General features: G+C 31.9%; 1 protein-coding gene and 2 long non-coding RNA genes across 3 annotated transcripts; 2 read left to right on the top strand and 1 right to left on the bottom strand.

Annotated features, from left to right (window-relative positions):
- Positions 1 to 30,877: 30,877 nt before the first annotated feature.
- On the bottom strand, positions 30,878 to 131,233 carry LOC134692259 (uncharacterized). The gene is made up of 74 exons (XM_063552709.1): positions 131,217 to 131,233; positions 128,676 to 128,830; positions 127,875 to 128,027; positions 124,730 to 124,948; positions 122,613 to 122,655; positions 121,560 to 121,714; positions 121,026 to 121,199; positions 119,292 to 119,504; positions 118,865 to 118,907; positions 117,919 to 118,088; positions 116,622 to 116,678; positions 115,884 to 116,078; positions 115,143 to 115,347; positions 114,009 to 114,111; positions 112,748 to 112,901; positions 111,948 to 112,177; positions 110,778 to 110,949; positions 110,003 to 110,231; positions 108,274 to 108,502; positions 105,333 to 105,530; positions 104,039 to 104,345; positions 103,315 to 103,728; positions 102,229 to 102,355; positions 101,598 to 101,692; positions 100,396 to 100,581; positions 100,058 to 100,238; positions 99,077 to 99,243; positions 98,378 to 98,505; positions 96,826 to 97,078; positions 96,175 to 96,346; positions 95,562 to 95,805; positions 93,906 to 94,023; positions 92,445 to 92,620; positions 91,604 to 91,763; positions 89,702 to 89,899; positions 88,486 to 88,725; positions 86,980 to 87,139; positions 86,043 to 86,284; positions 84,301 to 84,431; positions 82,274 to 82,424; positions 81,124 to 81,345; positions 80,007 to 80,100; positions 79,401 to 79,518; positions 78,733 to 78,881; positions 78,101 to 78,234; positions 77,530 to 77,799; positions 76,726 to 77,016; positions 73,498 to 73,646; positions 73,041 to 73,179; positions 72,521 to 72,624; positions 71,086 to 71,289; positions 69,927 to 70,101; positions 69,023 to 69,297; positions 68,722 to 68,877; positions 67,711 to 67,924; positions 59,688 to 59,830; positions 57,962 to 58,454; positions 56,634 to 56,848; positions 56,111 to 56,297; positions 54,794 to 54,967; positions 51,544 to 51,960; positions 49,157 to 49,307; positions 47,823 to 47,959; positions 47,237 to 47,325; positions 45,489 to 45,657; positions 44,724 to 44,835; positions 42,378 to 42,585; positions 41,644 to 41,835; positions 40,954 to 41,176; positions 39,796 to 40,102; positions 39,092 to 39,131; positions 36,676 to 36,738; positions 35,969 to 36,016; positions 30,878 to 33,061 (listed from the first exon to the last, which is right to left on the bottom strand). The coding sequence occupies exons 1-74, from the start codon at positions 131,231 to 131,233 to the stop codon at positions 32,546 to 32,548; spliced, it is 13,542 nt and encodes a 4,513-aa protein (XP_063408779.1). The 3' UTR covers positions 30,878 to 32,545.
- LOC134692962 (uncharacterized) lies at positions 60,517 to 62,019 on the top strand. The gene is made up of 2 exons (XR_010102298.1): positions 60,517 to 60,707; positions 61,868 to 62,019. It is a non-coding gene; the product is annotated as an uncharacterized LOC134692962 (long non-coding RNA).
- Positions 131,234 to 132,334: 1,101 nt separating the features above from the next.
- On the top strand, positions 132,335 to 136,790 carry LOC134692790 (uncharacterized). Its single transcript, XR_010102269.1, has 2 exons — positions 132,335 to 134,197; positions 134,532 to 136,790. It is a non-coding gene; the product is annotated as an uncharacterized LOC134692790 (long non-coding RNA).
- Positions 136,791 to 144,179: the final 7,389 nt, after the last annotated feature.

Here is a 144,179-nt window from a genome sequence, read left to right as displayed (position 1 = left end):
CACATTTTATTAGAATAATAATGGTCTATAAGCAGTTTCATTTATTTCATGTTTGAAGCGGTGCAAATTTTTAATTTAATTTGACTTTTACCAAAAAATGCATTGTAGCAAAGGGAAAAAATAATTGTGGTATAAGGCCAGAAACACGAAAAATAATTGAATTTAACAGAAAGGAAACACATAACGGACTTTGGAAAAAAGGGAGAGGGCTTTTGATACCTTATATGAAATTCTCCAGTCATAATATCTTTTACAAAAATTCATCCTACAACAGTTTACAAGCTGTATATGCCCGCGATTTCGCGGGTGTGTTCTAGTATCAATAAAAATTGATACAAAATTATAACTTTACCGCTTCTATAGGGCAGAATGTATTGATTCTTGATATTTTAGCCGACTTTAGAGTATAACTCTAAATGTGTTTTCATATCAAGCTTCAACCAAGATTTCGTAATGCATTAGTTGACCATTTATTAAAAATTTTAACATGTCAAGGTAAAGAACCTCAAATTTAATAAAAAATAATTAAGCATAGGTTCTTCTTTTTGTGGTTTAAAGTCTTTTTAAACAAGGTAGATGCTGAAAAATATAACTTACAGATATAATAAACCAATACCAAATTTTCACATTATTTTTTCAAAATGGCAAATGTGCAAAACAATAGAAATTCCTATAACACTTCGGTTTTGTACATTTCAAAAGCGGGAGACGATATAATATAGTCAAACACGAACTTATAACCACATTAAAATATCATGCTTTACATGAATTTCAGGAAAATCAACCAAAAACTGACAAAAAACACTAATTTTTTCTGAGTTATCTTTCCTTTTCAATGTTAATTTCCATTGGAAATTAAAATTGCTGATTTTGAGTTTTCCTCAAGTTAGATTTTATTGGACCTTTTTCTGTGTATATCTGGGGCTTAATATGATATAGATTAGAATTAAAACATTTTCTGTTGCAATTAGTTTGAGGTCAAACCTTAGTTTGACTGGACTATTATGTATGTTTTTTCTGTATTTACAACATTTAAAAATCACATTGTGAGGTATATTAAACTTATGATAAATGCATTCGCTATGCAACAAAGAAAATCCCAAATAAAAAATGAGATTTAGAACTAACCTGAATTATACAAAAAGAATCACTGATGTGACACTTTCAAATGTTTTTTGTATGAAGTCTTCCTATTTTTTTGTATAATGTATGCCAATATTATCTTTATTTATAGAGGCATCCATGGTAGACAGTCCTTATGGTATTTTTTTCTCAAAACTAAATATAATGGGGGAAGGGATTAATACTACACATAACAAGAAGTAAAAAACACATCTGCATGTCTGAGTTATCCAAGAATGACATCTTAATCTTATGTAATAAGAAAAACAAAGAAAGTAACCTTACTAAAAACTTCAAACAGTTGTCCTTGGTACTCAAGTAGGAACAGGTATAAAAAAAAACATCTATAACATCTTAAAAGGAGTAATTACAAAACAGATATATCAAAAAATACATTTCCAGAATTTTACATTTCTCTATAGCCATCTTAGTGGTAAAACATAAACAAAAAGAAAAAACTAAGTACAACAAGAAGTAATTGTAACAGGATGCTGTTACGAAGTCTCCCAAACAAAGCTCCCATAACTCACCACTCCTATGGTCCCGTCCAGAGAAACGCTGCGGACAAGTTCATTTTTAAAGTGGCGGAAGAAGAAGAGGAAGAATAACAAGAGGCTCTCAAGAGCCTGAATCGCTCACCTGAATTTTTTTGGTTTAATCTCTCATCAATGATTATTTTGGCTTTTCAATTTATTCAAATGTTCTTTGAATCGTCCTATTTTCTTCAAAAGCAAAAAAAAATCATTTTCTCCTATGTTCTATTTTAGCCATAGGAGCTATGTTTCTTGACATACAAGGAAATTAAATATAAAATTTATACTAGATACTCTGAAACTCATTTAGCCTAAGTTTGGCTGAAATTGATACAGCAGTTTCAAAGGAGAAGATTTTTTAAAGTAAGTCAACATGATGATCAAATTGTGAAAACAGTCTTTAAAGGGCAATAACTCCTTAAGAGGTCAATTGACAATTTTGGTCAAATTGACTTATTTGTAGATCTTACTTTGCTTAACATTTTTGCTACTAACAGTTTATCTGTATCTATAATAATATTCAAGATAATGACCAAAAACTGCAAAATTTCCTTAAAATTACCAATTAAGTGACAGCAACCCAACAATGGGTTGTTTGATTCATCTGAAAATTTCAGGGCTGATAGATATTGACCTAATGAACATTTTTATCCCATCTCAGATTTGCTCTAAATGCTTTCATTTTTGAGATATAAGCCAAAAACTGCATTTGACCCCTATGCTCTATTTTAAGTAACGGCGGCCATGTTTTTTGATGGATCAAAAATCGAAGCACACACTTTGTGCAGGATAATCTAAGAAACAATCATGCTAAGTTTCATCCAAATCCATTCAGCAGTTTCAGAGAAGAAGATTTTTTAAAGTTAGCAAATATGATGAACAAATTGTGAAAAATTGTCATTAAAGGACAATAACCCCTTAAGGGGTCAGTTGACAATTTTGGTCATATTAACTTATTTGTAGATCTTACTTTGCTGATCCCCATTTTTGCTGTTTACAGTTTATCTGTATCTATAATAATATTCAAGATAATGACCAAAAACTGCAAAATTTCCTTAAAATTACCAATTAAGTGACAGCAACCCAACAATGGGTTGTTTGATTCATCTGAAAATTTCAGGGCTGATAGATATTGACCTAATGAACATTTTTATCCCATCTCAGATTTGCTCTAAATGCTTTCATTTTTGAGATATAAGCCAAAAACTGCATTTGACCCCTATGCTCTATTTTAAGTAACGGCGGCCATGTTTTTTGATGGATCAAAAATCGAAGCACACACTTTGTGCAGGATAATCTAAGAAACAATCATGCTAAGTTTCATCCAAATCCATTCAGCAGTTTCAGAGAAGAAGATTTTTTAAAGTTAGCAAATATGATGAACAAATTGTGAAAAATTGTCATTAAAGGACAATAACCCCTTAAGGGGTCAGTTGACAATTTTGGTCATATTAACTTATTTGTAGATCTTACTTTGCTGATCCCCATTTTTGCTGTTTACAGTTTATCTTTATCTATAATAATATTCAAGATTTTAAATGACCAAAAACTGCAAAATTTCCTTGAAATTACCAATTAAGTGGCAGCAACCCAACAATGGTTTGTTTGATTCATCTGAAAATTTCGGGGCTTATAGATCTTGACCTAATGAACATTTTTACCTCTAATCAGATTTGCTCTAAATGCTTTGGTTTTTGAGATATAAGCCAAAAACTGCATTTGACCCCTATGTTCTGTTTTAAGTAACGGCGGCCATGTTTTTGACGGATCAAAAATCGAAGCACACACTTTGTGCAGGATAATCTAAGGAACAATCATGCTAAGTTTCATCCAAATCTGTTCAGTAGTTTCAGAGGAGAAGATGTTTTAAAGTTAGCAAATATGATGAACAAATTGTGAAAAATTGTCATTAAAGGACAATAACCCCTTAAGGGGTCAATTGACAATTTTTGTCATATTAACTTATTTGTAGATCTTACTTTGCTGATCATAAGGAACAATCATATTAAGTTTCATCCAAATCCATTCAGTAGTTTAAGAGGAGAAGATGTTTGAAAAATTGTTAACGACGACAGACGACGACGGACCCCAAGTGATAAGAAAAGCTCACATGGCCTTTTAGGCCAGGTGAGCTAATAAAAATAACTAAAATTACTATTGCAAGCAATAGCGGATGTCACCCTTCCCCCCATTGCCACTAAGTGGCAGCCATTTCAAAAACTTTCAACAGTGAATGCAAATATATGCTTGGCACTACATCTTTCTGAAAATTCTGAAAAAGATATTCATTACATGCAATATATGCCCAGTTTACATTGTTTTATATGTTTATGATGAACTGACAGATACATCAAAGTATTTTACATGCTTTTATCCCCAGTATAAATTGATTTCAAGGTTAACAATAAACTGATAGTCACATGCATCTCAGTTCAATATTTCCCAGTATGAATTGTTTTGTAGGTTGATTTGAATAGACTGATAGTCACATCTCAGTATTCTTTATGCAATAAATCCCCAGTTTAAATTGTTTTCTAGGTTAATAGAAGACCCATAGTCACATCTCAGTATTTTACATGCAATATTTGCCTGGTATAAATTATTTTCTATGTTTATAGGAGACCCATAGTCATATCTCAGTATTTTACATGCAATAATTGCCCGCATAAATTGTTTTCTATGTTTATAGAAGACCCATAGTCATATCTCAGTATTTTACATGCAATATTTGCCTGATATAAATTGTTTTCTAGTTTTAGAGGAAACCCATAGTCACATCTCAGTATTTTACATGCAATATTTGCCTGGTATAAATTGTTTTCTAGGTTTAAAGGAGACCAATAGTCACATCTCAGTATTTTACATGCAACATTTGCCTGGTATAAATTGGTTTCTAGTTTTAAAGGAGATCAATAGTCACATCTCAGAACTATACATACATTATTTGCCTGGTATAAATTGTTTTCTAGTTTTAAAGGAGATCAACAGTCACATCTCCGTATTTTACATGCAATATTTGTCCGGTATAAATTGTTTTCTAGGTTTATAGGAGACCCAAATTCACATCCCAGTATTTTATATGCAATATTTGCCTGGTATAAATTGTTTTCTAGGTTTATAGGAGACCCAAACTCACATCTTAGTATTTAGTATGCGATATTTGCCCGGTATAAATTATTTTCTATGTTTATAGGAGACCCATAGTCACATCTCAGTATTTCACATGCAAGATTTGCCTGGTATACAATGTAAATTGTTTTCTAGGTTTAAAGGAGGCCAATTGTCACATCTCAGTATTTTACATGCAATATTTGCCTGGTATAAATTGGTTTCTAGTTTTAAAGGAGATCAATAGTCACATCTCAGAACTTTACATACATTATTTGCCTGGTATAAATTGTTTTCTAGTTTTAAAGGAGATCAACAGTCACATCTCAGTATTTTACATGCAATATTTGCCCAGTATAAATTGTTTTCTAGGTTTAAAAAGTAAAAGCACAAACATATTGAACTTAGAGGAAAATCAATTCGGAAAGTCCATTATCACATGGCAAAATCAAATATCAAAACGCATCAAAAACGAATGGACAAGAACTGTCATATTCCTGACTTGGCACAGGCATTTTCAAATGTAGAAAATGGTGGATTAAACCTGGTTTTATAGCGCTAACCCTCTCACTTTGATGACAGTCTTGTCAAATTCCGTTATATTTACATTGATGCGTTAACTAAAAAGTCACACTAAATAGAATAGTCAAAATATGGGTACATCAGACATCATCGTACTATAACAATTTTAAAAGGGACAATTTAACAGAACACAAAAACATCTATCTACAAACACATTCATTGATTTGTGTGTCTGACGTCAGAAAATTTTATACGTCACATAGATTTGTCGTTCAATGTGCATACAAACAATTTTAAAATTTACATAGGCAATGTTTGTAACAGTATGGAACGCCATAGCTGTCTTATGTGTCTTTTTTATTGCTTTTCTATTATAAGATGGTGGTTTTCTATTATAAGATGGTGCTTTTCTATTATAAGATGATGGTTTTCTATTATAAGATGGTGCTTTTCTATTATAAGATGATGGTTTTCTATTATAAGATGGTGCTTTTCTATTATAAGATGGTGGTTTTCTATTATAAGATGGTGGTTTTCTATTATACGAAGGTGGTTTTCTATTATAAGATGGTGTTTTTCTATTATAAGATGGTGCTTTTCTATTATAAGATGGTGGTTTTCTATTATAAGGTGGTTTTCTATTATAAGGTGGTTTTCTATTATAAGGTGCTTTTCTATTATAAGGTGCTTTTCTATTATAAGGTGCTTTTTTATTATAAGGTGGTTTTCTATTATAAGGTGCTTTTCTATTATAAGGTGGTTTTCTATTATAAGGTGCTTTTCTATTATAAGGTGCCTTAGGTGCTTTTCTATTATAAGGTGCTTTTTTATTAACCCCCAGGGGTATAAATGTGCATTTCATTAAATAATAAATAAATAAATAAAATAAATTAATAAAAATATTGACTTGAGTAAGTTCACCAGCACACTAGAAGACCTGATATATAAAATATTTATTACATGTATTTAATTAGATTTCTATCTAATTTTGACACCTGTCGTAATCACCAATCAAGCAAATAATCATGTTTTTACACCTGAGACATCAAATACATTTAATTGAATTAACTTATATAATCAGATGGCAATCAGAATCCAAACAAAGATTACAGTGAATTGAACTTTTTATTAAAGAATACAAAACTGGCTCTCTCTTTTTTTTTTAAAGATAAAACTAGATAGCTGACATGGATTAAATTAAAATGAGACCACCAATCTGCCGGTATCAAATCATTTGAAAAAACAACAACAATGTATTCCAATATGACCTTTAACATCGAAGGAGTAAACTTGCATTCAGTCGTGTTCAGACACTTTACAATAGAAAATAAAGGACGGGCATCGAACACAACGTTACTTTTGTATAATACTGCACTGGCACTAACTAGTCTGTCACTATATTTAAATTTAAAAGTGAGGCAAAATATATTCACCATTCGGTGAGGGGTCTGGCGGTCGCTCAAGACCCCCAGAAGCCTTGAAGAAAATACGCAAAATCGTGCATCCCGAGAGCTTCTCGGACTCTTAGGAGGCACATTATTTGAGTGTCCTTTCCCTTGGAACCTCAGTCTCCAAAAACAACAAAACAGCAGCCAGGTTAAAGACATCAGCCAAGTTGAAAACACCAGCCAAGTTAAAAATACCTCAGTCAAAACAGAAAGGTTGTATAAACACCGAAATCTACTAAGATTGAGGTATGCTGATAATGGCAGTCAAGATTATCAGATACTTCCTACTGACAGTCAACCTTCTGTGAAGAAAGAAAATCATGTTAATATATTTAAAACCAAAGACCTAAAATACAATAATAGATGTGCGAATCTCTTCATGTATCATATATGTCTCTGTTAAACACATCGGCGAATATGAATTCAGTCCGGTCAACTTTTTCAGCAGAAAAATATTTTTTTTTTACTATAAATTTATATTTTCGTATAATTTGTTTTTAAATCTCACAGATTCCTGAATTACTTGGACAAATATTTTCAAAGATATTAACACTTGTTGTCGACAAGTTGAATATATGTACAGCGTATAACAACGAGTGTGAATACCTTCCGGTCAACTTTATTTGCTAAAAAAAAAAATTTTTTCACTTATTTTGTTTGATTTTCATAAAATATATTTTAATATCTTTAAGGTCTACAAATATTAAACCAATCTACCGAATAACAAAAAAGTTATGACTATTTATATCTCGTCCGGTCAACCGTCCTGTCACTATCCGGGCAATCGTCCTGTCATTAGTGCTTCCCCACACTCCCGGTTAATCACGGGAACACCATCACATAATAAAAAAGCACCTTATAATAAAAAAGCACCTTATAATAGAAAAGCACCTTATAATAGAAAAGCACCTTATAATAGAAAAGCACCTTATAATAAAAAAGCACCTTATAATAGAAAACCACCATCTTATAATAGAAAAGCACCATCTTATAATAGAAAAGCACCTTCTTATAATAGGAAACCACCTTCGTATAATAGAAAACCACCATCTTATAATAGAAAACCACCATCTTATAATAGAAAACCACCAATTTATAATAGAAAAGCACCATCTTATAATAGAAAACCATCATCTTATAATAGAAAAGCATCATCTTATAATAGAAAAGCACCTTTTTATAATAGGAAACCACCTTCGTATAATAGAAAACCACCATCTTATAATAGAAAACCACCATCTTATAATAGAAAACCACCAATTTATAATAGAAAAGCACCATCTTATAATAGAAAACCATCATCTTATAATAGAAAAGCACCATCTTATAATAGAAAAGCACCTTCTTATAATAGGAAACCACCTTCGTATAATAGAAAACCACCATCTTATAATAGAAAACCACCATCTTATAATAGAAAACCACCAATTTATAATAGAAAAGCACCATCTTATAATAGAAAACCATCATCTTATAATAGAAAAGCATCATCTTATAATAGAAAACCACCATCTTATAATAGAAAAGCACCATCTTATAATAGAAAAGCACCATCTTATAATAGAAAAGCAATAAAAAAAGACACATAAGACAGCTATGGCGTTCCATATAACAGGGTTAAAAAATCAAAAGTATGTAGGAATAAATTTCAGAAATAGAGCGAGATTTAAACTAGTCCAAAAGTTATATATAGAATTTATAAGAATCCACAAATAGTTAAGTCCACTACGTGATTGAATGATTTTGTCGTCTGTGGTTCAACGTGTTTTGTAATTCATAGAAATATATCATAATCACATAAAATAGAACAATATCATACTGGCGGGATCTTTTAAAGTACAGAGTCATGTTATAAGAACCAAAGAAATACAAAAAGTCGCATATACAAAACACACCACCAAAAAATGAAAGACAATACAAACACATTGACGAGATGTATAAGTACCCAGCCACGTCAAACGGATATCACATAAAACCATTCAACAGTAAAAGTAATATTAATAAAAGAACAAAAACAAATGAAAGAACTATAGTTTATGTTAGAATGTTTTTGTTCTTCGCTTACTTCTTTTTACTGCCGTTGAAGCCAAAATTGTTTGAATACTTTAGAAGTCATTTGTTACAGATAGACTGTTTTTGGAAGTTATTGAGTACTATGGAAAATGTTAAGGAGAATGAAGCAAAAGGGGCATGGAGTAAACTTTGTTTAGACAAAATCCAAACAATAACGTTCAAACCTAAGTATGATTGCGTTGGATAAAAACCGCAATTTTTATACGTGTGTATGTAAAACAAATTTCGTTGTAGAAGGGTCCAAATACAGCACAAACAACATTTTCCAAAAGACCAAAAAAGTGAAAAAGTATATTTAAACAAAACACATTTGACTAACAGGTCGAATAAGTGATGTTCTTTAACCCTGCTGACTGCCATTGGCGATTGCCAAATAAAATTGATCATGAGATGTCACAAAATGGATCTTAATATAAATTTAATACTAAATAGAAAACAATGAACTTGTGGCCAAGATGTTTTGCCACAAACACAAGGTGTCAATATATATACTGTCTTAAAGAAATTTGATTTTGTCTACTTGACTGTTAGAAAGAGTTACAAATGAATAGAATCAAAAGTATGTGTTTTGAGGTGAAATGATTGATTTTAACTCGATCTGAATATAAATCATTATTGACTAGTTAAACAAGTAAACAAGTAGAATTCGGCTTAATCTGGTGCTAGAGGTTGTCTTAAACTTGCTATGAGGTACCTATATTTTGCTCATTGTTGAAGTTATGAACTCATTTTTACTGCAAGATGTAGCAGTACCAAAAAGAAATGGTGTCAAAGCTTTGATTGTCCGTTATTGTTTTGGATTTTGTCTAAACAAGGTTTACTCCATGCCCCTTTTGTTTCATTCTCCTTAACATTTTCCATAGTACTCAAATTAATAACTTACAAAAAACAGTCTATCTGTAACATATGACTTCTAAAGTATTCAAACAATTTTGGCTTCAACGGCAGTAAAAAGAAGTAAACAAAGAACAAAAACGTTTTAACAGAAACTACAGTATTTTAAAGTCTCTTAAAATGTCAAAAAAAAATGATATCTACTCTTTTCCCCTTATTGCTCAATTGTAATATATTATTAATTGTCAGGCTGATAAATCCAACCCACTTGTCTGTCAAAGCAACTAAGCTCCGCCTTTTCATGTGAAATTGACAATGATTAACATGGAAATCAATTGTCTGTTGCAACAGCAAGGCATACTATTTTAGCATAGTGCAGTTAACGCTAAATATTTCTTTAAAAAAAACTATGCAAAAATAGGGCAATTTTACTATAGAAGGACATTCTTATAGGAAGTATAATGATTAAAAATACTGCATTTATTTTCCATCAAAGATTATATTTACACTTTATTTTGGAAAATGTATATAACTTTTGTCATGCATGTTACAAGCTGGCATAAAACGAAAACAAAATTTGATTTCATTCATGTCAATGTTGGATTTATGGCATAATATCTTTATTGCAATATATATGTTCCAGACCGTATGAGTATTTAGACCATACGTGTACAGTCTGGACCATACCTGTACCGTCTGGACCATACCTGTACGGTCTGGACCATACGTGTACGGTCTGGACCGTATGCATACTTTTTCAAATACTCATACGGTCGGACCGTACGCGTACGGTCTGACTAATATTAGGAAGTTGGTCAAGTTTATTAGATACAAATGCATATAACATAACTTAACTCAAATTAATGTAAAAAAAGTTCAATGCTAGTTGAAATAAAAACTTTATATTTTAACTATTTCAAAAGTACACACTACTTAAATCTGTCAATCTCTTGTATTTAGAATGTCGATCAGTAAAACATTAATTCAATTATGATCACTGAAATCTAAGATATTGTAAGTAAACATTGATAATGTGGAGGCCTATATTGTTTTAGAATAATTAGTGACTTAACAAACAAAAATGGAAGTGCAAAGGAACATGCATGAACTGCAAACATGTAAACGTTAAAAAATATTACATTAATTGTGATAGCAAATGTCATCTTGGGCGAGAGTACCACAATATAATTCAGATATACAATTAAACAAATATTTAATTTCAATTGTCCGTTTGTTCATCTTATCCATCTACTAGTTAAATTGTAATACATGTAATAACAAATTGTAAAACTAAAAAATAAAGATTGTGATAAATGTTTGTTTAAACCCATATAATCCAATAACATGTATGGTCAGCTCATACTGGACCATACGCGTATACTCACAGGTCCGACCGTACGCATATGGTCGGACAGTACGAGTATACGAAAACTATACGGTCCAAATAATCATAATGTCTAGAACATATATATATCTATAATACTAAAATTACGAGGTCCAATTTGTCAGCCGTCATCACGTAAAAACGACGAATCAGAGAATTCAACTTTATATATAACTAATATAGTACAGAGATATAGATTAAAAATTACACCACACCAGGCCATTTTGTTTTCCACGTAATTAATATTGCCAATAATTAAGAAGTTCCGGGTCGAGTCCGATACCGATACCAATAGTAATTATATTCACATTTACCTATAACCTTATCTGTACGTTCCGCATCTGACAGGCGCACCACCAAACGGTGTATTCAGGATTAATATGCTATACACATGGGTCATAATCACAGGGTTGACACTACTAAATTATCAAATTGTTACCTATTGTAGTATTTTAATCAGTAAGATTTTCTAAGATAGCAATACGAAGCATGCCAAGAAATTGCCTCCGTTGAAATTCTGCAAACACCCCATAGAGCAAATTACATGGATGATTAATATTGACCATTTGGTATATGACCGTGTTCTAAGCGACACGTACATGAAGGTCATAAATTTATTTCTTGAATGAAATCAAATCTTTATCTACTAATGACTGCCGTAAGGGTCGACCGGAATTTTTAGCGAGGATTTCTTGGCATGAATACTAAAAATCTGGACGTAAAATAAGGCGTATAGGTACAGTTTTCAATTTGTTAGCGGGCATGACGTAAAGCAGGGAATCAAATAATTCAATTTTATTTATAACTAATATAGGACAATGCTGTTGATTAAAAAATACTCCATTCCAGGACCTTTTCTTTCCAATTAATTACTATTATCAATAATTGATAAGTTCCAGTTCAACGGGTTCAAACAGAAAGATTTGAAAGCAGAGAAAACTGTGTATCTTATAATCGGCATGACTTTATCAGATGACAATAGTTATACTAAAATAAGGCTTGCGCATAGTTATGTATACTTTTTTTTAATTCAGTCACGGACCCGCGATATCACGGGTGTGTTCTAGTATAGAATATTTTTAAACGCTTAATCATATATTTCAACAGGAGAGTATATATCATGTACGTGTTTCTCGTTTTTTTTATATAGATAAGACCGTTGATTTTCCCGTTTGAATGGTTTTATACTAGTAATTTTGGGGCCCTTTATGGCTTGTTGCTCAGTGTGAGCCAATGCTCCGTGTTGAAGGCCGTACATTGACCTATAATGTTGTTTTTTTTAAATTGTTATTTGGATGGAGAGTTGTCTCATTGGCACTCACACCGCATCTTCCTATATCTATATATGATTGCTTTCTGACCCATAGCACCTGGGTTACCTTCATTTTTTCTTTTTCTTTTCTATTGTTTTAAAAGCTTTAAAAGAACTGCTCAATTACTCATCCAAAGTACATGGGTTACCTTACAATTTGTGTGCTGTTGTTTTTAAAAAAAAAAATTGTATTTTTTGTGTGTTTTGTATGGTATTTCATTGAGTTCTTTTTTTTACATTTGCATTTCATGTGTCAGAAATATGAAAATTTGACCTTTGTGACGTCACATGCCAAACAATGACGTCATTCAATAAATTGTGTCACGCCAGAATGACCGTTCATTTAGGACCCATTTTGAGGAAAAATATTCTGAAGAAGCTTGCATAAATTAATACAGTGTTTATTATGTAACCAGATGCTCCGCAGGGCACAGCTTTATACGACCGCAGAGGTCATACCCTGAACAGTTGCGCATCAAAGTTAATGTGTAATGATTCATCAATATCAGCAAATCAGAGGGGTTGCACTTGCAAAAAGGATGGACATACAGATGGATGACAGAGGGATTTACTACGAGCCTAATAAAAATAAGTGACAGACATTCCTCCGGCACATATTCCATTCATATAATATTAGACATTATTTTCATACCTTAATATCAAAGGTGGTCTTAGTTTGGTCTCCCTTTGCATGCACAGGAAGTCTCACCACTTCAGCATAGGTCATCTTTGATGAACTAGATGCTGTATCAAATGGTGAAGTTGCAATCCCAATTATGCAGTGTTCTTACTGGGTCTTCCATCATTTCCATTGGTACAACTTGCTTCAGGTTGATATTCCATAGAACATGTAGAATTAAAATGCTTCTCAACCTTTTCTGAAGTTTGTAAATCATATCTAAATAAATACAATCTGTTTACAAAAGTTTGTAGGATCAACCATATATTTGGCAATTTTCCATTTAATAATAAAGGAGCATAAATACAGTTTACTCAAGAACAGTAACAATGATGCAGGTCAAGTTTTACCTTGATCTGTGCTGAAACTACTATGTGTACATGGTGTAATCATGGTAATAGTAGTCTCAGATCTATGTTTTGTGGTAACACGCAGTGTATAAGTTTTATTGTTGCAACAAACTAAAGTTAGAGACTAGAAAAGAAAGAATTTTTGCATTAATAAAGGGGCATAACTTTTCAAATTAAATTGATCAGTGTTTTGTCAAAAAAAGATTTGTTTGAAACTTAAGTAAGAAAATTGAAACCAATTTCTGTACAGACAGACATATGCATGGAGAACATTGTGACAACAGTAAAAGTAAATGCCTCTTTGACTAGCGTTTGGGCATTAAAAAAAGTTATAATTATTCTACTTTCCAACTTTTCAAAATGCCCATGGTGGTTGAATGTGCAAGATGGCTCTTACAGTCCTAAAAAAACATTCAAGGGGGCATTCAAATGCATTTTAATGTTGTTTTTTAGCTTCTTCATGGTTTTTAATACCTATAGCCTTTATTATATTAACTGTTTTGTTTAAAATTGTGGACAAAATTGTTCTTTCAAAATTTCCATTTTGTGATGCATTAAGTGGTAAAATAAGAAAAAATCACACCATGCAGATACATCTAATAGACATCATGATCTTATATACAATAATAAATTGTCACTGTACAAATACTTGTGGCAGGAACATATATAATGAAGAATCTACAGTATGTAGTGCGTTGATTTTTTATAACCTTACCGAGTTCTTAAGGTAGATGGGGTGTCTAAATTATAATCCATAGAATTTTTTAATAATTTGCAAAAATGAAGTTTATATTATGCTTTTTAAAAAAAAGTAATAAAAAGGATGGGTCACCGGGCTTATTTTCATGCTACACGGTGGTCAAAATTGTCAAATTTTGTATAGATTATGCATGGAAATCCCAATTTTCTGCAATTAAGCGTAAACTATAATACCATAGAATTCTGAGATAACATATGAGAAGATAGCTTTCATAGTATGCTTTCAGTTGAGAAAAAGAAAAAATGGGGTCACCGGACCCGTTTTCTTGTTACATAATAAAATAGAGAATTTCTCCTAACACATTCTATTGTAAAAATACCTTAATCTGAATTATCTGCCCTTGCATTTGAGTTGCCTCCCCTTATGTGGCAAAGTTGGAAAAAAAATGATCAAACAAATTTTTTTTGTTTTTTTGTAAAATACAATCATAAATATGATAAAACATGTCATTTTCTATGTAGAAGTGGAATTTCTCACACATGAATTACCTACTTCTCTAAATATTTGCACATTCTATTAAAGATCTAGACCTTGTTTTCTGGTATTTCCAAATCCAAGATGGAGGAAGACACCCTATCTACCTTAAGGGAATGAAAGACACCGGCTCAGTTTGTGAAGAACATGATAACACGCTGCTCGTTGGTCATTTATCTGCGCTACCACCATGGGGCTAAGTAACAGATACTTGTTTCTAAGACTTGTTTATTTTGCGGCATCGCAGTATTAACATTTGCAATTTTCTATCTCTATTAATTATGGTCAATTTCATTAGCGAATCGTTGAATTTGTAACTCGTCCAATTAATGCCAAGGTGACGATGGCTTCAACCCGTTCCTTCGGTGTGAAGCTATAGATGGACGGCGGAACAGTTTAATTTCAATAGAAGAGAAAAACAAGTTGTTATTTTAGAAAAAAAAGTCAATACGTGAACCTTAGAACTTTTTTTATGCAAATCGTATTTCAACTGAATTGTAAATTACACCTCAGTGTTATCATTATCATCTGTGTGGAGGATAATATTTTCTTTTTATTGTAAATCAGGACGTGAATTTGGGTATGTTGAGAGTGGTGTTAAATATAAAGTGAGGAGATAATTAATGTTTTTATTTCGATATTAATTTTTACCAACGTGAAAGGTCAAAATACTACAAATGAATGACACTTCTAGGGTTCTTATTGGTATAGGTAATATTTCATAAGTCCAGCAGCCATTTTATTTACTTTTCTGTGAAAGAACCCATATTAGATAGATATAGGAAGATGTGGTATGAGTGCCAATGAGACAACTCTCCATCCAAGTAATAATTTATAAAAAGTAAACCATTATAGGTCAAGGTACGGCATTTAACACAGAGCCTTGGCTCACACCGAACAGCAAGCTATAAAGGGCCCCAAAAAATACTAGTATAAAACCATTCTAATGGGAAAACTAACGGTCTATATATAAAAACGAGAAACGAGAAACACTTATGAACTACATAAACAGATGACAACTACTGTACATCAGATTCCTGACTAAGAACAGGTGCAAACATTTGTAGCGGGATTTAACGTTAAAGTACGATTATTTTGCTTCATAGAATATGGAATGTTTATTCCTACCAATAAGACAAAAGCAAAATACTTATCATTTGTTTGTGCATGCCGTAAAACCCTGTTCCACATAAGAAATGGGTTTAGATCCAGCAAATACATTTAATTTGCTGCTTATACATGTATACTTAATATACCTGTCCGAAATCAGGAGCCTGTTTTTTGTTTGTTTGCTTATTATCGTTGTTTGGCCTAAAAAATTGCCATTAATTTGATGCATAGTGGTGAAAATATACCACCCATTGGCGCTCTTATAACTTGTTTGTATTACTGTCCATTAAACCCAAATTCATTGTTTCTTAGAAATAATTTAACAAATGCAGTTAAACCTTTTTTGTTGGGAATCTTTAAAAGATATTCTTGTGCATCAATAAATTCTACTGCATTGATAACCGTTTCTTTTATTAAAATTAACCATGATCATATTTGTGTACATTTATGTTACATAATAGGCAATAAGAAAGCATTCCCTTTTTATCTTGAGTGTAACTCTATTTTATTAATGAAATCCGTTGTATCTAGAATTTAATTCTAAAGTTATGCCTCTTCAATAATGGTTTTATATTAGGTTAAATAATTTCTCAATCTCAATCCATATCGTGGGAGAGTAACACCTATTGATGATCGGTCGTACGGAACATTAATTAATGTACATTGTATCATACTAGTTGACCAGTTCGCAATGCCTCATTAATTATTTCTAAATGAATTTTATGAATTTTTGGACAGACTGAGGTCCATGCATGTGTATGTAATATAGAAAGTTGTTTTAGTAATTTAAGTAATGAAGAAAAGTTTTTATTTATGTTTTATGATGATAGAGTTTGTTATTTTACAGCCAAAATCTGCCATGAAGTACTTTTTAAGAGAAAGTGTATTTTATACTCGTAATAAGTTATTATAATGTTGACGTTTGTTTTCTTTTGTATAAGTGTTTTTAATAACATGGTGTTTTATGCTAAGATATATTGATATATGTAATAGATGTAATATAAATGTATTTTAATCTGTGTTTTTACAGTCTCTCATAACTCTTTTTATAGTGGCTCTTTTATAAATTGTTAATATTATATTGTGTTGTATATCAAATGTTTTAAAGAGGTGAGACTCTAATAAATTATTTGTTTGTTTGTTTGTTTGTTTGTGTCCATGTTTTGAATCATTATTATTCTTTAAAAATTATACGTATGGATAGCTATTTCGGTTTTTTTTCTATATAGATTTTCAACTATTACATATTTTATTATCATATAGCATATAAGTTGGAAAGCAATCAATGTAAAGTTCTTTATTGCCATGTTTTAAATATATTGAATACCCCGTATGGAGGTGCTCTTAATTACAGGATGCTAATACAGATAAGAAGAAAAAATGTTCCGAATGAACAAAAAGAAAGTTTCCGAATATTCCTCCATAGACCATATTTCTAACTAATAAATATGCGTGAACCCTCAGGGGTTCACGCAATGAAACTTTTATATTTATATATACCTTTTCTACCTTTATCGTAGAGATCTAAAATAAAATATAAACCGACCCGAGTCAAAATCGGAATCCTTCCCGAGTAATCGTTTAATAGTAGAGAATGATCCGTTTTTTAAATAAAATCTCTAAACGCGTAAATTGCCGTTGGCGTTTGTGTTGTATTCTCACTTTTGCCAGCATATCATACACTATAAAGTTTATGTTTAAGTTTATGTCTTTCATGAAATTGAAGAATACAGCGTTCGCAAACGGCACTGTATCACTATGTGTAAAACCGAGTATACATGATAACATCGGGATAACTTGTATCGTTTAACATTTTCTAAAAAAAAAGATTTTATTACCCTCATTATCATTACCAGCTGATTACTAAAACCAATCTGAATGTCATGTGGATATTTCTGGTGTGTTTCTTTATTCAATGCTGTATGTGCCTGACTTGTAAAGTTGACAGTACTACCAGTGGTGACGATACGTGCATATCACGAAAAGTATCTGACAGCAAAGCCCTTCTTTTACCTCTTCTCGTTTATTGTGTAACTGAATTGATTGTTTTTTCCTTTTGAAAACCATGTTGGTGTCTGTGATTCAGCACGCCATTTTCTTTGAATCAAAACAACCCTTGTCATGATTTTTGCTATCCCCGAATTCAACATACTTTTGTTAGAACTACCAGCACTTTAACATCTAAACTGTACAGTTTAAAAGTATACTGTTGTTAGTGTTACTAGTGGACTAATTATACTAATAGATCCCCACTAATAGTGGCTAATATTGAAGGATCGGTATAGGTAGACGTCTCAATCCCTCAACAGTCCAAGAATTGAGAAAATATCGAAGTTAACTATAGTGATAAAAAGTGGCTCATAGATATATAAAACTAATTATGGATTACTTGTATATTTTAAAAACTCTCCATTCACAATTTGTGAAAGTAAACCATTATCTATATCGGTCAAAGTACGGCCTTCAACACAGAGCCTTGCCTCACACAGAATAGCTAGGCTGTAAAGGGCCCAAAAATTGACAAATATAAAACCATCCAAACAAGAAAACAAACTGTCTACTATACAGGGAAAAAAACGAGAAACACTTATGAACCACATCAACAAACGCAACCATTTTATGCAAACTTTGTATATATAATTTTATATTGTATTTTAGTTCTAATAATCAGAAGAGACATCATGATAACAGGAATATGAAAAAAATGAAGTATAATAAATGTTCTCTTTACATTTTGCGCCAATTCCATAACAATAATCGAAATACTTGTTTTTTTTTAACTCGCCTTACTTGAAATGCATAAAGTTTAAACTATATTTCGAATCTATTTCGTCTTTTTACATACTTTAAGTTACTGTAATTTCTTATTATTAATACAGTATTATTTCAGTCTTCTTTATTTCGTCATATTTGTAAACGATCATATGGGATTGTCGGTAACATTTATCTTTTATTAAGGATGGATTCTTGTGATGTTTCAGTCTCGTTGATTTCTCGTTCTGGAATTATTTTCAAACATTTTAAACCAGTAAAAATATCAATGAATTTGAAAAAAATCATAATCAAATTAAACTTTAATAGTATTTTAGGTCATTTTTTCAGATTGCAAGTTCCACTTTATCTTAAGTGAAAGTATTAAAAAAATTCATTGCGAAACTGATTTTTTCTTCTACATCATGTTAATAGCCAAAGTAAATGGGTAGAAATTGATAAAAAAAAAAACAACATAAAACGGGATACTTTCAAATGGCCATAACAAAAAGTAGAAGTGCACCACCTTTTGGTTATTTCTTCGTCAAATACTTTCTTACATTCATATACATATAAGTCCAAAAATCAAGTTAAGAATAAAAGTTTTATTTTAGAAATGTTTGACTCCTAAAGTGTACACTCTTGATAAATAAAGTTACAAAAAATATATAAGTGCAAATATAATTTATAAACCATATACATATGTAAACATACCATATACATATGTAAGCATTTGCGACTAATATCTAATCAATGCTGTTGCGACAAATATTTGAACAATAACGGTTGCGACTAAAATCTGAACAATGTTGTTGCGACTAAAATCTGAACAATGTTGTTGCGACCAATATTTGAACAATGTTGTTGCGACCAATATTTGAACAATGTTGTTGCGACCAATATTTGAACAATGTTGTTGCGACTAAGATCTGAACAATGTTGTTGCGACTAAGATCTGAACAATGTTGTTGCGACTAAGATCTGAACAATGTTGTTGCGACTAAAATCTGAACAATGTTGTTGCGACTAAGATCTGAACAATGTTGTTGCGACCAATATTTGAACAATGTTGTTGCGACCAATATTTGAACAATGTTGTTGCGACCAATATTTGAACAATGTTGTTGCGACTAAGATCTGAACAATGTTGTTGCGACTAAGATCTGAACAATGTTGTTGCGACTAAGATCTGAACAATGTTGTTGCGACTAAAATCTGAACAATGTTGTTGCGACTAAGATCTGAACAATGTTGTTGCGACCAATATTTGAACAATGTTGTTGCGACCAATATTTGAACAATGTTGTTGCGACCAATATTTGAACAATGTTATTGCGACTAAGATCTGAACAATGTTGTTGCGACTAAGATCTGAACAATGTTGTTGCGACTAAAATCTGAACAATGTTGTTGCGACCAATATTTGAACAATGTTGTTGCGACCAATATTTGAACAATGTTGTTGCGACCAATATCTCAGTGAACAATGTTGTTGCGACTAAGATCTCTGTGAACAATGTTGTTGCGACTAAGATCTGAACAATGTTGTTGCGACCAATATTTGAACAATGTTGTTGCGACCAATATCTCAGTGAACAATGTTGTTGCGACCAATACATGAACAACGTTGTTCATAACATTGCGACTGGTATCCGAACAATTTTATTGCTGGGAACAGTATATCTAACATATATGTTCCTGGTTGTTGTGACTTATATCTTAACAATCCATGTTCTATTCCTTCTTGATAAAACCAATGTGTGTAAATAGTTTTTTGATAGTTGTAAACGTTTTCTGTGACAGTTGAAGTAGACAGTGGTCTACCGATACCTTAAATATCCAAATCCATTAGAATCTTCTGACCAAGAGAAAAATCCCAGAGAATTGCACGAACTCCAAATCGATCTAGACAAAGTGCGTCGACTATGAATATAGAAAAGAACATTAAAGTTAAAAATTATTTTACACTTTATGAACGTATTTTTTAAAATTTTCGTGTGAACACTTTGTATAAGATTTTATATGTCCATTCCATGCATGGCTTGCTACGACACCTTTCATAAACTTATCTTCTTTTGAATGAATTCTTTGTGAATCAGGAACACGTGCTGATTTTGTATTCGAAAGTCTATTTACAAGAGATTGCATATCGTTCGTAGACATTTTTTTCTTTCCTATAAATCGAGTCTTTATGTGGTGATTTGAGCGGGTTTTGAAAATTTCATGAGCACTGCGGTTTGGCATCTTAAGCTCATCGTCTGTATGTTGTCTTTTTGGTTTTGAGAGTCTTTCACACAATTCTTTTACTTCAAATTGGGACACAGTTTCAAATCCGGCATATCTGGCACCCATTTTCGAATAATCAGGCAAATTTCTTGGAGGTTCGATAAGCTTTTTCTTTGGTATAATTTCTGTGTGCGTTGGTCCTATTTCTACGTATAACATGACTAAATGAATATTTCCTTCTTTTTTCTATCCAGTAACAAATATTACTAAGTCAGAAGCACTTTTATTGAACACGTTTATATAATGTTATTCAATATTTCGGTAGCGTTTTGATAATTCATTTAAGTATTTTCCAATGAATCATTTTTCTTGATAAAATATGCCAGTTGTTTAAAACTGTAACATCTATTTTTAAACTACAGTTTGAAACACTTGCAAATCGTTAAAAGTATATATTCTTTATGATGAAATAATGATCCACAATGATTTTAAATAGTTATATTTGGTGTCTAAATATAATATGTTTCAATCAGATAATAATAAACAACTGATGCAAAAGATAAAGCCATATATGAAACACCCATTTAAACGGATATGAAACGGCGTGTATACGTCAGGGTTATAAATGTATCCCGTTATTGTTTCAGTTATATAATTGTTTATTTAAATTAAATGTTAAAAGAACACAACCACAGCAGATTTCAAACCAATAAACTTTACACCCATATTGAAAATTTAATATTCATTTAGTTTATATATTAGATACCAGGCCATTGTGTTTAAAGTTGTTAACATATGAAATTAGACCACATTGTTACATACATGTATATAGTAACAGTCCACAGTACCAAAGTATACGCTATTACCATATTTTCGGTTTTCTTATGAAGTCACGAAATATGAATATCTGTTAAAATGTAGTTCTTGGTATTATTATATACTATTACAATATACCTCTCTGATATGAAGCTCAAAGAAAATTTGTATATTGAGATTAAATCGAAAATCATGATAGTAAAGGAGCATCCTTTTAACTTTAAACAGGGGAGGGGAAATATGGTTTGTTGTCAGCGTCAGATTAATTTAAAAGTACAAAGCGGAAACATTTTGTTGATTTGTTTTTTTTCGACTATCAATCAAATTATTTTATTTTTCGATTTAACTGTAAGGTATGGGCCGGGAAAATCTGGATTCAGAATATTTTGTGTTGCCTGCTTGATAGGCGAGTGACTTTAACCATAAAATTAAATTTTTAATGCACCTACCTAACACACGGCTAAATTATATATCATTTTAAAGCTACACATCTGTACTATCTGTTTTGCCCGGTCGTAAAAAAATCGTGCGGTGCAATTTCCGTCAAATCGAGATCAAAGGCCAATGACGAGTAAGTGCATAATTTTTGAAGATTTCAGCCGGATTGCATTATATGACTTTTATATACTTAATTCACATATGCAAACAATTTAGACTTTTTGCAGAGCGATTAACAGTCATTATTCAAATGGATTTTTTAATATTTAAAGCGTGTTTTTGACAGAGAGCACATGTTTCCTGAAATTCGAGTAAAAGATAACGAAATGTGTGAAAACCCAAATTTTTCTTTCTGGTGCAACTGCTTATCACTTTAAACTAAGTAATACCCTGAAATGACTATCAAAGAAGTTTTTGACACCATAAAATTTCCTAAAAGTATGCTACTTCTAATCAAACAATAAATCATAACAACTCATACAGTTGCCCAAAAAACCGCCATCTGCGAAAAGACTGCTTTTAAGAATTTCTTCCTACTTAAACATTGTATGTGGTCAATATAAGATTTAATAATCAAATTTTTAAGAATCTGAAAAATTTATAGTAAAAAAATATGTGCGCGAATCATCTTATTGCATGAAATAAAGGGGTGAAACTAAGAGATTGCAATCTACATTGTAACTACCAGTCTGAAATAAACATATTTTGACTTTTCTAATTGTTTGATTTGTAGCTTCATTATCAATATTGATGTAGTGAAAAGACCTTTTTATTTATTTTATGTGAATTGAAAATTTAGACCAAAATAAATAAAAATAAATTGATGAAAATTGAAATTTCAAAGAATTTCAAAAAACTAGTAAACACATTATAAAACTTGATTTCTTGATTGCTTGAATTGCGTTGTTCATTGTTTACATGTATTAATTCATAAAACAAGAATAACTTTGAAGAAAAAATATCCATTTATACGCAAAGATTCTAGTTACAACTAGACTTCCTGAATAGCTTGAATGTCTAGTTCATTTTTCATACAAGGATGACTTCATGCAAGAGTTTCTGATGACGACTGAAAAGAAGCTATCATTATTTTGAAACTCCACTTTCCACTATATAGATGATGTCATCTCACTAAAGAGTGCAAAATTTGTGACAATGTTGGACTCGTATTTTCCATTGAAATTGAAAATAAAAGACTCAACAGATTTTAGTTTACTCCATTACGTATCTTGAAATCGATGATGAGGGTTGGTTGAGAAAAAGTTTTACGACAAGAGAAATGTGCATAAAACAACCCATAAAACCACCCGTTACTACAAAATTATAAACTTCTCATTTCCATCTAACAACGTTGTAGCAACGCCTGTATATCAATACTACTAAAGGAAGAGACCGATTTTATTGAGCCGCAACTCCTCTGAAATAACGGCAACTATAGTATACCGCTATTCAATAGTGATCAATCGATTTACTAGTAACTGAAACAAATCCGGGTCACGAAGCGAAAACTAGGGAAACGCATCAACTATAAGAGGAACACAACGATATCACAGAAACACTGAACTGCTACAAAAAAAACACACGCCAACATACAAAGAAACAGATTATTCGATACCAACTGTCATATGCCTGACTTGGTACAGGCCATTTGAAGAAAATGGTGGTTTAAACATGGTTCTAAACCAGAGTTCAAAAATTGAAATCAGCCCTTTGAAAATTTCATGGACGCCACTACGAGTTGGTTGACAATTCTGAGATATGTTTCGCCAAATGACGACTGATAAGTTCCATCGACGTCACCAAATTGCCGTCATCTCTGCCGTGAATGACAGCAACCGAAAAAGGCTTGGCACCGAGTTAGGAAAAAACATGAGCCACAAGACGGGTAAAAGAGAGCAGTGGTGTAGTGGTTAGTGCATCGAACTACTAACACAAAGGTTCCTGGTTCGATTCCCGTTCTGTGACAAGGCAGCACTTGCTCACGCAAAGTGGAAAGAGATTATCTTAAGTGCAAAACTTGTTTCCCAATTCACTATAAATAAATATGCTTAAACTAAGACGGTTGTCACATGTGGAACATAATCTGCCTACCCTTTGGGAGCCCCCGAGTTCACTCAAAATTTTTTTGGGGAGATTGTGTTACTCATCAATCTGTAGCTTTATATGTTGTGTTTTGTATACTGTTGCTTGTCTTGTTCGTTTGTTGTCCGGCTTTGTCAGTTCGTTTTTAATTATGAGTGATGTCCCTATAGTATATTTCGTCACTATTCAGGTAGTAAAAGGTTTTAAAATGATAGATCAGTGTAGCTAAATGTATCATGATAACGATTTGGTTCTATATATATATATCACCGTGAGCAAATTAAGTTACTTAGTATTTTCGCGGATATTTGTCTTATTGCGTTTATCTTCTTCACTTTACTTTGAGGTGATTTTTGGTGATTTTCATTACTGAAACTTAATGTCTTTAAAGTAAAGAAAATACCAAAGGGACAATCAACATCTAAAACCATGAATCAAATAAAGTTAATAAAAACCATGAACAAAATCAAATGAAAGTCCAAGAGACGAACAACAGTCCACAAAACACAGCATACCATGAAAACGATCACTCCTAAAACAGCGAAAGATCTTTTAAGGTAAAGAAGGGTTTTTAACTTTGTCATTTTGGTATTATACACTGCTTATAGTGTTTTACATCCACAATGACATGCTTTTGTATTTTAAAAGCTTATGTAGAAATTTCTCAAAGCTTCTTTTATTCAAATAATTAAAGCGATTAAACTTCTAAACACATTTGATATGATTTAATATAACACGATTTTAAACTAAATAAGAAACAGCCGCATTTTATTAAGTTCGTTTACATCCCGCTCTAGACAACCAAGTGTTTCTAACCAAGGTTACTTAAATGTATTTCAATGTTGCCTACGATTTAGTAGCAAAGTCATGCTGGCATTTAAACATAATTACAAAAAGTAAAAAAGTTTGACTTAGTAAAAACAGTTTAACCTAAATTACCTCGCATGTATTATTTTCTAACTTTAAATATCCCTTCTTTTATTATGAAATCTCATTCTCCTCCCCGATATTCACAATTAGTGATGTGCTATTTTAACATAAATTAACAAAATGATCGCTATTTAAAGATGGCCGATTTTTGGGCAACTGCAAACAATTCAATAGAAGGCTGTTCCATGAACAAAAATAATTATAATAACATCTTAAAATTACAAAACAAATATTCCTTGACCTAAAATATATACATTTATCTATTTTTTAGCATACAAATATCGATTCCCCAATAGGCTATATTTTGCTTTTTGAAAAAAAATCATTTTTTTAAGATTTGTGATAAATTTCAATTTTCGGGAAATTTTGCGCATCGAATTTCTTATTTTTTGTTTGATTTGGAAATGATGTATCATGTTCCATAAAGTTCATATGATCTTTTGAAAAAAATAGGGTACAAGAATTAGAAAATAGCGTTTTATTTAATAATCGCAAAAATTAGAAATTTCTTTTCATGACCTTTGACCTTGATTTAACAGAAAATGCACTGTACGATTTTTTTACGACCGGGCAGAACAGAAAGTACAGATTATCAGCTTTCGAATGATATATAATACAGCCGTGTTTTAGGTGGGTGCATTAAAGTCGTTAACTAAGCGTCTTTTTGAAATAAGTCACTCGCCTATGACTACAATATGGGTTTTCATCAAATTTGGGATCATAATTTTTTAACTGCTTTCAATCTCAAAACACATCACAACCAGATGCTCCACAGGTTGCAGCTTTGTACAACCGCAGATGTCAAACCCTGAACAGTTGGGACACTTTTTGAACGGAATGGACACAACATTCAAGCTTGATACAGCTCTGAATTTGGATTGTGATTAAATAGTTTACACATCAGATTTCTCACACAGGATGAGTGTGGTCTACTGAACTTAATTTTTTTTTTTGGCTTTTGAGCAATACACTTTGCTGTTAGATAATATAATCACGGAGTTTGAAATAATAACTTATAAAATACATCATAAAATATTAAAATATAAAATGACATTCACCCCTTGTTTTCCCCCCCTAATTGCTAAATGATTTGAGCCATAACCCCCCCCCCCCTAACCATCCCTTTGTAGTATGGAAACTTTTATATTGCAGAGATTTATACAGTTAAACACAATTTCTTGACTGGAAACTACAAAAATGCTTATTTGGGTCCCTGTTTTGGCCCCTAATTCCTACACCTTTGAGACCATAACCCCCAAAATCAATCCCAACCTTCCTTTTGTAGTTATAAACATTGTGTTGAAATTTTATTGATTTCTATTTACTTTGCTAAAGTTATTATCCGAAAACCATGTGTATTGGACAACACTGACAACATCATGATAGCATTATACGACGCATAACATTTTTTGAGGTCGTATAACAATTGGAACCCCACTTGGAGCAATTATCCCAACACACTATCCCAGCCTTTCCTTACTGGTATGGAATCTTGTAATACAATTTCAGAGAGATTCATACACTATAACACAAGTTTTTTGTCCGGAAACTAGAAAAATGCTTGTTTTTGGCCTCTAAGTCCTAATCTGTTGGCATCATAACCCCCAAAATGAATCCAAACTTGCTATTGTTGTATTAAACATTGTGGTTTATTTTCAGTGCAATTGAAATACTTCTACAAAAGTTTTTATCCTGAAAGTAGAAAACAGATTGTTTTGTGCTCCTTTTTGGCCCCGAGTTCTAAAACGTTGGGACCATCATCTCCAAAATCAATCCCAATCTCTCTTTTGTAGTATTGAACCTACTCATCAGACACATCATATCATTATACAATCGCAATTTTTTTATGGACATCGTATAAAAACTAGACTAAGCAACAGGAACCCTCAAATCAAAGAGCAGATTGCTCTGAGGGATACGATTGCCATTGTTTCATTGACACATGTATACATGTAGCTGGATCATATTATTTTCAAAACTAAGTCAACTGCACATGTAAAATACAGAAATCTGAATAGTTACAAAATGGTCAATCCCGGATAAAAGTGTACGAACAATGTACTTAGGCCTATTGTGTTTTATTTTTGTACTATCAATTCCAAGTTTACTTTCCACAGCAGTCACTGAGACTCAGAGTGAGAGAAGGTATTTCACTTTGTATCTTATCGCCTATTTTCCTACGTTAATTCTAGGAGGAACCCCATTCCTAACTCTTTAAATATTTAATTTCCTTTGGGTCAGTGATCATGACTCCTTTCCGTACACATTCCTCGGTTTAAATTGCGATCGTTTTCTATATAATACTACGTTTATCGACAGCTAGAGCTAATACTCGACGTGATGTTTTGATTCAAACTTCATTTCCGTAAGGGAGACAACTCGAAACGATAATATGGAAGAATCCATTTCGCCTGAAGGGGTGTTCTCGTTATAACTTGACGATGAGGAATACATTTATTTAATTTTAAATGATGCATATGATTAAAAATTATGCAACAACAATAACCCTCAATAGCAGACATACCGTGATAGGAAAGATCCCATGAGTTATAAATTAATAAATTGAGTGGGGAATCCAGAAAAAACAAATTTAAGTCCATATGTACATAGCACACAAGTTCCGGGAAGTTTTACACTCCTACCTAGGAGTCTACTCCCGTATTCGGAAGAAGAAGAAGAAGAGCAACCATTCAATTTAATACCCCTTGAAGTCAAGAAAACTACACGCATGCGCATAATTACCAAAACAAACCCTGGAACAAGAACGTATATTAAAAATGTTTAGTAAACGACCTGGATGGTTCTCTTTTTATTTATGGGAGTACAATCTCAAATATAAGTTGCATAACGGTAACAAATAAGAAAAACTCCACTTCAGTTCTTATATGACAGAAATAGATTTATCGGAATTCAGAGAACTCTCACAATTTTATCACAACTAGGGAATTCCCTCTGACGTGTTTCTAAATTTATAAAAACACTAAATATAAATACTGCTTAATTGACTTTCCGTGTTGTTAAAAACACGCATATAAGTCAAGAGTAATGTCAAACATGAAGATTATGAAAAGAACATTAATTATAGTAAAGTTGTTTAAGTTCAATCTTTTTGTTTGTTTTTACCTTTTAAAGCAAGACAATCATAAGAATCTGAGATGTTCCTTCATGTTTAGAATAAAACGATTGACGTGAGGGCAATGCTCTGAGCCACCAGTATAAGTCTACAGATTGCTTGAAAGCAATCGTATCCCAAAAACCAAACAGTAGTGGTGAGCAGATCCTGCTTCTCATGTTGCATCCACTGTGTTGCTCATGCAAACTGGGTGACAAGTCTTATATGATAGGTCAACAATCCAAGAAAAGAGAACATGATTATGGCAATGATAATTTGACTATATCTGTAGTCATCTGTCACATAGATATTCCATTCTGGTCAAATAACTTCTGATAAGATCAGTAAAATTTTCAATGGGATTTCAACATCACCACTTAAAACTCTTGGCTTGAAATCATCTTTTTAGGTCGTAAAGTTTAATTTTCAACTGACCTTCATAAATTTCTGGATGTAAGTATTGTAAAGATATAAAGAAGGATATAGTCTTAACTGAATATGAAAGAAGAAAAAAATCTCATACTAGTACAACAAATCCTTTCTGTTATGACAAAATTTAATTACTAAATAAGAATGCAAGGAAAATATAATAAATTAGCAAACTAAATATTAGTCTATCATACTACTTCTTTTTCATATGTTCCATAATTCTGTGTTGATTCTTCATCAAGGTCAGGATTGGTAAACTTCCTCCTAAACCAGAAAATGATTTAGCAGTTAAAGTTTACAACCAACAGTAACCAGATCGAATATTTTTTTTGTATTGTTGTCAATTGAAGTTGTGAGTTTGTATTAAATGTTAAAAATGTGCTCCAATGTGTTAAGTATATACACACTTGTGTTTGTTCAAGAATTTTCTCAACAGAATTATTACCAGCAGGTGCCATTTTAAAAAGGGAGGTGTCCCAATCCAGGACAAAACAAGAATGTGTCCAAAGTACACGAATGCCCCACTCGCACTATTATTTTCCATGTTCAATGGACCATGAAATTGGATAAAAAATATAATTAGGCATTAAAATTAGAAAGATAATATCATAAGGAACATGTGTACTAAGTTTCAAGTTGATTGGACTTAAACTTCATCAAAAACTACCTTGACCAAAAACTTTAACCTGAAACATGCACTTTCATTTTCTATGTTCAGTGGACCGTGAAATTGGGGTCAAAAGTTTAATTTAATTTAAAAATTAAAATCAATCCCAAGCTTCCCTTTGTGGTCATAAACCTTATGTTAAATTTCATAGATTTCTATTTACTTATACTAGTTATAGTGCGAAAACCAAAATTCTTCAGTCGACGACGACAACAACGCCAAAGTGATACCAATATACGACCAAATTTTTTTTAATTTTTGTGGTCGTATACAAATTGAAGAATTGTAGTAAAACATTAATTGTTTTTGTTGTAAAAGAACATGAAATATTTGTCTTTTATTTATCAAACCTTCTATTTTTACTTTTTGGCATTGAGTATATTTCGTGTAAAATGTAAGGACCATATGAATAAATAAACAGCTGCGCCATGAGCACATGATACGCCCGACGTCTTGTGTGGAAGTTTTATGCAATAATCATAAATAGTTTCTGAGAAAGTTTTAAGCAATAACCATATATTGTTTTTGAGACACAGCGCGACATGTGAAACCCCCAACCCTGTTTTTTTTTTTACAAAAAACTAAATATCACTAAAATAAAATTTTGAATCAAAACCAAAAAGTATACAGATCTTTAGATTAACATAACAAAGAAGTGTGTAAAGTTTTAAGCAATAATCATAAATTATATTTGAGATACGGCGCGACATGTAAAAAAAAACTCCCCTGTTTAACAAAATACTCAATAACTCCAAAATAAACTTTTGAATCAACACCAAAAAGTATACAGATCTTTAGATTAATATAACAAAGAAGTGTGTAAAGTTTTAAGCAATAATCATAAATTGTTTTTGAGATACGGCACAACATGTAAAAATAAACTCCCCCTTTTTTACAAAATACTCAATAACTCAAAAATGAAATTTTGAATCATCATCAAAAAGTATACAGATATTTAGATAAATATAACAAAGACATGTGTAAAGTTTTAAGCAATAATCATAAATTGTTTTTGAGATACGGCACAACATGTAAAAATAAACTCCCCCTTTTTTACAAAATACTCAATAACTCAAAAATGAAATTTTGAATCATCATCAAAAAGTATACAGATATTTAGATAAATATAACAAAGACATGTGTAAAGTTTTAAGCAATAATCATAAATTGTTTTTGAGATATGGTGCGACATGTAAAATAAACCTCCCCCTTTTTTACAAAATACTCAATAACTCAAAAATGAAATTTTGAATCATCACCAAAAAGTATACATATCTTTAGATTAATATAACAAAGACATGTGTAAAGTTTTAAGCAATAATCATAAATCGTTTTGGAGATATGGTGTGACATGTAAAAAAAACCTCCCCCTTTTTTACAAAATACTCAATAACTCAAAAATAAAATATTGAATCATCACCAAAAAGTATACAGATCTTTAGATTAATATAACTAAGAAGTGTTTAAAGTTTTAAGCCATAATCAAGAATCGTTTTTGAGATACGGTGCAACATGTGAAAAAAACACACCCCTGTTTTAGTTACAAAGTGCTGTAACTCAAAAAGTTTTAATCTTATTTTCAACAAAAAGTATAAAGATCATTTGACCATCATAAGAAACAACTATGTTAAGTTTCATGAAATTTGGATAAGTCGTTCTCAAGTTATGGTGCGACACCGGACAGACAGATGGACAGACAGACAGACAGACAGACGGACGGACGGACAGACGGACATTTGTATACCATAAAACGTCCCGTCAAAATTTTGACGGGCGTATAAAAACTAGAGGCTCTATAGAGCCTGTGTCGCTCACCTTGGTCATTGGAATATTCAACAAAGGACAGATGGATTCATGACAATTTACCATTTTGGTCCTGTTGACCTATTTGTAAATCTTACTTTGCTTAACATTTTTGCTGTTTACAGTTTATCTTTATCTATAATAATATTCATGACAATAACCAAAAAACAGCAAAATTTCCAGTTCAGGGGCAGCAACCTAACAACGGGTTGTCTGATTCATCTGAAAATTACAGGGCAGATAGATCTTGACCTGATAAACATTTTAACCTGTCAGATTTGCTCTAAAAGCTTAGTTTTAGAGTTATTAGCCAAAATTTACATTTTACCCCAATGTTTTATTTTTAGCCATTGCAGCCATCTTAGTTGTTTGGCTGGGCCATCATACACAATTGTTAAACTAGATACTGTAATAATGATTTCGGTCATGTTTGGTTAAATTTGGCCCAGTAGTTTCAGAGGAGAAGATTTTTGTAAAAGTTAGCAAAGACGGATGAAAAGTGATGAGAAAAGCTCACTTGGCCCTATGAGCCAGATGAGCTAAAAATGGCAAGGAGATCATAGTTACATGTACGTATACTGAGTGTAATTCAGAATCTTTTAGTAATCTCTGTTGAATTTATCTCGATTTTGAGAATGCAAAACTATATGTGAACAAATGGAAAGGTGTGAAATTAGAACATCATCAAAGTTTTTTTGCAAATTATACAGATATTGTGATGTTGAAATATTGTTACCTTTCTAAAATCTTGGCAATTTTCAAATTTGATCTTGGCGCTGAAGGTTCTGTGCCATAGGGCTAATATTTTGGCCCAATGGAAACGAGAAGATTTATTTTTAACAACCTGGACTACCAATGAGGGTCTTTAACATTCATTCATTGAAAACAATGAGGATTACCATCATTTGTGTTGTATAAAAATATGCAAAAATAAAATGCTCTGCAGGGCGCCGCTTGAAACAACCTCAGAGGTTGAACTCTGAACAAAATCAATTCTAACCTTCCTTTTGTGGTTTCAAACCTTGTGTTTGAATTTCATAGAGGTCCATTCATAAACTTAAGTTATTGTCCCGAAACTAAGTGTATTCGAACGACGCTGACAACGTGATACCAATATATGAAGAGGAGTGTTTATATGATAAAACCTAAAGGCTACTTAAAATGAAGTTTGACACCTGGTAATCACTTTAACAAAAAAGTTTCTTGTTAATCTGGAATAAGTTTTTTTAATAATTTTCTCATTAAATACACAGGAATTTATAGCAATACATCTACTTTCTAGATTCAGTTTTATGATACAAGTAGAAAGAAACACTAACAGTTAAGTCAATCGCTACAACAAAACAGTTAGATTATATTAGTAACAGCAATTTTTGTCAAGTATATAATACAATTAATAAATTTGAAAGCTAATATAAACTTAAGAAATGAAACATCTGATTACAAAATTATCTGCAGAACAGCAAACATTCAATAGAATATAAATAATATAATGACTTACAATTATTGTGAAAAAGTTACTATATCATCAAAGAACTGTTAACTAAAAATATGTAATGTGCTACTGTATAAGAACAAACTGTTAAGCGTCACTGCTTTTCTCCTCGTGTTTTTCCTCGATGTCTCTACTGTGAGACATGCTATGTGCAACAAGACCACTTGTAGGAACAGCTTTTGCCTTTTTTGTTCCATACATTTGTTGCATTGATTGAGGAAGGTCAATGACAGCATCATGCTCTCCTTCTTCTGTTGGATTTGTCTCAGTGTTCTTTTCATCAGCTGACAATTTGAATTTTATTTCTCTTAGAAACTGTATTTTTGGTTTAGATACTGGTTTCAATGCTTGTTCTAGAACCTGATGCATTGGTAAGGCATAAGTCCAGTCATACCTCAAATCATCTTTCTCTTCAAATGCCTTTTTCAGCTTACTCTCTGGTTTCAGTTCTGCAGGAGAAATATCAAATTTCCTGGTACATGATGATTCAGGGTAAACCTTATTCTTCCATCTAGGATTTCCAGATTTTCCAATTGCAGGATTCAGAAATCCCACTGGATTCAAATTACTAAAATCTTCATTATTCTCTTGGAAGTCCACTTGCTATTGGAGAGATTAAAGAATTGGTTACTGATTTAAAATTATTACAATAAAAAATCCATCCAATCAGTGAATTCACTTATAAATCTAGTTATATTTATTCACAAAGTTTGTAAAAGAATAATTGTTGATATTCTGAAGACGGGCAAGAGGATCTTCAGTAGAGTAGATTGAATATTTTTATCTGTTACTATGCATGTTTATCTTTTTCTGCAACTGTGCTTTATTTTCACTTTTGTACACAATTCATTCCTGGATTTTGCTTTGCAAAAATTAAATATTCATTTTCAACCTGTCTTTTGCAAGGTTATTTATTTTAGCAAAAATTAAATATTCATTTTCAACCTGTCTTTTGCAAGGTTATTTATTTTAATCTTTTAATAACCATTTTAAGCCACAGTATTAATTTTCAAAATTCTTCACACCCCATACACCCAAAAATTAAAAAGGTTAATTCAATTCTATAAAGTAGATTGCTTAAAATATAAAGCTTATTCAGAAATTGCACAGTCCTTATTTTGGTAATGAAATCCCAAAAAATTCCTGAGATTAAATTTCAATTTATGTGCTGTGTTTCTTTCACTCTAAAGTATGAACGAACAATGACCTTCCCCCAGCTGATTTAAGATTAAATGTATGTTTGAAGCATCTCCGTGGTATTAATCAAACCTGTTATGTAAACAGACCCAGAACGACTGATGAAGTAAATTCAATTAAGAAACTAATAATAATAATTATCAAATAATAATAATAATTATTAAATAATTATAATAATAATAATAATAATAATATTAATAATAATAATAAATTATTATTATCCATTGGAAAATCAAAATAAATCAAAAATCCGAAAAACAGTACTTTAGAGGCATGTTCATCTGTGAATATTTGAGAATGTAAACGTCAAATGTCATGTCCACAATTTATTCTGCGATCTAACAGCGAACAAAAATAATATAAACTTAATCAGTATTGTTGTGCAGTTCGTGTACATCTGCATAGGTTCCAGTTAAAATGTTGTATATAGAAATAAACTTTTGAAATAAGCGTGAAAGATCAACAAAGTGTTCGTGTTACTAAGTCCATTTCTAAATGATGGTACTTATAATATTCAATAAATACAAACAAACTTGTTACAAAAATAAACATGTATATCTATCCTATACAAAGTTTCAACTGCTACTATTACAAAAAATTTGATAGCTTTAGACGATGTTGGGAAGGAGTGACCTCCAATTTGACGTGTCTGATTTATCAGATAACATGACACAGTAGAATTCCAAAACACTGCGGTTAAACAATTTGCAGACATCATAAATAAGTCAAGAATAAGAGATAAAGATACAAATGGCAGCTGTAAGGAAATAAACACTTACATAAACTATAATTAATGAACATTAATACACAAATATTTTGTGCACAACTTTATGTCATGCAGAAGAATTTATGCAATTTTGGTTGACTTCTGTACAGCCATTTTCATTGATAAACAAAGTTCCATACGAATAATGCCTTTGAAAATGACAACAAAAGTGAAACGTATGAGTTGCTACAACTTTACTGTCTTGCCACACAATAATGCAAATTAATCATTTGGTTTTTACATTTGACAAACAAAATGTTTATTTCACAAGTAATGAATCATCTAGCTTGTGGAAAGTTAAAGACATCAAACAACCCATTATACAACAAAAGAGATGATTTATTTTCACATATTGTAATTTTTAATTGATATACAATATGCACGTTAGTGCATGTGCAATGTTCAGGTGGAGGATTTTTTTTCAACATTTTAACTTTTATATGAATATGTCAATATTTTTTAAACTGATCCTTTAAAGGAACACTGAACTAGCTGTATGTGATCCAATGCTGAAGTGATTTACAAACGGAAGAGGAAGACACCAAAGATGATACCAAAACTTTCTATGTGAGCTTATCATAAATAAATTTTAAAAATAACGGACATGTCCCCAGCACACGGATGCCCCATCCGCACTATCTATACAGGAACGGATCCAGAGGGGGGGTCCAAGAGTTGGAACCCCCCCTTTTTTGGGATGATCAATGCATTTGAATGGGGACATGTAATTGGAACCTCCCCTTTGTCCTGGGTTAGGAACCCCCCTTTTTCAAATGGCTGGATCCGCCCCTGCTATACTGATTTCCATCATTGAGACTTGCCTTTATTGGGACATAAAATTAAATGAACCAGCAGGATAATTCATATCAAGATAAATTTACCCATTTTCAAAATGGGCTAGAGTGGTTGCTGTCTGTCATATTTGATTTTTTCTAAATTTTTAAATTGTCAGAAAGAATTTCATAAAATGCTAATGATAGTTAAGTCTTAATATAATAATCAAACTGACATCATAAGCTATATTTTTGGCTAAATTAACATAGAGCACAATAACATTTTCTTTGCTAGAACTAGACTAACAGGTACAATTTATTATTTACAACAGCTGTTTACTACTTTTTAACTACGCTCTACAATATTTCCCAGCATTTTTAAGTGTCATTATTTTGTGTACTGTACGGTAGTCCTTTTACTTCATTCACCATCATTTTATTTGTATTATAGCTCAAAAGCCCTTTTATGAAATACAAATGTATATATGATTTTATTGCCAATTTGTTTTAAAATCATACATTCTATGGATTTGTAACAAAATAATGTGTTAATTAAATAATACAAGCGAAATATATGTACTGGTGTTTCTTTTTTGTCCTGATATTGTATTTTTGTTTTTGTTTTTTGGAAATATTGCTCTCAAAAGGAAAAAAACAATAACTGATATACTATCATAATGTATTATGGTATATCTTAAACATTTGAGATGATAAATTGCAGATTCTATATTACTTTCTTGCTCTTCTTTCCATAGAAAATAAAATATACCATACCTCTGCATTCAAAGTTTCTGTTTCAGAATGGCTATCAATGTACTTTTCCTGAAATAATACAAACAAGAGGCTGTCATATTGAAATTAAACCAGATTTTCTGATATTTGGAAATCTGGACCCCCAAACAGGATCAACAAAATTATATAAATGAATTTATGTAGGGTTCAGAAACAAAAAGGATAAAATAAGTCTAGGTATCACTTTTAGCTACTTGAAGGTCTACAACTAAGAATGATAAAAGCTAAAATCATGAAAAATTGAACTTCACATTTATTTGGTGACAGGAAGGTACATAGTATATATATTGAAAATGATTTTGTCAAAGCAATTTAGAGTTATTGCATGGGCTCACTCCTGTGACCTCAGCAAATGAAAAATTCAGACTTAATCACTCACCACTGTATACTCATCAATTTTTTTTTTTACCTAAGTCACTCACTCCTGTGACCTCAGCAAATGAAAAATTCTGACTAAGTCACTCACCACTGTATATTCATAAAAATTTTTTGTTTTTACTTAGTCACTCACTCCTGTGACCTCAGCAAATGAAAAATTCTGACTTTTAGTCACTCACCACTGTATACTCATCAAATATTTTTTTTTACTTAGTCACTCACTCCTGTGACCTCAGCAAATGAAAAATTCTGACTTTGGTAACTCACCACTTTATACTCATCACATTAAAAGTTCTGACTCAGTTACTTACCACTGTATCTTCAGCAAATGACAAATTCTGAGAAAGAGTATCACTTAGAAGGTCTTTGTTGCTCTATAAATAGAATAAGGAATTTTATAGATTATAACATTGCATTTTTGATACCAGACCTAGGTCACAATATCAGCCAGAGGCTCGAGGGATGATTTTGACCATTGGCTGATGAGGGGTCTGATGCTATGCTCTTTTTATCATATTCTTCAGCAGAAGATATACAGACAAGAATTATCTTAAAACTTCAAAAATGCATTTATTGTACTATTTGCTTTGCATTTTTATATAATATATTTTCCTGATTCCTAACACTTTTTTTATCCAACTAAGTTATGTTTTTCCCTATAAACGTTTCATTGAGGTGTATTTCCTGGAATTTGCTGAATGGCTTCGAAATGCCATGTGATAATAACCTGAGGCAGTTGATAATAAAAGTCATAACGGCTATGGCAATTGTTTAAATTTATTGAATAAATTCGTGTACAAATAAGTTTTATAATGAGGTACAATTATACCATTATTTTTTATAAGTATATGACATACCCTAGGTCTTTAAATTATATATGATAAATGAGTTATATCACCATATGTGTAATTTTAAATATAATAGGGGAGAAAACTTAACTCCAATTAAATATCTCTTTACCCTTTCAACTCAAATTTACCTGTTATGTCATATAGCAACTAACAATTCTGTAAAATATTGTGTAAATATCTTATAAGATTTCTAAATATTAGTGTAACAAACCAAAATCAAAATTTTGAACATGACCTTGACCTTTATTTTCATTTTTATGGACCAATGGTCTTAAATCAAAAGACCCATGGTTTTCCAGTTTAAAAATACATTTCACTTATATCAAATACAAAAGGGGAAATAACTCTCATATGGAATCTCTATATGGCTTCGGTCAAAATAAAACAGAACATCCTGAGGATATAACGAGCTATTTGGAAAAATAAATTTGTCGGTCACATGCGAAGCCTTAGAGATAACAAGAAAAAAAGTGTTCAGGGACATAACTCTGATATGGGAGAGTATTCTTTTAAGCAGTGTAAGTTTCAAAAGCATATAAACTGTTCAATATCATATTCAAAATATCTAAGCGACAACTTGAGAAACAAAACAAAAAACAGTGAAGGAAAAAATTAGAAGGAAGAAGAAAAAAAAAAAAAATAATAATCAGAAGAAAAGCAATAGGTCTTTCCACATAAAAGTGGAAAGACCTAATAATCAGAAGAAAAGCAATAGGTCTTTCCAAAGAAAAGTGGAAAGGCATAATAATCAAAATTTCAAAGACAATAGACCATGACTGAGGGGAGCAAGGCCAAATATTTTCCATGAAAATGAGATGTGCCAATGCCAATATACAAGTGCATATTAAAAATGATTGACCTACCACTTGTGGTTCACCATTAACTAGACCTAATCACAAACTAATACATTGTTGATGACGACGCCACCTGAAACAGCATACCTATGTCTCGCTTTTTGACTCTATCAAGGCAAAACAAAATCTGACAAGAAAAGTAGACTTCCTTAAAATAGTTGATCAAGCTTACCAGACAATGCTGACTGATAAAAACCTTGGTTTTTATAAAAATTAGGTAATTTAGGTTTACTAGTACTTACACAAACACATGGAACCTCAAATTATTTATAGTATTAATAGTTCCTCTTCTCTGCATTGATTTTCTCTATCTATTAGGTTTTCAAGACTTTAGACAGCTACTTGCATTTCACCCTTATATTCTATTCCTAGCAATGGCAGAAAAGTTGATTGGCTAACAAGAATAAATACATTTGCGTTACAAATGCCATTCAAGGGCAATAATTCTTATTAACATACAAGGAGTCGATTGACAATAACTATTATTTGATAATTTATAGATGATATCTTGCCAAATCTTCAGCTATTTTACAATTTCTCTCTATTGTTATTATTTGGCAGATGATGATCAAAAAGGGGTTAAAATCATCACTTAAAGGCAACTGCTCCTTTTATAGTTTTCAAAATAAATTCTAACAAGAATGTGTTCCCAGTACACGGATGCCCCACTTGCACTATCATTGTCTATGGTCAGTGGACCATGAAAATGGGGTCAAAACTCTTATTTGGCATTAAAATTAGAAAGATCATATCATAAGGAACATGTGTACTAAGTTTCAAGTTGATTAGACTTCAACTTCATCAAAATTAAAACTACCTTGACCCAAAAACTTTAACCTGAAGCGGGACGAACGGACAAACAAACAGAAAGACAGACAGACAGACAGACGGACAAACGGACGTACAGACCAGAAAATATAATGCCCCTCTACTATCGTAGGTGGGGCATAAAAAGATATAACATGCTGTCATGCACTGTGTAACTTGTTTCATATTATTAATACTTTAAAAGAATATTTTACCTGGTTTAAAGGTTCCCTATAAACTTTCTTGTTTTTCGCTCTGAAAAATATACAACACACAACTAACTAAACCAATTGTTTTGTGCTTTTCATTACACTTTAATACTCATATTATTTCATCAATCTTTCATTAGTTATCATTATCTTAAATATTATTTCTTTCATTGTCTGTATTGGAAATTATTTTGCGCTGACCTATGCACCTTTTAAAATTTATATGTTCTCTCTAAGAACCCATTTTTATCTAATAATGGTAAAAAGGAAAGCATAATTGCTACTAAATGTTCTTATCAATCAGAAGATGATCAACAAAATACAAATGAGTATATAATTATAAAGCTATATATATATAGGAATGGATAATTATATATGTAAAGTTAAAAACACAAATTATTCTTACAAAGTTACTTATAGTTTCCTAATACTTTATTATATGGACTGGAAAAAAGTGGAGTGTGTTGTAATGATCTTTACAGATACTATGGTCCTTTAAATAAATCCATGAAAATGCAAGTTTTCCTCAATCCACGAAAATAAATGAATCCACAGTATGTTGACTTCCAAATGTTCTGGTTTCTGTTGTTGATTTGCTGTATCATTAACATACACCACAACAATTGTTATTCATATTTCATCTTTTTAAGGTTATCAATAGCTAAACAAGCACATATTTTAACTAAATAAAAATCCAGTCAAACAATTACCTTCTTTTCCAATACCTATAAATGACCACTGCAATAATAGTCACAATAAAAACAACACTCAGCACAATCAATGGAATGATCCATATTTTAAAGTCACAGTTTGGACTATCTGCTGGACACCTGCACATATACTTATCAACACCATCAATACACTCAAATGGTTCCAAACAGGGTGAACTTAAGCATTCATCAACATTTTCTTCACAGTAAACACCTGTCCAGCCAGGTAAACAGACACAGTCATAATACTTGTCAAAATTTTCTGCTCTGTGGGTACTGGTACAGGGGTAGTTACTGCCATTCTTTGCTAAAAGGGAAAATGTGATATTTATTCCTGAAGATTTTTGTTTACAGGACAACAGCATAAAAAGAATATAGTGTTATACATAATGTAAGTGGTTTTATAATACTGGCTGAAGATTCTTTCACTATGAAGAGGGTCTGTAAATGTTCCACATTAGGGATATTTTTGCTTTTGGCTGAATTCGCATGTTGGAACACACAGAACCATTATCAATTTTGCGAAAATTACAGAAAATATTAATAAACATCTGAGGCTTGTAATAGATAAAACAATCAAACTTTTCTTTTTTCTTTTTGCCACTGCTTGACTTATTTTCATTATTCCATAAACTTGCTCCTTTGAATATCTATGACTTTCAGACAAAGGCAAAAATCTTTGATGGTCGAGCAGCACCAGTTACCCTAAGAAATCTAAATTTTTCTTTAATATTGATTTACAAAAACTTTAATATATTATTTTGAAATATGTAAAACCTATGGGGTGTATTTGATCAATGAGCAAGTTTAGGAAACCACAGACATTTTGAAATGTAAAAATTGGCTTGTTTGAAAATGATGATTTTTCAAAGATTAAAGATATCCCTAGCATGATGTTATAAAACAATATCAAAAACAGAATCCTCTGCATTTTTGGGTAAGCCTTGAAACAAGCTTGTACAGAACTTTTGCAAACAAAGTAAATGCAATTGTTTGTTGTTTCCAGCTGTTTGATTGTTTTTTGCAAGTGGCTGTTTGTTTATTGAAAAAGATTGGAAATTTTTATGGAAAAATAATTATCATTTTATTTTTCAGGAATAGTTTGTCTGAACTAAAATAATGGAAATTATATAAATAAAAATTTCTGTTGAAACTTACGTTGACAAGACCAATCATTTTGACAAGGTGATTTCATTATAACAAACTGTACAGTCACTACTGATGATGAGGTATTCATTGAATCAGAGACATAAAATTTGATGAAGTCCTTTCCTGTTATATTTATTTCTTGTTTGTAGGTCAAGATGGTATAAATCCAGGACAAGCTTTCTTTATCACGAGGCAGAGTATAACTAAAGTTACCACAGGGTTCACTGGCAATCTAGAAAAATAAATTGTGGATTATATACTTTATTCAATTGGTTTATTAAATAAATATTCCAGGTTCCTTTATCATGAGGCAAGGTATAACTAAAGTAATCACAGGGTTCACTGGCAACCTAGAACAAAAACACCCCATACATTTATGACATTTATGGAATTTATTTTATTTATTTTGATTATATATTTAATGAACTTCAAACCATTCTTTTAAGATGTATCATATAATATGTATTAACGTCATAGACTTGCAAATTTTAACTATTTTTTTATTTGGATAATAACAATTATTACAATTCTATATATGTTATTCACTTATGTCTTGTAACAGTGTTTGAATGTACTGTAGTTTGAACACCAAAAATATCAATAAAAAATATTTATTTTTTACTAAATATTATATTTATACTTCTTTTAAAATTGAGAATGGAAATGGGGAATGTATATTACATAAAAACTTTTTCTTACATTTGTATCAGTTTTACAGTCATTCATATCTGGTACAGTTGTTTTCACTTCTGTAAACAAAATGGTTCCCAATGTTGGTTTGTATACTTCCATTACAAGATGTTGTTGTTCCACATCAAATGCTCCTATAACAGCTCTGAAATCTTCTGTCCATTTGTTTTTGTTATATTCAGTCTTCTGTTCCAAGTATACCTGAAATATATTTATATCAAAATTTCAAATATATTTTTTTACACTATTAGATTTAAATCCAGTAATGTATTCTAATTGATAGATGATGGATGTTTAAACTTAAAGTTCAGTGGCAAATCAAAGCATATTTAGGACGTGAATATGTTCAACCAATATGAATATGAACACTGCTTTGTACTTCATTGACAAGCAATGCCACATTTTTAAGACACTATTTTACCAGGAAACAGTCTGCAGGAAGACATATTACCATATTAGGACACAATATTCTGACTCTGAGTCAACCAATCTCTGGTCTTAATTCTAAATGCCATGTGCTCAGTGGAGAAGCAGTAAATACCATTTTTAAAATCTTTGGTTTGACCTGGCCAAGCATATTAGAAATAAGATGATGGTAAGACTAATTCCATTCATCCTGTAGTCCTGACTCTTAAGATAAGCTAATGTTGGAAATGCCTTTGTTTTATCAAATGTAAACTGAGTAGTTCTTTATCAAATTTTTCTTTTCATATTCTGATATATCTTATTAACTAACTGCCTACCATAACTGGCTCGGTTGGGTCATCTAACAAAATAGACTGACCATACTGTACAATAAACACATCTGGTGGGTCATTTGTATCTATAATTGTAATAACAAGTGATGCTTCACTGTTGGCTGGTGTAATATCCTTACTGGTCTGTATCTCCATAAGGATGATATCAATTGTCTCTACTCCTGAACAATCTTTACATGGTGTAAACATCAATCTAAAACAAAGTATGGATTCCAGTTATAAATTCAATATGGCTATAGTTGCGTCTGGCGTATATACAAAATTAAGTGCTGGTATCTATGATATCGAGTTTATTGTACCTTATATAATTTTTTTTTAAAGAACCTTTAGTGAGCACCTCACATACCCCACGTCCCCACATTGTCATTGGAGAAATTAAATAAGTGTAAGGAAAAAAATTGTATAAGAAAAAATATTGAATAATAATTTCCTGTCAATATCCACATCTACATGCACAGTATGTCCTTATTATCTACAAAATTTCATGAAATTCTGTTGTGTGGTTTCAGAGGAGTTGAGATGACAAACTATTGCAGAAGTACATTGAAGCAAATAAGTTCAAACAGGTGTAACTCCTAGAAAAAAAATTGAATCGTAATTTCCTGTCGATATGCACATCTACACAGTATGTCCTTATTATCTGAAAAGGTTTCATGAAATTCTGTCGAGTAGTTTCAGAGGAGTTGCTATGACAAACTGTTGCAGTAGTACATTAAAGTAAATAAGTTCAAAGGGGCGTAACTCCTATAAAAAAATTGAATCGCAATTTCCCATCAACATGCACAACTAACTAGTATGTCCTTATTATCTGAAAAGGTTTCGTGAAATTCTGTTGTGTGGTTTGAGAAGAGTTGCGATGACAAACTGTTGCAGTAGTACATTAAAGTAAATAAGTTCAAAGGGGCGTAACTCCTAGAAAAAAAATTGAATCCCAATTTCCCGTTGATATGAACAACTACATAGTATGTCCTTATAAACTGAAAAGGTTTCGTGAAATTCTGTTGAGTAGTTTCAGAGGAGTTGCGATGACAAACTGTTGCAGTAGTACATTAAAGTAAATAAGTTCAAAGGGTTGTAACTCCTAGAAAAAAAATTGAATCACAATTTCCTGTCGATATGCATAACTACATAGTATGTCCTTATTATCTGAAAAGGTTTCGTGAAATTCTGTAGTGTGGTTTGAGAGGAGTTGCGATGACAAACTGTTGCAGTAGTACGTTAAAGTAAATAAGTTCAAAGGGGTGTAACTCCTAGAAAAAAAAATGAATCGCAATTTCCCGTCGATATGCACAACTACATAGTATGTCCTTATTATCTGAAAAGATTTCGTGAAATTCTTTTGAGTAGTTTCAGAGGAGTTGCGATGACAAACTGTTGCAGTAGTACATTAAAGTAAATAAGTTCAAAGGGGTGTAACTCCTAGAAAAAAAATTGATTCGCAATTTCCCGTCAATATGCACAACTACATAGTATGTCCTTATTATCTGAAAAGATTTCGTGAAATTCTGTTGAGTTGTTTGAGAGGAGTTGCGATGACAAGAAACATGACTGACGGACGGACTGACGGACGGACAGACAGACGGACGGGTCAAAAACATTATACCCTGCGCAACTCGTTGTGTGGGGTATAATAAGAAAGTCCTCGGGTATAAAAGCCCAAGAAATTGCTTTGAAATTATCAACAAACTGAGATGTACACACAGTAATGTTACCTTTTATAAAAATATCATTGTCTATAATTGTATAAAATAGCTATTATCAAACTTAAGTAGAAAATTGATCATTGAGAATAGCCTAATTAATTCAAAGTCACTGGACCTAGATGGAAGGCTTCAAAATAGTTGTAAAACTGATATGAACTGATATAGTAATGCAACTTCATACAAAATATCATTGATCCATTACATGCAGTTTTTATCAAATTGAACAGCATCTGTGGTCTTGAGTTCCCCTAAAGTGCAGAAGGTCAAGGGTTCAAGCCGCTACCAGGTCAAACTATTATAAAGACTTTTCAGGACTGTCATCTTGTGAACTAGCTTGTTAAAAATTTGGCTCCATTACATAACACGTTTTCTTCCTGAATATGCATATTATTTGCTGCTAAACGTTAAGCATCCATCAATCATCATGAACTATGAAGATGTAGCCATTGTGTTAAAAACAAGGTTTAAAAATCTTGTTGTGCTGCTATTGGTTGGGATGGAGGTACATGTATTTGAGTTTGTTTTAGAGGTTATAACATTTTTAACTTGCAGTAAGAAGTAGTTTTGGTAATGGACATTGCCTTCTGCAACAAAATGGCCAGGAGAGACAATAAAATTTCTGACTTACAAGCCATCCTCATACAGAACTGGATATCCAAGTTTATAAGTCTGTGTTTTAAGGTAAAATCTCACTGTATCATCCTCTTCATCTGCTGCCTCCAACTGATACTGTATTGTGCCTAAAACAGAGAAAAGTCTGTATAGTTGTGTACCTATCTATCTGATGAGCTGGACACATGGAATAATCAATACGCTATTTGACTTAAATTCTTCTAAATGGCTGAAAGAAATTATATGGAGCATAAAGTGAGATGCCAGACGAAAAGTTTAAAGTTGTAATTGTTTTAAAAAAAAAAGCTAAAATACCTCCATCCCAATTAATAGCTGTACAAAAAAGATTTTTAAACCCAAGAGCATTAGAAGTAATGTTTTGGTAATGGACATTTTCGGCCCTGATAAGTTCAAAGTTTCAAGATAAACATTTGAGAAGTTGGCGAAAAGACAATTAACAATGTTTAATAAAATTCTTTCAGTCAAAGTTTTATTTTAAAGCATTGACTTTTACATCCCAAGTAGGCGATCATAATCAATATTTGGACAACATTTAGCCCTAGGAAGCAAAGAGCACAGTTGCCAAATATCTTAAATATTATAACAACTCAAATTTTCTATTTAGCGATTGTATTAGCTTTGATTCATTGTGCTATATTGTTCAATAAATCCAATTCTAAATTGTAGCTTCAAATAGATGCCATTTGAGGGCTTTAATATTGAACCTACTTGATCCTTTACCTTTCAATAGAAGACCGCTATGTTTTTTTTAATGTCATACCTTCATCTTCGTTGATAGATATAAATCTATTACTGATCAGTGTTGGTGCAGAGTTGTATACTGTCTTAGATACAATAAAAACAGCAAATTGTGTCTCTTCAGAAAAATACAAAATGGAATCATCAGTATGGTTCCTTTCGTCTGAATCAGCTCTCCATGTTTTGCAAACCTTGAAAATGTTTGAATTAGAAAGTAATAATCCTCACACATTTGATATTTGTTTTACACACTAAAACTGTAAACTATAATTAAAAATTTGAAATCAAAATTTCTTCAGTATATTTAAAACTTTGAGAACAAGAATTGGTGTCCACAATATCCTGGTCATACTTTTACATTTCCATCTTCAGTGAAAATAATGAATCTTGTTTAAAACACTAATTTGGCATGCTTTGAAATAATTTAGTAGATAAATAATTGTGAGTAGAGTGTCACTAAAATTATCCAACAAATATTTTTTTTATAATGCATCTTGCGCCTAACTTTACTTAGTAATTAAAGTACAAAATTTATGGTTTTAACAAGTTGTCATTGTCCCCAAAATTATCCAACAATTCATTTGTACAAGTAAATTTTTTAAACATATTTTATTGTTCAAAACAAATGGATTAGACACAAGTTTTTCAACTTAGTTCTGTCTTCTCCATAATAAAGAAGTAAATGCATCCTGGGACAACGATAAACAATCTTTACTCAGAACTCAATGAGAACAAAATAAATGCTTTAAACATCAAATCCAGTACTTTGATTGCTTGAATTCTGAGAACGAGTAAAATAATCATACTAAAAATAATTATGACAGCAAGGCCTGAACTCATTATACCAGATGTTACCTTATATTAAGTAGTCAGGGATACTCACAGTTATTTGATAGATGGGGTTCATGACAACTTTCTATACATTTGTATAAATATAAATGGCAATCACTATTTTTTTTATCAGAAAGAGTATAAGGAGGAAATGAGTGAACATCAACGAGTAAGACATATTTTTCAGCACAAAAGAGCAGTTTTTCATTTTTGTCTACCCTGTGACCAAAGAAGCAGAATTTGAGACAAATGGATTAAAATATAGCAGCTTTGTAAACTATTTGTATAGAGCTGAATATTTCAGATGGTAGATATAGGCTACCTGGAATCTTACTATCTGTTTTCAGATACCTGAAGTTATAAATTTCTGTCTGTTAAGTTTTTGTGTTTAGGTATGTTTTTAAGTATTTTAAGCAATAGGTCACCTATATTTGGTGTATGGAATGATTGTTATGTGTATATGTTGGTCAGGCAGGTTTTAATTGACCTTGACCTCATTAACATAGTTCATTGGTCAATGTTTAGTTTTTCTGTTTTGTCTGTATATCAGCTCTATAAGCAATTGGACAACTGTATGGATGTATGGAACAATTGTAATTGTAAATGTCTCTAGAAGGTCTCATCTGACCTTGACCTCATTTTTATGATATATGTGTGAATGTTAAGTTTTTGTGTTTAGGTTTGTTATTGATTACCACATGCAATAGGTCAACTTTATTTGGTGTATGGAATACTTGTAAAGTGTACATGTGGTATTGTCTTTGCTCATTGTTGAAGGCCGTTCAGTGACCTATAGTTGTTAATTTCTGTGTTATTTTAGTCTCTTGTGGAGAGTTGTCTCATTGGCAAACATACCACATCTCACATCTTTCTGATCGACCTACAAATCTGTTTTTTTCCAGATCTATACAATATCTTATCAATGTATGCAAAATTTACCTGAACAGTCTTGGTCCCATCTCCATTATCAACTTCTAAAACTGATGCATCACCACAGGTTCTACCACTTAGTTCCCACTGCTGCATAACTACAATTGAAATTAAAGAGGTGTCAGAGAATTCACAGAAGATCATTTCTATTAGCATATTTAAAATATATATCTTTATATATAAATCTATTAAAAAAATAACAAACTTCTTATTTTTTTTTATCAAAATACAATAGAGGGCAAAAAAAATGTTGCCAAGTTTGGTTAAATTTGGTCCAGTAGTTTCAGAGGAGAAGATTTTTGTAAAAGTTAATGGATGATGCCGGACAAGTGATGAGAAAAGCTCACTTGGCACATAGGGTTAGGTAATTAGCTGAAAAGAAACAAAAACAGAACAATTTCATTTTTCCCTCTTAGTTGAAAACAGATATTAGTAAAAAGGCTCATTCAATCACAGTAAGACTTCTTAAGTTGTCAAAGGTATCTAAATATTAATATCTGTCATTGACTTAAATTTAGAAGTGATCAATCATATTTATATTATTTATCTTTGGGATTTCAAGTAAAATTATTTACTCTTGATCAAAATTGCATACCTGAATTCCAGTGAGCCAGAACTGTTCTGTTGTCTTCATTTTCACCATAACTATCTGGATATGTAATATTCATAGGGCCTGACATTGACAGGTGACCAACAGGTATCACAGAAAATGTAGTCACATGAGAGTGTATTCTGCAAACAAATAAATAAAAAAATACAAAAAAACAAAAAAACTTAAATACCACTTATATTTACTGATGTACAAAACGAATTTTCATGAGTAAAATGATAGTTGAAACTGATTATCAGACTTGGATGTTGGGGGAGTCAGTTATATGATTTATTCTAACATGACGTCCTTCAAACGCTTTGAGTACACACCCGTGGTAAAATATGAATATATTTCATGGGCTGTTCCCATTGTACCCCCACGTCATATGTTTTTTAATGAATGAGCGACTCGACGTCATAGAACAATGACGTCAGAATATAAGCAATTTACGGGAAAATACACGCTTGTGAAACGGAAAATCATCACAACAAGGAAACGTTAACAAATGATGCTAAAATGAGTTATATTAGCCGTTTTTGTATACATATGAGACATATAAGTACAATAATAATTAGATTAATCTAAAATTATCTAAATATGTTATTATAAATAGTTTAAGCATCATCATTTATTCAGTTTGCTCCGTTATTTTACGTCAATTTAATAGTGCGTTTATATATTGGAACGGCAAATAATGCCATCACCTAGAGCGCTTCGATCCAAAATAATTGCCGTATTTGTCCTATTAGAATCGAAATAATTCATGGGGGCTTGAATATATCTAGATTTTACCACGGGTTGTCCCTTTATGCCGATATTTTACCCCTCGCTATCGCTCAGGGTAAAATATTTGTCATAAAGGACAAACCCGTGGTAAAATCACGATATATTCAAGCCCCCATGAATTATTTCTTAAATATATTTAAACTAGAGGCTATATGTGCTACAATGCACCATTGGCAAGGTGACATCAAAAAGATACAGTATATCATTCATATATAATTGTGTCATAAAAAATTGATATGAAATAATTTAAAATGATATACAAGTAGAATGTGTCCATGGGACACAGATGTTCCCACTTGAAAATATGCAAAGACTGTGACACCACCAAACTTCAGACTTGATTTGTGTTTGTGTTAAAACTTAGTAATGTGTTTATGTTTAGAACATTTGGTTGTGGTAGAGGTAAAGTTAGAGACCAAAACTTAATTCCAGATGAACGTATATAAATAGAGTCAGACAAGAGTAAACCATAATGCCCCTTTCTCATAGCGACAGGGCATAAACAACCATTATTGTAAGAACATTTAATTTTGAATTTAAAATATCAATACCTTCTGTACAATAATCTGTCAACCATGTCAAAAGAAGTTGCTGGATTAACAATATATGGTTGGAAATCTGTTGAAGAATCAGATCTGTATTCTGTGTTTAGATCCTCCTCTGATAATGGCTGTAGTACAACTGTTTGTCCAGGTTCTAGTCCTGTTATAAAAAGAAACCAGTGTATGATAAGAGCTGAAAATAAATACCCCCCCCCTTTTTGTTGCAATCAGTAACTAGTGTTGCTCACCTTGGTTTACATGCATATTAAACAAAGGACACAGATGGATTCATGACAAAATTGTGTTTGTAGATCTTACTTCACTGAACAATCTTGCTGAATACAATTATCTCTATCTATAATTAAATTTGCCGAGAATGTTGAAGTGGAAAATATTTTGTAAAAATTTACAAAAATTACAAAATTTTTGATAATTGTAAAAAATTGACTATAACGGGCAATAACTCCACAGGCGTCAATTGACCAAATTGGCCATGTTGACTTATTTGTAGCTCTTACTTTTCTGTATATAATTGCGGTATATGGTTTATATCATAAAAACCAAAAGCTGCAAAATTTTCTAAAAATCACCAATTTAGGGGCATCAACCAAGTCAACCCAACAACAAATTGCCTGATTGGTCTGAAAATTTCAGGGAAAATGATCTTGACCTAATGAAAAACTATATCAACAGCAGATTTGCTCTTAATGATTTGGTTTCAGAGATATGAGCCAAAAACTGCATTTTACCCTATGTACTATTTTTAGCCATGTCAGCCATCTTGGTTAGCATTTGTTCATCTTGGACACTTTTTTTAAACTAGATAAACTAATGATGATTGTGGAAAATTTTGGATAAATTTGACTGTGCAGTTTCAGGAGAGGATTTTTTAAAAAGATTACATAAATTTACGAAAAATTGTAAAAAAATGACTATAAAGGGCAATTACTCCGGGGTCAACTGGCCATTTTGGTCACGTTTACTTATTTGTAGATCTTACTTTGCTCAACATTATTGCTGTTTACAGTTTTTCTCTATCTATAAAAGTAATCAAGATAATAGTTAAACACCAAATATTCTTAAAATTACCAATTTAGGGACAGCAACCCAACAACCAATTGTTCGATTCATCTGAAAATTTCAGAGCAGATAGATTCTGACCTGTTAAACAATTTTGCTACATGTCAGATTTGCTCTAAATGCTTTCGTTTCAAAGTTATAAGCCAAAATCTACATTTCACCCCTATGTTCTACTTTTAGCCATGGCGGCCATCTTGGTTAGTAGGTCAGGTCACCAGACACATTTTTAACCGTCGCCAAGTGATGGGAAAAGCTCACTTGATTGTGCCCCTTTGGGCCAGGTGAGCTAAAAAAAGCACACCAACAGACCACATACAGAGTTGTTACAATGGATCTTAATATGCAAAGAGTGTGGCACTCTTACTTTTTTAATGTACCCATTCTGACCAGAACAAGAAATGGAAAGATTGTTTTTTGAATGTAGCAGTCATGAGAAACCAGTTTTCATTCAAGTGTTTGATTTTACACGACAATAAAAAATGAACCGCCAAAAAGATAACTAGAGGCTCTTAAGAGCCTGTGTCGCTCACCTTGATCTATGTGCTGCAGTGCATATTACCTAATGTCAGATTTGTTCTAAATGCTTTAGTTTCAAAAACTGTACTCCCATGTTCTGTTTTTAGCCATGGTAGCCATCTAGTATGATGGGTGGGGTCATAAGATACCTTTTAAAGAAAAACTATATGCCCTAAGGATGATTTAAGCCAAGAGAATAATTCTGTAAAAGTTAACAGCCAAAGACTATTAGGGATGAAGGAAGCCAAGTAACGAGAAAATATTACTTAGCCTTTTAGTGCCAGGTGAGCCAAATATGATATATATAACTGAAAACTGTTCTGAACAGGAAAAGAATGTGAATCTGTAACAAATAGACTATTAATCAGATTACCATAATTTTGGTCCAAAATTCGCAACAACGCATCTATGCTTTGACATGAATCATCTAAAAATAAGACTAAACAAAAACTAATTAAGTCCCAGGCAATCTGAGTTACTCAAGAAAACAATGTGTTAACAATTAAATACCTCCTAACAATGGAGCAGAAGGCCACAGCAATTGTAATGAAGTGTTCTACTTTTGAACGATTAAGTTTTATTCAATTCAACCCCGACACATATCATTTTCATCAGTGAATTTTGTCTACTAAGGCTAAAAAAACACAAGTTTGACCTTAAATTCAGTAAAAAAAATTCTCTCTTGCAAACACCTTGAACCTCTGTGCACAAAGACTATATATTTGCAAATTATATTAGCCAGATATTAGGAAATAAGATTAAAAATCCTGGATGTATGCTTTTTATTAATCTAAATTTACCTTCAGGTGTTGTTACAACAATCACATCTGTGTCCCTCTTTTTCCGTGTTGAATTAGTAGCAACTGACTGTACAATTCTAATGGGTTCTCCGTGTTCTGATGTTTTCAGTACAGATTCAGCATTAGTTATCAGTACACTGCCTATTGATTTATTGGTACAGAGTACTGCTTCATTACAAACCCTCATAGTCATAAATAATGTCCGTCCAGGTTCCATATGGAATAAACTTGTCTTGTTCTCTGTAGATTCATAGGAGATATTCCAAACTCTGGTCTTAAGCTCTGACAAAGGTCTCAGCTTGATATCATCTATATACAAATATCCATCTTTGATAGAAGCCGATCCTGAGGTGTTGTAACCAACCCATGTACAAGGGAAAATGTTGTCTAAATATTTGTCTGTTCCAATGCACATATCTAAAAAAAAAAATATATTTATTTTAATTATCCTACTTTATCATTGCTGTTAAGAGGCAGGAGGATTTTTTGCAGATGGACTTTGACAGAATTTCATTTTCACCTGTTGATAGGTTGGGCTGTTTTCTGCTTTTTGGTCAGGTTGTTGTCTCTTGGACACATTCCCATATACATTCTCAATTACATTTTTTTTTTCAAGCGCCCTCATCCAACCAAAAAATTAAAATTAGTTCCTGCATTTTGTAAGCTGAATATTCCTTTTGATTGATTGACTGTTGGTGGTTGACCCTACTTATAGCACTGTTGACTATATTGTGCAGTCAGTTTTTATTGATTAAGGAAGCTGAGGTGCATGGAGAGAACAAAGACCTTTGGCAGGAAAACTGACAATTCTAGTCAAATTAGACTGGACTTGAACCATATGTGGGGTTTAAACGTACATCCTCAGTATGTAAGGCTAGTGAAACAGTTGTTGAACTACTCAAGACAACTTGTCCACCTTAGTTCCTTATTCATTCAGAAGAATATTTCATACCCTAGTCAACCATTGAGGTATTGTATGTTTGTTCCAAATGAGTTATCATACATGCATGTATGAGGACGTCCATTTTCACTGAACTAGTACACATTATTTATTAGGGGCCAGCTGAAGCCAGAATAAGGGTGTGGGATTTTCACACTGTATGGTAGACCCATTGGTGGCATTTGGCTTTTTTTTTGCTCTTTGGTCTGGTTGTTGTCTCTTTGATTCATTCCCCTTTCCATTTTCAATTTTATATCACTTATCAGTCATGCTGATTTATTTAAAACATTTATAATCCAGAAAGAAACTAGAGGCTCTCAAGAGCCTGTGTCGCTCCCCTTAGTGCATATAAAACAATGGACACAGATAAATTCATAACAAAATTGTGTTTTGGTGATCGTGATGTGATTGTAGATCTTACTTTACTGAACATTCTTGTTGCTACAATAATCCCTATCTATACTGAGCGACAAAAGAAACGATACACTTATTTATTATCAGATTTTCAAGATATAGATTTTACAATATAATTAACAATAACAAATATATGAATGACTAACAATGAATTATGCATACTAAAAAAATAAAGTACAGCGGAGTAACAGTTTTGGCACAATTTCAAAAACAACAGATGAGATCCAAAATCTCGAATAACAGTACGCTTCATCAGGTGTTTACAGTTTGAAAAGTCAATATCTCGTGTGTCCACCATTGGCATTAATTACTGCTTGGAGCCTACTTCACATAGACAAGACAATTTTGGAAATTTTAGCCTGAGGCATGTTGTTCCACTCCTGTTGTAATGCTTGGGACAATTCTTGCAGTTTAACAGGTTGGCGTTGCCTTGCGCGAACTCTACGTTCACCTGATCGTCTCTAAACTCTTGCTCGACCATCGGAATGCTGGAGAGTGAATCTGGACTCATCAGAAAACAAAATGTTACTCCATTCATTATTGAGTCTCCATCGTCAACGACCTTGACACCATCGTAACCGCTCTAGTCTGTGTCGGTCCCCTATAAGCATCTAAGATTAAAAGACCTGAATCTTCTACTGACTTTTAATGCACTGATACGTCTACCCTGAACAACACCAGTCGATGCCCTAGGAGGCATAAACCTATCCCTCAAATGCCGTATACGGATGAATCTGTCGTCAGCAATTGTTGGTACCGGTGGTCGCATAGACCGAGGTCGACCCGCCGTAGATTCAGTCCCTTGGAATCTCTGCTGTAGCCGATATAATGTCAAACGTTTAAAACCAATTGCTCTTGACACGGCAGTCATACCAATGCCTGCTTGAATCATGCCAATTGCACGGTCACGTAGTGCGGTCGTAAGACGGGTCATTTTGAAATGTTTTCTTGAAATTTTTTGAACTTACTACTGAATACAGTAACAGGCGTTGAACAACATCAAATTAAGTCGAATTTTACGAACAGATTTCTCTGCACGTGCAAATTTTCTAAATTTAGAATTTAAAAACTGTGAAGAACTCACCTGTTGTACAGGTGAAAAATCAATATGTATTGGACGTAGTTTTACCTAATTAACGCGTGTATCAAGTTTCCTTTTTATATCTTTACTTTTTAAAAAATTATTAAAAAAATAAAAGTGTATCCTTTCTTTTGTCGCTCAGTATATAATAAACTTGGCAGAGAAATAACAGTGGAAAATATTTTCTAAAAATTTCAAAAATTTATGAAAATTGTAAAAAAACTACTATAAAGGGCAATAACTCCTTAAGGGGTCAACTGATAATTTTGGTCATGTTGACTTATTTGTAGATCTTACTTTGCTGAACATTATTGCTTTTTCACAGTTTATCTATAATAATATTCAAGATAATATCCAAAAACTGCAAAATTTCCTTCAAATTACTAATACTGGGGCAGCAACCAAACAACGGTTTGTTTGAAATTTCAAGTCAGTTAGATTTTGACCTAATATACAATTCAACTCCTGTCAGATTTGCTCTAAATGCCTTGGTTTCATAGTTATAAGCCAAAATCTACATTTTACCCCTATGTTCTATTTTTAGCAATGGCAGCCATCTTTGTTGGTTGGAAGGGTTCACACCACTCATTTTTAAACTAGATACCCCAATGATGATTGTGGCCAAGTTTGGTTAAATTTGGCCCAATAGTTTCAGAGGAGAAGATTTTTGTAAAAGTTTACAGACGCTGGATGCTGGACGCAGGAAGGCAAGTGATTAGAAAAGCTCACTTGACCTTTCGGGTCAGGTGAGCTAAAAAGGAAAAGATTTAAAAGATTTTTTTTTAAAATCAACAATAGCACAAAAATGAATTTACCATATCTCTTTACAGATTTATCTTCACTAACGGTAAAGGTGAACCCTATAGTTGTAGGATCTGTACTTTCCATGGCATCGACAGGAACTACATCTTCTTCAAAGGGAAGGATGTCTCCTTTAATTGTATTATTCAAATTGTCAACCTCTGGTGGCTCCAATAGTACCACAACACCTAAATAATCATAAAAATATACTGTTATTAAGATTCATATGTTTTCTTGGGTACCAATTTTCATAGATGAAGGAAGACTTTGTGGAAATTTGATTAATTAATATGGTTGCCAAAGTTTGCATATAGCCCCTCCACATTCTGTAAGCAAATATGTGAAATTATTAGGCAATGAAGTCATGTATCAGTGCAGCGACATTCATGTCTTTATATTCATCCACATCAATTAATCAATGAAATGCAAGTGATTTCATTCATATAACCAACAACTATTACAATGGTAAAAGTAGTTTTACTAATTAATAAATTTTAGTTCATATTCTCACCCAAAAACACATTTTGTTGAAACAAACTGCCTATAAAAAGAATAATGGCATTTTATTTTTTGATACTGACTTCAACAGCTCAAATATCAGTTTGCCCTTGCATGCTCGCTTGATATTCTTGCTGATAAAGTTCATATCAACAAGCATTCTGTGAGTATTGCATGGCAATACATAGTCCCCTACCAGTTAAAATGTAAAGACATTTTAACTTGATCTTGTCATGGTGTATTCTACATGAACATAAAATAACAAACAAACCTACTACTGAATTGTTTAAACAATTAACTAAAGAAAAGGTAAAAAATCCAAAAGTACATTTATTTTAATACAATGTCTTTTACAAATCTTCAAAAAATGTATTAATATCCTTTGAACAGAAATATGAATGACATCAAAAATTTAATTCTAGGGAAAGGGCTTTAACTGAACAAGGAGAAACACTAAATTTGTGAAAATCGTACATGACCAGTAACTTGTCATGATGAAACAAACACTAAATATCAAATCAATATCTTCAAGCATGTAGAAAAAAAGTCGGGGAAAACTTATTTGCAGGTCTGATGAATAGACAGAGGGCCAACCTATAGTCCATTTCGACTTCCTTGGTAGGGGACTAAGGGGGACTAAAAACAAAAATGCCAATATTCTATATACAGTGAAACCTATCCAAACTGAAAACCCACAGGACTTGGCGTTTTGTTCGGTTTTCACAGGTGTTTGAATTGAAGAGGTAAACAGAGGTTGACACCAAACTAATTTTGGCACTTACTGACAAGGGACGATAGGTGACACAACAGACGACAATTTATTTTCAGCGTACCTGTTGTATCATTCCAGTGAGTAGCTCTTCCTCCACCATTAATACAAATGATAGATACATAGTATGTATGGTTATGTTTTAGGATGCCCTCTAGTGATGAATTAAGGGCTGTCATATTATGGCTGATGGACTGAAAACTTTGAACTTCTTCTCCACCTGGTGTTTCACCAATAGCCCACAAATTTTCCTAAAAGATCAACATTTTTATAGGTAGATGTTTAACTGTATTTGTGTTTATTTTTGGGGATACATTTCTAAGAAGGTTGAATTTTTAACTAACAGACACAGGTTTTCAGATATTTACCAAGTATTTTTTTTAATCAAATCTATATCTGCTATCAAATTATGAAGAAGGATGTACATGGGACATCTAAAAGCAAAAGATTGCAAAATCTCTGTGTTCTATGGGAAACACATCAAATTCTTTATATCAATGAAAAGAAGGTGGAGTTACACAATGCCTTAAGGTTTTGTTCTTCAAGGAAGCATAATACATTTTATATCTAACTTTCCATCTCATTACCTTTATCTGACTTTCTTCATCAGTACATCTCCAGAAAGCTTTAATAGTGTTGTTAGATGCTTGGTAACTAATTGGCTGAAACTCTCCTTGTGTTGCATCAATATATATTGGACTGGTCATCATCACATCAAGGTCAAATACAGGTCTTGTAAGGTCAATATAAAATCCTGATGAAGATGATAAAACATTGTCCCCAGCCCCTGTTACAGCTTTGCCTAAAATTTATAAAAAAAACATAAAAAACAAGTAAACTGCGAGCTACTGCTCACTGATGATACCCCCGCTGCAAGTGGATAATATTAATAGTGTAAAAATATGCAAGTGTTCGGTAAACAGGAAGTTGTCAAGTGATCAATCTGAAAACGCATCACACAGTATAGCTGACTTATATAAATCCTGAAACAAAATTACAGAAATCCTTGTATTGTAGTTCCTGAGAAAAATGTGACGAAAATTTTCAACTTGGCTATCATGTGTAAAATCATACAAGTGTTCGGTAAACAGGAAGTAGTCAAGTGATCAATCTGAAAACGCATCACACGGTATAGCTGACTTAGATAAACCCTGAAACTAAATTTCAGAAATCCTTGTATTGTAGTTCCTGAGAAAAATGTGACGAAAATTTTCAACTTGGCTATCATGTGTAAAATCAAACAAGTGTTCGGTAAACAGGAAGTAGTCAAGTGATCAATCTGAAAACACATCACACGGTATAGCTGACTTAGATAAACCCTGAAACCAAATTTCAGAAATCCTTGTATTGTAGTTCCTAAGAAAAATGTGACGAAAATTTTCAACTTGGCTATCATGTGTAAAATCATACAAGTGTTCGGTAAACAGGAAGTTGTCAAGTGATCAATCTGAAAACGCATCACACGGTATAGCTGACTTAGATAAACCATGAAACCAAATTTCAGAAATCCTTGTATTGTAGTTCCTGAGAAAAATGTGACGAAAGTTTCATGGGACGGACTGACGGACGGACTGACGGACGGACTGAAGGACAGACAGAGGTAAAACAGTATACCCCCCCTTTTTTAAAGCGGGGGTATAAAAATGTGATCAGAAGTTAAGAAATAAATGATGATGAAGATGGATGGTTGTTTTATCCGTATGTAGGGAATTTAGAACAATTTAAAAAAAAATTAGATAGGAATATGAACGGTCCATGCTTTTTACTAGACCAACTGTGACACAGACTCATCATACTTTAAACAAACTTATTCACAAAGTAAAGTCTAACTAAAGGAAGACATGTGTTTTACATATAAAAGAAATGTATGTGTGCAGAATGGGAGGCAACTAATACATAACAACATAAAACTAACCTGTTAGGTAATAGACTATTGTCTTGTTATAGTAGTGTCCAGTTTCATTCACATCAACAACCTGAGGTGTTAAATCTAAGTCTGTCAAAGCAAATCTGAAATCCACATGTTGATCAACATTACAGTTCCTATCACAGTTATATTTAGAACATTCACCAAAGCAAGGTATACAGGGTACTATCACTTCTCTAAATGGTTCAATATCCGTTAACAACTTGTCGCTTCCAATACCAACTTCATATTTTATTATTGGATTAGTCCCGCCCCTGAATGGATCACCATAGCGACAAAGTGCACCAGCTGGTGGTGGGAGGATTAGATTCTTGAAATAGGCTTTGGTGGAAAATATGTTGAATTGATCTGTAATGTCTGGTACAAAATTATCCCGGTTGAAAACATGAAGAACTAATTGTGCTGATTTACTTAGAATAGGTATTCCACATAGTTCAGTTAATTCCTCGTCATTGACAAATACAATAAGACACATAGAAATCTGAAAAAGAATTAAAAAAAATAAATAATAGAAAATCTCTAAAATAGAATGAGTTGCCATTAATGTCATTGAAAGTATACTCCAAATTGTCAATAGTAGACTATGATAGCAAATTTTATTGTCCATCGGTATAATAGAAAAATGATTTAAGAAAAAAACTGCTGGCAAATATGATTATAAGGCATATAATATAGTTTTGATCCAACAGTGAATTTTTGACAATAAATTTTGGGCATAAAATATTTTTCATGTGCAGTTGACCATGAAATTGCGGTCAAAACTTTAACTTGGCATTCAAATAAGAAAGAGCAAATCAAAGAAAACATGTGTACTATTAAAGTTTCAAGTTGATTAGACTTCAACTTTATCAAAAACTAACTTGACAAACAACTTTAACCTGAACTTTGCACTATAATTTTCTATGTTCAGTGGACCGTGAAATTGGGATAAACACTATAATTTGACATTAAAATTAGAAAGATCATATCATGAGGAACATGTTTAATAAGTAATTTTGATCCAACAGTGAATTTTGGACAAAAGTGGGCATAAAAAATATTTTCAACCTAGGCAGTTCAAATACGTAATAACAATACACCTTCATGCGTTACTTTTTAAATGATAACAAGAATGTGTCTTTAGTACTGGAAATTTTGATTTCTTAGACATTTCTATCCTTTGGAAGGATATGAATAAATTTTTAGCTTTGAAAGATAAGCAGTTTTTTTTAAAAACATCTGGCCTTGAAGGCATAAAACTTTGCTCAGTGCTTGGAGCACACAAATCATGCTCGAAACATGAAATCCAGCAATTTGATTGGTTGATTCTCGAGTCTGAGTACAAAAATCATGCTCGAAAGTTTTGCTTTGAATTGCTTTGAGTTTGTGTAAATATTTTTTGGAAATTATTTATTTTTATCAAACTTTTAGTCAAAGAAAAAATTTTCAGCTATATATTTATCTAATTCAACATAATTTCATCTGTGATTTGTTCATTAAAATTGGTTCAAATAATCTTCATGCACAATCAAGACAAATGCAATTTCCAAAAGGGCCCATAAATAGGTTTTCATGTAAAAATCAGTTTGAATGATAAACAGTAGGAAGAAAATGCATCTTTATCTGATATCACAGTTTATAAAGTCCTGACCTCCACCCCCTCCCCCCCCCCCCCTTCCAACATTTTTTAAAACTCCCCTGTAACTGTATTGTATGCCCTTAAATACATGCTTACATCAACTGCATCATCCATCTCAGGTTTAAATATGATTTTGAAGTTGAGAAATTCTTCAGTGACATTGTAATCCCCAGCTGTCTTCATTATGCGATGTATATCATTGAAAGATCGACACCAAGTCACTATCTTTGGATTATGATCTACAAGAAAAATATTGCTATTATTTAACTAAAACTTAATTTGTTTTATTGAAAAAGAAAAAAACCAAATTAGAGCAATTTTATTTTATGAGTTTCTGTTTATAGTTTTGCAACCTTTTCCATTTTTCAGTAATGAAAGTATTTATTCTTTAAGCAGATATGGATAATTATGGGAATATGGCATGCTTGTTGATCAAACAAATATCCACGAAAGACCTAAAGACAAGCTAAACAGCTACTGTTCAAAGTACAATTAATATATAATTAAGTTTGGAGGCAATTGTCACTAAGGTGGATTAATTGAACAGCATTTTTAGTAACGACAGAGCTTATCAACTTAATATACCATTTCCTTAATAAAAGATCTTCGACAGGATTTGCAGGATAATTTTTTTTGTGATTTTAACCTTATGTTCTATTTATATAACATTTATCATGTTAATTTCATTATTAGAGTTATTGGAAATATTTATTGAAAGTTAAGTAGTAGTCCGCCTAAGAATCAGGCAGATACCAAATAATGTTAGGAACATGAATTTGGTCAATCTGATGCATTATTTGTATATAAACAGTTATTCTCAACTACTTTCAGCTGACCTAGTTAAAAAAGTTGTATACATTATAATTTGTCTGTTTTAGCATGTCAGATTGTGCCATAATGCCTTTAATAATGTACTATAAAACTGAGACTACTATAACACAGAGATTGGTCACTTCCTGTACTGACCAGTCAAATCGTGATTATTTTTGTGTCATCGATAACATCTGAGTCACGTGACTTGATGGGTTCGACAAGATGGAAAAATCCGCCATCTTTGACTGCTGAAGAAAAATAATTATTTAGCGAATGTGTATGTTTAAAGAGGTTTATATTTAGGTAAGTGTGAATATAACATTGAAATAATCATTATTGTTTGCTTATAATCACTTTAAATAGAAAAAAATGCAGTTATATACTTGAATTTACTGACTAAATCGGAAGGTAATCACCATTTTTTACCAGTGTATGGGACTGGGTCAATGAGAAATTCGATCATCACTTATAGTTCAGATGAACAATCTGTTTCCCTGATATTTAAGTACAAGCCTTGGTTATAATCCTTTGTACTCATGTAAAATTTGTAATTTTACGAAATACCGTTTTTCTGTGATCGTGACATTTCCGATGCATAATTAAGAATCACACGTGACAAGTTCGAGTGACAAGGTGAATAAACAACATGAGGTCTGATAACGAATGAAAGGTTCATTTATATTGTTAGTTTAAGAAATTCAGACTTATATTTGGATCTGTTAATAAAATAAAATCAGTCTTTTAAAAGCAGGGGGAGGGTTGGGATCCTGCTATAAACATGTTTAACCCAGCCACATTATTTAAAATGCTGAAATGGAGGGGTCACTATGAAAACTTTTAAAATATAGATAAATAAAGGTTGGCAGGTAGAACTTACATAAATGAAGAGATTAATGAAAAATGAAGAGATGGATGCCCTATTTATAAAATTCCAATGTCCCCAGTCGGCTCCAGAAGCGATGAAGCAGCGCATCTATTTTGGGTAGGCAAATATCCACTTTTTGATATTGGAGAGCTCTGACGTCCTACGGCCCCAGCTTGTCTTGCAAAACAGCAGTCGGAAGTCAGAGTAATCTCGGAGTAATTAATTATGTATGTGTCTGTCCTAGCTAAGTCAGGAGCCTGTAATTTAGTGGTTGTAGTTTGTTTATGTGTTACACAAATTTGTTTTTCGTTCATTTTTTTTTTACATAAATAAGGCCGTTCGTTTTCTCGTTTGAATTGTTTTACATTGTCTTATCGGGGCCTTTTTTAGCTAAATACGAGGCTGGGATACGAGGTATGGACTTTGCTCATTGTTGAAAGCCGTACTGTGACCTATAGTTGTTAATTTCTGTGTCATTTTGGTCTTTTGTGAACAGTTGTCTCATTGGCAATCATACCACATCTTCTTTTTAAATTATGAGATCTTATAATGATAAAGGTTCTATACATTTTCATTGATAATATATTCTTTATTGTAGGATTATCCCAGAAAGAAATCATGCATTGGATTTGGAAGAACGTTGAAGTCTACTGGACAAAGTGAAAAAAAATAATTATTATTTTAAAATTTCATTGTCATATTGTTATGCTTGTCTCAGTATATGGAGAAATAAATATTTATGAATTTTGATATACATGTTTATTTATATGTCGATGATTTCTACAACTGAATTGCAGAAATTTACATACATGCTTAGTCTGAATGACAGGTCAATTAAAAAACACACAAGTAACCACACATCTTGATATATTAAAGGGAAAGCGACTTTAAGCAATACATGTACTAATACTATTTAAAAAGGAGATGTTGGTATATTACAGTAGAGAAAACGAATAGTCTACATTAACAAAGCAATTTACCAAAAAATCAGATATGACAGACATGAACCACACGTACCAACCACTGAAATACAGTATGCTGACTTGAGACATAGGTGAAACAACACAATCAGAACTAACTTTAAACATGTTGAAAAATGTTTCATTGCGGGATCATCAGACTGACTGTACATAAAATATTCATCATTGACAGATGAGTTGTGAATTGAATTTTAATTGACAGAAAGAGTGACATCATCATATACTATCATATTTTATAGTCTTGTTTAGATCTGACCCTGCTTCATCTTCATACATTCTGCAATGTTTTTGCTCACACATATAATTTGTATGATATTTTGATCATTTAGTCATGCAACCTGGAAGCTTTCTTCATATAGAACATCTTGTTTCATTAAACCTGGAACTGCACTATACATTAAATGGTATATAACTAGATTTGTTACACCAAGAAATACAATTCACCAAAAATACTTCAGTTCTTCAGTTGAGGCGTGGTAATATTTGGAAATTGTCAACGAAAACAATGTGATATTACAAATTTAATTGAGTTTTAGATACTTCATACAACCTCAATCACTAGGGTGCAAAAAATTATAATGTACGTCATAAGATCTCATAAAGATTTTGTAAAAACGCAATAAACCCCATATTCGAGAAATATTTGCCACTGGTGCTCTCATGTAGCTTAGAAATTGAAATTTGACAATCCTTCACCATACTTTTCACTGATCAAATTGAAAACAGGATTTTCATTATAAATTCAAAAATGTTGTTTTTGTTGTAGACAATTCCTGTTAAATAAAAAGCATTTCGTTGGAAATGTCGCCATTAAACATAAGATTTTGAAACAAAAATATACCATTTCATCTATTTATATACTTCATTATGGTATTGGTTTTGGCCATTGTTCTAGGCAGTTCGATTTCGGAATTCCTGAAGTTTACTTCTGTGTTGTTTGGTCTCTGAGGAGAGACTTATTACTTACCTTTTATCTTGATTAGAATGTTTTTTCTTCTTAAATAGCCATGGAAACCAGAAACGGAAGAATAATATAAAAAAGAAGATGTGGTATAATTGCCAATGAGACAACTGTCACCACAAGAGACCAAAATGACACAGACATATACCACTATAGGTCACTGTATGGCCTTCAACATTAAGTATTGTCACACTCGGGCCACTGATATATAGCTTGTCGTTTCGATTGACAAGCAACTGCGGTTGCTGCTTCTTTTGTAGTTTTTTGCAGTCTTTGCAGCAGAGACTTTATCCTTGTCAGATTCAATATCTGATGCAGTATAATCACTCCGTTAAAGATCAAGAATTGAGATCGATTTCAATCATCCCAAGATAAACAAAATCATTGTGAATTTGAAAATAAAAATGACGACGATTTTGGGGGAACATTTATTCATAATTTTAATTTTTATGGCTTATGTGTAAACTGGCCACATACTGATTGATACTTCGACATGATCGAAGATTGAAACAACAGCAGGGGTCCAGTTTAGCTTATGTGAAGTTCTAACTCTTTTCTGATCTATTACCCAAGTAAATTATTCATTTGACTTTTATAATGAAATTTTGTGTTTCTAATGTATTTGCCGCAAAATACATTGTTTGCAAAATCTTTATCTAAATTGATTGAATAAGGAATCTTTGATTTATCATTTATTACTGACTATGAAAGGCATCCTTATTAGCTGAATCTTTAATAGAAAGCAATGACTATATGTGATCAGAAATAAACCGCACCACCTAATTATCAAACTGAAAATTAAAAAAAAAGACATAAGAGAAAGGGGTTGAAACCGAAAAAAATATGGGTTCAAAAATAAAATTTACGTAGGATAATCTGAATGAGGTTCTTGGTGGGGTTTCTTTATTTACTATAATAACATATTTGATTTGATTATTTCTGTGTAATTATTCTCTATTCTTTAAATTGTAACACCGAGTTAGTTTCTAGTCTCTATTCTTTATTTGACGGTCCATTTTTCTCCATTCTCTACATGTTTTTTGAATATTGTAAAACCCCATTTATACCCTCCTGAATCCTACCTCCAGTGCAACGATGGTAATTGACAAGGTTTACTGCAATAAATATGTAACATGGGTACTCGTAGTGAGCTGTAAAAATACCTTGTACAAGTATACAAGTTTATTGCAATTAACGGAGCCTCGTGTATCTTGAGGGCACCCAGCTGTGAAACAAATTCACCTCCCATGCTATTGAGACTACCTGTCTTTACAGGTAAAATACTTGTTTATTAGATACAATTAACGGACCTGTAGCAAAACAATGTACCAAACTTTAAGATGGATAAGATTAATCACATTTGCATTTTCGCCGCATAATTAAAATTTATTAACGAACTATAAACTGAGTAAAAATATCTAGATATGAATAGTTAAACGAAAATATTAATAATTTATTTTCTTTTTCCCTCTAATTCATTTTTTTTTATGATTTATTTTTAATTATATCCGATACTGAAATAGACAATTAGTAGTCTCGGTGATTAGGTGATGAAATTTGTCGTCTGCTACTGATAAATACGAAACTACGATTGAATACGAAACTACGTTATATTAACGTAGCTGAAAAGGTGGAGACTCACACTACACGATAAATCGGTAGTGACCAATCTCTGTGTTATAGTAGTCTCAGTATAAAAGTACTGAAATTTATAATTTTCATTAAAGAAATACTTGACAAAACACATGGGAAACCTTGTTATCTTTACTAATTATGAAAAAAAAGTGTCATATCTTATTATAACAATAATTGCTTTTTTGTGTTTTTGTCTCATTGATACAAATATTGTCCTTACAAAAAGACTGGACAATGCTAAAATATTTGTTAGAGTTATCTCCCTTTACCCACAATGCAATACATTTTGACAATGGCAGCCCCCATGGGCTCCTGCTCAATTGGATATTTTGCCTCTACAAAGTGTGGAATATCATCACTGCACCCTTCACATACAACTTTATCAAGATTAAAGGACTGCCAGAGGAATATACAAGCTCATTTGTTGAAAGTTGGATTAAATGCAGGTGTAACAGGAATAGCAGACGTCACATACGAGGGGGAACTTATTTCTAAAAGAGTGGGGTTGTTTACTGTTGAGAGTGACTTTAGTGTTTGTCCATATCATAGAGATGTCCTTGGAATAAACTGGAGACAAAAGGCATTGTGCCAGTATCCAATTCATGAGGGAAAGGCCAAGCCTTACCGGAGCTGTACAACAACCATGAGCAGACGAATGTTAGCCGACTTTGGTGTACTTGTGCCCATTGGCTCGGGTAAGTACAATGTACTTTGTTTTGTGAACATTTTTCAGGTGTGGATCCAGCCATTTAAAAAGGGGGCCTAACCCAGGACAAAGGGGGGAATGTCCCCATTCAAATGCATTGATCGTCCAAAAAGAGGGGGGGGTTCCATCCCGGGACCCCCACTCCCTGGATCAGTGCCGGTTTTGTACTAAAAAATATCCCTACATCATGTACATGTACCCAAACATTCTCATTTTTTGTTTGTTTAAACATATGCCCATACATGAACTTTATCTTTTTGAAATCTGACATGTCAATGCATCAATGCATGTCATTGACTAGTCCAAATAATTATGACGTCTTGCAAGGCTATTTAATTTTTTTTCTGGGATGCCTTCTTTGTAGGAAGGTGTCCCAGAAAAAAATTAAAATAGCCTTGCCAAACGTCATAAGTTTAATTAATTGGACTAGACATTAATTTGACATGTCAAGTTGATACATGTATGTATATCATGTATGATAAAGTCTTGCATGGACGTTTTGTAGAGCTACCCTACAAGAATACACATAACAATGGGGCTCTTCTCCGCTGTGTTTAAAAGCCTAAAGCCTGTAACAGGATTTTACACGTTCCAATACAGATACCCTCCCTTTTTTTCCACCACACACCTGCACCCCCCAAAATAAGTTTTAAATTACATTTGTATATACATGTACATATAACCAAGGATTTAACTATACAAATCCTTGATGTAAGTTTTTTTTTATAGGTGAGAATCCAGTATTTTTTAAAGGGGGACATAGCTAGTTATTTTTTTCACTTTTGATTGGTACTGGTGAAAGTTTATGCAATAACATGATAAACATGATGAAGTTTATCATTTACTTTCCAAATTTGTGAAAGTTTATGCAATAACATGATAAACATGATGAAGTTTATCATTTACTTTCCAAATTTTCAAAAGTATCACCTCCTCCAAAATATCCAAAATATCTAAATAATATACTTATAGAATATGAATGTTTCTTCAATTTAAATTTTATATCTTTGAATATGTATATTGTTTATGTTTTTCTTGCAATTTTTTTGGTTTTTGGACTTTACACAAATAAGATAATTTCATTTGATTTAGTACATTGTAGTGCATGATTTTTTAAATAGAGTATTAATTATTATATTTTTATTATTGTAAGCTACATAATGTAACCCCCTCCCCCAACTTAAATGGTTTCTAATAGGCTATCAAAATTGATTTTGTCCTTGTATTTAAGCTGAATATAAATATGATCCGCTATATATACTGTATGACATTATCACATATATTTTCTACATTTATATGAATTTTATGATTTTCTTTTTCTTTTAAGGAATATGCAGAAAATGTAATGGGGAATACTTGAAAGCATATACATCATGTACAGAAAAAAAGGTAAAATCAGTTTTATTACATACATGTATAACTACAAACGTTTTGGGTTTTCTTAAATGGTATCTCCACTACATGTTATGAATTTTTTTTTAACACTTCATGTTAGGTGGATTATAATTCTGGTCTACGTAAATAAATTGCTAAAGGAACGTGACCATTAAAATTGCATTGAATTAATCATTTATTTACAATGATGTGAGGGAGTAGATTTAAAAAAAAAACTGGCATTAACTTTTATCATGTTTAAATTAAATGACAAAAACTTTCAATCAGAAAATTAAGTAGCTTCAGGTCTGTCATTTTACTTTGACTACCCATATGCAAACATGATAAACTAGGCATTTAGTCTTCGCAATTGAATAGTTTCATAATGTTTATGTTGGGGCCCTTATAACAGACTAACAGGGTTGGTTGAAGGCCATACAGTTGCCTGTTATTGTTTATATCCAATTCATTTTTAAAAACTTTGTTTGATATTTGTTTCATTAACAATTACATGTACCTGTATACCATATCTTATTAGTTTTTAAAACCCCTTATTAAAGATGATGCAGCACGGTTTTCTTCTAGTGGTTTCAGATGAGACACAATATTGAAATTTAATAACATAAAACAGATGCATACTGAAAGTTATAACTCACACAAAAACTCTGGTCTAGGTGAGCTTAAATGGGTTAATTTTTAAAAAACTGAGATATTGCATTCAAATCACAATGTTCAGACATCAATGGTATCTGAGTATAGATTGAGCAGACACAAATTTATCTTACGAGAGAACACTTGAATGCCACATGCTCTTTGTGCTATTGGGTTACTGGTATCTACAGGTTCTGAAACCTCACTGTTATCAGGATTATTCACTATATCATATGGCTGTGTAGTTGTCAGGACTGTTGTTCCTGTTGTAGTACTAGGTACTGTAGGTATTGTACTGTTTCCATATTTATCTGACAGATATCTTGAGCAATTACAATAATCACAGTCCTGTAATATGAGAAATAGAACAGAGATTGGAAAAGTTGAATGTCTGTTATATATATACAGCATGTGTAACCATTAAAGTTTTAAACAATTAAACAGTTAATCTCAGAAAATATAAACAGTGTTTGAAATCTTTCCTTTGAGTGACAAATCTTATTTCATTTACACCAAAATAAATATAATAAATATATATTGAAAAGAGGCTTTTAATAATAATGTTACAACCTAGATTTGATAGAATAATAAATTCCATCCGTCAAAAAACCACAGTGCAAACATTAAACACTAATCAGTTTTTTTTAAAATGCTGAAATTCTGCTTTCTGCTTAACTAAATCGAGGTTGACTAGCTGTGTTCATTTAACCTTTGAAGGTACATCTTATCACTTTTTCTCCGCTTGTTAATAAATCATGTATCTTATATATTTGGTGAAATTACAAACTTGTATCCTAAATTTGTCTCAGATTGAATTTTATCTACCCTGAACATTTGAAAATTGCAATTTTTTACCTAAAAGCAACCCTCAGTCGCCCTATGTCCCCCTTGGGACGAAGTGGATTAAGTCAAGTCAACTCTCTATTTTGTATGAGTAGGTATGCACTCATTTACTTATACTCAACAAACTTTCTTGTAAGAAAATTGTATTAATTCAGGTTACAACATATATTAATACTTTTCCATTAAACATGTATTTGACCTGTCAAGTGGCGTAAAAACAGTATATATTTTTTGGAGGAAATGAAATACTGCATTTTTAAGTTGGTGGTGCAAATGCACTGCAGACAAATCAATGGTTTTACCAAAGGTATTGGATCCAGTAAACAACACTGACAAACTGATGATGCCCAGTCAACTGGTTCTTCATATTCATAGGTTGCAATACTGGAATTCAGCCCATCCCAGAACAATATTTCTGTTACAGCAATTCCATGTCCATGAGCAGGTTTTACAGAAACCTGCAAGAGAGAAAAAATAATGAAATTAATCTTCTAGTAGAAATAGTTGGACTGCATTGAGTATGACCTGTTAAAAATGAATACATCTTTTATTGTTTCATGTTTTTTTACTTCAAATTAAAACTGAAATTCAAAAATTTCTTACATGATATGTGCCACCATTTTCAAAGCTAGCAGGTCTATAATATGCCCCAGTAAACATCTGCCGTTTTCTGTGGTCTCTTGCCAGTTTAACAGAAATAACATCATCATATATATCCTTGTTTATATTCTTTGTTAGATACAGCAGTGACCATTTCTTGCCACTAGGGTCTCGTAGACCAATCTGTTGTAGTTTGTTCCAGTCAGGATCATTCACCATTGAAATATGTCTTGATGGACAGGCTGAACCGAGAGGATTGGCAAAGTGCAGAAATGAGCCTAAACAATATTACAAGTATGATTAATTGTCATAATAAAGAAGAAAAGCCATATTTATAAGCTGTCATGTGTAATTATTTCAAATTTCTATTTATCATAATATTAAAATGGGTGAGACTGCCCATGTACATATATATATATATATATATATTTAATTTCTGTTGATAATAACATTAGGGGTGAGACTGCTTGATATCTAAAGTGTATTTAAATAATACAGAAGATTTGCTGTTTTTATTTTCATTATTAAATTTTATTAAACCAAAACATTAAACAAACAATTGTTGTGAAAATGGACATTACAGACAATGTTAATTTAAGAACTGAATACAGTTTTTTTACTTCTTTTTGTAATTCTATTAGGTTGTAAAGGCTTTCAGACAAAACACCTTTTGGAATTATATGAAACTTGTGTATAATATATTTAACAAGTATAATCTATATAATTCACACACTGAAGCATAAAATTTACACCAAATTAGAAAATCTATAAATAAGCAGTTTTGGACATCAGGTCCGATTCAATTATACCTAAGGAATAATTGAAGAAAGAAAAAGCAAACATAAAAACAGATAGTAAATTTCAAATGGTATTTTTCACTCAAATTGCCTAAAACAGAAGTTTTCACCTGTTATAGTCTTGGTCGAACTAAACCAAACTTGTGGTGTTGAAAAGTCTGGTCCATCCTGCAAGGTACCAGCTGTTGGTTTAGAAGGGTCATATAGAACTGGTGAAGATTTTTGTATGATAGAAAGACCTGCACCATTAGTTACCTTAAACATAACAGTATATGGTATGTTCATCTGAAAAATAAAAACAAGAATGACATGTGATCAATTAATTGTAAAACTGTGAACCAAAATTTGCTAATAAAATAAAATGAACAATGTAGTTTTCCTTTTCAAAGCAAACAATTTAAATGGACTTAGCGTTTATCATCTTTAACTCGAGGTGACTTATGTAGCAGGGTAAAGGAAAGCAGTAAATTTCACCTGCAGTTTATAATTTTAACTTGTCAAAAAAGAACAAGTGAGTTTCTGAATGAATAGTTATAACTTCTGCAATAAATCTTATGCTATCTTTTTAATAGCTCAATACAATGAAACTGGAGATATAGCTGTTATTTAAAAACAAAACAAGAGGTTCATCGGAGAAAGGTTTCCGGTTCAATCCCAATTCTTAGGGAAAAAAAATCAGGAAATTAATTTTCTGCTCTCCCTTGCAACTATGGTCTTGAGAAACAATGATAATCTGTCTTATCGTCCTTCCCTAGACCTATATCACCCTGCTCTGTCGCTCAGTAATTCTTGTATCAAAACTTCAAAACAAGATTAAGCATTACCAGCGACGTCACAATGTGAGAGAAGAAGTTATCAGCCACATCACAATGCCAGAGGAGACCTTATCAAGCTTGCTTTTGTCAAGCTTTAAACTGTTTTAGGGAGAGGGAAAAAGACCTTTAATAGAACAATAAACAGATAATCAGGTTTTCTTCGTATAGATATTGTAAAATATCAGCCGCTAACCTATTATAATCATAATATTTTTTTTCTTTGAGTACCTATGAAATGAATCAGACTAAGTGTTCAAGAGAAAAAAAAGATTTACTAGTGTATGAGAATGTTGACTTGATATATTGTACTCTTCACTCTATGCTGCCATTAAAAAAACAGGTAAAGAAAACAAAATGTTCAATTTTTGGATGGTTTTAGTTTTTTAAAACTGCCCTTAAATAAGCTTTCTTCTTTTCTTTTTATGTATACATTGGAGAAATTGTAATAACATACTGTAAGATTTAAATTGACAAAGCTGTATTCTGTGTAGTTGTTTGTTAATTCTATCCAATCTACCAACAGTTCTTCCTGTCCATCAGAATGACATGATGTATTCCTCCACAGTGAAACTTCATATGTTGATATCTTAGATTCTGGATCACTATAGTTTGTCCACTGAACTTTAACAGTTGTATTGTCAGAGGTGTAGGCCAAGTCCTGTCAGAAAATAAGACTAAATTTACTCTATCAATTCCATCAAGTCACATACTATGATATACAAGTATATAAACGTTACTTTCAGGGTCCCTTCACTTTAGACTTAAGGTTCATTCATGGTTATGGTTAGGTTTTAGGATAAGGGTTAATGTTAGGTTTAGGTATGGGTTAGGGTAAGGTTTAGGGTTAAGAATAGTTTAGTATAGCTCTTTATTGGTTGGGACCCCTAAAGTAAAAGAAGGCCAAGATTTGTGTGGTATTGAATTTCTAGTACAGTGACAATAATGTTAACAGCTTTGTCAAGTGTAGCTTAATATTTTTATAGCAAGTCAACATTGAACAATGATCGAGGGTTAGGATGGAGTTCTTCATTTCTGTATTTTTTAAGTTTTAATGCCATTTTTCCTTTTTGCATAATATTCAATTTTGTTTATATATTTCAACACTTCATTACTCTCAGGTTTATTTTTTGGGTTAATTTGCATGTTTCTGAATACTTCTTTTTTCTGAAAAAGGTAAAATTGAAAATTGAACAAAAATCAAGCTTAGACTTAGCATATGCAAACATTTATTAGAAGAGTATGCTGTCATTTGGAAATGTACCTACAGGGTTATGTTCAGTTAAAAAGAACCGACAAAACAAGGTAGTGCATAAAAATAGTTTGAGAAACATGAACCCAAGTTGTGTATCACCATAAACATTTCAAGTAGTTTTCAAAATGCTCTTGCACAGGTTTTTAATGTGTATATTTCATATTGGGTTAGTAGGCAATGGCTTTACTTCAATATCTGGTTAGAAGTGGTGTTATGTCCCTTTATTAAACAACACAGTGAAAGGTTTCAAGAGATTTAGAAATTGAGGGTGAAGGATTAAAATAAATTCATAAAACAAAGCATACAAGTTGTTATTGTTGGCATATGTGTTTGTATAGACAAATGGAATTAGTATCTTAATACTAACTAAGTATTGAAGACCTGATCACTTTGATAGGCCACTTGTCTAAATACCACATCTTAAGATAGTTGGTTAAGATTCAATTGTTACACAGGATGCTAGTAACCTCATACGATACCCATGGGGTCAGTAAATTTCAAAAGGGGATTCAAAATTTGCTCACACCCAATGTGGAATTCACTGACCCATATATGTTGGAATTAGGGCACTAGCACACAATGTAACTAATGATACTTTAGCTTCTTTGATAGAAAAGACACACTAAACAAAACAAACCATGTTATAAAATGGACCAGCAGTCATAGCACCATACAATGGAGGTGTTGTATCAACTGTGAATTTGTGGTGAATCATTCTACAGTCTCCTGATTCATCTGTAGCTGCAGAATAGATAAAAATAAAATAAAATTAGATAATATTAATATCATGATGTTTTGTTGTCTTTTCAAGCATATAAACAATAAGTAGAATTGTGGTCTTGTGCTAATGACTATTCTCAGAAAGGTCTTATTTGTAGTTCCCAATAACTTGAGGCAAAAACTCCAATAAGATGTAATCTTGCAGTTTTGATTTTAGAAGAATGTTCATTATCACTGAACAAGTATATATATATTTGTTTAGGGGCCAGATGAAGGACCCCTCTGTTTGCTGGAATTTCTCGCTGCATTGAAGACCTGTTGGTGACCTTTTGCTTTTGTCTGTTCCATGGTCGGGTTGTTGTCTCTTTGACATATCACTCTGACTGTAACTCACTGTAGTGATAACAGAGTGAAGAATGTATTATACTAGTTCCTACCTATAACCCAGGCATAGTATGTTCCTCCTGACTTTAATTGCAGTGTTGTCAGAGAAAAGAATGTATTCAAGTTAATGTTTATCAAGGTTGCTATGTTAAATGTTCTTTCCACAGCTTGATTTCCCTTACGTCCATCAATCTAAAATGTAGAAAAGAACAATAAATATTTAATTTATTGATTTCTCAATTATCTGAATTTAAAACATTCAAATTTCAATAAAAGTCTTCTTTATGTTGATATGTCTATGCTCAGATATTCACAAAATTGCATATCATGGCTGAATTTGAGATATCAGGTTTGTGACCGTAACCTGTTTTATTACTATATGGTAAATCTTGTGCAATATAAAACTCTACTCGGGACAATATTCCCCAATATTCATGCAATAACCCTATATTATTGTACATTCTACTATACATACATACATTATGGATCTTGAAATAAAATACTGCTTACATATTGTTTACAGTCAGTTCCAACAGCTTGAGTGTGATTAGACAGTCCTATATAATACATCATTATATCCAACTTAGATGAAAAACCTTCAAACTGTATATCTACATACATATCGGTATTAATAAAGTCTCCCATAATAATTGATCCACCTACAACAGTAAAATGATATTATATACCAATAATTACTTATTGAAAAAAGGGATTTTGATTGCCTATAAACCATCTCACATTATTATGAAATTAACTTGCATTTCAGTGTTCCTCAGACCCAGTGTCGCCTACTTTTGCTGTATATCACAGGCTCAACAAAAATGTGGAAAAAAATCAATAAAAATATTCCTTTTGATACTATCAGCTTCTGTCCAAGTATGGTAAAAATCCAGGATAGTTTATGAATATAATAAATGTTATAAAAACTTTAACTGCAGACTGTAAGTAATATTAACTAGAAGAAGAACTAGGTCTATTTATAAGTAAAATACAGATACACAGGTACAAAATTTTAACAAAATTTCCTTCTAGATACTAGCTTTTGATCATAAACAAGCTGCTGTCCAAGTTTGGTACAAATTAAAAATAGTATAAGAAATTTATTAATAAGAATGTGTCCATAGTCCACGGATGTCCCACTCGTACTATCATTTTTCATGTTTAGTGGACCATGAAATTGGGGTCAAAACTTTAATTTGGCATTATAATTAGAAAAATCATATCATGGGGAACATGTGTACAAAGTTTAAAGTTGATGTGACTTCAACTTCATCAAAAACTACCTTGACCAAAACTTTAATCTGAAGTTTGCACTATCATTTTCAATGTTCAATGGACCGCGAAATAGAGGTTAAAACTTCAATTTGGCATTATAATCAAAAAAGATCATATCATAGGAAACTCCATCAAAAACTACCTTGACCAAAAACTTTAACCTGAAGCGGGACAGACGGAGGGACGAACAGACGGACGCACAGACACGAAAACAAAATGCCCGTCTACTATCCTAGGTGGGGCATAGAATTTTTAAAAACTTCAACCACAAAATGAATGTGCATAATATAATAAGTGTCCTGGCAGAAAATCTAAGTCCATTTAAAAGTAAAATACAGAACTAGAGGCTCTAAAGAGCCTGTGTCGCTCACCTTGGTCTTTGTGAATATTAAACAAAGGACGCAGATGTATTCATGACAACTTTGTGTTTTGGTGATGGTAATGTGTTTGTACATCTTACTTTACTGTACATTCTTGCTGCTAACAATTATCTCTATCTATAATGAACTTGCCCCAGTAGTTTTAGTGGGAAATGTTAGTAAAAATTTATAAATTTTATGAAAATTGTTTAAAGTTGACTATAAAGGACAATAACTCTTTAGGGGGTCAATTGACCTTTTTGGTCATGTTGACTAATTTTAAGGTATCACTTTGCTGTACATTATTGCTTTTTACAGTTTATCTCTATCTATAATAGTATTCAAAATAATAACCAAAAACGGCAAAATTTCCTCAAAATTACCAATTCAGGGGCCGGGGCAGCAACCTAACAACAGAATGTCCGATCCATCTGAAAATTACACAGCAGATAGATCTTCACCTAATAAACAATTTCCTCCAGCCAGATTTGCCCTAAATGCTTTGGTTTTTGAGTTATAAGTCAAAAACTGCATTTTACACCTTTGTTCTATTTTTAGCCGTGGCGGCCATCTAGGTTGGATTGCCGGGTCATTGGACACATTTTTTTAAACTACTTACCCCAAAGATGATTGTGGCCAAGTTTGGATTTATTTGGTCTAGTAGTTTCAGAGAAGAAGGTTTTTGTAAAAGATTACAAAGATTTACGAAAAATGGTTAAAAATTGACTATAAAGAACAATAACTCCTTAAGGGGTCAACTGACCAATTTGATCATGTTGACTTATTTGTAAATCTTACTTTGCTGAACATTATTGCTGTTTACAGTTTATCTCTATCTATTATAATATTCAGCAACCCAACAATGAGTTGTCTGATTCATCTGAAAATTTTAGAGCAGATAGATCTTGACCTGATAAACAATTTTACCCCCACGTCAGATTTGCTGTAAATGCTTTGGTTTTTGAGTTATAAGCCAAAAACTGCATTTTACCCTTATGTTCTATTTTTAGCCATGGCGGCCATTTTGGATGGTTGGCCGGGTCACCGGACACATTTTTCAAACTAGATACCCTAATGATGATTGTGGCCAAGTTTGGTTTAATTTGGCTCAGTAGTTTCAGAGGAGAAGATTTTTGTAAAAGCTAACGACAGACGACGAAGACTACGTACGACGGACGCAAAGTGATGAGAAAAGCTCACTTGGCCCTTTGGGCCAGGTGAGCTAAAAAGTGTTTATTTTTTTACAAAATTTACTTCTAGATACTATCTTATGATCATAAACAAGCGTCTGTCCAAGTTTGGTACACATCTAGGGTTGTTTAAGAAAGTTATTAGAATTTAACAACTTTAACCACAGAGTGAATGTAATGTTTCCTGGCAGAAAAACTAATTAGATATAGGAAGATGTGGTGTGAGTGCCAATGAGACAACTCTCCATCCAAATAACAATTTAAAAATTAAACCATTATAGGATAAAGTACGGCCTTCAACACGGAGCCTTGGCTCACACCGAACAACAAGCTATAAAGGGCCCCAAAATTACTAGTGTAAAACCATTCATACGGAAAAATGGAATTTTATTTTTTACAAAATTTACTTCTGAATACTATGAAATCCAGTATAGTTTAAGAAAGTTATTAAAATTTCAAAAAATTTAACCACAGAGTGAATATTTGTGGACTCCACCGCCATCGCTGCCAACGGAATGTAGGATCGCTTAAGTCAAAGGCTCGACAAAAATGAAAGAATTTGTGTTTTCTTGATACTTTCAAAATATCAAAAGTAGGTTTTTTTGTATAACAGAGGTATGCCACATGACTGAGCAAGGAATATAAATCAGCTTACGAAATATCAATCCTGAGATTATTTTTTTTTTAACAGAATTTTCAAAAAGGTCTTCTGCAGAAAAAAAAGTTAAGTTGTGGTAATTTGCATGTTAAAAATCACACAGTATCTTAATGCAAATTTCCCCTACCAAACTCCCTTAAATTTTGGTAATCAACGGCCATGGTTAACTGAGAAATTATCCTTAAAAGTTCAGTAGATATTTTAATGACTGCTGTAAGTAAGTAATGGCAATTGATAACAGTCAGTAGAAAATTACCTTCAACACCACCATCATATCCAACATGGAAGCCATTAGATGCAACCATGGCAACAGAATAAGATACACTGTAGGCTCTAACAGTAAAATAATACATTGCTAGTCCAGACTCAAGGCTGAGATCATAGAATGTGACTGACTTGTTCCCAGCAACATTGGTGAATGGTACAACATTATCCCTGGTCTTTGGAAATCTTCTGTCTGTTCCAAGAGCCACTTCATAGAATAAGACCTGTTGGGTTTTATGTTGTTCTTCAGTTTTTGAATTATCTACCTGATATCCTGGGTTTCCTAAAAAATATGTTTGAAATAACTAGACATGGTGAAAAAAAATCTCGTCATTATAAATAGCTTTCACAAGGTGTCAATATGCTTTGATTCAATAAGTCATTAATGGTCAAAGTCTTATTATTCCTATTAAAATCATCAAATATAATTGGTGATATGGTTAAGTCAATTACTCATAATAAAAACAATCCTACCAAGTACACAGGTAATAAGGGAAAATATATCAGAGGAGTATTGTGTTAAACTAATATGTCCTCCTTTGATGCAATATTGCCTTGAATTCCAATATTTTCTTTTTCCTTTAGGCTTCATAAAACATCAGTACACGGTTCAAACAGTAGGAAGATATGGCTTCATTTCTATGAATGTAGAACAAACATCAAGTAACATACATGCCCCTATAGCTAAAAAGGCAAACTCCTCATTCACAACGTTTTTCCTATTTTTTTCTAATCTGCCTAACATAATACCACAATTCAGCTCATTACAATAATAGATTTTTTTATGAAAACCTACCTTCAACATCTACCTGAAATGAAGCAGAAGATGGCAGACCAAAACCATCCCAGTTTGAAGTGACTTTACGCTGAGATGGAAGTATATTCAAGTCAAATCCAGTTATGTATCCATCAAAAACTTTGCCTGGAAGCAGTGGGTCTTCTTCTATAGTTACTCCATTACTTCTTATGATATAGGTATAATTCAAAGCATTTGTAACTCTTAACAAGGAATAATATAGTTCTCGGTCTTTCATATGAAGTCCATCAAGCATTCCATTTTCTGAAACTGAAAACATGAAATTCTGAATTACATATTTTTCTTTCCGTACAACTCTTACAATGGTTATTGTAGTTGATACAAAAATTACCACATATTGATGTTTCTCAATTAAGATGGAGTGCATGTTAATCAATCATTACCATCATCATTGTTTTTCAAAACTCAAGTTTTTAACTGGCATCTTTTCCTCCTCTGAATACAAAGCCATTGACATTCTAAAAATGCTGTTACATTTCCTTCAATAATGTATGTTCTATTCATATTCCAAAAATGAACCAAAAAATGATAACTGTAAATATGTAGTTACCATGCATGTCTAGCCATTCAGAGATGACTTTTCCATCAAGCCTTTGTATCTGCCATTCATTTCTCACTGATGGACAAGGGTCACCTGACAAATCCCATGATGCTCTTAGTGTGTCAAAACTCTTCTGGAAATCTCTGTAAGAGTGTTAATATTGTTAATATATTATACAGACACCGAGCGTTAATCTTTTGAGGCTGGTGTATTTTCTATTTCAAATTAAAATAACAGAAAAACTGAACTTGAAGGAAAATTCAAAACAGGAAGTCTGTAATTAAATTGCAAAATCAAAAGTTCAAACACATCAATGGATGCGGACAAATGGACAACAACTGTCATATTTCTGACTCAATTGGTACAGGAATTTTCTTACATAGAAAATAGTGGATTGATCATAGTTTTATAGCTAGCTTTACCTCTCACTTGAATGACAGGGCACACAAAATTTCATTTCATTGACAATGGTGAGTGAACAAAACAGAGACATTATAATAAAATTCAAAATTTCTTTCAGAAGTGAAGTAATTATTGTACTTTCAGGATGACTGCTATAACAAAACAAATATAGGCAAGTTTGTATTTTAAGAAATTCTAACAAATCACAAGAACTTTTTACATTTAAACTAAAATCTTACACATCAGCATCAGAGTTTTCCAGTACATCACTGATTGCGATATGTGATAATGGCTGAAGTCCTTGGCTCAAGTAGGAGAAATAAACTCCATTGGATGTAGCTACACTTGACACTCCAGCTCCATTTGTTCCTCGTATAGATACATAAACCTGAAATACATACACAAATTAAACACACAAAACATTTTGACACTCAGATGGAAACAATGACAATCTAATAGACAAATCAATATTCCCGCTTCAGAATGGGGGTATAATACACCAACAATGACCAAGTTTGATTTGAAAAAAAATGTTTAAAGGGACATTTCTCATAAAAACCATGTTGACTGAAACATCATATGTTTGGTTCTCAACAGTTTTAAAGGGAAGACAAGATTTAAACTACCTGTAAGTAAAAAAAAATGTCTGTTGGGATGATTGAATTTGGTTTACAAGTCTAAAAAGATTAAACAGAACTTTGCAAGGACAAAGCCCTTTCTTTGACAAAGTGAAAGTTGAATGGAAAAAGATGGTAATTTCTATATATTCTCTGAAGATTTGTGAACAAAGACAACTTATTTCATGATTACAAAATATTAATAGTTATACCATATATACCAGTTGTACAGTACAACAATGTTATATTGTAATGAAGAAAAAATGACATATAATAAATATCCTGGTAACCTTTCTATATCCCATCAGGTTCAGTCCAGATACTGTATAATGTCTAGCATCCTCAGGTATATCAAAGAAAGCTTTGATCTGACCTCCACCTGGTGTTGTTCCTACTGCTATCTGGTACCTGTTATATTGTAAAATAATAAATCACATTACTGATATAGGTACATGCTATTGTTAATCAGTCCAAGAAAAACTAACAAATCTGAAGCATGTGCCATTATTATAAAACTCATTTAGAAAGAAAGACCCACCTTCAAATGTAGATTGTCTTAAATAGTTATGAGAGTAAAAGTAAGAAAGGAGAATGCATACTTCAATTTTTATAAAACATGACAGTATAAATACTAGAGTCAGTATCAAGAATTTAAATTAAATATTGGATTTGATAGAGCATTTGTCAGATCAAATCAACAAAAATTCAAGTTTTAATCTAGAATATGAGAAATAAAGCATATACATGCCTCACATTGCCTTGGTGTCCCATTAAAAATCTGCATCTGTCAACCATTTTAAGTATTGTTTTCCTTTTTTTAACAATGCAATTGAAAATGAAGGAATAATTTGTGGTTAATATCACAAATAACCTTTGTATATATTTCTTATACCAACCCAACAATCTCGGATTCCTCATCAGTAAACAGCTGCCAGGTTGCTGATACAGAAGTAAGAGACTCTGAACATACAGCATCTAATGCATCACATTCTGCAGTAGAAAGATTATCAGTTATAAAAAATATCAACTACGGTCAGAATATAAGAGGATGAATGGTAGGGTTCTTCAATAATTAATTTAATCTTGAATTCACATGTAATATAAAGTGTTCTCTAATTCATTTTTAACTCAAACTTTTATCATTTCTAACTACAATACTGTGGATTCATTTGTTTTTGTGTTTATCAATTTTCATGGATTGAGGAAACCTTGCATTTTTATGGATATTTGATTTTTGATTTCAAGGTTTTACCAAAGTCTGCATACATTCCAATATATAAGATAAGATAAATCTTATTTTCCAAATAAGGTCCCCAGGGGGGCATATACACATAGTATATATAATTGATACAACATACAGTATTTTACATAAAATTGTAAAATAAACTATTGAAATAAAGTCATACAGGTATTATTTGTCAAATGAAAATGTATTTAAGAGTTGCTACCCTTATTTTTTTCTCACTTGATTTTATAATATTTTACTGGAATGTATAAATATAAATGATTGTTAAGCTGCAACAGACATCAATAGAAAATTTTAAATTCATTGAACATTTCAATTTGTGGTTCCCTTGTGACCATGAATCTTGCAAAATAAGCAAACAAGTCATATTGTCATTCAATTCCAATATTTCCAAAATTCATAAATTAGGTCTATAAATAATGAATAGGAAAGGAATGATACTGTGGATGCACCATTTAAATATTGTTGGGAAAGTTCTTAGTGTGGATGCACCATTTAAATATTGTAATTGTGATGTAAGTTGTAGATTAAATACCTGAATCTCTAAATATAAACCATTTTTACAAATTTACCCAAGTTTAAAAAAACTCTAGAAAAAATAGCAAATTAATAATCATTTATCAGCTAGAAAGTCCAGAATTTCCAATACAAGGAATTGGGCTTTTTCTTTTGTTACTTTAGGGGTCAAGGAATAGTACAATGTTAGGGTTAGGTATGGATTATGACCCTAAAGTAAGATAATGGCAGGAATTGAAAGAAATAGTGACCTTCATCTGTACTGCAGACTTTAGCATTCATTGCCACTGTTTCACTGTTGTCCTTGACATTGATTCTGTAGACTGTATGCAGGTCCACCACTTTCCCATGTTTAGGTGGTGTTGTATCAATGGAGATGGGTCCAGAGAAAGCATATGTTTCCATGTCAACTGAATTGATTGCTGTTACTGTGACATAGTAGGATTTACCATGGTCTAAGTGATGATTCACTCCTAAACAAAATAAAATATCAAGATACAATGTGAAATTGTTTTTATAATCTATAAGTTGTTTTAATTCTTTCTTTACCAAAGTAATAAGGTTACTGTAAATTCAGAAACTATTGCATGCATTTAAAAATTATTATTGCAACTTTGTCATTTTAGACTAAAATGCAATTTTAATTTTTGTGATATTCAGAAAAATCCTGTTTGATTCTTATAAAAAATTTCAAAATGCTTGTTTTAATTATTGTGTTTATAACCCTGTCATATTTTTCACAATAATAAAAACATCACTTTGACAATAATTGCTGAATGTACAGTAATATGTATTTTAGTGACTTTCGATAAGGTAGAGTTCCATTATAAGTTACAGAGAACTAAAAAAATATTTTCATAATATCATGAAAGATGTTGATAAATCATAATATTATAAAGTGATTAACTTAAATTAAAGATGCAGAAAAAAGTACTTTGCACCTGTCCTAAGTCAGGAATCTGATATACAGTAGTTGTCGTTTGTTTATGTAATATATACGTGTTTCTCGTTTTGTTTATATAGATTAGACCGTTGGTTTTCCCGTTTGAATGGTTTTACACTAGTAATTTTGGGGCCCTTTATAGCTTGTTGTTCGGTGTGAGCCAAGGCTCCGTGTTGAAAGCCATACTTTAACCTATAATGGTTTACTTATTTTAAATTGTTATTTGTATGGAGAGTTGTCTCATTGGCACTCACACCACATCTTCCTATATCTACTTATCAACAGAACAAAGACAAATTTGAGAACATGATGATAAAGGGATAAAAAAAATTCTTCAAAGGGGAATAAGGCATATCTTTTTAAACAGCAATCCACAATTTAGATGCACTGTAATGATTCAAGTTTTAAAGAAATTTTTAAATAACATATTAGTTATGTGCAAATCTACAATAAAATACCTTTTATGCTATAAAAAGAAACAAATCCGTTGAGAGTTTCTTCAAATATATCCGAGGAGCCTTGTTCTGATCCTAGTGTAATAATAAAATTCTGAATGGGACTCTCTTCATCTAGAAATCCTGACCATGAACATAGTATTGGGGTTTCCACCTGAAATCCAAGAAGTACATCTAATATATTCTATGTATAGGGATTTGAGTTGACATTCAAGAGACCAAAACATTCCTGGAATACCAGGAAACAGTTAATATATCAAAAGGACAGCTGTTTTACAGTTTTTACATTAATGCTAGCAAGACAAAGCTTTGTTTGACTTGCTTGCTTTGCTTGTATCAATGTTTGCTCAAGCATGGCAATTAAGATAGGTGGGGCTTCAGCTTGTATACATCATACTTAAATTTCATTGGAAGTTATGTTTGAAGTTAAGGACAGTCACACTATATTTTAAAACATTACAGGATGACAAATATAAAGCGCTATCGTAGAAATGAAAGCCAAAAAAATTGTATTTGTTTTTTTTCTCGAAGATATGCATTTTTTTATCATCCAACTGAAAAGACTGTCGTCAAGTACTTTTAGTAAAACAAAAAAGCTATTCGAACACACCTACTCCGATTTAGTGATTCATTACATAGGTATTTCATTTGACCCATATATTTCATCTTTTAGTACTGAGATTTTTTTTTATGTTATAACTTCAATCTGTAGCTTTGCTATATAAAAATTATAAAATCTGATGCGAGATGATGTATCAAATATTCTTTCTTTGTACGTTTTCAACACAAAATATTCATCTCAAACACTCCCTAATAAAGAGGGTGCACTTGATTTTGTAATAAAAGGGATAAATTAATTAGGGGGGGATGACTTATTATGTCTATTGTTATTGAATATTGCACACTTTAGATTAATTTTTTCTTGTAAACATTCAAACAGATTATTCTTTGTTTATAGAGAAGGCGATAAGTGCTTTCTGTTATGTTTACTTTAGTAAGATTTTTTTTTAAAGTGAATAGAAACAAATAAAATAACTATTTTCTTCTCAAATACGAGTGTTTTATTGTAAAAAAACCCAACCATTTGCATAAGTTTTTAATTTATCTATTACATAGTTAAGCAGAACAGTTAGATATCAAGTCGACGACATGGTTATCTATCAAGTTGGATGAAGAAAATAATTCCCTTTTTTTAAATTAATACGGACGGAGAACATATCAATATATAAGTTTACTTATTTCCGTGTCTGTCCTTCCATTACGTGACTTAAAAAAATAAATTAAAAAAAATTGGTAACAATTGTATCAAAAAGAGAAAATCGAGCGAACCTTCTTATGTTAGGGTGTGTTTGAGATGAATAATTTGTCTAAAAAACGCACAAAGGAAGAATATTTGATACATCATCTCTCTTCAGATTCTATCATTTTTATATAGCAAGGCTACTGGTTGACTTTATAACATAAAAAAATTACAGTACTAAAAGATGAAATATATGGGTCAAATGAAATACCTATGTAATGAATCACTAAATCAGAGTAGGTGTGTTCGAATAGTTATTTTGCTTTTCTAAAAGTACTTGACGACAGTCTTTTCAGTTGGATGAAGAAAATGCATATCTTCGGGAAAAAACAAATACAATTTTTTGGCTTCCATTTCTACGATTGCGCTTTATATTTGTCATCCTGTGATATTTTAAAATTTAGTGTCCTTAAGTTCAAACATAACCGTCCAATAAAATTTAAGTATGATGTATACAAGCTTAAGCCCCGCCTATCTTAATTGCCATGCTTGAGCAAACATTGATACAAGCAAAGCAAGCAAGTCAAACAAAGATTTGTCTTGCTAGCATTAATGTATTAGCTGTAATGTGTTCCTCATCTCAATATTGCTGAAAGGTTTTCAATTATGATAAAAAAACAAAAAACAATTTGCACCTTAACTGTAAGGTTAAACCAGCCATTTCATGATTACATATTGAATGATTATACTTCCATGTCTGTAATGTTCACACTACTTATTCTACGCTTACCCCAATGTATTCTGGACAAGTCACATATCCTGTTCCTGGTTTACTGGTATCAATGATAACTGAACCAAATGTAGTATGACCAATTATACCAGCTTTGTCTTCTGCCCAGATACTGATTATATTTGGTTTGCCTACAATCAAAAGGGAATGTTTAATTCATGAATAAAGAAAAAAGAAAACAGAGAAAACTAAAATGTATATCTGGCTAACCTGAAAAATCAAAATAGGCATTTTGTAATTTATTTGCATCTTGAATTGATTGATCAACTTCTTTAAGAATGATTTTCTCTCTCTCTCTCTCTCTACTTCTACAACTAGAGGCTCTAAAGAGCCTGTGTCGCTCACCTTGGTCTATGTGCATATTAAACAAAGGACACAAATGGATTCATGACAAAATTGTATTTTGGTGATGGTGATGTGTTTGAAGTTCTTACTTTACTGAACGTTCTTGCTTCTTACAATTATATCTATAATGAACCTTGCCCATTAGTAACAGAGAAAAATATTTGGTAAAAATTTACATAAATTTACCGAGTTAATGAAAATTGTTAAAAATTGACTATAAAGGGCAATAACTCCTTAAGGGGTCAATTGACCATTTAGGTCATGTTGACTTATTTGTAGATCTTACTTTGCTGAACATTATTGCTGTTTACAGTTTATTTCTATCTATAATAGTATTCAAGATAATAACCAAAAACGGCAAAATTTCTTTAAAAATTACCAATTGGAGGGCAGCAAGCCAACAACCAATTGTCCAATTCATCTAAAAATTTCAGGGCAGATAGTTATTGACCTGATAAACATTTTTATCCCATGTCAAATTTCCTCAAAATGCTTTGGTTTTTGTGTTATAAGCCAAAAACTGCATTTTACCCCTATGTTCTATTTTTAGCCATGGCGGCCATCTTGGTTGGTTGACCGGGTCACGCCACACATTTTTTAAACTAGATACCCCAAAGATGATTGTGGCCAAGTTTGGATTAATTTGGCCCAGTAGTTTCAGAGGAGAAGATTTTTGTAAAAGATTACTTAGATTTATGAAAAATGGTTAAAAATTGACTATAAAGGGCAATAACTCCTAAAGGGGTCAACTGACCATTTCGGTCATGTGGACTTATTTGTAAATCTAACTTTGCTGAACATTATCACTGTTTACAGTTTATCTCTATCTATAATAATATTCAAAATAATAACCAAAAACAGCAAAATATCCTCAAAATTACCAATTCAGGGGCAGCAACCCAACAACAGGTTAACCGATTCATCTGAAAATTTCAGGGCAGGTAGATCTTGACCTGATAAACATTTTTATCCCATGTCAAATTTCCTCAAAATGCTTTGGTTTTTGAGTTATAAGCCAAAAACTGCATTTTACCCCTATGTTCTATTTTTAGCCGTGGCGGCCATCTTGGTTGGATGACCGGGTCACGCCACACATTTTTTAAACTAGATACCCCAATGATGATTGTGGCCAAGTGTGGTTTGATTTGGCCCAGTAGTTTCAGAGGAGAAGATTTTTGTAAAAGTTAACGACGACGGACGACGGACGCCAAGTGATGAGAAAAGCTCACTTGGCCCTTTGGGCCAGGTGAGATAAAAATTAATCGATTACAGAACCTTATTTATTTCATAAAAAAATGAGCAAAAAAACCCACATATTTCTCTTATAGAACTTTTGCATATTTGTACATTTAGCTTTACTTTGGTGATAAAAATCCCAAATGTATTATATACTATACCTGTAACGTCAGGTGTGATACTGCCAACCTCCAGGTGACTACTTTGTGTAGAGGATATATTCACTTCAGTTCTAGGTGAAATGTCCTCAGCGTATGGATATGTCCCAACAGAATACCAGGCCCTTATTACTTCACTATCTGTGTCATTGTAGTGCCACATTGCAGACAGGGAATCAGTTGAACTTTTATACATTGATGAACTTGAACCAATTTCACCACTGACTGCACTTCTATCAGAAAGTCTGTGTAAAAAGAGTAAAGTATCAGTTTTTTCCTAGCCCATTAGATTTTTATCTGCAATAAATTGGCTCGGTTAGTTGTTGTTGTTACATTGATATTTATTCAAAACACCTTAACATGTGTGGAGGTGGCGAAGGGTAGCTCACCGACTTGAACATTGCTATTTACTGCTTCTCTTCTAAACATGCACCATTAAGAGTAAAAGCAATGTTACTACTGTTAGAGCAATGTGTCATAAACAAAGCTTTATACTTATTAACATGGTCCTTTCCTGATTGAAATGTAGGCTTAGATATGTTATTTTTTCTTGTTGATTTCTTTCAACTTAGCAGAATAGTTTAAAAATACAGGAAGTCTAAAACTGTTCAACTTGATAGTATTAACTGTTGACTTGGAGATATGTCTTGCCCTTATGCTTTTTTTGGTAGTATATTAATGCAAACTCTGAAATTAGAATAGCAATAATTCTACATGTAAATTTTCAGAATGAATAATGATTGAAGGTTATAAGCAGGGCTAAACTAACCTCTGTAGAAAGGCATTTGCATACCAGATATTAATGACCCTCCACTAGTGGTATGCCATATGGTACCTCATTATAACTAATACATGTTTGATGCTGTGGCTGGAAACAGCAAGTCCAAGTCTCATTTTTCAAAAATAGGATTAAATAACTGATAAAGTTTACAATAATTACCTATCCAAAACTATATCTGGTGGCAATAAGTCTATTGTAATTCCATCTGATACAGACTCTATAATATTTCCAGCATTGGTTACACCTCTAATAGAAGAATAATAAGTCCTTCCCGGTTCTAGCTGAGCATTTATTTGTGCATATCCAGAACTTGTTATGCCTTCAAATATGAAAGATAGTGCAATTAAAATACAAACATTTTTAATTAACAACCAGATTTTTGTATTCATACAATAAAATATAATGAACATAATCAATTCTTTTACAGGAAAAAAAACAAGAATGTGTTCCAAGTACATGGATGCCCCATCAACACTATCATTTTCTATGTTCAGTGGACTGTTAAAATGGGGTAAAATCTCTAATTTGGCATAAAATTAGAAAGATCATTTCATAGGGAATATATTTACCAAGTTTCAAGTTGATTGGACTTCAACTTCATCAAAAACTACCTTGACCAAAAACTTTAACCTGGAGAAGGACAGACAGACACACAGAAAACATAATGCCCATAAAACAAGAAATTAATTGTGTCTATAGTACACAGATGTCCCACTCACACTATCATTTTCTATGTTTAATGGACAGTGAAATTGGGGTAAAAACTCTAATTTGGCATTTAAATTAGAAAGATCATATCACAGGGAACATGTATACTAAGTTTCAAGTTGATTGAACTTCAACTTCATCAAAAACTACCATGACTAAAAACTTAAAACCTGAAGCGGGACGAACGGACGGACAGACGAATGGACCCACAAACCAGAAAACATAATGCCCCTCTACTATCGTAGGTGGGGCATAAAAATATAGCTTGGGATCCTGGCTGAAAGAAATCCTCTTCATGTCAGTATGGCCAGGCACAATACAAAATGGTACAAAAGATACCAGAAGGACAATCAAACTCAAGGATTGAAAATATACTGACAATGCCATGGCTAAAAAAGAAAGATACAAACAGACAAATAATACTACACAACATTGAAAACTAAAGACAAAGCAACACCAACCCCACCAAAAAACTGAGGGTGATCTCATTCCATGTGACTACTTTTTACCTCTGAACTAGACGAAGAGCTGAATTACTGTCCATGTGCTATATACAGAGATTATAATCAATATTAAGCTTAAGGTTAATTAACTGGTGATTCACCTTTTTAAAATTAAATTAGGATTATAATTGCTATATCAGTATCAGTATTATCTAAAAGATTTTCTCGTCATGCACTTAAATTTACTGTTAACGATATTTTTTTTTAGGAATTCCTATTAATTATGAATTTATAAATAATTTTGGATGAACTTCTAATAATAGGACTTAGATTAATAGTTTTATTTCCTTTACCACGTAAATAAAGAACTGAAGGGACAATGAGACAAAGGGAAATAGGTCATGTCTTATGTCATTTCAAGATTAAACCTAATTTGAAAACCAAAAATCAGTCTTCATGCTATGCTGATGAGCTCGATACCAATATTTAACATAATGCTTTGGATATTCATTACCATCTCCAGCAATATTCTGTTCTTCTACATGTAAAATTCCATCAGATGAAAATGTGGTAATATCTTGTCCCCCTGGACTTGTTCCTACAGCCCATTCATATGCCATGACACCATGAAGATGGCTCTCAAATCCTTTGAACTGTACACTGACGGTAGAAATGTCAGATTGGAAATCGATGTCAACACCAATGTCAGATACAGGATCATGGTCTGTGCCATCTGTACCATCAATTACTATACCTAAATAATTAACACATTCATATGAAATATATTCTTCATAAAGCATGTATAAGATGACAACCTATATTTTCAACCTCTACTTAATTTCAATTGTATCCCTATCCATTGAATTAATTAGATGATATCATAGATTATTTTCTCTCGGAAACTGCCAGTGTGTGAGAAACTTCAAATTACTTTTATAGAGTTCAACATTTTTGTGTTTACATATCCTTATTAGGTAGGGCTATTATTCCTATGATTTCTATACTTTCCTCCATACTTTATTCCGTTTTAATTCTAATAAAGATTTTTGTCTGAAATGTATAGGAGGCATAAATGAGAGTATGAATGCCCGTTACCATTAGGCATCATTCCATCATTTTCGGCTACTAGTTTACATCAAATTGGTTAAAATTTTACTGTGATTTGTCAGAAGTTTCAAATAATGATTGTTACAGTAATTTTGAATTTTTTAACATGAATCGTCAAAATCAGTATTATCTAAAAGATTTTCTCGTCATGCACTTAAATTTACTGTTAACGATATTTGGAAATTTATTTTAACGTATATAATTCACCATGAACTGGTACTCCCTATTACAACCCCCATTAATACACCATACAACAATACAATGCACACAAATACAGAAAAGCTTAACGCAAAATGTCCTTTGATCAACACTTTTACTACCCAAAATGCAGTTACAAAAAAAGGAATTCTTATAAACTACTGTGGATTCATTGTTTGTTTACAATTTTCAAAGATGTCATGGGAACAGATAAACCACAAATTAAATATTCCACCAATTGAAGATTTTCCATAAGGTTGTCACACAGACTTTGGCATAATCAGGAAATTAAATACGGTATTCACCAATTGCAAGTTTTTCTCAATACACGAAAATTAGGACCTACAAAATAAAAATTAATCCACAGTAACACAAAATACTACAGTTAAATGGTATATTCAGTGATATTCCATCTATATATTTACCTGCTTTGTCAGCTTCCACCACCACTACTGGTGTTGACACGACAGGTGAACTTTCCAGTCCTGCTCCATTTACGGCTATCAAACTAACATAGTACACTAGGGTCTTGGTATCAATATCAGTAACGTCCAGGGATAATCCCTCTATATATTTATCTGTACTTAGTCCAATATCTGTCCATGTCTTCACTTCAGTTCCACCTTAGAATATAAAGAACGAGAATACGTTCATTGAACACCATGCCTTCCTCACACCATCACATCTACATACATGGTAAACTGCCTTTATTGAATACTTTAATCTGATAAGGGACTGAAGAAGAGACAGAATACTGTAAGTTCAGATATTATTGAGTTTTTTTTTTATGTAATTACTGCAAATGAGAAAGCATCTCAATAATCACAACTCTATATCGAATATATCCCATATATATATCTATAGATTGTAGCTATCCCTTATTTGTCAATAATTAAACCCACATTGTGCGCATTCTTCAAAAAATTTAAATAATAAATTAAATGCACACAGTTATTTCTGAATATATAGTAACCAACACACACAGATAAGAAAACGTAATGCTCCTATTCCATGGAAAGTACATGTAGGGCATACAAATATCCATTATGATAGCTAAGTTTATTGTGCGAGTGCTTTCAATGCAATTTTCCTTATAATCTCTATTTCCAGAAGACGTAAAATAGTTAGTTACTAATAATTGAAACTGTCCAAGACATTGCTGATATAAATCTATGATATACATTTCATTAAAATCTGGCAAGTATTGCACATACACTTGAGGTCAGAGCTCTTACAAGGTGACTTCCTACAAAATTAACATTTACAATAGACATATCTCCAGTAAAAGAAATTGATGAAGCATGTCCAAGACAACGCTGATATATAACTTAACACGACATACAAGAAATGTAGGTTGGAGAGCACTTATGCAATTTTCCAAATAATTTATCTTTCAATGGTCATGAAACATCATATTAATAAATTGCTCTGCTGAGTACACTACAGCTGGATATGACCACAGAGGTCCACCCCTGAAAAATGGACAAAATATTTGCACTAAATACAGGTCTGAATTTGAATTGTAATTAAATATTTGACAAAAAGCAGGTTTCTAACACAGAATAACTGCAGTCAAAGAATTTAGAATTGGTTATATGATTTGTATTTATATTCATTTTTTTGCTTTTGTGCTATACATTATGACCACCCCCCAAAAAATATATCCCCCACTTTTTTTTTGTGCTTTTGTGCTATGCTGTTTTGTATTGCCCCCCCCCCCCCCCCTGAAATTTTAAAAATAGAAAAAGACATACATAATCATGGCTAAAATAAATATTCAAAATTCAGAATTAAATAGTAACTTCTAAAGATAAATTGACAGCTAATCATCTCAAGACAATGCATTTCTTTATACACAATTTAAAAGCAGTGTAAAGGCATGTGTTTGGATTAACTACTTTTTACTGCTTTATTGTCTTAAGTGAATGTCAATTAACAAGAAAACCCTTGTTTTCCCCATTGTTTACCCCTAATTCCTAAACAGTTTGAGCCATAACCCACCAAAGCCAATCCTAACCATCTCTTTGTGGTATGAAAACTTGTTGTATTATTCAGAGAGGTCCAGATATTGTCTGAAAAGTAGAAAAAATGTTTTATTTGGACCCCTTTTTGGCCCCAAATTCCTACACTGATATGACCATCCCACCAAAAAACAATATCAACCTTCCTTTAGTGGTTATAAACCTTGTGTTTGAATTTCATAGATTTCTATTTATTTATACTATAGTTATTGTCCTGTAATCAAATGTCTTCAGACGATGCTGATGAAGATGTGATACCAATATACGACTGGTTGTACAACAATCAGTATATTGTTTTGCCTATACCTGGTGAGGATCCAACAGCTATTTTGTATTTTTTAATCCCTGACTGATGATCTATTGCTCGCCATGCTGCTTTTATACCATTTGTATCTGCCTGCCATACATAGCCATACACAATTTGCTCTACATCATCTGATAATGTGTTGACATGAAGCCAGTGAATCTAGTGAAAGAAACAAACACACATACGACTGTCAAAACTTCTTCAATGAAATATAACTCACTAAATAAGCAGAGCTTTAGATAAGCTGTGTATTTACGTAACTATGCAATCAAAACAATATAAAAACCCAATTAAAATGTCTTTCTCTGCGTTTAAAAGCCAAATGTATTCAAAGGAGAACCCAATTATTTATTGATACGATGCGATGCATTCCCAACTCTATTGGTCATTACAAAGTGCACTATTTAGAATAGAAAAAAATCAAAATATTTTTACATAATTTATATACCTATTTCTTGTAATTCAAAGAAATCTACTTTCTTTTGTAAAATAGAAGTGTCTCCCATATCATGGCATCCAAAACGTTAATATTTCAGGACAATTATATATTTACAGGACATCGACCACCAGGGAGAAGCATAAAAAGGACATCTACTTTTTGTTTTCAAGGCTTTTTAAAGAGATGGTCATTCTGACACAATTCACAATGTTTTTGAGGGGGTAAAATTAGACATACAGCAATGGTAAACAATACTGTTTCAGTTAAAAAATGGTTTTAAAAAGCAACTAAAGTGCACATTAAAGTTATGTTTTTTGTAAACAGCAAAACAGTATTCCAAGATAACTTTCTGGGACTAGTATAAAGACGATAATTGGTAATGTATTCAACAAATAGCTTACAATAGGAGATGTTATGTCTACTTTCACACCATTTGTCTCAAAAGCTGCCATAAAACCTGCTTTATTAACAGCTCCTGCTCGTATACTGTAAACTGCACCTTGTTTGAGAGTCAGGCTATTGTCAACAAACTCTTTAAGATTTGAATCATCTAATTCAATCCAGTCATTGTGAATTTCTACAAAAAAACACTTGTATAATGTTTAAAAAATCTTAAATTTCAAAATAAAAATTATTAAAACATAGATCAACATTGTTTAATTGGCAAACTTGTTTTTAATTTCAATAGTTGTCAATAGCTAGCATTTCATTGAAAGTTTGTTTCATTGAAATTTGCTGTTATAAATGTGTTTATATCATTTTGAAATTTCCAAATATATCTCACTCATGCAAAGCTCTGATTTCTTGTCCCATTTTTGCTATAATTTTAGGTCCATTTCTGTTCTTTTGTAAGCTTTAAATTTTCTAATATTTCAACCTCCAGCATGCATTGCTAAAGAGACATTAATTGTCAAAATGCACATCTGGTATTATAAAGTCAATGTTATTACATGTATTGAGATTTAATCATTAAACATTAAATCAATTTAATAAATTGAGATTATCTTCTGCTAAACTAAAGTTAACTTTTCTTTAATTTAGATAGTTGAACTGTCCTAATAAATCCATGACAATAAATTGCCAAAATTCAAACTTACTTTTTGTTGTTTTTCATTATGATTACTAATTAGTTTGTCTTACAATTTAGCTACATTTGTATAACAAATGTAATCTGGAGTCATTGAAAATATTATGAGTGATTTCAATGAATTCAGATTATCTTTTATCTGGTCAATCCAATTCCTAAATTTACATCTGTTTGTGTCATTCGATTATTTAATTATAGAAATTTCAGCTTATTGGTTAGCTGGGTTAAAAAATTTGGAACAAAATTATGGCAGAAGATTTGAAAAGTTTATTAATTGTTGTTAGTGAAACATCCAGTGGCAATTATTTCATGCAAGTTCAAAACAACTAAAATGTTTAACATTGCAGAGTTGGATAGTGCAATATAAAATTCTGTTAAATTAATGTGGTACCCAACACTTTCACTAAAACTGATTTGGCTCGTTTAATTTGCATAAAATTTTGACAAAGTAGTTACGTTGACCCTAAAACAAGTATATAAAAATTTCAAAAATTTTGAACCAACCGTTTTGTCAGAAAAATTACACTGGTTATATAGCAGTTTGACAAACAACAATTTTGATCATTGAGAAGCTCAATATTTCCTTTACAACACAACGTAATTGAAACGTTTAGCTGATTTTACAGAGTTATCTCCCTGTAGTGTTAGGTACCACCTTAAACATTTTTTTGAATTTTTCAGTCAATAAATATATTTTTAATATCAAAAGTATAAATTTAAATTCTTATCAAACTTTTAATTCAAATTATGTCTAATACAAAAAATTATATACTACCTGGAACAATTTGTGATCTAATGCTCTGATGTTTCTGGTAAATCTGTATTTTGAAATGATCCAATCCAGATTCTTCATCAATAAACTTGAAATTTGATGAGAGACTGGTGGTATTAGACTACAAAAGTAATATACCATTTTCGTTTCTTTCATTAGTGTAAAATTATTTAAATTGGAAACAATTAAACCATGAGAAGATTTCTTTTATGTAAATCTATTATAATATTTTTTATCGCAATAAACATGAGTTATCTCCCTTTTTTCAAAACCATTAAGTACATAAAATATTTGTGAAATTGGTGGAATTTTTATACGGGAATTTAAATCCTTAACATTAAGTTACTGTTTAGATGTTGGTCAGGGCTTTGGCAAGAAGTCTTTTTATTTCAAAGTATGATTTGGAGTCAAATTGTCTCTTAAATCTTAAAAGTTTGAAAATATTGAAAAGTTGGGATTTTAAAGTCGCATTTTTGTAACTCTAATAAAGCTTTTCTTTTCAAGTTTAAATAAGAAATTCTTAACATACAATACAAAAACTGTTCAACCAATATATTTTGAAAGAAAAAAATATTACAGTATCATATCGATAAAAGTTTGTTTTGATTGAATCCCTAATTTTTAGCTTTTTATATTTAATTTTATTAAAGATATTCCTTACATTAGTTTTTCAATCTAATTTCTGTTAGTGCTTGTAGATTAAGGCTTTGGTTGACTTGCTTGGTGTGTTTGTTTGTTCGTAAAAATATTTGCTCAAGCATTGTAATTAAAAATTCATTTCTGTACTCTTCAGGTTTTACTCACCATTCTTTTATAATAATATTTAAACTTCAGTTCCATATGCATATTTCTATTCTTTTTTTAATTCAATAAACTTTAATTGCTGGATAATGAATAAACAAGAATGTGTCCAAAGTACACGGATGCCCCACTCGCACTATCCTTTTCCATGTTCCATGGACCGTGAAATTGGGTAATTATCTAATTTGGCATTAAAATAAGAAAGATTATACTCTAGGGAACATATGTACTAAGTTTCAAGTTGATTGGACTTCAATTTTATCAAAAACTACCTTGACCAAAACCTTTAACCTGAAATTTCCACTTTCATTTTCTATGTTCAGTGGACCGTGAAATTGGGGTCAAAAGTCTTATTGGCTCAAAGTCTAAAGATCATATCATAAGCAACAAGTGAATTAATTTTCAAGTTGATTGGACTTCAGCTTCATCAAAAACTACCTTGACCAAAAACTTTAACCTGAACGTACGGACGGATGGACACACAGAGGGATGGATGAACGAACGGAGCCACAGACCAGAAAACATAATGCCCCTCTACTATCGTAGGTGGGGCATAAAAATGTTGAGCTTCTTTACTTTAACATTTTTTTATTTCCTATGGCGCCATTTTAATTAAATGAAACGAAACTAAGATTCTGTAATTTGTACAACTTTATTATGTGTATTAGAGTTCAATTCATAAGAAAGCTCAAACTGATTTGGATCAGTCAAATTTTTTAACTACATGTATAAGTCTGATGGATGAGAAACATGAGTTTGAAGCGAACTTGACTGTTCTTCAACTGATTGGTGACTGATCAATGGTAACTGACTGATTGCCAAAATAGTAACGCCTAAGGTTGGAAGTATTGTACCAACCTGAAATTCTAGATCCTTATGCTGAATCAAACCATCTCCAAGATATATCAGCTTTGGAGGTGTAAGATCTACAACATAACCATCTGTCTCATTGACTATTGAGTTCAGAGCTCCATTTGTAGTTCTCACAACCAATTTTACTCTATCCTTGTGTTCAAAATGAAAATTCAGCCATTTAGCACTCTCTGTAGTGTTAGAAAATGTCATGAAATCTCTCACAACTTGGAAACTTTCTGATAAATTCCTGAAAAAGTAGAATATACCAATAATAATACATAATAGGCTATATATACTAAACATAAGATCAAAATACTTTTTGTCATAAAAATCAAACTGCTCATTTTTTAAGTAAGTAGCAATACTAATTTAAGAAGCCCAAAAAAGTAAAAAGATCAACCAAAACCTTTGCAACCACATATAGAACTCTATAGTTTACAGCATAAAAACACTTCTAAAAAGTTTGTTTCCTCTTGATAATAATATAGTTACAGACCTTAATAATCCTTTAATACTATGCCTGGTCTTTATAAATAACAGTTTTTGTTGTTGATTATTTACCCATATTCACTTAGCCATAAAAAATATTGAAACATTTAAATATTTATAAACATACCCTGCTGCTTGAACTTGCACTTCATATTGTCTGATTGTTGATTCAGGATCATAATAATTTCTCCATTGAACCTCTACTTTAGCTGCACTACCAAAGAACTGGATATCTTCAAACCCTGTTTTATTTCCATCAACAACATCTCCAGGAACAGGTTTTGTCAGATCAACAGTAACTGTAAGGGGGTATAAATTTATTGTTAGAAAAATACAGTTTGATACTGCTGTCTCATTTTTCCTTATTTTGACAGTTTTCTTTGTAATTATCATTTAGAGATAATTGGTTAATAACAAAAAATAATAAAAACAAATTATATATTGCATAATAAACATTAAGTTGAATATGTTGTGGTGCTAAGCATACTCTCACTTTTAATTCAAATCTTCTGATAACAGGAAGTAGGTGTCCACGAGATTCTGAAAGTGCTCACATGTTACAGTTCATCCCTGTCAAGTAATACAATATATTTGTTAGATGGACAAACAATGTACCAGTATTTGCAATACAGGGAAACCTCTAACAGTCGGGTATAACAATTATAAATACAGAAGTATTCAATTACATCGAGATTGTGAGCAAAAGGTCTATGGTGATTTATGACATTTAAATTCTATGTATCTTATTTATAAAATCTGCAATTTATATATTTCATACCTCCATTTGAAATCGCAAACACTTTTCTTTGATTGATAGCACCGTTAAAAGCCCATACAGTTGTGAAGAAAGTATGTCCATGTTCAAGGTAATTCTCAGGAGTAAGCCTTACACAAGCTTCATGTGTTTTCCTGCTGTATTCTGTCAAGTTAGCAATGTCTGTTACATTGATCTGTTTGACAGAACTAACACTGACCAAATACAATCCAATACCAGACTCAGGGTCATAGAAATGTAACCAGTTAGCACATATCTGAAACATGAATATGGATAAATATATTTCAATCATAGCCATATTCATAATAGTAACACTTAATCAATTTAGAATTTTTAGTGGTGTTTGTATTATTTTTCAAATTGCAACAAGAGAGATTTAGCAACAAGAGGCTGTCACAACGACAGCAAACCGGATTTATTAGCATTTATTTGTGTCCTGGCAATGTCACAAGAACCATTACTGATGATTGGTGAAAGTGAAAATCGTCAATATCAAATTTGACCTCTATTTTGTCATCAGTATCAACATATTAAAATTTGAAAAGCTAATTAGATTGAATGGTTTGTGAGTAAATGCAACAACGTGAATGGAAACACCATTTTACGATCTTTCAAGATCCATAACTCCTGAACGGTAAAAGTCAAAATCGTCAATATTGAACTTGACCTCTATTTTGTCATCAGTAACAACATATTAAAATTTGAAAAGCTAATTAGATTGAATGGTTTGTGAGTAAATGCAACAACGTGAATGGAAACACCATTTTACGATCTTTTAAGAACCATAACTCCTGAACGGTAGAAGTCAAAATCGTCATTATTGAACTTGACCTCTATTTTGTCATCAGTAACAACATATTAAAATTTGAAAAGCTTTGGTTGAATGGTTCATGAGAAAATGCACGGACACGACTGGAAACACCATTTTTCAATCTTTCAAGAACCATAACTCCTGAACGGTAAAAGTCAAAATGGCCATTATTGAACTTGACCTTCATTTAGTTGTCAGTAACAACATATTAAAATTTTAAAAGCTTTGGTTGAACGGTTCATGAGTTAATGCACGGACAACATTTGATTGCGTCCCACCCGACCACCCGCCCTGCCGCCCGCCCGCAAGGCATCCCCAATTTAATAACCGACATTTTTGTCACAAAAATCCGGTTAAAAACAAAAACAAACATTCAACTAATGAAAGCGTTATTTCTATGCAACATTTCAAACTACAATTATTAACCACCCATTTGTCTTTACTGTCCAACAAGTGTAATTACAAATGCTTGAACAAAAATTCTGTGTTTACAGTACACTAGTTTATTAAACAGATTGATTCATTGTGTTGAGTGAATGTCACTATCAGAACTCTTGGCTATATAATGGCTGCCAGGTTTTCATGGTGGGGGAAGCCAGAGTGTCCTTGTGTTGGAATCCAACTTGCAACTTCAACTTCATTGCAGGCCTGTTTGTAGAAAGTTGAAATAGAACTGTATGAAATAACCAAAGTTGTCAGTGTTAAATTAGAATTATTTAAATGCTTTTTATATGTTAAATTTACCCTATCTGAAAATTTAGTGTACAGTAAATCTTCTCCATAGATAGGCCCATCCATAACAACTCCGGCATTAGGTGGAGTCTTGTCAACAATAATGGCTGAGTCAGCAATGCCGATAGTACGCAAGTCAACTGCACAAAAAAAAAAACCACCCAACTATAGTTCTAACAAATAGAATTCAATTTTAAACAAATAAAAGATCTAAATAAATATAATATATATATTGAAAACATGAATATGTGTTTATAACATGTATTGTATACCCTGCATTTTCATATACAGTGAACTACAAAATATGTATTTAAAACTTATTTGATATATATTGTAAAAGATTCACATAATGAAAAAAAAGGGCTATAAATGTGACTTTCTTGTTTATCTTTTGCGAAATTTCATACCAAAAAGAAAATTGGAATTCAAAATAGTGGCTTTATTGAGTTTCCATCTGGTAAAACCTTTTAAACATATTTGTCAATGTCTGATGAATGTTATTGTTACCAACAAATTGCATTATAATTAGTCATATTGTAGTAAATGAAGGATCTTTAATAATTCTACTGTCTTAAATGTAAAAATTGTATAGATATGTGGACAGACCTTTGGGCAATTAACTTTCTTGTGAGATAGACATTTTTTTTGTTTTATGTCTGAAGGTTTTTGTATCAATCACCACATGCATATGCAACTTAATGGGAATTATACCTCTGTTGACGGCTCTGACTTTTACCCAAACTGGAACTCCATCAGTCAAAAATCTAACAAGTGAGATATTTGGTGTAACAGCAAATCTTGTCCATTTCATTTCCAAGCAATCACGTCTTGTTCTCCCCAAGCATACATCATTGTAGTCTAATCCTGAATGTGGATCACTGTAAGAAAAGAGTAATTATATTTAATATTTCAAGTTAAGTTTTCTGTGTAACGTGTAGATAAAGTTCCACACCTGCACAGACAACCTATCAAGCATCATCTAGTTCAAAAAGTTTCATGAAGTAATTAATTGAAATGACTTCAAACCTGCACAGACTTGTACTTATTTAGACAAGGAACATGGCTCTTTCAATATTTTACTTACCGTTTTAATTTAATAATCTGATTATTTTAAATATTTCATTGATAAATTAAATACTTTATTGATAACTTATTTAGATGCAAACCACAAAATTTAGGAATAATTTATTAGGAGGGTATACCTGTCAGGCCATCAAGTAAATCTAGACTAGTTTTTTAATTTGGTTTGTTTTTTATATTTTAATTATTTTTTATCTCACTTTTATAACCTGATCTATATTATAGGTCATATGGAAAACATCAAGTAAAAAAAATTGCCTAATACTTACCAAAAACTTTAACCTGATGTGTAACAGACGGACGAACGAACAGACGGACGAACGGACAGACGGACGGACAGACGGACGAACGTACCGACAAACAGACGCACAGACCAGAAAACATAATGCCCTTCTACTATTGTAGGTGGGGCATAAAAATTCAGATTAAAGTTAAAAGTGGCAAACATATACTTGGTCTCAGTCATACATCAGCTGGTCAAAAATAAAACTGTTTTGGAATCGAGGCCTGAATTAGGAGATGTCTTAAAATGTACACAGGCAGTGAAATACAAATTGAATAATAAAGCAAAGAGATAGATTTAATTTTAATCCACATTGTGAAAAGTTTTACCTGGAATTGTGTTTTGCAGTGAGATTATAGGTGTCTTCATCATACTGAATATCATAAACCTCCCAAACCAATGGAGGTGAATTGTCTACTGTTAGTGGTGTTGTATGACAAACTGTTGTAGCCAGTGGACCTCCATACTGTACCTCATTAAGTGCTCTCGATGTTATATAATATTCTCCATCTAAAAAGTCGAGCATAATTATACACATTTTTGAGTGAATATGATGAAAACTATTTATTTCCTTTTAAAAAAATAAACAATTTATTTACATGCATTTGATTGATTATGCATGTGTTATTCATGACAAAAATTTACATTTGAAATGATGTAAACTTACCAGGTAATGTTTCATATGGAGCAGGAATAGGATAAATCATAGCAGTGTGAGTCCACTGAGATTTCTCGAAGAAATGTTTCTGTGGATCATGGTGTGGATGTATTAGGTCCTCACAGACATCCCTGCCAATGTAAATGGTATAACCCAACAGTCCACTTTCTCTATCATTAAATCCATCCCAGTTTGCTTGAAAAAAATAATCATATTCATATTTAAAGATGGTGTGGGTGTCTTTCACCAACTTGAATTTAAAAAAACAGAGAATCTAAGGTTCTGACTTTTAATTAAGTTAGCAAAATTTCATGCAGGAATGCAGATAACTAATGTGAACTTGCATTTAAAAGAACAAATTATGACATTATAACTTATAAATTTAATCATTTTTACGAGTGCAGAATATTTTTGTTTGATTTTTAATATTTTTAAATTGGTATTTTAAGGGGAGGTATCACTGAAATAGTGCATTTCTTTAAATTCTTTAGGAATCTACCTCGAAATTTTGCTATTTTATATTTTAGCCCGAAAAAACACACGGTGACCCTATCTTTTCTTTTGATATTCTAAAAGCATTTTCTGAAAGCTATCTTCTCGTATTCTATTTTACAATTCTATCATTTAGTTTAGCGTCTAATCACATAATGATGTTTTGACTGTTTAGTCCATACCAAATATGGCATTTGTCTCAACCTGTAGCTTGCGAAAATGCGTGGTGACCTATCATATTTATTACATTTTTGAACATATATCAATCTATACTACGTTTTGGCAAAGCATGAACAAATTCTATTGTTTTTAATTTAGACTCCCATGCCACCTTAAGTTCTCCAATTAACAATAAATTTATGCTCTAGATATTAAAATGGGTAGAAAAGGCACCAATGACTTTTTTAGGATTAAGAGCTTTCTTCTAATGATGAGGACATTGTAATCTCTTTCAATGTGTATGAAGTCATTTCATGATAATCAGATATTTTCATAAAATAAAGAGAAAGTCTTCAAAAATATTCAAACACACCAAAACCTTTTTTATTCTTTGTTTTAAAGAACATTATGCAGGAATTCCTTCCTTTTACAACATTATGTATTTCAACTTCCAGAAACAAAAGTTACCCAAATTGGAAGTTTCCGTCCTCTATTTGACCGGATTTTATTAACAATTCATTTCACACAGCCTTTATTCAATATTTGTCATATATTTTTACCTGTTATATATGTGTTGAATCTTGTATAAAGAAGATCAGTCATTGGTTCTATACCATTAAAAACGGCTTTAGATCCCTTACCATCAACTATCAACCTGTAAAAAAACAATATTTATCTTTATCAAGAAACTTATAATTCAACTTTGGCATGAACAATTTCAAATAACATTAAACCAAATATTTCTTTTTCATTCTATAACAAAAAGTTTGTCTCCAATACATATATACCGTAACAGTTGATTGTTTAATTTTTCATGGGTCCAATACTAAATGGATAGAGGAAAAATTGTATTTTCATTGTTATTTGATTTCTCCATAATCTAGATTATAACGTTTAACCCTACCAGTATATAAAGTTTGTACTTTTTTTAACATCTCAATTCCTGGCTCACCTTACTTAACGAAAGCCACAAATAAGAATGAATAACAGTAGATGATTTAACATTAAGATATGTTACATGCAAAAAAAAATACACCAACAAAAAATTACAGTCTTCCAACACAGAGCCTTGGCTCACATTGATCAGCAAGCTATAAAAGGGCACCAACAATGACTTGGGTAAAACCATTTTAACATAAAATCCTATAAACATAAGTGATACAATTATTGTAAAATTAAAGACAACTGTACCTATGATTTTTGACATTTGGGTTCATTCCTTTACACTGTATAATCCAGTCTGGTCTGTGTAATTCAGGTATAAGTGACAAACAGTCTACACGTTCCAGGTAGTCCTTACTGGCATTATGAATTTCACCTATAAATAGAAAACTCCTTTAATTCACAAGTCATGTTCTGTAAAAAGTAGCCTTATATTGCAATATATGACAATTTTACCTTAATGATAGACAACATAGATACTAAAAATCAAAATTTAAATTTCCCGTTAAAAACTTGATAGTTGGTATTTGCAGCTTGTTTTCCAGGAAAGTACCATTTTGGAGACTAAACAGTGTGTCTAAGAAGAAGAAATGATTCCTTGTAGACTGCTACCTGTTTGTGAATTAGCACTTTAAAAATCAGGTCTTGTACATATTCATATTACATTAACATGATCTTACTCTGATTTTGCATTCAATTTTCCAATTAACATTTAACAGCCATGCATCCAATAAAATTGAGAATGGAAGTGGGGAATTCAAGTATATATCATTGTGTCTTTTCTTTTTCTTAGTGTACATATCAATACGGTCCTTTTCACATTTTTTTCTTTCAAATTTCATAAGTTTTAACTTTGAGTAATCTTTTCAAAAGCATAGTTACTAAAAAGGTTGATTAACAATATTTTGTAATATTTGATGAAATGGCAATGAAATTATCCATAGTGCTTTACAATTGAAACAGCAAAATCAGAGAACTTGAAATGTTGATACTCCAATAGGTAACAATGCATTTAAATCTGTTGATATTAAACAGTGTTGTAAAGTCATAACTAGAGATTTGTAAATTTTAGATGATGTTTGGACCTCATAACTTGAAGATTTTTATGCAATTTTTATCAATTTTTCAGTGTACATTTTTGTAATAAAACTACACATTTTTCCCATACTTTAAGAAAAGAATATATCTATTCATGTTTTGGCTGAACAAGATAAATGAAGAATCAAATTTAGCTTTTGTCATGTAAAACAATACTAGGAATATACGATAAGCATATGGGCTGTGAGATGTTGAACTCCTTATCAACTTTAAATCTTCATATCCCATTAGTTATACCTGTAGTTGGTGTAGTTATGTCAAGAAGAACACCCTGTGTGTTGATGATAGACAAATATCCCAGGCTGTTTACAATTCGGAAATTAACAAAGTAAACTTTATTGTGTTCTAATTGTAACTGGTTGAAGTTGAACTGCTTGGTCTTAGCCACTCCAAGTCTTTCATAGTGGTAAAATAATCCAGCTTTTGACCGTTTGAAATGATAACCTTCAATAGCTTCAACAAGTTCACACATTCCTTTGCCAAAGTCATAATTAAAACTCATACATTTGGTTGGAGGTAAATCAGCACATGCTCTAGCGCAGTCTCCAGGTGAATTTTGTTCAGAATCTCTTCCCGCTTTTGGTGCTACTAACTTCCCACGACGAGAGCTTGTAAACATTTTCAATACTTCTCTATTTAGAGGATCAGATTCTGCAAAATTAAATTCATAGATAATGTTTATCAATGGATTAATCAATTTATATCATGGATTTTTATTTTTAACAGTAATAAGTAAGCCTTTTCTACTTTACAATTTTTTAAACAAAGGTTGAATATAAATTTCTTAATGGCTAACAAAGGGTAAAGTCGGTTCCATTGGAGTCTAAGCTTGACGCCAATTGTCAATTTTTTGGAAACGCGTAAAAGTCAAATTATTGCTAAAAATGTAGCTCCATTATTTTATATACAAGTATGACCTTGCCAAAACCTTACTCTACTTCACTTTCTATATATGAGTTACCTAGGCTAACATGGTTAATTACACCATGATCTAGTGTAACATCATGCCAGGCAACCACCTGATCTCCCCATATGTTCTTGCCATAACCTAACCCTACTTCAGTTTCCACTAGGTCTGAATCTTCATACACACTAATTGATGCTGAAATAAGTGATGGGTTACTGGTTGTCTTGTAGTCTTCATCAAATCTTCCACCAGGTAGTGTGATGTCATATGTAGATAAGTAGCACGAAGCCTTGGACTTCTGACCTGAATCATTTTCAGCAGTTACCGTAAAATAAAGTGGGACACCAGATGCTGATAAAACCTGTGACAAAATAATCAATTTTAGAAGTTATAGGTGTGGTTTACCTAGGTTGATATCTAGAATCAACAATGGTCTCTCTCCAATTATTGTAAACAGGAATAGAACTCATAAATCTGATCTTTTGTCTGTTTATGTTCTTTCTATCTTCTTTAGTTTTTGATCAAAACACATTTTAGGGTATTTACTTTTATGAAGAGTGACAGTTTACTACCTAAAGCAAAACTTTACAGTTTGTGGACCTTGCCGAGCTTACCATTTTGGTTATTTAAAGTGGCTATTTATCTGTTACAATTTTATAATATAAGGCAAAATGAAATTTGGACAAAATGGTCATTAAAGGGCAATAACTTCAAAAAGGAGTTGTCCTATATATATTAAAGATTTCCTCAATATTGTCTGGAATTTTTATCTAGTCTTGCTGATCACTCTTGCTTGTTTATGCTCTATCTATTATAATTCTAAGATATAGGGCAAAAACACAAAAAATTGGTGAAAATCGTCATCAAACGGCAATAACTCTAATTAAGAATTGACTGAGTCAACAATTTCAACCATCCATATTTTAATATTCATAGTTCTTTTTATGCTGATCAATTTCCCAAGTTCCGGTCCACTATAGTTTGAAAGATATAAGGCAAAAACAAAAACAATAAATTCTGTCATTTAAGGGGAATAATTCCTATAAGAGGTCACCTGAAAGTTTTGACATCAATGAACAATTGGTAGAGCTAAACATTCTGAACAGATTTTCTCAAATATTTATAACTGTTTTGAAAATAAAAGACAAAATTTGCATTTTACCCCTGTTTTATTTTTTATATGTCTTTTTATGGTCGTCTTACACACTTAAAACATATATCATAAACTAGACAGCAATGGTTAAATGATTGACAGCTAATTTTTCAGTTTGTAGTAATCCACTTTTACACTAAACTAAGCTTAATCAATAATGCTGGTTGAAAATTTAAAGAAAAAAATCAATCGAACCTCAGATAAAATAGTGGATGGACCACCAAGTTCCTTTTTGTTCAGAACATCTGAGCCACCAGGAACAGTTCCTACGTCCAGATATAAATTCACTCCACTTCTGTCATCCCCAGCATGGATTGAAACTTCAAAACGAGGCTCTTTGTAATCAAGATTTGGAATCTGCCTTACTAAACATTGAGCTGATGATCTTTTTCTCTGAAACAAAAAGGGTATGACTACCAATTTAAAGTATTCAAATTGGGTTAATTTTAAACTCTTGGAAATAATATCGCAAGATTACCATTTTGCATTAATATAGTAGATTTCTTTGTTGTTTATGATTCTTGGACACTCAACATGGGATTTTAAAACACCTTTCCTATAAATATAATACTACTTTATCAATACTGTCTACCTTTCCCCTGTTGATGGTCTACAAAACTATTGTCTGGCTAAATTATAATCCTGGTACCTTTGATAACTAATTAAATATTATAGCTACCCTTCCCCTTTTCATTTATCAGTTGTTTAATCTTTCCCATTGGTTTATCAATGATGCCTGTCTATTCCCAGTTTGTTTTTATCAATGCTGCCTGCTTTTTCCCTATTTGTGAATAAATGTGCTGTTTGGTAACTCGTTGAATATTTTTCTATGTTTGAATTCTTTGATTAGTTTTTTCATAATTAAACAAGAGGCTCTCAAGAGCCTGAATCGCTCACCTTAATTCTTTTGGTTAAATCTGTCATCAATGATTATTTTGACTTTTCAATTTATTTAAATGTTTTTTGGATCGTCCTATTTTCTTCAAAAGCCAAAAAAAATAATCATTTTCTCCTATGTTCTATTTTAGCCATAGGAGCTATGTTTCTTGACATACAAGGAAATAAAATATAAAATTTATACTAGATACTCTGAAACTCATTTAGCCTAAGTTTGGCTGAAATTGATACAGCAGTTTCAAAGGAGAAGATTTTTTAAAGTAAGTCAACATGATGAACAAATTGTGAAAAAAAGTCAATAACTCCTTAAGGGGTCAATTGACAATTTTGGTCAAATTGACTTATTTGTAGATCTTACTTTGCTTAACATTTTTGCTGTTTACAGTTTATTTCTATCTATAATTATATTCAAGATAATAAACAAAAACAGCAAAATTTCCTTAAAATTATCAATTCCAGGGCAGCAACCCAACAACAGGTTGTCTGATTCATCTGAAAATTTCAGGGCAGATAGATCTTGACCTGATAAACAATAATAACCCATTTCAGATTTGCTCTAAATACTTTGGTTTTTGAGTTATAAGCCAAAAACTGCATTTGACCCCTATGTTCTATTTTTAGCAATGGCAACCATGTTTGTTGATAGATCAAAACTTTAGATACAATTTACTAACTAGATACCATAAGGAACATTCAGTTAAAGTTTGGAATTATTTGGCCCAGTAGCTTCAGAGGAGAAGATTTTTGTAAAAGATTACTAAGATTTATGAAAAATGGTTAAAAATTGACTATAAAGGGCAATAACTCCTAAAGGGGTCAACTGACCATTTCCGTCATGTTGACTTATTTGTAAATCTTACTTTGCTGAACATTATTCCTGTTTACAGTTTATCTCTATCTATAATAATATTCAAGATAATAACCAAAAACAGCAAAATTTCGTTAAAATTACCAATTCAGGGGCAGCAACCCAACAAAGGGTTGTCTGATTCATCTGAAAATTTCAGGGCAGATAGATCTTGACCTGATAAACAATAATAACCCATTTCAGATTTGCTCTAAATGCTTTGGTTTTTGAGTTATAAGCCAAAAACTGCATTTGACCCCTATGTTCTATTTTTAGCAATGGCGACCATGTTTGTTGATAGATCACAACTTCGGATACAATTTACAAACTAGATACCCTAAGGAACATTCAGTTAAAGTTTGGAAGTATTTGGCCCAGTAGTTTCAGAGGAAAAGATTTTTGTAAAAGATAACTAAGATTTAAGAAAAATGGTTAAAAATTGACTATAAAGGGCAATAACTCCTAAAGGGGTCAACTGACCATTTCCGTCATGTTGACTTATTTGTGAATCTTACTTTGCTGAACATTATTCCTGTTTACAGTTTCTCTCTATCTATAATAATATTCAAGATAATAACCAAAAACAGCAAAATTTCGTTAAAATTACCAATTCAGGGGCAGCAACCAAACAACGGGTTGTCTGATTCATCTGAAAATTTCAGGGCAGATAGATCTTCACCTGATAAACAATATTACCCCATGTTAGATTTGCTCTAAATGCTTTGGTTTTTGAGTTATAAGCCAAAAACTGCATTTGACCCCTATGTTCTATTTTTAGCAATGGCGACCATGTTTGTTGATAGATCAAAACTTCGGATACAATTTATATATTAGATACCCTAAGGAAAATTCAGTTAAAGTTTGAAAGTATTTGGCCCAGTAGTTTCAGAGGAGAAGATTCTTGAAATAGTTTACGACAACAGACGACGACAGACGACAGACGACAGACAACGGACGACGACGACAAGTGATGGCATAAGCTCACTTGTCCCTTCGGGACAGGTGAGCTAAAAACATATGGTTCATTTGATTTGAGTTCGTCATGGGTCAAAATTCAATTATGACATCAAAACTTCTTATTTTTCTTCGAAATTTCCTAATGTGACAGCATGAAAAAAAGGGGACAATGTCATATAGAAAGAAAACATCTTTTAGCAAATCGTTCGAAAGGAAGGATTGAATTTGTCTGCATATGGTTTAGGATCATTAAGGAAACAGATTCCACCAGCAAATCTTGTACAATACAATATTTATCCTATCTTGACAGTTAAATTTGAAATATTTAAAAGGCTTGGTGAACCTCACATATTAAATTTGAAAATTTAACATCTCAAGTGGATAAATGTTGTATCAAAATCAATACAGTGGTATATTTAAACCTTTAATGCTTACCCTTTCACTATCTAGATCTTCAATGAAGGGTGTTATAGCTGGACCAGTTTTATCTACTTCATCTGTTCTAATATCAAGCAGCTTTGCTCTTATTGTTGGAGCTGTGTATTGCCAAATAGTTGCTTTAAATAACGTTACTGTAAAGGTTTTGAAGATCAATGGGACATCTATTGTCACTAGAGCCATCAGTTTTAGGCTGATCGGTATTAGTTCAAGGTACATGGTAATTCTGAAATTTAAAAAAAAAATAATCCATATACATTGTGTTTTACATCTTACTCATAACTTGATGCTTTATTATAACTGTTTTATGAAAAGAACAATTACTAATGCTTGTTTTAAATTTAAATTTAAAGTCCCTGCGAAAATTTCATAATAGGACAGGGTTGGTCTCATAATAATAAATACTTGCATTTGGATATTTCAAACATATATCAATATGCAGATTTTCCTGAAATTGAAATTATAAATGCACACAAAAATTTATGAATCTACAGTATCAAATATTGAATGATTTTTAGCATAACTATAAATCAGCAGGATAAGGCCAATTAATCAATTAAAATTAATTGGTAGATTTTCATCCTCTGAAATCTTCCCACCCCAATTTTTTTTATTTAACAAAAATACGATGTCCAGATTTTGTCCGTGTCTGTTACCGGGAACTATCAATAGTTTCGTTATATTCAACACTTCCTGTTTCAAATTTCGTTTTTGTATCTTTGAGAAATCTAAAGAAATGATTAAGTCAACATATTCTGCTGCTCTATGATGACAACATCATCTACCGAGAATAGAGATTGATAACGAGAAGGGCATGAAATATTCGAGTTACGAGTAAAAAGCCGTCATTTAACGCAAATTGGGGAGGTCACAAGTGAATCGAAAACCGTGTTTTTTCTTTATTTATACGATGACTTTGTGTCAGAAAATTTGGACTGTGAATGATATCCAAAGCGCAAGAATCGTAGAACAAATTGGTACAAAAAACATGACTGGATTAAAGATGTTGACACAAGCACAAATTTGTTTGATTTATGACCGTATATTGAGAAAAAAAAAGTCTACAAACACGCATTTTAATTCCCTTATATTTACCTATGGCTGTTGTTTTTTTACAAACAGCAAACACCCTCTGTAACTGTCCCAGTACCCTCAATTTAGTCATTAAACAACAACTACTTTTTGGTTAAGTTCATGTTTTACATCATTATTACTTCAGTTCCACACTGAGTTTACAATTTATTCTGTACTCATAATACTTGTGTTGCATACAATTGTACCAATACATTTTATTCATTTTATGTGGACTACAAACCATTGCTTAGAAAGCAAAATAAATTTGGTGTAGGTCTAGTCCAACCGAAGAGAGCATTTCTCTTCTCTTTGATGTATACTATAAATAGGTTTCTAAAGCGGCAATTACATGTATAACAGTGGTTGCCAATCAGGGATTTTTATTTAAGTATTTTATGTATATACACTATACAAGCTTGTTTTCCACTAGCATATACCCCGCGGTATGAAGAACTCGTGACAAGGGTTTCATATGAAATAAAGTTTAAAAAATAAAATCCTCCCACCCACCCCATTTTTTTTTTTAAATTTGGATGAAAATCTACTAATTAATTTTAGTTGGCCTAAGGCTAAAATAGCAATTTTCAACCATGTGACCCTACAAGGTTTTTGTACTTAATTAAAAAAACAAATTCTTAATAAATACATTTACCCAACATCAAGAGGAAACTTGTTGAATGCTACTTCAGCTGTTGTTGGGAACCTCAAATCCATTATATATCCCTCTAATCTAAGCTTGACAAACAGGACACCAATGCCTATTGCAACTTCACCATAAGCAAGAAATCCAACATATGGTGTTACCTTAGCTAGTCCTTTCATTTGCATAATCTCTATGCCTACAGCAAACTTCACACCATAATACATCCCAATGCCAACAGCTACAAATCAAATGAGAAATATTATGTTTATAACATTATAGGGTTATTGCATAAAATTGAGAATGGAAATGGGAAATGAGCCAAATTTAAGAGACAACAACCCGAATATTAGTGAATATTGTCCAGAATAAACTTTTTATGTTGTATCAGCTTGCAGGAGCAATAAATACTTTATGAGGGATACTATTATTATAAAGCAAAGATTTAAAAACTATTTAAAAAATTATTTTGTTGTCGATTCTTAGATAATTTGAAGCTTATATCTTTGCACTATTGTGAAATCCTAAAATGTTGCATTATTTATTGTGTGGGAAATATTATGTTGCTATAAATAATTTATGATATTTCTAGATCTCCAATCCTTCATTAAAGAGTCAAATTTAAAAAAAAAATTGTTGGCAATGAAACAGTAATAAAAGGAATTAAATATGTGCATGTCCCTTCTACACTTCTCATATTGACCAACACATTAAATCTGTTTAGATAAAGATTAAAGCAAAAAAAGATCAATTAATTAAATAAAAGATATGTTAACTAAATACATACTATACTTCAGTGTGACAAATCCACCAATTATTACAAAGCCATATCCCAGTGGTGGAGGAAATTCTTTTAATATACTTTGTTTAGGCATTGGAATTTCTTGCCACAAGACAAGATCCTCAGATTTAAAAATGTCTGAATCTCCACCAAGTATATCTGATAAAAATTCTGATAGCTAAAAAACAAATGTATTTATCATTGTCATATGGTTGTGACATGTTATCTATTTCTTGCACTGACCTAGTGTGATATGAATATAGTGTACGAAAACGAACCTAATTTGATTTGCTCATCCAGCATCATGAGACAATATAGCAACATTTTTATGGCTATTTGTTGGGTCATCGATAACTTTGAAAGGTTAAGACAATGTATATGTTGACCACAGCAACGGGAATATGTGATTTCTTCAATTATATACAAAACACTAATTTTTCAGCAGGAAATCTTCCATTTGTCAAATTTTATCACATACTGAAGCATACAAAAAGTTTCAAAATGTTTGATGTTAAAGATAGATGATGGAAAAAGGACATCATACTGCAAAAGACGAGATCAGTTATTTACATAATATTTTGTTTAACACACTGGTATATTGTTGTTGGGCTGTTTTCTCCTTAACTTTATATTACTCATCCTCCTTGTGTATATGCATAAATCTTTCCTTGTCAAATATTTTTAATGAACTAAATGCCTATCATCAAGGACTTTTCTATGTGGCTTGTAGATGTAAAAGTTTTCTGTTAACAAAATGTATCAAACAGAGAGAAAAATAAATTCATTAATCAAATAGTAAGTAACAAAATTCCAAAGAAACAGTGATATATTCTTTTATTTCTGTGAATTGATTTCAATAACAATGATTAAGTCAACAACTAAAAACAAATTGAAAATTGAAGTTCCCTTCTGGAGCACCTGAGATCACCCCCAGTTTTTGTAGGGGTTCGTGTTGCTTAGTCTTTAGTTTTCTATGTATTGTCTTGTGATCTTTTATTTGTATGTTTCTCTTTTTTTTTATTTAGCCATAGTGTTGTCAGTTTATTTTCGATCTATGAGTTTGACTGTCCCTTTGGAATCTTTCGCCCTTCTTTTAAGTCCTATTCCAAAATATCTTCAGAAAATTATACTGGTTATCAGAAAGCGTATTGGACAGGCCATCAAAAGAATTATTACCAAAGCTCTGTGAAGATCTCTCAACTCATCCATTAATTTCAACACTTCTACTGGGTCTACATTTTTCACATCCAGTAGATTTTCAATATCTCCAATGGTCATCTTGGCAAGTTTTTGTCCCAGCAATTTTACTCCATGACTTGTTAAACCATGTCCAACAACAAATGCTTGATCTCTTCTACCTGCTATGTCTGATGTACTACTCACAAGCATCTTTTGTATTTCATCTCCTGGGGAAAAAAAGTTAATTGATATAATTCCAGTTAATTTTAATTTAGTTAGTTAGTTAAGTTAGATTTAATAATACACTTATGTTGCAGTGTAATAATGTGCACGCATTTCTTTTGGAATAATTGAAATTCAAAAATAATATTGCGACCTCTGGACTTTACAAAAATTTCATTTCTTGCTATTTTTATTTGTTTTTGCCTTGTTTAGTTCATCACTACAATCTAGCAAGGATTTTTTTATTATACTTGATTGTACCACATGTTTTTACTTTGAAGGTCAAACAATGATAGCAAGAATGTGTCCTTAGTTCATGGATGACCCACTCACACTATCATTTTCTATGTTCTGTGGACTGTGCAATTGAAGTCAACCCTCTAATTTGGCATTAAAGTTAGAACGATTACATCACGGCAAACATGTGTATAAGTTTCAAGTTGATTGGACTTCAACTTCATCAAAAGCTACCTTGACAAAAATCTTCAACCTAAAGCAGGACAGATAGATAAACAGACAGACACACAGACCCCAAAACATAATGTCACAAAGTGGGGCATGAAAATCTTTTATACCTCCTGTTACTGACTCTGATATTTCAGTGTCAACTGCTATTGCAATAGTGGCAGGATTGTTCCATCCAAGAGCCTTCATAGCTGATTTCCCACTTGTTTTGGTGTCTGTTACTGATAGAACAGCTCCTTTCAGATTTTCTTGTATCAAATTCAACTTAAAGAAAGTACAAGTCCTAATATTAGAATATATCGAATTCAATCATACATAATCTATACAAAAACTTACTATGCAATATGGTTAAGCTTATTCATGAAGGCCCTATGGTCCCCTATATATATTAATGTCTATGTCATTTGGTCTTTTGTAAAGAGTTGTCTCATTGTAAATCATAAACTATCTTCTTAAGATAATATATTAAACCCAAAACTGCAAAATTTCCTTAAAATTTCCGATTCAGGGGAAACAACACAACATCAGATCGTCTGATGCATATGACAATATCATTGCAGATAAAAAAACAAGTGAAACTGTGAGCTACTGCTCACTGAAGATACCCCCACCGCAGGTGGATAATATAAATAGTGTAAAAATATGCAAGTGTTGGGTAAACAGGAAGTTGTCGAGTGATGAATCTGAAATTGCATCACACTGTATAGCTGACTTATATAAATCCTGAAACCAAATTTCAGAAATCCTTGTATTGTAGTTTCTGAGAAAAATGTGACGAAAATTTTCAACTTGGCTATCATGTGTAAAATCATACAAGTGTTCGGTAAACAGGAAGTTGTCAAGTGATCAATCTGAAAACGCATCACACAGTATAGCTGACTTAGATAAACCCTGAAACCAAATATCAGAAATCCTTGTATTGTAGTTCATGAGGAAAATGCGACGAAAAATATTCATGGGACGAACTGACTGACGCACGGACAGACAAAGGTCAAACAGTATACCCCCCCTTTTTTAAAGTAGGGTATAATTACCTAATGACGTTTTTTTCTGTCAAATTTGCTATTAAGCTTAATGCTTTTGTTTCAGAGATATAAGCCAAAAAATGCATTTTACCCCAATGTTCTATTTTTAGCAGTGGCGGCTATCTTGGTTGTGAGCCTTAAATTTCATCTGATACATTTTTTAAACTAGATACAATAAGGATGATTTATGCAAAGTTTAGTTTTATTTAGCCCAGTACTTAATAACCCTTTCGACTATGGCAGGTGCATAAAAAATCTTGCCTAAAATTTACCTGAAAGTATACACAATATGGAAATATCAAAACTTAAAAACTAGCATGACTAGTGATTACAATGATGTCAATACCTCATACTCTTTAACTTGTTCAAGATAGTTCCCTATTTCTTCTGACGAAGCCTGTCTCTGCATCAATATTCTGATACCTTCTTTAAAATTTGATACCAAGGGTCTGAAAAGAGACATATAAATTGAAAACAAATATCTGAACTATTGAACTGAATGTTCAACAAGAGGTATGAAAGATACCAGAGGGACATTCAAACTCATAAATCAAATTTATTCCCCATCTAATTTTATGACAATAAGGGCTGTTCCATTAAAACATACATGGGACCTGGAGAAGGCAACTTAAATTTGCCACAATGGGTGGATGCAAAATATTGTGTTGAACCGGTTAAAAAGTTATGCAGGAATCTAATTCGGTCTACAGATGGTCACTCTGTTTTCAAAGTGCCTTCCCTGGGAACCTATATGTTTAAATAGAACAGCCCTAAATTCACTACTCAAATTGTAACATATTTTATATAATTTTTTATTAAAGTTGTGAAGACTCTATAAGGTTAATTGTAACAAATTGTGACTTGGATGGAGAGTTGTCTCATTTTCACACATACCACATCTTCTTTTATCTATCTTCATACAACATTATATTCTATTAAGTAAAAGTCTTTTTTTACAATAGTTATTTATTACTAAGTTGCTAGATTGTATATTTTCCAATTTCTTTTTATTTAAGTCCCCTGTTTTGTGTGGGCATACTAAATAGGGCAGCAAATTTTGTCCCATTTCAATTTGCATTTGTGTGTGTTCAAACTGCACTTTAGGTCAACCAACATAACAACCCCCCTTCTTCCCCACAAATAAAACTGTCCTTTCCAGTTGCAGTAATTTTCTAAACAATTGAAACTTTTCTCCACTGTAAGTGACATCAACTAAGTCTTTTGAAATTTAACTTGGACTGCCATTTTTGAGATGAGATCACAAGCTAGGCTTTTTAGATCTGCAAATTGTGGGAATAAATGTATAAAGCACAATTCTTGACTGTTCTTAAAATCAAATTTGTGTTCACTTTGTATACATAACAGTATAGCCGGCCATTTAGAATAGCCAGTCAAGACAGTTTAAAACTTCCATTTGCCTTAATAAAAAAAAATTATACTGTTCTATTATATCTTATTTAAGATTACATTAATAACATACTCTGTAATAGATCTTCTTCTTCTCTTCTTGCGTTTCGATGGATTACAAACCATAGTGGATTTTTCTAATAATGCGAATTTACTACAAAATTGTGCAGCCAAATAACAAACTTGTAGGTCCAAAGTTACAATATAAGGATTAAGTCCTGAAGAAAGGGTATAATTATACTGAAAAGTGTCTCCAATATTCTCAGCCACAACTTTATCTAAAAAGAAAGACGAAATGCATGTTTATATCTAAATAATATGCCAAAAGTTTATTTCCTATGGTTAAAATAAATATTTTTATGATGAAACCAGTTTTACTGTCATGACTGTACAATCTTATAGAACAGAAAAAAAAATTAAGACACTAACTGATTTGCAAAACTTAAAAAATTCCATAAAATGCATTTAAAATATATTCAATTCAAACAAAGAAAACTTTACATTCAACATATGCTTTTTTTTTTATCATAAAATGTCCATTATGTTAATAAATAAACTCAACATTGGTTCCGGGAAAAAAATTGACATGCATTTCATCAATAAAAGACTCACCAGTGACAATCTAATCAAAAAAGTTAAAAAGGCAAAAATAAGGTATGAAGTTCTACTTCTTCGATAAGTTAATTTAATTTCTGTATTGTCTTTAGTATTTCAAATTTTGGATGCTCCCTTGAGTGTTATTCCTTATTCAAGTTTTTTAATAATCAAGTTCTTCTTATTTTAAAATATACAATTTTCTACTTGTAAAACAAACCTGGTTCAGGTGTTTTCTGCCAAACTTTCCTTTCAATACTATACTCTAGTTTATCACACGACTTGAAATGGAATGTCACATTGATACTTCTTTGTCCATTTATAAAAGTTAGTGGCAGACAGCATGTTACACCCTGACAATCAGACGTAGCTGAGCAAACAGTTGATCCATAGGGTGTAAAACTTATACTACAATCTACAATGTATTAAAGTGAATATTTTTTTATTTATCTTTTTGGGAATCTTGATGATTTTTACAAATCATGTACAAACCTATATGAAAATCATTGCTCAACTTTCATGAACAAAGAGGGGAGGTAGGAGAGGTCATGATCCAGAAATCGTGGGCTTGAAAACACGAAATCCTGAGTTCCCTAAATAAAATAAATTTCAATCCTGACATTGAAAAAAGAACTCCCGGATCCCAAAAGGGTCAACCCTGAAATTCCGAGCTTAAAAAACAGTAATTTAAAAAGTATATTGTATGCATTGGTAAGCTCCTGTCATCTTGACTATAAAAGTTGGAAGTTCAAAACAGGGTGTAGATCCAGCCAATTTAAAAAGGGGGGGGGGTCCTAACCCTGGACAAAGGGGGGTTCAAACTATATGTCCCCATTCAAATGTATTGATTGTCCAAAAAAAGGGGGGTTCCAACCCCAGGAACCTCCACCCCCACCCAATTCTTGCATTCATGACCATCTCATAAATACAACTATGTGATAAGAAAAAGTATGCTTACTGTGTGCAGGTTTTAGTGATGAACACTGGGTCTGTTGCCATAAATCAAATGAAATTCCTAAAATATAAATGAACCTCAACTCAAATCATGTATGTATGTTAATATATAGCAAGTTTTTGTTCTTTTTTGTTTTAATTAAAATATTTTTGTTCTTTATTATCATACTCTTTTCTTTTTTTTAAATGAACCCAAATAAAGAGTAAAACTTACCTTGGTGAGACAATTAATTATATTCTGAAAGAAACTGAAGCTAATAAAGCATAAATATTGCATTTTTCAGTAAAAGTTGCCTGCAAAAATTTCAAATATGTTACTTTTCGTTTGTTATTCTAATTGAACTTTCTTATATTATTGAAGTTGACAACGTTATACTATTACTTAAGACCACAAACATGTTTATAACTCAGTCTCATTCTGTGTCTGTCCAATGTCAGAAGCCTATAGTTTAGTAGTCAGATTCTACTATACAGTATGGGTTTTTCTAATTGTTGATGGCTGTACTGTTGCTTATAATTGCTCACATCCACTTCCTTTGAACTTTGGTGGATACCAGGGGTTGCAGTCATAAAACTTTGCTCAGTGCTCGTAGCACAAAAATCCTGCTCGAAACACAAAATCCAGTATTTTGATTGGTTGATTCTTGAGTCTGAGTACAAAAATCGTGCTCGAAAGTTTTATGACCGCAGGCTAGTAGTTGCCTCATTGGCAATGATTTACATTTCACATGTCTTTTTCTGTGAATATTCTTATGATTCATTTACTCTAGCTACTAACAGTTTTCATAGAAATTAGAAATCATTTATGTATTGATCATTACTGTAAATTCAGAAATTTGAGTTTCTATTAATTATTGCCTTTGCTGAACCATAGACATGTGAGATAAATTATCATGGTTCAGTATGAGAATAATGCTATCAAAATCTGGTCACAACTTTTAAACAAGAATAAATACATTGCAAAATGCAAAAAGTTTTGAATTTAATGTAAATTAGAAATTAAACAACAATCAAATTATTAAGTACTTTAAATTCAGAAATTAATGCGAGGTTTTTATTATTGCAAAAAATGCGACTGAGTTGTAAACACAATAATTTAAACTTGCATTTTGAAATATTTTAAGTGAATTAAACAGGATTTTTCTCAAAATTGTAAAAATTAAAATCGCATTTAAGTCTAAAATGACAAAATCGCAATAATAAATGCACGCAATTATTTCTGAATTTACAGTATTCTGTGTACAAATAACTTCAATCGTGTATCTGAAAGTTGTAGAAATTAATACAACATATGTTCAAACCTTTGAAAGGGACTCTGTCTTCAGTCAGATCACACTGTGAGTATAGAAGATTGGAATCCTCCATTACTGTGTAGTCATACAAGCATACAGTACCATTATCTTCAAAACAGGCCTTGATTTTAACATCCATAGAGAATACCTTTTGAGATGGAAGGTGATGGATGGCATACCTGTTAAACACATAAGAAATTAAATTAAGGTGGTACCCAACACTTTCACTCAAATTAATTTGGCACGTTTAATTTTCATAAAATTTTGTCAAAGTATTTACATTGACCCTTTAACAAAAATATAAAAATTGCAAACATTTTGAACCAAGCGTTTTGTCAGAAAAATTACACTGGTTATATAGCAGTTTGACAACCATCAATTTTGATCATTGAGAAACTTATATTCCTTTTACAACACAACGTAATTAAAACGTTTAGCCAACTTTACAGAGTTATCTCCCTGTAGTGTTAGGTACCACCTCAAAGCAAAGCAAATTTTCAAAAAAGTAAGATTATATTTGTAATAATTCATGTTGTCCTATAATATGTTGATATTTGTAAATAGTAATAGTAATTATAACTATTGCATGATGTTACTAAAATATTATCTTAAGCAAATGCATTACAAACCATTGATTTATCTTTACTCAATCCTATAAATTTAAAACATTTTCTTTGGTGTATCATATGCATGCAAATTCTAAATGTGCTAAGATCTCTGACTTTGACCCCTGACCTGGAAAATAAGAAGAAAGGCCCTTAAACTATTCATTGATGGATGATCCATAACAAAAAGTAAGTTATTTACATACCATATATTATTTCTATTCAAGTTATGAGGTCAGACAAAGTATAAATAAATCTAGGTGGACAGAAAGAATTCCATAGAACAGAAAAATCTCTATAACCCCTCCCCTGAATTAGTAGGATAACCGATACAAATCTACATTACTTACACTAATTGCAATACACCATGGATCTGTAAGTTGTCTTGTTTGCCTGAAATTATCTTACAAGTTAACATGTATTCTGAGTTCATTAATTTATATCTTTTCTATCTACCTCAAAATTATTCACTTATTCAACTTAACAGTATACAAATTTTAAATAAATAGCAGATTTCATTTTTTTTGCTATGGAAATTGATGTCACGGCTGATGTAAATAAAAAGTATACCAGAGCTTGTTATGTCTTAAGTGTAATATAACATGAAGTAAACACTGTAAGCTGAATCTTTTCCCGATAAGTCATAGTTTGACGCCGCGAAAATAACAATTTACATTAGCAACGTCATAACCTTCCCTGTAACTGTATCGTATGCCCTTAACAAAAGATTTTATTCATAAAAGACAGTTTCATCAAAAAGCAAACAAGGGTACATACCCCATTGATAGTTGATCAAATCAAATTCAAATTTCTTTTCCTCCAACCACACTTCCAGCAAGTAATCACATGTTTTAAGACTAACAGATATGTAGACATATCTTTTCAGAACAGCAATTTCTGCACAACATGTAACAGCATCACAACTGTCAAGAATGTAGCAGGCTAATCCTTTAGCTAACACAGTAGATGGTGTTGTTATGTTTGAACATTCTGAAAACAAAATTATAATTGCAATATAAACCTTATTACTTATAAAGTTAAGCAGAATACTGTGGATTCATTTATTTTCGTGGGTACCAATTTTCGTGGTTTCAGGAAAATTTACATATTCGTGGATATTTAATTTCGTGGTTTTGGCAAAGTCTACACTCATTTCTTTAGCATATTTGTGATTCATTGGACATTTGAATTCATGGTTCTCCTGTTCCCACGAAATCCACGAAACTTGGTATCCAAAGAATATTAATGAATCCACAGTAAATGAAAAACAAGAATGTGTCCAAAGTACATGGATGCCCCACTCGCACTATCCTTTTGCATGTTCCATGGACCGTGAAATTGGGTAATAATCTAATTTGGCATTAAAATTAGAAAGATTATACTATAGGGAACATATGTACTAAGTTTCAAGTTGATAGGACTTCAATTTCATCAAAAACTACCTTGACCAATAACTTTAACCTGAAACTTCCACTTTCATTTTCTATGTTCAGTAGACCGTGAAATTGAAGTCAAAAGTCTAATTTGGCTTTAAAATTAGAAAGATCATATCATAAGCAACAAGTGTACTAAGTTTTAAGTTGATTGGACTTCAGCTTCATCAAAAACTACCTTGACCAAAAACTTTAACCTGAACGAATGGACGCACAGACGAACGGACGCACAGACCAGAAAACATAATGCCCCTCTACTATCGTAGGTGGGGCATAAAAATCTTATATTGCTATATCATGAAAATCGCTAATTAAAATCAACACAAGTCTATGTGTAAATGTAACAAGCGTAATGCTGAATGATTATTTGCTTTTTATTCAATGTTGAAGTATTAAACAAGCTGTTGGTTTTCTCTTTAGGAACTGCACAGTTTATAATACCAGGTTATGCAGTATGAGTTTTGCTTATTGTGGAAGGTCTTCATGTAAATATTCAAATATTTGGCAATTTTTTTATGGATAGCTATCATGTCTAATTAGCATTCATTCACCACATCTCTTTTTTCAAATAGTGTAAACTAAAGCTGTTTCAACCATTCACATTATCACACATCATCTTTTTACATATCTAATATATAATATGTAAAATGTTTGCATGCATGACTTGTTAATATTCAATTGCTATAAGTTGTTTACTGGAGAAAAGGTTTATAAGTTTCATTAACTTGACTGTGTATCATCCCTTTTTCATATTTGAGCAAGTGAACTATGTTTACACTGTTTCATCTGACCAATACAGATTATTATATATTATTATAAAGCTCTTACAATGTTCAGATTAATGAGATAGCTTAAAGAAAATTGAGTAGTACAGTTTGACCAATAATATAAAAATCTATTTGTGAATTTGTGAAAATCAATACATTCTGTTTTTCTGTATAATCTGTACTAATGATGGAATTTGTTTTTAAAGTGACAATTTATAATGTATTTTAAATCATTTGTCAATCAAAATGTACATAGGATATGCATATCTTTCCTCATCAGTGATGAATTTATGAAATAGAAATAAATTTACCATTGTTCCAACCACCAGCAGACTGGTTATAAGGTAGCATATTGACATCACATTTATTAGACCATCCCATATAATCAGACAGTCCAAGTTCTGTAATCAGGTCATTTGCAGTAATATCTGTTATATGGTCTAGATCTGTGTTCCTACTTGACAACCAATCATCCAATGAAAATGCTGAATAAAAACAAATAATTAATATATATATTAAATATGCCAGTATTACAGATTTGTAATATTAATGTAGTACATTGTAATGTTTAATTATTTATTTAACAGAAAATAATACCACTTCTGAATCAATTATTTAGAAAAATACATGAATTAATTTATAAAAAAAACAGCAGAATACTTCAGATATATAAGTCATCTTGAAAAAGACACCTCAGTGTATTTTCATGTTTTGATCTTACATTTTCCATGTTGTTTTGAACTCCTGCTTGCTATGAAAAAGAAATATATATATATATATCTAAAGCAACAGAATACAAAACATGATGTTTTTTGGGGTAACTAAAACTACATAGATATACCTACATGAGTTAAGAAAACCTGGAGCCATGTCACATGATGTAAAGTTAACAGCTGTGTTATTTAAGACTATAATCTCTAGTTCACATTTATCTGGTTCCAAGCAAACAGTTATTTCCAAGTAAATATTGTATGAAGAGAAACCCTTGTCTATTTTGTAACTGAAATTAAAGAAAATATTAAGAAAATTATAGTTTCAACATCAAAAACACTATAATAGCAGTCTGATTACTGATCTTTTAGTATAGATTATCGGTTCTCTACACCTTGATATCATAATATATTAGCAGAAAGCCACAATGAAAACCATTTTGGTAATTGAAACTAAAGGATGGCCAAATTATTGCTTAGATATGTCAGTTATAATAAACAATTGAAAACCATGTGTTGACCTTTTAGTGTTATTTGGTTGCTTATCTCCTTGTTGCTTTACAAAAATATTTATTTAATTTAGTTAACCAATGATTATGTCAGAGGAATATTCTTATTTTTGTCCCTGATCCTGATATTTACTCCATGGTCTTCTACAATGAACTAAAATTCTCACAAATTAAATGCAAGATAAAGACAGACATGAGATTGGCTTAAACTGTACACTTATTGCAAAGTATTGTTATTAGTATTTTCATCACTATAGGACTTTTATTTTTTTGTGCAGTAAAATTCATCAACGAATGGTAGTTTTTTTTTAAGAGAGGTTTGAAGTTCCCATTGAATGAACTCCACAGAATTATTAAGAGTTATAAAATAGCCTGACAACACCAACTCCTTCTCATGAAAGTTTTAATTTCCTTTGAAAGTAAAATTTATTATTATTGTCTATCACGTTTTAGTAAGATGACACATGGAAATATCCCAAAACTCAAATAATGATGCACATAGCAGAAACAATATTTGCTGACGAATAACATGATAGTTATACAGTGTAACTTATTTGTCAGTTTGATGTGACATTTATGTGCAGATGAAAATTAATCAACATGAAATATATTGGAACCAGCTGAAATGATTTTCTTTAAGAATACTACAAATTACTATTTATTAACTGCCTATACTTACTTAAGTTTCACTATCCCGTTTAATCCAAATGAGCTACTTTCACCTAAAAATAAATGAAAATAAAATAACTGCACTAACACAATTCAAACTAGTAATAAAGCACTGTCTAAGAAGGAGATGAGACATTTAAATGTGTGATAGCTTTTTCAGGGTATATGACACATATTCTGAAATAACCTTTAAGCTATAATAAATAAACTTAAGAATATTCACATACAAATGCTGATCTTTAATTGGTAGAAAACTGAATAATAATCTATTAAATATTTTCAATTTGTATGGAGACAACAACAACCTAGTATGTGTATGTGTTGGAATCTCTCGCTACATTGAAGACCTGTTGGTGACCTTCTGCTGTTGTTGTTTGTTTTTTGTTTTTTTTCTATGGTCGGGTTGTTGTCTCTTTGGCACATTCCCCATTTCCATTCTCAACTTTATTGAAACTGTTTATTTTTCAAGATCTTTGAACATCAGAATTTTTTTTAATATTTATTTAAAATGAAAGCAAGTAATTACATGTTTAGCCAGAAAACCTTAATGATGCTAGCAAAATGTGAAGTTAGGCCGTTTTTATTAAATAAGTTGGTTTACGGATCCGCCGACTCGAATTTTCGCTAATTCAAATAAAAATAAACGCATATTTGTCCTTAAAAATTATTTCCGCCGACCTCATATTTATCGATTTACTAAGAAAATTTTTAAACGGAATTTTTGTGTTTACGTTTCGTATTCTGTTTCCTATTACTGCACTAAAAAATCGTAAACCAGTGCACCGGAAACGTGACTGGTTAGCCTTCCCTGACACCCAAAAGCGAAAACAAGTCGCCTTGTTCTTAATGATACCAGTCGCATCCGTCATTGGACATTTTCAATTTTTAACAAGTTTATGAAACATCATTTTTTTATTGATAATTTAAGAAATTAAGACATAAACGGTTCATTATCTTAAGAAAAGAGGCTGAAGCATTGTATTTGCAGTGTGTAGCAGTTTATTTGATAAAAAATACAACTCATCACCTCGAAACATTTTTGCAAGTTCTGGTGCTTGTCACTCGAAAACGTACATCAACCTAAATTTCGACGGCAAAATAAGTTTGTTACTTCATTTAAACGTGATAAAAGTTGCCTCTAGTAAATGTTTAATCCATTTATTGCATTAAAAACGTCATGTTCCTTTCCAAATAACTTGTCAAACATCGTTTATTTTTGTAAATTTTCTTGCATTCGTCCGCCATTTACCGATTTCTAAACTACGGATCTGAACCCGACCAGCTAAGACCGAAATCCGTACTTTTACAATAATTATTATGGACGCACGGACGAAACAGCTGACAGACGAATATTGACCACAAAGGGAAAAATTATGTATGTCAAATGCATTAAGAGACTTTTAGTTACATCTAATTGATTGGTGTCTATAATTCCCTATATTTTTTTATGGATTGAATTTGTTTCAAACTTGATTAAAGTTGCTTAACTCTGAGACTATCACACTAGCTAATATCAATATATTATGGACCAGGTAAATAACTTATATATTTTTTGATGAGAAACACTGAATTTCATACTTAGGATAGTTTTGAATTAAATTGTAATTGATATATTATAATTTCTTTACATTTTTCAAAATAAAAAAAAACCAATTTAGTGCTAGATATTTAATATTTAGTTGGAAGTTTCTCACAAGAACCTAAGTAAACTTTTAATTTGAAATGTTACTTTAATTGTATACTCAGATATGAATTGAACAATATAAAAAGAACATTATTTACATATGACCCTTTATACTATAGTAAAATCCAAACATTGTAGGGCACCACACGAATGAGCACTTCTCTTTCAAATCTCACCACTTCTCCCTATCAGTGTCAAAAAGAGAAGTCACTTCTCCCTATAATTCTGAAGAAGTGTGAGCCCTACAGATATCCGTAAACCAATTAAAAAAAAAAAACTGGAAAGATCTAGTTTAAATTTATTTTTTTTCCCTCCTCCTACCCTATGTTTTTTGGGCTGATGTCCGTAAACCAACTTATTAAATAAAAACGGCCTTACTTGCTTTAGTTTTCGTATAAGTTTTGAAAAAAAACACACCTTTCATTGCCATAATCAAAACATACCATAAAAAACTTCCGACAATTTCAGATTTTGAGTCAAGTTGTCAATTTTCATTTTTAAGTTGTTCCTACACTGATTCATCTCAAATACAATTACGACTGATGTATTCAGAATCAGTAAATTTACGCAGCATTCAACACTTGTACAATCAGTTGATACAATGCATGACAAACTATCTTCTCTTCCTACTGGTATTACTTTTATATTGGATAAACCACATCCTGAAATATTAAAAGCAATTACTTTACATATTTCATTAATAGGAGTAAAATAACTCTTTGCTTAAAGTCAATAAATACTAGCATATTGTATTACAGTGAGTTGCCTATATATAGGTGTTACTATAAAATTTTACCTATAGCTCAACCTGTTTTTAAAATTGTCAACACAATTGGGACATTTAAATTGACCAGTTGGTATTGTTAGATTTAAATCTACCTTGATGCTACCTGTAGAAAATTTTATTCACCTAACCAAAAGTTTCAGCATGCTTTTTTCTGAACTTTTTTTTACCTAGAATTATTCTATTGAGAGATTTTTATTTTACCGTCATTCAAAATCTGATGAGTGATCAAGCCAAACAATGACTATATCATATATTTTATTTTCTTGCAGTTAATTTAAAATTGCATGACCTAAAATGCACTACATTTCATCTAAATGTTTTCATAGCCACTACTAGCAGTGTTTAATACCCTAAATAATCCAGTCATAATATTTCACTCACTTTAATGAAACCTCAAAATCATATTTGAATAAACAATTTCATTTATTTTTTTACACTAATATTTGACATCTCATCCAGAATTCCAAAGACTTTAAATAATTCCCAATTTTATTCATTTTTCACTACTTCACTAGATTTTTTCTAAATCCATAGTATAAATTCTGATTAACTTCCAATGATATACATCCAAATTTAACAGGTGCAGAATCTTTACATAATTCAGAATCATTTCCATTACTATATTCCAAATAGTTATCCTCACTTATATTTTGTAATATTTTATTTATGTTTTTACTCTATATCACCCGATTTTAATATATCCACCGTAAACATTTTATTTCGTTTCCTATAATAAATTTCCAAATCAAACAATATTTGATTCAGAATTTTATAATGACTATTTCCAATTTCACATTCACTTTTAAAAAACATTTCCTCACGTTAGAAATATTTTAGAATATTTTACTTTTATTTTTCACTTTATCACTAGATTAGACTATATCCACTGCATTACTTCAACATTTTATTTCATTTCCAAGATCCCATTTAAATAGGGAATCATCTTAAATTTGTAATAGATCCCAAAATTAATAATGAATATTTCAAAAATCACATTTAAAGCCACAGAGACATGTTGGATGAACACACACTATATCTCCTACTTGAAATCCAGTTTTGAAATTTTTAAATCTTTAACATAACTTAATCCCATCTTATGAAAAATTGAATTTCCTTTAGTGAACACAGCATTTTATGCACAAAACTCCCACTAATATTTTAATAGATTTCAAATAAACAAGAATGCGTCCAAAGTACACAGATGTCCCACTCGCACTATCATTTTGCATGTTCCATGGACCGTGAAATTGGTTAATAATCTAATTTGGCATTAAAATTAGAAAGATCATATCATAAGCAACAAATGTACTAAGTTTCAAGTTGATTGGACTTCAGCTTCATCAAAAACTACCTTGACCAAAAACTTTAACCTGAACGAACAGACGGACAGACGAACGGACGAACAGATGCACAGACCAGAAAACATAATGCCCCTCTACTATCGTAGGTGGGGCATAAAAACACATCAAGGTATACACCAAAATTATTTCGAATTTTATATGTACAACATCATATGTAAGCCCCACAAAACGGTTTGAATGAATTATTTCCTCCTTGATGTCCTTCATGACAATAAAATCTTGAAAGAAACACATCACATTTTAAGAAGCAAAATTGCTATAAAAAGTCTGAGTAGTGAATTCAAATAAAATAAATCCAATAAATGCACAATGACACCAAAAGATTTAAAACATGGCAAATAATTATCCAAAATGAGAATCTTGAAGGATCATGTGAAGAAAAGAACAACATATCCCTCTGAAAATTTAAACTGTAAACACCTGAGCAGCTATTTCTTGTTTCACTGGCAGCTGGACAATACTATGTATAAGGGTTAGAATTTTAAAGAAGCATTTTGGTGTAAAAACAGTTTAAATTTTCAAACATAGTAATACATATTTATTTTAACCTTTAACTGATTTAGAATTTTAGGTAAACAATAGATAAATCATATATATCGGGGATTTAAAACAATGAAAACCAAAACTATTTTCTTCCCTATCAATTTTTATTAGAATAATCCTAGGTAAGAAAATCTTCAGGAAAAAAGCATGCTGAAACTTTGGGTTAGGTGAATAAAAATCTGTACAGGTAGAATCAAGGTATATTTAAATCTAACAATACCAACTGGTCAATTTAAATGTCCCTATTGTGTTGACAATTTTAAAAACAGGTTGAGCTATAGGTAAAATTTTACAGTAATACCTATAAGCAACTCGCTGTAAAATCAAAGAGCACATAAGTATATACAACTTCTTTGAAAAAGGACATTGCAAGTCAAAATGACATTCAAAATAATAACTAAACTAAATGCTCATTTCATTCTACTTTTAGCCATGTCAGCCATTTGTTGAAAGGCAGGGTCATCCATTACACACATGTTTTAAAACTAGATAACCCAATAATGGTTGTGGCTGAATAATATCAAAGGAGAAGATTTTAAAAAGTAGTCAGAGGCCAGGTGAGGTAAAAGTGGGGTACTTTTTATGGTCAGGAACATCATATAACTGTTTTCTGCTGCTAAGTTGTCGTTTGTTGATGTGGTTTATAACTGTTTTTGAGTTTTTGTTATAAAGATTAGACCATTGGTTTTCCCATTTAAATGGTTTTACACTAGTTATTTTTAGAGCCCTTTATAGCTTGCTATTCGGTCTCAGCCAAGGCTCAGTGTTGAAAACCATATCTTGACCTATAATGGTTTACTTTTATAAATTGTGACTTGAATGGAGAGTTGCCTCATTGGCACTCATACCACAAATTCCTATATCTATCATCTTATCATAATTAAAAATTAAACATACCATTATTACTTGAAACTGTATGATTACAAGATTCTGATTTTAGAAATTGATGAATTCTAAGATCCTGTTTGATCTGAACTTCTGCCCACACTGGTAATCTGTCTGTAGATCTTGGTATGTTCTTCTCATCAAGCCAAGCAGCCAAGGAAAATTCTAGGATAAATATACAAATTCATCAATATGACATAAACATTTTGATCTTGATACTGCAACTTGTAGTGCACATTCTGCTTATGATTCTGTAGCACCTAAGATCACCCATTATTCTTGGTAGGGTTGTGTCGGAAGTTCTTTAATTTTCTATGTAGTGTTTTGTGAACCAGTTGGTCTTCTTTTTGTCTTTCATTTTTAGCCATAGTGTTGACTTATGAGTTTTTAATGTCTTCTATGTATCTCCCATCTTATTTTTTACACATGTTTTAAATGTTTAAGTAGCTAATGTTCATTGGTTGTCTTTGTTGATGTGGTTCATGTTTGGTGGTTTTGCTTATATAGATTATAATGTTTTTTTATAAATTGTTATTTGGATGGGGAGTTGTCTCATTGGCACTCACACCCCATCTTCTTATATCTATAGACCGTTGCTTTTTCCTGTTTGAATGGTTTTACATTAGTCATTTTTGGGGCCCTCTATAGCTTGCTTTGCCTCTATGTTGAAGACCTAACTTTGACCTAGAATGGTTTACTTTTACAACTTGTGCTACACAATTTGATGAAATGAAGGAAATGTGTTTGAGGAATTTAACTGGTAGGTATCTTCCTTTGAATACTGTACATTCCATAGCTGACTTATAATTTTACCATTATCCTTTGATCTGTCACAAACTTCTTTACCAATCTTAAGACCATCCAGAATAATCTGTTTTACTGTGCAGTTGCCATTTGCTTCTAAACAAACCGAAATGGTCAGGAACATCATATAACTGTTTTCTGCTGCTAAGTTATAAGCAACAATTCTGAAATGGATAGAACACATAAATGTTACTGACCTAACAAGTATGCTAATAGAAATTAAGAGGAATAAAATAACCATGATTCCTCATCTGACATAATTTCCACTTTCCAAGGTACAGGTAGGTATCCTTTAAATTGTCATCAATAGGTCTGCATCCATTTACAGCACAATTGCTAAATTTGTGAAAACTCAAAAATAAAAATTTAACAATAAATTGGTTGTGATGAGATTTATGACTAAATGGGACTGAAACATAATAGCCAAAATCCAAAAACTTTGCTGATATTAAATTATAAAAGTAAATCATTTAATTCCCTAAATGCTATATTGGAATACCTATAATTTAACAAGAGTGCACACACTGAAATGTCTCGCCTTCTTTACTAATCATTGATATTATGTTGATAGTCCTAAGTATAAAGCTTGATTACAACTGTCACATAAACTTAACATTAACCAAGATAGCTAAACAAAAACCAATGAACCATGAAAATGAGGTCAAGGTTAGATGAACCATGCCAGGCAGACATGTACAGCTAACAATGCTTCCATACAACAAATATAGTTGACCTATTACTTAAAGTTTCAGAAAAATAGACCAAAACACAAAAACTTAACACTGTGCGATGAACCGTGAATTTGAGGTCATGGTCAAATAAAATCTGCGGGACTGACATTTAGATCATAATATATTTCAGTACACCAAATATAGTTGACCTTTGGCATATAATATTAGATAAAAAGACCAAAACTTAAAAAATTAACTTTGACCACTGAACCATGAAAATGAGGTCAAGGTCAGATGACATCTGCCCGCTAGACATGTACACCTTACAATCATTCCATACAACAAATATAGTAGACCTTTATTGCATAAAGCATGAGGAAAACAGACCAAAACACAAAAACTTAACTATAACCACTGAACCATGAAAATGAGGTCAAGGTCAGATGACATCTGCCCGCTAGACATGTACACCTTACAATCATTCCATACAACAAATATAGTAGACCTATTGCATAAAGTATGAGAAAAAACAGACCAAAACACAAAAACTTAACTATAACCACTGAACCATGAAAATGAGGTCAAGGTCAGATGACATCTGCCCACTAGACATGTACACCTTACAATCATTCCATACAACAAATATAGTAGACCTATTGCATAAAGCATGAGAAAAAACAGACCAAAACACAAAAACTTAACTATAACCACTGAACCATGAAAATGAGGTCAAGGTCAGATGACATCTGCCCGCTAGACATGTACACCTTACAATCATTCCATACAACAAATATAGTAGACCTATATTGCATAAAGTATGAGGAAAACAGACCAAAACACAAAAACTTAACTATAACCACTGAACCATGAAAATGAGGTCAAGGTCAGATGACATCTGCCCACTAGACATGTACACCTTACAATCATTCCATACAACAAATATAGTAGACCTATTGCATAAAGTATGAGAAAAAACAGACCAAAACACAAAAACTTAACTATAACCACTGAACCATGAAAATGAGGTCAAGGTCAGATGACATCTGCCCACTAGACATGTACACCTTACAATCATTCCATACAACAAATATAGTAGACCTATTGCATAAAGCATGAGAAAAAACAGACCAAAACACAAAAACTTAACTATAACCACTGAACCATGAAAATGAGGTCAAGGTCAGATGACATCTGCCCGCTAGACATGTACACCTTACAATCATTCCATACAACAAATATAGTAGACCTATATTGCATAAAGTATGAGGAAAACAGACCTAAACACAAAAACTTAACTATAACCACTGAACCATGAAAATTAGGTCAAGGTCAGGTGACACCTGCCAGTTGGACTTGTACACCTTACAGTCCTTCCATACACCAAATATACTAGCCCTATTGCTTATAGTGTCTCGAGATATGGACTTGACCACCAAAACTTAACCTTGTTTACCGATCCATGAAATGAGGTCCAGGTCAAGTGAAAACTGTCTGACGGACATGAGGACCTTGCAAGGTATGCACATACCAAATATAGTTATCCTATTACTTATAATAAGAGAGGATTCAAGATTACAAAAATTCTGAACTTTTTTTTCAAGTGGTCACTGAACCATGAAAATGAGGTCAAGGACATTGGACATGTGACTGACGGGAACTTCGTATCATGAGGCATCTATATACAAAGTATGAAGCATCCAGGTCTTTCACCTTCTAAAATATAAACCTTTTAAGAAGTGAGCTAACACCACCGCCGCCGGATCACTATCCCTATGTCTAGCTTTCTGCAACAGAAGTTGCAGGCTCGACAATAAACTGTGTCAAACTGCTAAAGTTGAACTCAGGTTAGTCTGATAATTTGAATCAATGAATTTCTCACAGCAACATAGGCTTCATTTGTACAGGTTCTAAAACATTTCTTAACAAACTTTGGTTTATAGTGTACAATAATAAAGCATCATTCTAAAATTTAAACTTACTCAGTTCTTAGGATACCTACAAGTCCGTGTTTCAATTTGGTACCTAAAATAAACAAAAATATTAAATATTGAACTAAATCTTATTCTTTGTTGATATAAATGTATTTAAATGTATTTAATGAATGTCTATGTTTATCTCTATAATATCTTGATTGACTGTTGATTGCTTTCTGTCCATTCAAATTTTATTATGTATAAAACTTATAAATCACACAGTGTAGATACTATTCTATACGCTATCCGGAAGTCGCGATTTTCGAAGCGAGGATTTCAAACTGGCTAACAGAACGGTTTTGTTTTGGTGCATTTTCTCATCATTTGTTTACTCCTATATCTATAAAGTGTTTTGCACATCTTAAATGTATGTATAGCATCATAAATATGAGTAACTGTAACAAAAACATGCAGTAGACTATGAAATATACGTGTGCATCACACCAACTTCATAGAAAAAAAGTGAAATCGATGGACAATTTTGCTCCCGTAGTACAAAGCAAATGATATTTTATTGCAAATATTTGCATCAGTTTACAGTTAAATATATACTGTTTCAATATTCTTACCTATATAAGTAGAATTTTCGTATTTCAAATAAAAAATATGCTTTCCGTGAAGATCCCAAAATAAATTACTGTACGATCAGTCTAAAAGTGACTGTATTCTAGTAGTGATTTCAGATTTTTTGTCTGTATGACCAGTCGTGATTTTGAAGGAAAAAAACCAACGGCAATTTGAAGGTATATACGTGTCTATGTGATATTATGATTGTGTCCATGGAACTATAACGTGTAATTTCTTTCATCAAACAATACAAAAATATTTCTGATGATTTTTGTAGACGGCAAAATAATTATATGTTGTTCCGTCAGTCTTATTTAAAATCAAATACCTAAAAAGCAATACATGATTTGCTTGTGGATTTTTTATTAGTGTGTCGTTGCAGTTATCTGTTTAAATATTACATTTTTAAAGACTATTTACACCGTCTGTCGTTGACCAATTGGTGATAACATAAGGAAATTTGATTTATTAAATTATAGTTTATACACAATACAATGTATCTGTTATCAATGATTTCAGCAGGCAGGTATCTAGTCTATTCTTAGGCAATTACATAACATCTATTTTTAGCTTAGTAGGAATAGTGCCCTAGAGGGGGGTTAGAGTATTGTTGATGAATTGAGAGGAAGCATCGTTGTATTTGATGCATTACAATCAGTTATTTTACTGTTTTCGAACCATATTCGAAATTGTTTTATTTTTTATGTTAACGGATATTGACATGGATATACGTTTCTTTGGAATAGTGATTGGATATTGTACATTTGATTGAGTAATTTTTATCACTTCAATATCACTTTCCAAGTGCGTGCTATGGGTACGCGCCCAGGTAACACAGATAATCGTATTATGATCTTTAATATTTCGAAACTGGATTAACTCTTCTTGTAGAGTTGAGAACAAGAACATAGATGTCCAGCTCACGCTATGAGATGACTGATTGACCTTATTTCGATATCGAGACATTCGGCCATGACAGCATTTTCAAGTGCGCGATCCCACAATGCAACGCATATATGTAAACAATAACAATAATTGGAATAGAACTACGATTGAGTAGACTAAGTGTGTAAACGTTCGTTCAATATTTAATACACATCTTGATTAATAAATAACTGTTTGTCAGCATTTTCCAAAATGTCAGTATCATTACAAGTTTCCCGTACGTTATGCCCGCAGTTTTATCGCTATGTCGACGGCATTCAATATTCCATAACACTACGTTTGAACTCATGCTATATCAGTATACACACTAGCTATGTATACACATTCCATTTGCCTTAATGCTTACTTTCTTTGATAAGCAGCCGATAAGCATGTTTCTACCGCCCAGGCTCAGGAGTCAATGATCGTGATACATGAGATATATACGATATGTTATGGTTATTATGCAGAACCTCTGCCTCTGGCGGACACTTTGTTTCAACCTAGAATATATAGTTCCAATTAGTCCTTACATTGTATTAATTCAGCAGTTCTTCAACACTAGCACAAGGACTGAGGGAACGCTTAGATCATACAGAACACTTCGGGTTTACCATATACTAGTATACAGGTTTATCATATACTACTGTAGAGTAGGGTGTGAAGAGCAGCATGGAGATTCGAGGACATGTATACTCAAGCACGTATATGTCTGAACTTCTTAAGGATATGCAACTGAATGTATTGTATTGGTGGAAACTTTGCCTTTGTTAAGTATAAGTAATATTTTTTATTTTAGTGATAAGCAAAACATACATTTGTAATAACAGCAGATACATACATGTATATAATGAGTAATACTATGTATCAATGTCATATTTTAGCACATAGAATCACACAGTATCCTATCTCTATTCAAGATGGTTCCACACCGACAGAGATCTCTTCAGGTTAACATTTCGTACAATATAGTATGAATTTATATTTATATGTACATGTATTATATTTCAGCACATACATGTAGTACAGAAACACACAGTTTTTATCATGTTCATATATCGCTGTTCTATTTGCTATCTCTATACTAGATTATTTTACACATGCCAGGATCTCCCAAGATGGACATTTCTCAGTATAGTTTTGCATACATGTATGTACTTATTTTATATGTATTATATTTCAGCACATAGTACATGTAGCACACAGTATTTATCATGTTTATATCTTTAGTCTAGATTGCTCCACACATGCAGGGATCTCCTCAGGTGTACATTTCATACAGTACAGTTAATTTACATATATTATATTTCAGGTCGTACCTGCTGGATCGCTCCAGGTCATTCATTCTCTTTATGTATATTGTACGTATTGTACTACGCCTGCTGGATCGCCACAGGTTGTACTACCCCTGCTGGATCGCCACAGGTCATTCATTCTCTTTATGTATACTGTACTACACCTGATGGATTGCCACAGGTCATTCTATTTATGTATACTGTACTACACCTGCTGGATCGCCACAGGTCATTCTATTTATGTATACTGTACTACACCTGCTGGATCGCCACAGGTCATTCTATTTATTTATGGGTATTGTACTACGCCTGCTAGATCGCCACAGGTCATTCTTTCTTATTATGTATATTGTTCTACATCTGCTGGATCGCTCCAGGTCATTCATTCTCTTTGTATATTGTACGTATTGTACTACGCCTGCTGGATCGCCACAGGTCATTCATTCTCTTTATGTATACTGTACTACACCTGCTGGATCGCCACAGGTCATTCTATTTATGTATACTGTATTACACCTGCTGGATCGCCACAGGTCATTTTATCTATTTATGAGTATTGTACTACGCCTGCTAGATCGCCACAGGTCATTCTTTCTTATTACACAGGTTATTTTATTTATGTGTATTGTACTACGCTTGCTGGATCGCCACAGGTTTTTTATTTATTTATATATATTGTACTACCCCTGCTGGATCGCCACAGGTTATTTTATTTATGTATATTGTACTACATCTGCTGGATCGCCACAGATTATTTTATTTATGTATATTGTACTACACCTGCTGGATAGCCACAGGTTATTTTATTTATGTGTATTGTATTACGCCTGCTGGATCGCCACAGGTCGTACTACCCCTGCTGGATTGCCACAGGTCATTCATTCTTTTTATTTCTCAGTATAGTAATGCATACATGTATGTATTTATTTTATATGTATTATATTTCAGCAGATAGTACATATAGCACACAGTATTTATCATGTTTATATCTTTAGTCTAGATTGATCCACACATGCAGGGATCGCTCCAGGTGTACATTTCATACAGTACAGTTATATATATTATATTTCAGGTCGTACCTGCTGGATCGCTCCAGATCATTCATTCTCTTTATGTATATTGTACTACACCTGCTGGATCGCCACAGGTCTTATTGTACCTGCTGCATCGCCACAGATCATTCATTATCTTTATGTATACTGTACTATACGCCTGCTGGATCGCCACAGGTTAATTTATTTATGTGTATTGTACTACGCCTGCTGGATCGTCACAGGTCATATTATCTTTTATTATGTATTAATGTGTTATATTTAACTCAGCTAGTATTTCACTTAGACCCTCTTGTTAAAGGATTACTAAGACTTCCCAGGTTGTTTCTTTTCTTTTATTTTTACAGGAAAATACAGATACAGATATTTAAACCTTCGTTTTTCGGATGAAGACTTCAGAACTTATAGCACCGGTATATATGAGACAACAATACCCTGATGCCTGCCTTCATATATAGTATAATGTGTTAGACAACAGTTCAACTTTTGTTTATTTTAACTTATCGTTTTCGGATGCAGAATTCAGAACTATTAAGCACTAGACATGAGGATAGCTATATCTTGATGCAGACTTCAGAACTATATAGCACCGTTTATATAAGGAGGACGATACCTTGATTCATGCATTCATAGTTAATGTGTCAGAACTACAGTCACACTTCTTTAAACATTAAACGCAAGAATTTTAACTACATGTATGTAAGACAGTTTTATTTTATCCGTCTGGGTAAGAGAGAAGTGATTATTGTGAGCACTCTTTCAGAACTAGTAGAGGGTTCGTTCTAAAGCACAACAGGAAGGTGTGGTTATTGGAATTATTGTATTGTTAATGTCATTTTTTTTTCTTTTTTTACATTTGTATTTGCTACCATTATTATTTCTTGGGGGCTTTCATTCTTTCATTTTATGAACTCATTTCATTTGGCTTTTAATTCCAGGGGAATCATACTCCCCCAATTCAATAATACATCAGATAGGTTAATTCCTGTCGAGGAACAAATTGTATTTTAAGTAGTATTTTTTACTACGCTGGGATCGCCCAGGAGCAATTAGGTTCATTCCTGTCGAGGAATGTAGGTTCATTCCTGGGGATCGCCCCAGGAAACACATAGGCTCATTCCTGGGGATCGCCCCAGGAAACACATAGGTTCATTCCTGGGGATCGCCCCAGGAAACACATAGGCTCATTCCTGGGGATCGCCCCAGGAAACACATAGGCTCATTCCTGGGGATCGCCCCAGGAAACACATAGGTTCATTCCTGGGGATCGCCCCAGGAAACACATAGGCTCATTCCTGGGGATCGCCCCAGGAAACACATAGGCTCATTCCTGGGGATCGCCCCAGGAAACACATAGGTTCATTCCTGGGGATCGCCCCAGGAACATTTTTTACTAATCGCATATTTTTATTTTTCTCATATTTTGATAAGTTTTGAATTTATTTTCTCATATTTTGAATAGTTTGAAATGTTTATTTCAATTCTCTTAAGTGAATGAGTAGCCCCCAGAAAGCCAATAATGTATTATATAGTTTGTCATATAATGTAGAAAAATATGTACGGTTATGATACAGTTTATTTTAATATTTAGTTGTAGTTTTAGTATGTTTTGATATTTGAATAATAAAACATATATCTTAAATTGTGTTGTGTATAAACATCAAGCTTTTCTCTTTTAAAATGACAAAAAATAGAAAGAGAAAGCTTTGTTGGAAAACTTTAGGTATTGAGCAAAGAATTAACGAAATTATACCCTGCCACTTCTATAGTCCATGTTTTGGAAAAAAATAGACCACCAAAAAAACTAAATTATAGGTGCACAGGGGCATCATTCAATAACGAATATGTGGAAGTTTTATTAATATATGGTAAGTTTTTGAAAGTTGCATATAGTAAATTGGTATTACCCAATAAGGTAGTGGAAAAGTCCTTATCATGGAACTAGGAAACTGCTGAATTTTCGAAAAATAAAAAAAAGAGGTGCACAATTTAATCAAATGATAAGGAATCTGAAAAAGATTCATTAAGTTATGACAAGTGTCTGAAGGAAGATGTGGATATAAAATAGGTACGCCCAATATAAGGTTATGACAAAGTCCGTATTTTAGATATAAAAACATCAAAAATATTTTAACCAAAAATTCGAAATAGAAGGTCCATAATACATTAATTGATTAAAAATGGAGCAATTTTAGAAAAGTTTAACAATTGGTTTTGGAGGTAACGGTTGGAAATACCTGATGGGTGCCCCCATATAATCTAATGTTCAAGTCCGTATCTTATACAAAGAAACCCCATAAAAGATTTTTAATAAAATTCGAAATACATTCCTTTTTTTATATAAATAAGGCCGTTAATTTTCTCGTTTAAATTGTTTAACATTGTCATTTCGGGGTATTTTATTGACAATTGGGATCCGACGGTTTGAAACTCTTTCTTTAACTTTCAATGCATTTGTATGGAAACATTTTTGTAATCCTCTTTTCTCCTGGATTGGACCCCCTCTCCATTTAAAAATGTCTGGAAACCCCAATGTATATTAAGTGGTTTATGAGGAGATGCCCTTACAAAACCGCGAAACATGTTGTACTGGTCCAACGGACGAACGGAAAGACGGACTTCATTATCACTATAAACCACCGCTTTACAAAGTGGTGTACAATTGCATGTGAAAGAGACATATCTACATCCAAAACAAAGTGAAGGAACTGTGATCCATTATAGGCTACAGTACGGCCTCAAATGTTTGTATAACAATTAAATCTGTGTGTTTGTACAATTTTAAGTATAACGGAGGACATTTCTGAAACTTATATAAACAAACAAAACTTCCTCTTATTTCAGCAACATTCAAACATCCTTATACTTAATGAAGTAAGTCGAGTACACCCTATCAAGCTTAAACATGATTCATAAGTTTTCAGGATGTGAATTTATTGAAATATATTTGTGTTATTTATAAAAATTGCCCCCTTCAAATGTATCGCAAATAACTTTGAAATCACCACTAGAATACAGAGAAATAAAGACTGATCATACAGTTTCAAAATATACAAGCGAGACTGATCGTACAGTGAGAAATTCAAACAAGTGTAATTTTCTTATTTCTGGCTTCAAAGATCTTGCTGAAACTTTTACCACCACTAACAATATACTTTATTTAGTTAATTAAGTCTGGGTTTTACGTTAATTTGTACAGTAAGGGTGCAAAAAGATTGTTTTTAGGTTCTCAGACTGATTTTCCTTAGTGATGCACTTGAAAATCTCTTGATTAAGGCAAAGATACGAATAATGAATGTGCTAAATTTAATTATAAACCATTTGTGAATATAGATGTCAGCTGAAATGATCATTAAGCAATGTACAGATGAACATCTTACCGTTTAATATAGTATATCCAACAAATTTAGAATGTGATCCAAAAAGTTCTCGCTTCAAAAATGGTGACTTCTGGATAGCGTACAGAATAGTATCTACACTGTGAATCATATTTCAACACTATGAGGAAGCATAATAAACATCTTAGAACAAATAAACTTTATTCCAAAACCATTTTAGACTTGCCCCATTTGTAATCCACCAATGATATTTCTTCTGACAATCTTTCTAGTTTGATAGTCAGTATACTGCTACAATGGTCTAGAGACATTGATACTTCCATTGTCCTTCCAAGATCTTCTACATCAACACAACACTTCATCTTGTTACATGCAGCATCAAGGTTACAGCTTACAGGTCCGCTCAAATTTTTCAGACCTTCAGTGGTTGGGCAAACTAAGGTGAATTAAAAATCATTTTAAACTGCTGCCTTACTCTTCAAATTCTAAGCAAGCAAGCTTGATTGAACAAAACATGCATAGTAAACTACATAAGGGATATGATACAATTTTGAAAATTTAATCTGATTTATAATTGATTGATCAAATTAATTTGTGATTGATGAAAATCCAGTGACAAATATCTCGTACTTGAATAACATGGAAATAAAAAATCTGAATTAAAGTTTATTGTATAATGTTAACATAGTATTATATATTTAAAGTTAAAGCCCCCATTCTCAAAGTTCTAATAACATTATTTTTTTTCTGCTTACATGAGTTCCATCCATTGGTGGCTAGAATGTATGGATCAATGGAGCGATTACATCTATCAGACAGCAGGTAGAAAGACAAACCAAGATATTCAAATAACTCAGACACATCAACACTGGTCAAGCTGTCATTCTTTGAAATCCCAGATTCATTCCTCCATCTTTCTAGTGAGAAATCTGAAAAGAAACTGAAAGTTTTAAGAAGTTTCTTCTACCACTACCAGCATGCTCTAGTAGGGTATCCCACCTTAGGTCATAAGATCACATATAAAAGATGTCTCAGGTCACCGTCTCACAGATTTGACCATGTAGGAGAAACCTACATAAATGCTTCAATAATTAATTAATACATTAAAAGATCAACAAATTTTAGGGTCAATAGTTACCGCCATATTATATCTATAAATGAAAAAAATATGAGAAATAACGGAGATGTAACTTAACATTGTATAGATTAAACAGACAATTTTTATTGATACCTACTTATTAAACTAGGTTTCAAGGCAAGTGGGTGATTTTGTTTGTATTTAACCCTTTCAACGCTACACAAAAAAATAAAAAAATGGCTGCTGCATTTTTTGTGTGTTCATTCATTAGAACAGTATATTCCTTTTCAGACTGCTGTATCTTTTTTATTATAAGAGATACAGAGAAAGTTATTGCATGAAAAATGATCAGGAGAGTATGAACTGTCATGTTAGGCAGTTATGTCAGTAAATTTTTTATCAGGTTACCTGCATTTTCAGGTGATTAACAGGTAAAAGGTATAATTTATTAGGTCCCTGCCTCAGGCGGGTCGCCCTATAGTGATCAGTCTGTCCGTCCGTCCGTCTGTCCATCCGTAACACTTTAACTTTGTGTCCGCTCTATATCTTGAGAACCGTTATGATTTCAAAGTTTATACTTGACATCCATTTTAACCAACACCAGAGGGTGTGTCATGATGTATGTACAACTTCCTAGGTCAAAGGTCAAGGTCAAAAACTTTGATTTCAGTTGACAACCCTGTGTCCTTTGGTGAAGACCGTGTCCGATCTATATCTTGACAACCATTATGATTTCAAAGTTTAAACTTGACATCCATTTTAACCAACACCAGAGGGTGTCATGATGTATGTTCAACTTCCTAGGTTAAAGGTCAAGGTCAAAAACTTTGGTTTTAGTTGACAACCCTGTGTCCTTCGGTGAAGACCGTGTCCAATCTATATCTTGAGAACCGTTATGATTTCAAAGTTTATACTTGAAATCCATTTAACCAACACCAGAGAGTGTGTCATGATGTATGTACAACTTCCTAGGTCAAAGGTCACGGTCAAAAACTTTGGTTTCAATTGACAACCCCGTGTCCTGTGGTGAAGATCGTGTCTGCTCCATATCTAGATAACCGTTATGATTTTATACTTAATACTTAACATGTTTATTAACCAACACCAGAGGGTGTGTCATGATGTATGTACAACTTCCTAGGTCAAAGGTCAAGGTCAAAAACTTTGGTTTCAGTTGACAACCCCCTGTCCCGTGTCTAGATAACCGATAACCGTTATGATTTCAAAGTTTATACTTGACATCCATTTTAACCAACACCAGAGGGCGTGTCATAATGTATGTACAACTTCCTAGGTCAAAGGTCTGTCTGTCTGTTGGTCTGTCCATCACTAACAAATTTGATCCACACTATATTTTGAGAGGACAGCTTTATTCCACAATTTTCCTGATAGAAATAATTTGCCTCTTTGTGTTATATTTTTCTTAAAGTGAAATCCATATTTTTCAAAAAGTTGAAGCCCCTCAGCAATTTTTCATTTTTTAACCATTTAATTGGCATTTTTTTTTGGTTGGTCATAGTATATTGAAGGCATAATTCTAAAAATATGTGACAAATATCAATTGGGCAGCACCTTTAAACATATTGTTCAAACATCAATCCATATATCCAGAAGTCGATCACCTTAGAGTAGTCAACAATGAGTTCACATCATGCAGTCATATCACTATTATACTATGAAAGTCAGTTGAGAATATTTATCAGTTTTAACTTAAAATCTTAGAATAAACTCACGCATAAGACTATGTAATAACTTTAAATAATGCTTCATATCAGATTATCCATACAACTTATTTACCCCACGTTATTGACAGCGGGGCCCACAGAGATGGCTCCCATCTCAATGGTATCTAGTTACATTTGTGTTGAATTTTGAATGTAAACTACTTTTAGTCTTCATCTATTTTGTTGTTTTATCTGCCATACAATAAAGAAGACACCAATTGCTCGATTCCGTAGCGTATTGCACGATACACAACATATTATGTAATCGTGGCACAAATCAGTGGCTCCGTCCTCAAAATATTCAGTCAACCTCAGTTTTCCCCTCCTTTTTCTAGTCTCGTAATGATCGATCAACTCATATTTGCCACACAAATTTAATTTTATAAACACATTAAGATAACAAGAAACCTTTTACTAATCCTTGTTGTCTGTTTCGCCATAGAAATGCTGAAATATTTCCATATTTACAGCTTTGTTTCCGTTTACACCATTTGTCAAAATATTTGTTTTTATTTTCCTTCAATTTTCCTTCTACTGCATGATTTTACAATAAAAATTGCCAGATTTCAAGCGCAAATGAGACCTTGCATATCCTCTAATCATACAATGAAAAATATGAGAGGACCCGAATGAAATCCGAATGTTTTAAGAGTCCTTAGGAAAAATCCGTTGTCATCGCCGCATATGCCGCAAATAGCAGTGACGGACGGTGTATGTCATCGCGTTGAAAGGGTTAATATATATTCTAATTGAAAAAACTTTTAAAAGTGTAATTAGTTTGAACATATTTCAATGAGATACCTTCTTTTACAAATCCACCATTACCAGAGCATTGCATAACTGGTAGCATAGTGTTCTGCAATATCATATAGTCCTGCTCACATGGGCCTTGACTCTCAGTACATATACTTATATTTTTGGATACAAGATAGGAATGCTTCTCCTCAAGGTAGTCAATGATTATTCTGGTAATAAAACAAACATGAGTAAAATTTCAAATTGGAGACTATATCCATCTTTCTATTATGTCTCTCGATCTATCTTTATATCAACAAATATTTTATACATGTATACATTTTTGATTAATTTGATCTAAACTTTTTAAATTGCCATTTCAATATATGTGTGAAAGATGTCTAAAATGTATTTTAACATACATTATATTATTCTTAACAATGAATAAAATTTAAGTAGCTTACACATCTAAATTTAGGTTTTTTAATGTGTATGAAACTTGTTACATTTTTAGACATTACATACTTTATGTTTACAATTCCTGCCAGTGAAAACTGTTGAACTTCACCTACAATATAAAAAATAAATAAATTGAAGATAACAAAAATATCAAATAGTATAAGAAATCAACTTTGATATAATCCTTTTCTAAATTTTTAGCCCCAAAAGTTTCTGTATCTTAAACTGGTAATCTTCCTATTAAGACTTTTTTTCTTTTATAAAGCAGCTAGTGGTATCTAAGCAAAATATTTACTCAACTAAATAAAAATATTTTTATGTGATCAAAACATTCTACAGCACTATTGAAACTATAGTAGTGAGTTAACTTACAAAAGGATACCTCCAGCCTGCATTACTGGTAGTATTTGAACCAAGTAAATTTGATTATCTCCCCTTTAGCATATTGAACCAGATTTATTTTCCTTTCTACATTATCTCAAGCAGTATTCTACAACTGTGTAATGTTTTATAAATAGACATCTAGCTTTTGAGAGAAATAAAGAACCATTAGAATTTTATATGCAACCTTTTGGAAAGCACAAAATATATTCATTGTTCTTTTTGTACTTATGTATCTTTTTTCTCCAAAGTTATAAAACAAATAATTTATTTGTGTTAGTAGATGACTTTTCTATTTTTACAAAATCTTACAAAATGATATCAAATTATTCTAACAAGAGTTGCATACCAAATGCAAAGTCTGTTATTGAAATGTTGTACACAAAATTTTCTAATCCAACTGTTACAATATATGAACATGGATCAACTAGAACTTTGGTATGGAAGTCTCTGTTTAAATTGTTGGCATGGACACAACATTCTACACCGGTACACAGTGCAGATAGGTGACATGGAACCTCCATCGAAACATTCAAAGATACATTTAATGGGCAATCTGGAAAGAGTAAATAATTAAACTAAAATTTAACATAAAAAACATACAATAAAATCTGATATAATATCTACAAAAAAATATGTCAAAAATCAATATCAGTTTCAGGTCAGCCGTTTTGAATTTTCAGACTTTGCAGCCAAAAATTAAACTGTTGTTGGTTTTTAATTTTGTATCAAAAACACATACCTGTTGACCTTTATTTTTTTTTTCTTAATGTATAATTTATAGCTATATATAGCTAAAATATATTTTGTTAATGATAACACTTTAATATTGATATAAAAACAGATTACTAAAAGTTTTAAAAAGTTAACTCTTATGGTTATGTTATACAGAAAATACATAACATAAAATAATAAGCTTGTGTTGTATTAAACTCAATTTCATATTTACACCGTTTCTGTTTTGAATTCTAATATGACTTTCTTCTTTAATTTTGGCTACTAATTAAGCCATGTTCTAATTTCAATAAAATATGTGTCTTTTCTTTTTTATTGTTAAACTGTTGATTTCCTATAATGGTTTTGGTTATTCAAATCAAAATGGCAATATTTCAAGCGTGTAATATAGGTTCATTTCAAAGTACAAAGAATTACGTAAGATAATAACAAATATAATGCCTACTTATGTTAAAATGAGCATAGCGCATGGAATGAAAGAATTATTTCTTAAATTGAACATATAGGTACAAACCATTTGTAAGAACTGCATTGTTGAACAATGTAACATCAGCCCTACATTCCTCATTTAATAAATATGG

This window comes from Mytilus trossulus, chromosome 12 (assembly GCF_036588685.1).
Source record: "Mytilus trossulus isolate FHL-02 chromosome 12, PNRI_Mtr1.1.1.hap1, whole genome shotgun sequence".
In the NCBI taxonomy this organism is placed as follows: Eukaryota; Metazoa; Mollusca; class Bivalvia; order Mytilida; family Mytilidae; genus Mytilus; species Mytilus trossulus.
Note: the sequence above shows the minus strand (reverse complement) of the source record. Positions and strands in the feature narration are given on the sequence as shown.

Bases quoted from the DNA above. Each gene is read 5' to 3' on its own strand.
- LOC134692259 (XM_063552709.1), bottom strand. The intron at 71,290-72,520 runs GTTTGTTTTGTT...ATTTTCTGACAG, and splicing joins CTGGTCCATTTTATAACATG to GACTTGGCCTACACCTCTGA. The intron at 51,961-54,793 runs GTAAATTCATTT...TTTTTTTTTTAG, and splicing joins TAAATCTGTAAAGAGATATG to ATATGTGCATTGGAACAGAC.